Below are 144,179 nucleotides of genomic sequence, written 5' to 3'. Positions count from 1 at the left end.
CTTGCTGAAGGTGTTTATCAGCCATAGGAGTTCCTTGGTAGAGTTTTTCGGGTCACTAATTTAGACTACCATGTTGTCTGCAAATAGTGAAAGTTTTACTTCATCCTTTCCAATTTGTATCCCTTTGATCTCCTTTTCTTGTCTTATTGCTCTAGCCAGAACTTCAAGTACAATATTGAAGAGATATGGAGAAAGTGGACAGCCTTGTCTTGTTCCTGATTTTAGAGGACAAGCTTTGAGTTTCTCTCCATTTAGTTTGATGTTGGCTATTGGTTTCGTGTATATTACAGTTATAATGTTTAGATATGTTCCTGTTATTCCTGTTCTCTCCAAGATCTTTATCATGAAGGGATGTTGAATTTTGTCTAAGGCGTTTTCAGCGTCTAGTGAGATGATCATGTGGTTTTTCTTTTTCAGTTTGTTTATGTGGTGGATTACATTGATGGGTTTTTGTATGTTGAACCATCCTTGCATCCCTGGGATGAAGCCTACTTGATCATGGTGTATGATTTTTCTGATATGTTCTTGGATTCGATTTGCCAATATTTTATTGAGTGTTTTACCATAGATGTTCATGAGGGATATCGGTCTGTAGTTCCCTTTCTTAGTCATATCTTTGTGTGGCTTGGGTATCAAAGTGATTGTAGCCTCTTAGAAAGAGTTTGCCAATATCCCATCTGCTTCTATTGTGCGGGACAGTTTGAGGAGTACCGGAATTAGCTCTTGCTTGAATTTCTGGTAGAATTCTGCAGTGAAGCCATCTGGCCCTGGGCTTTTTTTGGTTGGGAGGCTTTTGATGACTGCTTCTATTTCCTTAGGGGTTATATGTCGATTTAAACTGTTTATCTGATTGTGGTTTAATTTTTTAAGTGATATTTATCCAGAAAGCTGTCCATTTCCTTTAGATTTTCCAATTTTGAGGAGTACAGGTTTTCAAAGTATGACCTGAAGATTGTTTGGATTTCCTCAGTGTCTGTTGTTATATCCCCCTTTTCATTTGTGATTTTGTTAATTAGCATGCTCTCTCTCTCTGCTTTTTCGTTAGTTTGGCTAAAGGTTTGTCTATCTTTTTGATCTTCTCAAAGAACCAACTCATTGTTTCATCGATTCTTTGTACTGTTTTTCTAGTTTCTACTTTGTTGATTTCGGCTCTCAGGTTGATTATTTCCTGGCGTCTACTCCTCCTTGGTGTGTTTGCTTTTTTTTGCTGTAAAGCTTTCAGTTCTGTCAATTCTCTAATGTGACTTTCCTCCAGTTTCTTCATGTGGGCACTTAGTGCTATGAACTTAACACATACTAGTGTCATTGGGAAGAGGGGACCATAATTGAGAAAATTCCTCCATGAGATGGGTCCATGAGCAAGTCTTTGGGGAATATTCTTGATTGATGTTTAATGTTGGAGGGCCTAGCTCACTGTGGGCAGCGCTGCCCAGAGCTCATGGCCCATGGGATTGTAAGAAAGCTGGTTAGGCAAGCTTTGAGAGCAAGCCATTAAAAAGTACTCATCTCCAACTTCTATATCAGTTCTTGCTTCCCAGTCCCTGCTCTGTTTGAGTTGCTGCCAGGACTTTCTTCAATTATAGATTGTGATGTAGTACTTGTAAGTTGAAAAAAACACTTTCTTCTCCATCTTGTTTTTAATTATAATGTCTTATCATAGATATAGAAACCCTAATTAGGAAAGAAATTAGTACAAGGGGTGGGATATTGCTATGACAGTATTTATTATGTTTTAAGGAACATTGTGGAAGGACTTTTGAGCCTTTCTAGAAAATCTATGGAGTGTTAATAGCTCAGTGGGATGTTTGGTGAGAATGTAGAAAATAATGCTGAGAGTAGTGCAGATAATGCAGACCTTGCTTATGAAGTTTCAGGTGGAAGCAAAGACACTACCAGCGCCATTTGTATGACAATATGTGTTTAGAACAGGTAATATCTGGTCCACTGAAACTAAAGAGTTGTGATTAATAAGAGACCACCAACACTGGAGTTGAATTAAACCTTTATTTATTTATTTTTTTGAAGAATGCATGTTGGTGAGTTGGAGCTGCCAAATCAGTTGTGATCAATAAAAGATCAGAAGCCAGGCAGATGGTACATGCCTTTAATCCCAGAATTGGAGAGGCAGAGCCAGGCAGATCTCTATGAGTTCAAGGCAGCCTGGTCTACAAAGCGAGTTACAGGACAGAGTCCAAAGTTACACACAGAAACATTGTCACTTGCCAAATAAAAACTATCAGAATTATTTAAAGCAAAACCTTTTGGTAAGTGACTCTTAGGAGTTAGCACAGAGAAGCTATTATACAGAAGAGCTAAGGCTGTATCTTAAGCTGATAGAGAAAGTTGGTAATGTGTTAAAGTCACAGAAGAAATGCTGAGAGATGCTATTGGTGAAGATGCAACCAAGTGAGAGACCCCAGGATTTTGGAAAGGTCAGTACAATGATATAAAAAGAAAGACAACAGCCATTGCAGGGTGTAGCTGGCCTGATCATAGGAGACAATTTGTACTTGCTGTGTAATGGTACATCTGAGAAATGGAGTCTTAGGTACCTGGAGGTGTGAGGAGGTCCCCAGGAATCAAGCAGAGAACATTTTATAATAATGAATTTTGGTTACCTATCACTTGATTGCTGCTGTATCCTGATTCTTCACTTTTGGAGTAAGAACATACTTAACTTTATTATTATTATTATTATTAATTATTATTATTATTATTATTATTATTATTATTATTATATTTAAAGTACCCCACTATTAAGAGACTTCAGAATTTTAGGGACATTTTGGTTAAAGAATTTTAAGCTCTCCAGACCCCATGAACGTGGGTGTCAGTGAGGAGACCTTGGAAATCTATGGGGCCCCTTGTAGTAGATCAGTACTTATCTCTAGCACAGAAATGGACTTTGGGAGCCCATTCCACATAGAGGGATACTCCCTGAGCCTAGACACACGGGGTGGGCCCAGGCCCTATCCCAAAGGATATGACAGACACTGAAAACCCCCAATGGAAGCACTCACTCTCCCTGGGGAGAACAAATGGTATGTGATAGGTAGGGTGTTAGTTGGGGGAGGGCAGGGGAGGAGGGGAGGAAGAGGGAACTGGGATTGACATGTAAAATAATCTTGTTTCTAATTCAAATAAAAAATTGGCAAAAAAATTACAAAGCAATTTTACCAAAAAAAGATATTTTTCTCCAGCAAACAGATTTATTGAAAACATGAGGTATCTAACTTTGTTAGATAGTGGTAGAGACATTTGAAATTTGACTATAGTTTTTTACATTAAGAAATTACAGTTATTAGTGAAAATCATGTCAATCCAAAATTAGCATAATATAAGCTTCCCTGCAATAAAGACCTTCCATTCTATTGCTACATGGCCTTATTTTTTCAAGAGATTATTTTTTATTAGTTCAAATTAGAAACAAGGGTGCTTCACATGTCAATCCCTTCTCCCTCTCCCTCCCCTCCCCCCAACATCCCACCAGCTCCCCACCTCATTCCCCCTCTGCTCCCCAGGGAGGATAAAGCCCTCAATGGGGGTTCCCCAAAGTTGGTCATATCATCCTGGGTAGGTCCTAGGCCCTCCCCTGTGTGTCCAGGCTGAGATACCATCCCTCCATGTGGAATGGTCTCTCAAAGTCCCTTCCTACACTAGGGATAAATACTGATCCACTACCAGGGGCCCCATAGAGTACCAAGGCCTCCTCCTTGACATCCACTTTCAGGTGTCTGGATCAGTCCCTCCCAGACATCAGTTTGGGGTCCATGTGCTCCCCCTAGTTCAGGTCAGCTGCTTCTGTGGGTTTCTCCAGCCTGATCTTGGCCCCTTTGCTCATCACTCCTCTCTCTCTGCAACAGAGTTCCAGAGTTCAGTTCAGTGTTTGGCTGTGGGTGTCTGCCTCTGCTTCCACCAGCCACTAGATGAGGGCTCTAGGATGACATATAAGGCAGTCATCAGTCTCATTATAGGGGAAGGGATTTAGGGTAGCCTCTGCACCATTGCCTAGATTGTCAGATGGGATGGTCCTTGTAGATCTCTTGAAATCTCCTTAATGCCGGATCTCTCTTTGAACCTATAATGGCTCCCTCTGATAGGGTATCTCTTATCATGCTTTCCTCTATTCTTCCCCCAGCTCAACATTTCTGCTCCTGCATTTCCTCTTCTCCCCTCCTCTTCTCCCCCTCTCATTCTCCCAGCTCCCTCTCACCTACCCTCATGCTCCCAATTAGCCCTGCAGATCCTGCCCCTTCCCCTTCTCCAGGGTCCATGCATTCTTGTTTCCTAGTTCCTTTGGTGAAGAGGATTGTAGGCTGGTAATCCTTTGCTCTATGTCTAAAATCCATATATGATTGAGTACATACCCTGTTTGTCTTTTTGTGACTGGGTTACCTCACTCAGGATGGTTTCTTCTAGTTCCATCCATTTGCCTGTGAATTTCAAGATTCCATTGCAAAAAAAAAGAATTTTAAGCTCTCTCTTTTTTTTCTCTTTTGTTTTTTTTTTCTTCCTTTCAGGTTTTACTGTGTATCTTGTCTGGTGTAGAGCTTGATAACATAGATCAGACTGGGATTAAAGACATGCATCACAATGTTCAGCCTCAATATTTTAGAGAGACTATGGATATTTTAGACTATTTGGGTAGTTCTGTGAGATTTGAACTTTTAATTGTATAAAGAAACTGAACTTTTAGTAAAAGGTGAAAGATTTATACGATCTGAAGAGAAACCAGAGTATAGCTGGGATCGTCATGTAATTCAATCTTGTTTGTAATTCAAATATATAAAAAATACAAAAAAAGAAACTGAACTTTTAAAGATTTTTGAATTTGTAAAGTCTGTTGGACTTTTTGTAAAGAAGATTCTAAACTTTTATTCTACTTTAAAAGTTTCTTTTACTTTTGAGATTGTAATTATATTAATTCACCTGCATTTCCTTCCTCCATACCTTCCTATGTAACCATCCATGCGCTTTTTCAAGTTTATGACCTCTTTTTCCAATAATTATTATTATTTACATATGTATGTGCATATATATTCCTAAACACATAAATATAATCTGCACAGTCTGTATAATGATACTTGCATGCTTTCAGGTCTTATCACTTGGTAATGGATAACCAATTAGTGCTCCTACTCTTCCCTGGAGAAGAATATTTCTCACACACTCGGCTTTCCTTAGATGCCTACAGTTGTTTATACAGGGTTGACGGCTTGTCGTCTTTCCCCTTTCAGTTTGGTAGTTTGGTATTTCTAGTGTTGTCCTTCTTCAGCTCATGTTTAGGCAGGAATTACAGTTATTACAGATAACCACAACCAATGAAAATTCAGATTCATGGAGTCCCATCCTAATAGATACACTTCCAGAATAATCCATGTATCTAAGACTCAGGGAATATTGTGGAGATTCAGAAGGAAAAAGTGTAAAATCCAGAAGATCAGTGAGTTTTCTGTGAGACAGTGCCAATTAAAAATGTCAGAAAACTGGGACCTTGAAAGACATTTGTTTTATATTCTGAATTTAATATTAACATGTGACCTTTGAAATAAAAATGAAAAGTTTGTAGTTGAATAATTATTTGTTTGTCTATAAAGTTGGTAGGGGATCCATTGTGTGGTCTAGTTTTATGTCAATTTGATACACACTAGCATTATCTGGGAGGAGGAAAACTCAGTTGAGTAAATGTCCGAATCAGATTGGCTTGCAGGTAAGCCTGTGAGAATATCCTTAATTGGTTATCAAAGTATTAATGCCCACATCACTGTGGGTGTGGTTGTAGGTGCTATAAAAAAGCAGGCTGAATAATCCATGCAAGAGAGCCATAAGCATTATTTCTTTTGGAGTTTTGTATCAGCTCCTATCTCTATATTTGTGCTTGATTTGAGTTCCTGTTCTGAACTCCATTAGTTACACACTGTGATGTGAAACTTTAAGTTGAAATAGACCTTTTCCTCTTCAACTATATCGTTTTGATATTTTATTACAGCAGTATAAGCCCTGATTAGAACAGTAACCAAGAAGACCTGCAAGAACTTGTGCAGTTGCCATGTTTGTAGTCTCTCACTTGTGAACAACTCCAAAAAGAAATAAAGTATTACTAGATTGGAGCTTTGTATTTGTTAATTTCACATGTCTAGTAGGGTTATTTTTGCCCTGTTACATGAAATTCAATTTGTGTGTGTGTGTGTGTGTGTGTGTGTGTGTGTGTGTGTGTGTGTGTGTGTGTTGTATAATGAAGCTTTTATAGTAGTAGATCTCCACATAACTTCTTCAAACAATATTTAGTGTTATTTATATCTCCCTAATACTCTCCTATACCCTGCCCCCCACTTCTTCACACCAGTTTTACCCTTCAGGATCCATTATTTCCTTTTAACTCTTCATACTGTTACATTATATGTCTCTCCCTTGACAATGCCTGCTCATAGTCCCTTACTAATCCCCTAATCTCTTTGGGTATTCCAAACAAAGCACACAGTTCTGAACATTCAAAGTAACATCCCCAGACAAAGGAGAACATGGGATGTTTATGTTTCTGTGTCTGCTTACTTTACCCAGAATATGTATCAAGAACTAATATACTCAGTACAAAATTATGTGCTTCTTATATTAACGTGGGAGATTCTTCTTTGATATAATATACATTTACTAAGTCCATGAAAAATTCATGGCAAGGTCAGTTTCAATTTGCTTTGCTTAAATTTGATGACATTTTAATAAATATTTTGCAATGCATAGTACTGTTCACAGAACTTACAAAGTAGATTTACATATTATGATGAATTAAAGGAAACACTAGATTAACTAAATATTATGTATGTGAGGAGAAATTTTAACTCCAGCCAAGCATCCTATTTTAAGGACTTATTACAACTAAATATTTTAAATTCCAAAGTGGCAGTTAAATGCAAATGCACTTAGCAGAAAATTTCTATTAAAGAACTCTCCTGGAAATTAACTTACTGCATAGATGATAATAAATGTTCTATGAATATGGTAGAACACAATGTACTAATTTTTGAAACTTTTGTAGCTAGATGGTCTTTATAGTACCACAGTATGTTCTCTTATCAATAATGATAAAAATGAGAATATCTGATAAAAATTTGAGATAATTGAATGATATATATATATAGTTTATTTAAACTAGAAAGTCTTATTTTACATATCAATCACAGTTCCCTCTCCCTCCCATCCTCCCCAATGATCCCCCATCCCCCATCCACTCTCCAGGGAGGGTGAATCCTCCCATGAGGGATCATTAAAATCTGTCAAGTCATTTGGGGCAGGGCCTAGGCCCTCACCTGTGTATCTAGGCTAAGAGAGTAAACCTGCATGGTGAATGGGCTCCCGAAGTCCATTCTTGCACTAGGGATACATCCTGGTTCCACTGCCAGAGGGCCATAGACTGCCCAGTGCTCCTAGCTGACATTCAGGGGGTTTGGTTTGGTCCTATGTTGGTTCTCCAGCTGTCAGACTGGGGTCTATGAGTTCCCACTTGCTCAGGTCAGGTGTTTCTGTGGGTTTTCCCAGTGTGGTCTTGACACCTTCGTTCATCACTCCTCCCTCTCTGAAAGTGGATTCCAAAAGTTTAACTCAGTGCTTAGCTGTGGGTCTCTGCTTCTGCTTCCATAAGCAACTGGATGAAGGCTCTAGGATGGCATTTAAGGTAGTCATCATTCTCATTATAGGGGATGGGCATTTAAGGTAGCTTCACCACTATTGCTTATGGTTCTAGTTGGGGTCATATTTTGGATCTCTGTATAATTGCCTAGAGCCAGATTTCTCTTTAAATCTATAGTGGCTCTTTCTATTGATGTGTCTCTTTCCTTGCTCTCCTCTATTCCTCTCCTGACTCACTCTTCCTGATCCCTCATGTTCTCCTTCCCCTCCTCTTCTCCTCTCCTCTTTCTCCTATCTCTGTCCTACTCCCCCCATATTCCCCATTTATTCAGGGGCTCTTGTCCCTTTCTGCTTCACTGGGAGACAGTGTGTCTCTCTTATGTTCCTCCTTGTTTCTTAATTTCTCTAGAATCTATACATGAGTGAGTACATACCATGTTTGTCTTTCTGTGACTCAGTTACCTCACTTAGGATGGTTTCTTCTGCTTCAGTTAATTTGCCTGCAAATTTTAAGATTCCATTGTTTTTTTTCCACAGAATAGTACTCCATTGTGTAAATGTACCACATTTTCTGTATCCATTCTTCGGTTGAGGGGCATCTAGGTTGCTTCCAGTTTCTGGCTATTACAAATAATGCTGCTCTGAACATAGCTGAATGTATGTCTTTATTGTATGAATGTGCATCCTTTGGGCATATGCCTAAGAGTGGAATTGCTGGATATTGAGGTAGACAGGTTCCCATTTTCCAGAGAAACTGCCATACTGATTTCCAAAGTGGCTGTACAAGTTTGCATTCCCACCAGCAATGGAGAAGCATTCATCTTTCTCCACATCCTCTCCAGCATAAACTGTTGTTGGTGTATTTGATTTTAGCCATTCTGTCATGTGTATGATGATATATCACAATTTTTTTTTCTTTCCACTCTAGGGTCTTTGATTGTCCCCGGCATGGATTTCTGACCAGGTAAATGGAATCCTTCCTGTGGGAGAAGTCTTATTTAGTCAGCAGTTGGTTAACCCCTAGAACTGTCATGCCACTCACTATTTTTAGCAGTGGGCACATCTTGTCAGTATGTTAGTACTGTACCATATGGGAGTTTAGCATCGGGTAAGACCATTGCTTTTGTTTTTGTGTGTGTTTGTTTGTTTGGTTTTAGGTTCTTTTTTGAGACAAAGTCTCAGAATGTTTTCATTTGCATTTCACTGATGGCTAAGGATGTTGAGCACTTTCTTAAGTGTTTGTCAGCCATTTTAGATGCCTAATTGAGAATTTTCTGTTTAGTTGTGTACCCCAATTTTAGTTGAATTATTTGGTGCTTTGGTGACTAGCTTCTTGAGTTCTTTGTATATTTTGGAAACCAACCCTCTGCCTCATGTGGGGTTGGTGAAGATCTTTTACCATTCTATGGGCTGCCGATTAGTCTTGTTGACTGTGTCTTTTGCCTTGCAGAAGCTTCTCAGTTTCAGGATGTCCCATTTATTGATTGCGGATCTCAGTGTCTGTGCTACTGGTGTTACCTTCAGGAAGAGGTTCAAGGGTACTTCCCACTTTCTCTTCTAAGAGGTTCAGTGTGGCTAGATTTATGTTGAGGTTTTTGATGCATTTGGACTTAAGTTTTGTGCATGGTGATAGACATGGCTTTATCTGTAGTCTTCTATATGACAGCATCCAGTTATTCCAGCACCATTTGTTGAAGATGCTTACTTTTTTTCCATTGTACAGTTTTAGCTTCTTTGTCAAAGATTATAGGTATATGGGTTAATATCAGGGTCTTCAATTTGAATTCTATTGGTCTACCTGTCTATTTTTGTGCCAATACCAAGCCATTTTCAGGACTATGGCTCTGTAATAGAGCTTGAAGTCAGAGATGGTGATGCCTCCAGAAATTCCTTTATTGTTCAGGGTTGTTTGGGCTATCCTAGGTTTTTGGTTTTCCATATGAAGTTGAGTACTGTTCTTTCAAGGTCTGTGAAGAATTGTGTTGAGATTTTGATAAGAATTGCATTGAATGTGTAAATTACTTTTGGTAAGAGTTCCATTTTTACTATGTTGATCCTACCTATCCAAGAGCATGGGAGGTCTTTCCATTTTCTGGTATCTTCTTTAAATTTTTTAATGACTCAAAGTTCTTGTTATACAGGTCTTTCACCTGTTTGGTTAGAGTTACCCCAAAATATTTTATGTTGTTTATGGCTATTGTAAAGGGTGATGCTTCATTGATTTCTTTCTCAGACCCTTTATTGTCTATATATAATAGGGCTACTGATTTTTTTTAAGTTAATCTTGTATCCTGCCACTTTTCTGAAAGTATTTATCAGCTGTAAGAGTTCCCTGTTAAATTCTTCAGGTCACTTATGTAGACTATCTTATCATCTGAAAACAGTGAAAGTTTTACTTTTACAATTTGTATCCCCTTGATCTCCTTTTGTTGTCTTCTTGCTCTAGCTAGAATTTCAAGGAAAATATTGAATAGATAGGGAGAGAGTGCACAACCTTGTCTTGTTCCTGATTTTAGAGGAATAGCCTTGTGTTTCTCTCCATTTAGTTTGATGTTGGCTGTCTGTTTGCTGTATATTGCCTTTATTAAGTTTAGGTATGTTCCTGTTATCACTGATCTCTCCAAGACCTTTATCATGAAGGGGTGTTGAATTTTATCACAGGGTTTTTCATCATCTAGTGAGATGATCATGTGTTTTTTTTTTCAGATTGTTTATATGGTGGATTACATTAATGGATTTTTGTATGTTGAACCATCCCTGCATCCCTGGGATGAAGCCTACTTGATCATGTTGTATGATTTTTCTGATATGTTCTTTGATTTGATTTGCCAGTATTTTATTGAGTGTTTTAGCATCGATGTTCATGAGGGATATCGGTCTGTAGTTCTCTATCTTTGTTGTGTCTTTGTGTGGTTTGGGTACCCAGGTAATTGTAGCCTTTTAAAAAGATTTTGGCGATAATCCTTCTGTTTCTATCATGTGGAACAACTTGAAGATTATTGGTATTAGCTCTTCTTTGAATTTCTGGTAGTATTCTGTGTTGAAACTATCTGGCTGTGAACTTTTTTTGGTTGGGAGACTTTTAATGACTGCTTCTATTTCATTAGGGGTTATAGGTCTATTTAAGTTGCTTATGTGTTCTTGATTTAATTTTGATAAGTGATATCTATTCAGGAAATTGTCTATTTCCTTAAATTTTACAGTTTTGTGGAGTACAAATTTTCAAAGTATGACCTGATGTTTCTCTGGATTTCCTCCAGTGTCTGTTGTTATGTCCACCTTGTGAATTCTGATTTTGTTAATTTACATGTTCTCTCTCTGTCTTTTGGTTAGGTTGGGTAAAGGTTTATCTATATTGTTGATTTTTCAAAGAACCAACTCTTTGTTTTATTGATTCTTTGCATTGATTTCTTTATTGATTTCAGCTCTCAATTAGATTATTTACTGGCATCTACTCCTCCTAGGTGAATTTGCTCCTTTTGATTTTAGAGTTTTTAGGTGTTCTGTTAATTCTCTTTTGTGGATATTATCCAGTTTCTTCATGTGAGCACTTAGTGCTATGAACTTTCCTCTTAGAACTGCTTTTAGAGTGTCCTGTAAGTTTGGGTATGTTGTATCTTTTTATTATCATTGAATTCTAGGAAGTGTTTAATTTCTTTCTTTATTTCTTCCTTTTCCCAAGGGTGATACAGTTGACCATTGTTCAGTTTCCATGAGTTTGTGTGTTTTCTGAAGTTTTTGTTGTTTTTGACTTCTAATTTTAAGCCATGGTAGTCCAATAAAATACAGGGGGATATTCCATTTTTTTGTATCTGTTGAGATTTGCTTTATTGCTGAATATGTGGTCGATTTTAGAGAAGGTTCCATGTGGCGCTGAGAAGAATGTATGTTCTTTTTTGTTTGGATGGGATGTTCTATAGATGTTTGTTAAACCCAATTGGGTCAAAAATTCTGTTAGTTCTTTTGTCTCTTTGTTATGTTTCTGTGTGGTATTTCTGTCCACCAGTGAGATTGGGTGTTAAAGTCTCCCACTATAGCTGTGTGAGGTCTTATGTGTGATTTGAGTTTTAGTAATGTTTCTTTTATGAATGTGGGTGCCTTTGTATTTGGTGCATAGATGTTAAGAATTGAGACTTCATCTTGATTGATTTTTCCTGTAATGAATATGAAATCACCTTCTTTATCCCTTTTGATTAATTTTAGTTTGAAGTCTAATTTTTTATATATTAGGATAGCTACAACTGTTTGCTTCTTAGTGCCATGATTGGAAAATCTTTTCCCAATCATTGACTCTGAGGTAACATCTGTCTTTGAAGTTGAGGTGTGCTTCTTGTATGGAGCAGAAGGATGGATTCTGTCTTCATATCCATCCTGTCAGCCTGTGTCTTTTTATAGGTGAGTTAATGTCATTGATATTGAGAAATATTAATGTTCATTGATTGTTGATTCTTGTTTGTTTTGGATTTGTTTTGGGGGTGGTATTGTCTGTGAATTTCCTCCTATTTCTGGATTTTGGTAAAGTGAGATTATCTATTGCCTATGTTTTTGTGGGTGTAGTTGACTTCCTTGAGTTGAAATTTTCCTTCCAGAAATTTCTGTTGGGCTGGATTGGTGGATATGTAATGGTAAATCTGGTTTTCATCATGGAATATCTTGTTTTCTCCATCTATAGTGATACAGAGTTTTGCTGGTTATAGTAGTCTGGGCTGGAATCTGTAGTTTGTTAGTGTTTGTAAAACATCTATTCAGGACCTTCTGGCTTTCAGAGTTTCCACGGAGTCAGATGTAATTCTGATAGCTTTGCCTTTATTGGCCTTTTTTCTTTGCTGCTCTTAATATTATTTCCTTATTCTGTATGTTTGAAGTTTTGATTATTATGTGTTGAGGGGACTTCTCTTTTTCGTCCAGCCTGTTTGGTGTTCGGTAAGTTTCTTGTATTTTCATAGGCATGTTCTTCTTCAGGTTTGGAAAGTTTTCTTCTATGATTTTGTTGAATATGTTTTCTGCACCTTTGAGCCAGGATTCTTCACCTTCTTCCATACCTATTATTCTTAGGTTTGGTCTTTTCATGGTGTCTCATATTTCCTGTATAATTTTTGTTAAGGATTTGTTGGACTTAAGATTTTCTTTGATTGATGAATCTATTTCCTCTAGTTTATCTCCAGCACCTTAGATTCTGTCTTCTATCTCTTGTATTCTTTTGGTTATACTTACATCTCTAGTTCCTGATTGTTTACCCAGCTTTTCTATTTCCAGAATTCCCTCAGCTTGTATTTTCTTTATTGTCTCTATTTCAGTTCTTGAACTTTTGAGTTGTTTCCTTCATCTGTTTGGTTTTTTTCTTGACTTTCCTTGCTTTCTTTAAGAGATTTGTTGATTTCTTGCATTTTTTTTTGGTTTGTTTATTCTTCTATTTCTTTAAGGGATTTTCTCATATCCTCTTTGAGTGCCTTTATCATTTTCATGAAATTATTTTTAAGCTCATTCTCTTCTGTTTCGTCTATGTTCAATTGTTCAGCTATGGAATCCCCAGAATCTGGTGGTGTCATATAAGTCTTTCTATTATTGGATATGTTCTTATACTGTCATCTTCCCATCTCTTCTTTTAGTGGATATAGGTGGGATCTCTCCCTCTCCTGGTGGATATGGGTTCAAGCTTCTGTCCTCTCTCTCTCTCTCTCTCTCTCTCTCTCTCTCTCTCTCTCTCTCATAGGATTGAGGGGCAAGCCCAAATTGCAGCTGATGATGCTGGCTGCTTTATACTGCCTCCAGTTCCTACTGGGGTATTTGGTGTCAGGAAGGGTCTCCTGGCCACAGGTCATGGGACTCAAAGAGGGAGAGGTGGGTTAGAGCAGACTCTGGGACTCATCTCTCTACCAGAGGGTAGAGGAGCAAGACCAAATGGTGGCCAATGATGTTGGCTGCTTTGTACTGCCTCCAGGTCCTTCTGGGGGATTGGATGGCAAGAAGGATCTCTTGAATAATGTTACTTGCAGAGACAATATGCAAACTGATTAAAATAGTCTTTACTTAGAAAGGGAAAAATTTAAATCTATACAGCAACCAATGTATTAATGTATGCACTTTCAGTTCTTAATAGAACTACAGACATATTGATAATTCTTATCCATTTCCAAATATTTATAAGCTAAAGTGCAATCATTATTTTTTAACCACTTATTATGCCAGAGTTTCAAAAATTACTTTGCAAATATTCAACAGATAGAACTTAACAGGATCTCACTGTTGTGGTACTATAATTTCTAATTGTTGAAACTGGTAATTTTCTAAGTAAGCCTCTTTTGTTGTAACAAAGTATTAAACAATCAATCACAGTGATTCCCAAATTAGTAAATCTTAAGATTATCTGTAGTTTTCATATGTTCATGTTCTATAAATATGTAAATCCTGCTAAAAGGAATTAATTATATGGTTGTCAGTATCCAATGTTCCTTTAATTTTATTTTGCTTCTTTGAGCTTAGCTACTACAGATTCACTATAGATATCTTTGGACAAGTGATATAGCCTTATAGGATTAATATTATCATAATCATAATTTTATGATTATTTTTTCTATATTTGTGGAGCTCAAATCCGAAATATATTTAATAAATTTGCTTTTAAATTTAACATGTACTGCATAATCTGTCTAACATCTTAAATACAATTTTTTTATTAATCATAATTAGTAAATCAATAGACATAATTAATCTCTTGATATGCATAAGCACTGTATGGGAGAGAAAGAGAAAGAAGAGAAATCTATGTCATTAAGCAATTATGTCAGGCTGTGCTAAGCATTTTGTGTTCTCATTCACAGTTATGGAGGATAAATTATCCTTTTTACAATTATTTTGGGTAAATTCACACAGGCATTGCAATTTATACAGCTTACTTTATCACATTTATCAAAAATTTCTTGAGTTTTAGTAGGACCTCTGCCAAATACAGGATGATAGTGTTACTTGCCTCATAACTTTTATTTTTCTTCTTAATTAAGAGTCAAGCTAATTAGATGAAAGCATAGAAGTGTAAGATGGTTAAAGAATGTAAGAGACTGAGAGAATCATTTTATGGACAGACAGTATCCTGCAGTCATCAAAATGAGAGATATAACTTTATTATGGATTATTTGGTGATTGTAAAGGGCATCAAAAATTAGAGTGTATATGGTTCTGCTCACGATGACTTAGGTAAGGTAGCAAGTTACTTCATTTTCAACTTCCTTCATGGGATTCCCTCTAGTTGCAATCATTGGCTCAGAACCAAAGACATTTCACCGACAACAAACATTACAATATTTGTTTTACAACTATACATCAGCAATGGCCAAAAACTTAAAAAAATGTATTTGAATGAATCTGTTTTTTCCTGGAACTTTCCGTTTGCTTAAAATGAGTTTTTAGATCTAGAGCAAAGGAGATCCCTAAGAAAGACATATTATTCCCAAGGAGAAGGGGAAAGGGACAAGATCTCTAAGCTAATGGGGAGCATGGTGGGAGGGGAGAGGGAGTTAGAAGAAAGAGAAGTGGAGAAGACCCTGGTAGAGGAGAACATGAGGGAACAGGAAGATCTAGTCAGGGGAGAATAGAGGAGAACAAGAAATTTAATCGCTTCATTTGCTACTTTGATGTCTAGATTTTTTAGTTCTTTATACAGTTTGGAGATCAGCCCTCTGTCAGATGTGGGGCTGATGAAGATCTTTTCCCATTCTGTAGTCTGCTATTTTGTCGTATTGACTCTTGTTTGTTTTGGATTTGTTGTTGGTAGTGTTATTATGTGTGGATTTCCCCCCTTTTATTTTGGTGTTTGGTAAAGTGGGGTTATCTGTTGCCTAAGGTTTTCTGAGCATTGTTATCTTCATTGGATTGGAGTTTTCCTTCTGGTAATTTCTGTAGGGATCGATTTGTGGATATGTATTGCTTAAATCTGGTTTGTCATGGAATATCTTGTTTTCTCCATCTATAGTGATTGAAAGTTTTGCTGGATACAGTAGTCTGGTCTGATATCCATGTTCCCTTAGCATTTGTAGAACTTTCATCCAGGATCTTCTGGGTTTCAAAATTTCCATTGAAAAGTCAGGTGTAATTCTGATAGGTCTGCCTTTATATGTTACTTGGCCTTTTTCTTTTGCTGCTCTTAATAGTTTTTCTTTATTCTGTAACTTTGGTGTTTTGATTATTATGTTGTGAGAGGACTTTGCCTTACAGAAGCTTCTCAGTTTCAGGAGGTCCCATTTGTTAATTGTTGCTCTCAGTGTCTGTGCTATTGGTGTTATATTTAGGAATGGGTCTCTTGTGACCACGAATTCAAGGCTACTTCCCACTTTCTCTTCTATCAGGTTCAGTGTCACTGTATTTATGTTGAGGTTTTTGGTCCATTTGGATTTGAGTTTTGTGCATGGGGATATATATGGATGTATAGTTTTAAGGTCTGTGAAGAATTGTATTGGGATTTTAATGGGGATTTCATTGAACTTTTAGATTGATTTTGGTAAGATTGCCATTTTTACTATGTTGATCCTACTTATCCAAGAGCATGGTTTATCTTTCCATTTTATGATGTCTTCTTCAATTTCTTTCTTTAAAGACTTAAAATTCTTTTCATACAGGTCTTTTGCCTGTTTAGTTAGTTATTCCAAGATATTTTATGTTATTTGTGGCTATTGTAAAGGGTGATATTTCCCTGATGTCTTTTTCAGCCCATTTTTCATTTATCATTTGTGTATATCAGGGATAGTAATGTTTTTGAGTTAATCTTGTATCCTGCCACATTACTGAAGGTATTTATCAGCTGTAGGAATTCCCTGGTAGATTTTTTGGGTCACTTATATATTGTATCATATCATCTGCAGATAACGAAAATTTGATTTTTTTCCTTTCCAATTTGTTTCCCTTTGCCTTCCTTTTGTTGTCTTATTGCTCTAGCTAGAACTTCCAGTACTTTCCCTGCTCCTTATTTTAGTGGTATCAGTTTGAGTTTCTCTCATTTAGTTGATGTTGGCTGTTGGCTTGTTGTATATTGCCTTTATTATGTTTAGGTATGTTCCTTGTATCCCTGATCTCTCCAAGACGGTTATCATGAATGGGTGTTGGGAAATGTTCCTTCTGTTTCTATTGTGTTGAACAATTTGAGGAATATTGATATTATATCTTCTTTCAAATTCTGGTAGACTTCTTCACTTAAACCATCTGGCCCTGGTCTTTTTTGGTTGTTGCTGTTGTTGTTGGGAGACTTTTGATGACCGCTTTTATTTCATTAGAGGTTATAGGTCTATTTAATTTGTTTATCTGGTGTTGATTTAATTTTGGTACGTGGGACTTATCCAAGGAATTGTCCATTTCTTTTATATTTTCCAATTTTTTGAAATACAGGTTTTCAAAGTGTGAATTAATTATTCTCTGTATTTCCTTTGTGTCTATTGTTATGTCCCCCTTTTCATTTCTGATTTTTTTTAATTTGGATATTATCTCCCTGCCATTTGGTTAGTTTGGATAAGGGTTTGTGTATCTTATTTATTTTTTTGAAGAACCATCTCTTTGCTTCATTTATTACTTGTGTTGTTATATTTGTTTCTATTTTATTGATTTCAGCCCTCAATTTGATTATTTCCTGACATCTACTCCTCCTAGGTGAGTTTGCTTCTTTTTGTTCTAGAGCTTTCAGGTGTGCTGTTAAGTCACTGACATAAGCATTCTCCACATTCTTTATGTAGGCATTTAGTGCCATGAAATTCTCTCTTATCACTGTTTTCATAGTTGTGTATGTTGTGCTTTCATTTTCATTGAATTCTAGGAAGTCTTTAATTTCTTTTCTTCTTCCTTGACTCAGTGATGATTCAGTTGAGCATTTGTCAAGTTCCATGAATTTGTAGGCTTTGTGTATTTAGTGTTGTTGTTTAATTCTAGTGTTAAGCCATGGTGATTCAATAAGATACAGGGGTTATTACAAATTTTGTTTCTGTTGAGGTTTGCTTTATTACTGAGTATGTGGTCAGTTTTTGAGCAGGTTCAATGAGGTACCGAGAAGAAAGTGTATTCTTTATTGTTTGGGTGGAATGTTATATAGATATCTGTTATGTGCTTTTGAATCATAACTTCTGTTATTTCCCTTACTTGTCTGTTAAGTTTCTGTCTGGATGACCTGTCCTTTGGTGAGAGTGGGGCGTTGAAGTCTCCCACTATTAGTGAATGGGGCTTGATGTGTGATTTAAGCTTTAGTAATGTTTCTTTTACAAATGTGTGTGTTCTTGTATTTGGGGCATAGTTATTCAGAACTGAGACTTCATCTTGATGGATTTTTCCTCTGATGAACATGAAATATCTTTCTCCATCTCTTTTGTGTAATTTTACTTTGAAATCCATTTTGTTAGATATTAAGATAGCTGCACAAGGTTGTTTCTTATGTGCATTTGATTGGGAAAGCTTTTCCCCAACAGGTAATATCTGTCTTTGATGTTGAGATGTGTCTCTTGTATGCAGCAGAAGGATGGTTCCTATTTTCTACATATTCTGTTAGGCTTTGCCATTTTAGAGGTGAATTGTGTCCATTGATATTAAAAGATATTAATGATCAGTGATTGTTAATTTCTATTATTTTTGGTTTTATTGGTGGTGGTGATTATTTTTGTATGCTTTCATTATTTCTGGTTTGCTGGTGTGAGTTCATATATTGCCTGAGTGATTGTGGGTGTGGCTTTCCTTCTAGCACTTTTTGTAGGTCTAGATTTGTAGATATGCATTGTTTAAATCTGGTTTTATCATGAATTATCTTGTTTTTTCCATCTATGGTGATTGAAAGCTTTGCTTGTTATAGCAGTCTGAATTGGCATCCAAGGTTTCTTAGTGTCTGTAGAACATCTGTGTAAGACCTTTTGGCTTTCAGAATTTCCATTGAAAAGTCAGTGTAATTTTGATAGGTCTGCCTTTATGTGTTACTTGACCTTTTTCTTTTTTAGCGCTTACTATTCTTTATTCTGTATGTTTATTATTTTTATTATTAAATTGCAAAGGTAATTTTTGGTCTGCTGTAGGTATATTTGATGTTCTGTAAGCTTCTTGTATCTTCATAGGCATATCCTGTTTTAGGTTGGGAAAGTTTTGTTTTATGATTTCATTGAATATATTTTCTGGGCATTGAGCTGTAATTTTTTTCTGTCTTCTATCCCTATTATTATTTGCTGTGGCCTTTTCATGGTGTCCAGATTTCCTGGAGGTTTTATGTTAATTATTTGGTGGATTTAACATTTTCTTTGACTGATAAATCTATTTCCTCTGTGATATCTTCAATGCCTGATATTCTCTCTTCCATCTCTTTCATTTTGTTGGTTATGCCTGCATCTGTAGCAACTGTTTAGTTATTCATATTTTTCATTTCCAGAATTCCCTGATTGTGTTTTCTTTTTTGCCTCTATTTCATTTTTCATGCCTTAACTGTTTCCTTCAATTTTTATTGTTTTTTTATTGGTTTTCTTTAAGGAATTTATTGATTTCTTCCAATTTTACATTTGTCTTTTTCTCTATTTCTTTAAGGGAAGTTTTCATTTCCTCTTTAAGAGCCTCTATCATATTTATAATTTTTTTCATGGAATGTTTTTATTCAACCAAACTTATCCTTGAGAAAACACAATTTTGGAGTGATCACACAATATCTTGGACAGAAAATCATCTTATGTAAAAACACTTGCTTCTGCCATATGTATTTTCATAATTTACATACACACAAATACACATAAAATGCACATATGAGACTAAAATCACATGCACAGTTTCCATTATATTTCACAAATTCTTCACTGCATCCTAAACAGAAACGCTTCCCTCTTGAGGAAAACATAAATGAAATATCATTCCTGTGGACAAAGCATTAGTTGGCTTTTCATTGTGTGTTGTGCTGTTGCCAGTCACTATAGTGAAGAGAAGATGATTAGAAGAGAAGATGATTCTTTGGATATCATAAATTTATTTTTAAGGCTATTTTCTTCTGCTTAATCTGTGTTGGGATGTTCAGATCTTGATGTAAAACCACTAGTTTCTTCTGCTGCCATATTTCTCCTATGTTATTGAATGTATCCTTACCCTGCCCTTTATCCATCATTTCCTCCAATTATGGGAAGTGGGGCCTGTGGCTCCTGTGGTCACTCTTCCTACAGATGCACATCGGGTCTCTGACTCTCATGGTCATTCTTCCTCCAGGTGTAGGTGGGGCCCTTTATAACCACTAAGTTGCCTTTTTATGCCATCTAATATATATATATATATATATATATATATATATATATATTATGGAGAGAGGGAGAGAGAGAGAGTACAGTTAATTCGGCCTTAGAAATTCAATTCTAAAGACGATGACTTATTTACTAGTTTTCCATTGAATCCACTTCAAAGATTTATATGCTTGCTATTACTAATTTGATAAATGAAGTTGTGCAGCTTTTACCTTCTAGAGATCTTTTTCTCCTCTCCAAGGCAAACTTGTGCCTCTTCTGAAGTATGATTAAAAATTTAAAGGAATATATGTAAAACCATGTTTTCAGAAAGACTTTCTACCAGGTATTAAGAAGTGTAAAAGAGATAGAATTTACGGTCTCATGCATGCTATGGTTGAACTCTACCACTGAGCTTCACCCCAGCCCCAAGAGATATGATTCTGATTTTATTCAATCATAATTACTCAATTTAATAGGAAACATGTTGAGCGTACAAAAGATCTAATAGTTTTCTGAGTTCATGTTCAGACCTCCTGCCTTTCTCAGGTTATCATGTCAAGGCCTTGAACCAATATTGCAACATCATGTTGTAAAATAAATATTAACATATGAAAAGAATGGAAATGTTTGATAAAAGAATTGTCAGAATATTTTGCTATGTTAATTAATGAATTTTGCCCACCAAAATTTATTTTTAGAGCATTTTGAATTTATTAACTTATTACTACTCATAAAATACTAACAGTTCTTCCTCATTCAGAATTCAAAGCCAAAGTAACATAGATTGTATCAATTCTTTTTTAAGATAAGCTGCAGAAGATTTTTTGACATTTTTATGTTATTGAAGAAATAAAAGTTTACTCTTCATATTTTGCATGTATTTGAATTTCAATATTATATAAATCTTGGTGATAATTACAATTCAATAAGAACCATGACCCAAATTTAAAAATTTTATTTAATGTAGTATTGACACTTCTATAAGCTATAAACCCAAATGGATTCTATGTAAGAATTGAAGGGTCACAATTGACTAATGAAACTTAGAGGATCAAATTTGTTTTAATGCACACATTGTTCAGTAAGGGCTGGAGTCCATAGTACCTGATATGTTTACACTTGAATGATAAAAGACTTAGCATATTAATTTACACCTTGTAGAAATTGAGTTATTCCTTAAAGTTATCTAAATTCTGTGCCAAGACACAGTTCTATAATCAGAACTAAACTGAATGATCATTATTTCCTTTAGGAAAAATGTCAGCTAATTGGGCAGTCAATTAAAAGAGAAAATGCAGATTTTACTAACTACGTGGAAATATTTCATTGTTTCATACAGTTTCTGCAGAAATTTACAGTTAATTTACTTTGGTCACTTGGTCCAAATGTTCTCTTATCACTTATCAAACATTTATTAAAATCTATTATTCTTTCTGCACTTCTTTTCAAATTTTCTCCTTAAAATGACAACTAAACCTTACAAAGTGATAACCTATGCTACAGTGGATGACTCCATACACATAAGAATATGGGCAATACAAATTGGATCTAGAGTGTTACTAAGAAGCCCAAAGAGGAATGGTTCAGAAATTATCGAGGTAAAGGGATAACTAGGAGAAACAGTAGTAAGTTCAAAATGCATTGTACAAAATTCTCAAATAATCAATAAAATATTATAAGATGAAAGATGGTTGTTGCTGGGAAGTTTTATAATCATTATTCTACATCCCTTTGTCACAAACATCATTTCCAATTTTGGAAATGAAGAAACATTAGCAATTGTTTATTTCACCACTGGTTTCCAACTTAACCAGGTTTTGAATTACTTCTCAAAGTCTTTAACATGGTAATATAATTTATGAGTCTCCAACATGATGATTAAAATCATTTAAATATCTCAGCACAAAGCCTATTTGTGAAAAAATGGTAATAGTTTATTAACACCTACCCTGCTTCAGTGATCCTGCATATTGTTGTTATCTCCAACTCCACATAGCTATTGATTTTACTGATAATTCATTAAATGTCAATCTTAAACATTTTCATGTACTTTGGTGAATCATTGTTATAAATTAGAAATGGTCACTTATTACCTGGGGACCAGGTTTTTCCTGTATGAATAATAAATTAACAATATATATATATATATATATATATATATATATGTATTATAAACACAATTTAAAAAATCTATTATTCTCATATATCAACCTATTCAAAAGAATGACACAAAAGAATATTTGCCTTATGAATAACAGATAAAATTCATATTTGGAAACCTAATTTATTCTCTTGAAGTCAGTAATTAGAAGAAGTAAATGAATCCTAGTTTCTCCACAAACTCCCTTATGTTCACTGCCTCTCCATTACCAAAGAGCTTTCTTTGTATGTTATTTTTGTGTTTTTGTTAATAATGCAGCATTATATAGTAAGATTTGCTTTAGTGATTATTTATAATAGAAAAACGTCCTTGAAAGGACAATACATCTAAATTCTATGAAAACAGAATGAGGGAAACTGATACAATATATATATAATTCCCTTAGTAATTTTCTCTGACTATATTGAATGTGTCTGAAAAACAAATTTAGAGCCTAGATACTAAGAAAATATTACAAAGAAGCTTATTTTGTAACCTAAACTTTGTTTCCATTTTTTTACATAAATTAAGACTTTGTCTACTTTTGATGCTTTAGATATTCACGAAACTCTAGCCCTGATATTAATCTGATCTAAGATACTGATTTTTATTCAATTAAAATATGTATTATAGACTCAAAATCATTGATTTTGAAATGTATGGATATTCTTGGATTAATTGAGGGGAACTAATGTCAGTTAAGGTAATTTCATGTGTGGGTATCTTATTTCAATTGTCCTTTCCATAATTTGTCTAGGAAACCATTAGAGAAAAATTGTTAATAGTTTAGTTTTTATCCAATACAGAAAAATATATCCAGTGGCCTGAGGACCACACACAGGGTCCTGTATAATGCCCCCAGGTAGAGATAACCACAACACCCACAACTTTCACCTTGACCCCAGAGGACTACATGTCCTGGGCCCCAGGTAGCATCATCCACCTCAGATGTGACCCCAGCAACCTGACACCTCTGTACTACCCTTTGAATATTATAAATCTTCCATAAACTTCTAAGTTTTGCAACTAGTAGCTGCTAACTCTACAGGAAGCTTAAATTTATACAAAGAAACTGCATCTAACTTTGGTTATGTTATGAAATAATTTTCATACCCTATTTGCACATCAACACCAAGTGGGACTAGGATTTAACTAAAAAAAAAACATTTAGTTGGTTCAAAAATCTGAGAAAATAGGGTAAGAACAAATAGAGATCCAAATACTTATAAAGCATGGTGATGGAGCTGGGGGATATATATATCCATAACAAAAATAACCACAAATGACTTAATTCTGAGGTCCCTAAGTTCTATCAGAAAGGTGAAAACAATATAAATAATCAAGATTAATGCAAAAATTAAATTACATACTAATGTTCCCTAAGGAAAACAGCTTAGGCGACTCACAAAGCAGTAATTTCAAAATAACAATTTTAAATACATTAAAAGAATTCAAAGAAGATATTAATTAAATGCCAAAGAAGACATTAATTAAATGCCATAATGAAGCCCATAAAAACAAAGTTGAATTAAATAAAGATTCAACTCAAGATATGAAAAGAAAATTTAATAAGCCATAATTTATTTTTGTTAATTAAATGTCTTGTTTGATATATATATATATATATATATATATATATATGAGGGAAATTTTCCTCATTTTATACATGGTAAACCTTCTCATTCATTAAAATTCTATTTTACACACTCATGTCTATAGTTTTATTTTGTGTGCAACTTCCTGCCTTGAGTTCCTGACCCACTTTCCAGTCATGGCGGACTATAATCTCTGTGGTGAAATAAGTCCTATTGTCCCTAAGGTTTTACCTTCTTTTTCTTTGTCATTGTTTTGTCACAATATGAACCTTAACTATGACAGGAATCAATCACTGGGGTGTGGTCAATTTACCAGGAACCACACACTTAAGGAAAACTGACCTTCCCTCCCCAAGTAGGATTAGTCTTCCCTACTCCTCAGTGTTGGGGGCTCACTTACCCCTTCCAATTCTGAACTAGAATATAGATTGGCTTGATATTGTACAGGTCTTGTGCAGGGCACTATTGTTGGTGCAGTAGTGCAGTAGTCATGTCATGTCCAAAAGACTCTGTTTTCTGCAATTCCCTGGATGCTAAATGTTTCTGATTTACCATGCTATGATGGTCCATGAACTTTGGGAAGGTGGTATGATATTGTTGTCCCATTTGTGGCTAAGCACTGTGCTAATACTTATTCTCCACACTGTAACAACTTGTGAGTTTCTGTATTAACCACATCCACTACACAAAGAAAATTTTCTGATGAGGTATGATTAATTGATTATGGGTATGGAAAAATAAATTTAGAAATAAGTTAAATGTCATGTCCATTTATCAAATATGAGTAGTTGGTACACCAGTGGGTTCTTGTGATATCCCATACTATGGGATTAGCACTATAGATTTGCCCTATAAAGTGTGTGTTCCTCCTGTGGAACAGGATTTAAGTTCAACCAGGAAGCAGTTTACTACCCCATTAACATTGTGTCACTATTGTAAACATGGTCCTATCTTGCCACACTCATCATTTTTATAGTTGAGAGGTTTCACAATTGGATAACACTGTTGATAACTTCCACCCAGCAGCCGGAGCAGTACCTATCAGGAGTATGAGAGCCAGCCATCAGGAAGAAAGATTTCTAATAAGTCCTGAGTTGATTTCTCTATGTGTAAATACCAATACATTATGAATTAATCAATTAAGTCTTGATATCAAGTTCTGATGGGTAACTAAGACCAATAGCAATAGATTACAATTTTTCTGGAGTTCTCTTGGACACACCTGACCAGAAACTTATAGGGAAATATCCCACACCTGGATTTGGGCTTTTTATGTGGTGATCTATGGACCCCTGGATGAGCATAATTCCCCTAGTAAAATAACTATATTTTTATAGTTACATATTATATATATATATATATATATTATATATATATATAACACATATATAGTAATATATAATATATATTATATATAATATGTGTGTGTGTGTGTGTGTGTGTGTGTGTGTTCATCTTATACACCAGTAACATTCTATATGCCTTTTCCCTCATGCAAGTTTGGTCAGAATGCAAATTGGTGGAGGTCCTTTGAAATCATTATGGTAGTTACTAAGAACACTTGAGATATATCTATTTCATTCCTGGGTATACACTCAATGAACTCTCTTTTCTCCTATGGACACATATACTCATTTATGCTCATATCTGCTCTATTTATAAAAATTAAGTCTTGGAAACAGACTAATTATCCATCAATTAATGTCATTTCATGGGTAGTGGAATTCAATATTTACACACAATATGCAGCTATAAAGATAAATTAAACTTTTAGATAAATGGATCTAGCTTGAAAATTTTATTGTGACTGATGTAACCAAGAACTAGAAAGAAATATTTCATATTTTCACTAATATATAGAACTTAAAATTGAATCTAGAGGTGTATATTTAATTCAGAGTACCCATAGAATCCAGGGAACTAATGACTGATGCTTGAGAAAAGGGGTATTGATGAGCACAGTAATATGAGGGGGAAAGCAGATTAATGGGAAGAATGGAGAGGGAGGGCAAAAGAGGGTGTTGGGGAGGGAAAACTAACACTAGCATATTTGTTTTAACGTAATACTCTTCAAATTGACCCATGTTTTCACAAATGACAAAACTCTTATATGGATAAGTAGTCTTATATGGACTACTATTCTGTCATATTTCCATATTAATTCATTATTTGATTACACTGAAACTGTTTCTGGGAATAAACTCACAGACTTTGTTGAGTTTATGAAAAAAAATATAATAGTGGAGAAAAATGGTTGACTACTCAATTTTCCAAGTCATTTTTTACTCCTTTTTTAAAACAAAATAGAAACAAGCTTCATTTATATGTTAATCCCAGTTCCCTCTCCCCCCCCCTTCACCTGCCACCCCAGCCCCCAACCCAACTCCTTTCAGCTACACATGGAGGGTGAGGCCTTCCATGGAGGATCATCAAAGTCGGTCATATCATTTAGAGCAGGGACTAGACCCTCCTGAGTGTATCTAGGCTGAGAGAGTACCCCTTTATGTGGAGAGGGCTCCCAAAGTCCATTCATATACTAGGGACAAATACTGATCCACTACCAGAGGCTTCACAGATTGTCCAGACCTCCAAATAGACATCTTCATTCAGGGTGGTCTGGAACAGTCCTATGCTGGTTTCCCAGCTATCAGTCTGGGGTCCATGAGCAACTTCTTGTTCAGGTCAGCTGCCCCTGTGGGTTTCTCCAGTCTGGTCCTGACTCCTTTGCTCATCACTCCTCCCTCTCTGAAACTGGATTCCAGAGTGCAGCTCAGTGTTTAGCTGTGGGTATCTGCCTCTGCTTCCATCAGGTACTGGATGAGGCTGTAGGATGGCATATAAGGTAGTCATCAATCTCATTATCAGAGAAGGGGCATTTAAGGTAGGCTCTCAACCACTGCTTAGATTGTTAGTTGGGGTCAACCTTGTAGATCTCAGGACATTTCCCTAGTGCCCAATTTCTTTCTTTTTTAGGTTTTCTTTTAATTTAATTTTTACAAAATTATAATTTCACGTGTCACTCCCTTCTCCCTCTCCCTCTCCCTCCTTCCCCCAACCCCTGTAGGGGCCCTCCCCCATATGTCCAGGCCGAGAGAGCACCCCTTCAGGTGGGATGGGCTCTCCAAGTCCCTTCTTATACCAGGGGAAAATACTGATCCACTACCAGAGGCCCCATAGGGTACCAAGGCCTCCTTGTTGACAACCACTTTCAGGAGGCTGTATCAGTCCAATGTTGGCCTCCCAGAAAGCAGAATGGGGTCCATATGCTCCCCCTTGTTCAGATCAGCTGTTTCTGTGGGATTCACCAGCCTGATCACAACCCCCTTGATCTTCATTTATCCCTAACTGCAACTGGATTCCAGAGTTCAGTTCAGGGTATAGCTGTGGGTGTCTGCTCTGCTTCCATCAGCCAATGGAAGAGGGCTCTAGGATAGCATATAAGGCAGTTATTAGTCTCAATATATGGGAAGGGCATTTAGGGTAGCCTCTCTACCACTGCCTAGATTGTCGGTTGGTGTCATCCTTGTAGATCTCTGGAGAACTCCCTAGTGCCAGATCTATCCTCAGGCCAATAATGGCTGCTTCTGTTATGATATCGCTCATCCTGCTCTCCACTATTCTGACCCTAACTCAACCTTTCTGCTCCTCCATTACCTACACTCCCCTCAACTTCTCCTCCTCACATTCTGCCAGCTCCCTCTCCCCTACCCTTTTGCTCCCAATTAGCTTAGGAGATCCTGGCCATTCCCATTCTCTGGGGACCATGCATTTTTCAATTAGAGTCCTTGTTTCCTAGTTCCTTTGGTGAAGAGGAACATAAGCTGGTAATACTTTGTTCTAAGTCTAAAATTCATATATGAGTGAGTCCATACCATGTTTGTCTTTTTGTAATTGGGTTACCTCACTCAGGATGGTTTCTTCTAGGTCTGTTCATTTGCCTGCAAATTTCAAGATTCCGTTGCTTTCTTCTGCTGAGTAGTATTCCATTGTGTAAATGTACTACGTTTTCTCTATCCATCCTTCATTTGAGGGGCAGCTAGGTTGCTTCCAGGGTCTGGCTATTATAAACAAGGCTGCTATGAATATGGTTGAACATATGTCCTTGATGTATGAATGTGCATTATTTGGATATATGCCCAAGAGATGAATTGCTGGATCTTGAGGTAGACTGATTCCCATTTTCCTGAGCAACCGCCATATTGATTTCCAGAGTGGTCTTACAAGTTTGCACTCCCACCAGCAATGGAGGAATTTTTCTTTTTCTCCACATCCTTCCCAGCATAGAATGTCATTGGTGTTTTTTATTTTAGCCATTCTGGCTGGTGTAAGATGATTTCTCAGAGTTGTTTTGACTTGCATTTCTCTGATGGCTAAGGATTTTCAGCACTTTCTTAAATGTCTTTCAGCCATTTTATATTCTTCTGTTGAGAATTCTCTATTTAGTTCTGCACCCCCACTTTTTAATTTCATTGTTTGGTGTTTTGGTAGCTAGCTTCTTGAGTTCATTGTATATTTTGGAGATCAGCCTTCTGTTAGGTGTGGGGTTAGTGAACATTTTTTCCCATTCTGTGGGCTGTCGTTTTGTCTTACTGACTGTGTCCTTTGCCTTACAGAAGCTTATCAGTTTCAGGAGGTCCCATTTATTAATTATAGATCTCAATGTCTGTACTACTGATGTTATGTTCAGGAAGATGTCTCCTGTACCAAAACCTTCAAGAGTATTTCCCACTTTCCCTTCTAGAAGATTCATTGTGGATGGATTTATGTTGAGATCTTTGATACATTTAGACTTAAGTTTTGTGCCTGGTGACAAATATGGATCTATCTGCAGTCTTCTGCATGTCCGAATCCAGTTGTGCCAGAACCGTTGTTGAAGATGATACCTTTTTTCTATTGTATGGATTTAGCATCTTTGTCGAAAATCAGGTGTTCATAGGTGTGTGGGTTAATATCTGGATTTTCAATTCGATGCCATTGGTCTCTCTTTCTATTTTTATGGCAATACAAAGCTATTTTCAGGACTATGGCTCTATAATAGAGCTTGAAGTCAGGAATTGTGATGCCTCCAGAGGTTCTGTATCATACAGGGTTGTTTTGGCTATGTTGGGTTTTTTGTTTTCCATTTAATTTGAGTATCGTTCTTTCAATGTCAGTGAAAAACTGTGTTGTGATTTTGATGAGGATTGCATTGAATCTATTCATTGCTTTTGGCAAGATTGCCATTTTTTACTATGTTGATTCTACCTATCTAAGAGCATGGGAGATCTTTCCATTTTCTGGTATCTTCCTTAATGTCTTTCTTTAAAGACTCAAAGTTTTTACTCTACAGGACTTTCACTTTTCTGGTTAGCGTTACCCCAAGATATTTTATTTTGTTCATGGATATTGTGAAGGGTGATGTTTCTCTGATTTCTTTCTCATTCTGTTTATCATCTGTATATAGTAGGGCTACTGATTTTTTTTGAGTTAATTTTGTATCCTGCTACTTTGCTGAAGGTGTTGATCAACTGTAAGAGTTCCCTGGTAGAGTATTTTGGGTCACTTAAGTAGACTATCATATCATATGCAAATAGTGAAAGTTTGACTACTTTCTTTTCAATTTGTATCCCTTTGATCCCTTTTTCTTGTCTTATTGCTCTAGCCAGAACTTCAAGTACAATATTGAAGAGATATGGAGAGAGTGGACAGCCTTGTCTTGTTCCTGATTTTAGAGGAAAGCTTTGAGTTTCTCTCCATTTACTTTGATGTTGGCTATTGGTTTGGTGTATATTGTGTTTATCATGTTTAGATATGTTCCTGTTATTCCTGTTCTCTCCAAGATCTTTATCATGAAGGGATGTTGGATTTTGTCTAAGGCGTTTTCAGCGTCTAGTGAGATGATCATGTGGTTTTTCTTTTTCAGTTTGTTATATGGTGGATTACATTGATGGGTTTTTGTATGTTGAACCATCCTTGCATCCCTGGGATGAAGCCTACTTACTTGATCATGATGGATGATGTTTCTGATATGTTCTTGGATTCGGTTCGCCAATATTTTATTGAGTGTTTTACCATCGATGTTCATGAGGGATATCAGTCTGTAGTTCTCTTTCTTAGTCATATTTTTGTGTGGCTTGGGTATGAATTGTAGCCTTGTAGAAAGAGTTTGGCAATATCCCACCTGCTTCTATTGTGTGGAACAGTTTGAGGAGTACCGGAATTAGCTCTTGTTTGAATTTCTGGTAGAATTCTGCAGTGAAGCCATCTGGCCCTGGGCTTTTTTTGGTTGGGAGGCTTTTGATGACTGCTTCTATTTCATTAGAGGTTATAGGTCGATTTAAACTGTTTATCTGATCTTGATTTAATTTTTTAAGTGATATTTATCCAGAAAGCTGTCCATTTCCTTTAGATTTTCCAATTTTGTGGAATATAGGTTTTCAAAGTATGACCTAAAGATGCTCTGGATATCCTCAGTGTCTGTTGTTATATCCCCCTTTTCATTTCTGATTTTGTTAATTAGCATGCTCTCTCTCTGCCTTTTGGTTAGTGTGGCTAGAGGTTTGTCTATCTTATTGATCTTCTCAAAGAACCACCTCTTTGTTTCATCGATTCTTTGTACTGTTTTCCTAGTTTCTACTTTGTTGATTTCGGCTCTCAGGTTGATTATTTCCTGGCGTCTACTCCTCCTTGGTGTGTTTGCTTCTTTTTGCTCTAAAGCTTTCAGTTGTTCTGTCAATTTTCTAATGTGACGTTCCTCCAGTTTCTTCATGTGAGCACTTAGTGCTATGAACTTTCCTCTTAGCACTGCTTTCAGGGTGTCCCCTAAGTTCGGGTATGTCGTGTCTACATTCTCATTAAATTCTAGGAAGTCTTTAATTTCTTTTTTTATTTCTTCCTCAACCCAGGAATGGTGCAATTGGGTGTTATTCATTTTCCACGTGAATGTAGGTTTTCTGCCATTCATATTGCTGTTGAATTCTAGCTTTAAAGCATGGTAGTCTGATAAGATACAGGGGGTTATTTCAATTCTTTTGTAACTGTGGAGGTTTGCTTTGCTGCCAAGTATGTGGTCAATTTTTGAGAAGGTTCCATGTGGTGCTGAGAAGAGGGTATGTTCTTTTGTGTTTGGATGGAATGTTCTATAGATATCTGTTAAACCCAGTTGTGTCATAACTTCTGTCAGATCCTTTGTTTCTTTGTTAAGTTTCTGTCTAGTGGTTCTGTCCAATGGTGTAAGGGGGTGTTGAAGTCTCCTACTCTAAGTGTGTGTGGTTTTATGTGTGGTTTGAGCTTTAGTAATGTTTCTTTTACAAATGTGGGTGCTTTCTTATTAGGGGCACAGATGTTCAGGACTGAGACTTCATCTTGATGGACTTTTCCTGTGATGAGTATGAAATGCCCTTCTTCATCTCTTTTTATTGCTTTCAGTTTAAAGTCTAATTTGTTAGATATTAGGATTGCTACCCCAGCTTGTTTCCTCAGCCCATTTGATTGGAAAATTTTTTCCCATCCTTTTACTCTGAGGTATCACCTGTCTTTGAAGTTGAGGTGTGTTTCTTGTAAACTGCAGAAGGATGGATTCTGTCTTTGTATCCATTCTGTTAGCCTATATCTTTTTATGGGTAAGTTAAGACCATTGACATTTAGGGATATTAATGTCCATTGTTCATTGGTTCTTCTTTGTTTTGGATTTATTGTTGGTGGTATCTTTGCGTGTGGATTTTGCCCTCCTGTTTCTTTTTGTGATTGGTAGAATTAGATTATCTATTGCCAGTGTTTTTGTGGGTGTAGTTATATTCGTTGGGTTGGAGTTTTCCTTCCAGAGCCTTCTGTAGTGCTGGATTTGTGGATGGATATGTATTGTTTAAATCTGTTTTTGTCGTGGAATATCTTGTTTTCTCCATCTATAGTGATTGAAAGTTTTGCTGGGTACAGTAGTCTGGGTTGACATCCATGCTCCCTTAGTGCTTGTAGGGTATCTATCCAAGACCTTCTGGCTTTCAGAGTTTCCATTGAGAAGTCGGGTGTGATTCTGATTGGTTTGCCTTTATATGTTACTTGGCCTTTTTCCTTTGCTGCTCTTAATATTTTCTCTTTATTCTGTAGATTTGGTGTTTTGATTATTATGTGTTGGGGGGATTTCTTTTTGTGGTCTAGTCTGTTTGGTGTCCTGTAAGCTTCTTGTACTTTCATAGGTATATCCTTCTGTAGGTTGGGGAAGTTTTCTTCTATGTTTTTGATGAATATGTTTTCTGTACATTTGAGCAGTGTTTCTTCACCTTCTTCTACACCTATTGTTCTTATTTTTGGTCTTTTTATGGTGTCCCATATTTCCTGGATATTTTGTGTTAGGGATTTGTTGGACTTGAGGTTTTCTTTGGTTGATGAATGTATATCCTCTAGTGGGTCTTCAGTAGCTGAGATTCTCTCTTCTGTCTCTTGAATTCTCTTGGATATACTTACATCTTTAGTTCCTGATCGTTTATCCAGCCTTTCCATTTCCAGCATGATCTCATTCTGTGTTTTCTTTATTGTGTCTATTTCAGCTTTCTTGCTTTGAACTGTTTCAAGAGCTTCCTTCACTTGTTTGGATGTTTTTTCTTGGCTTTTTTTAGATTCTTTAAGAGATTTATTTATTTCTTGAATTTTTTGGTTTGTCTTTTCCTCCAATTCGTTTAATTTTTTGTTTGCTTTTTCTTCTATTTCTTTAAGGGATTTTCTTGTTTCCTCTTTAAAGGTCTCTATCATCTTGTTGAGATAATTTTTGAGGTCCATCTCATCTTCATGCTCTGTGTTGGGCTTTTCAGATCTTGCTGGAGTAGAGTCCCTAGATTCTGGTGGTGTCATATTGGTCTTTCTGTTGTTGAGTGAGTTCTTATTCTGTCTTCTTCCCATATCTTTTTCCAGTGAGTGCAGGTAGGATCTCTCTATCTCCTCTTGTTACTCTTGTAGTGTTTGTGGGCCAGGAATTCAATGTCCGAAGCTCTGGATGGTCTTGCCTCTCCTCGTAGTCTCCTCACTCTGAAGGAGTTAGGTCTCCATAGGGATCCTCCTGGCGGATCGGTCGCCGGGAACGGAAGGAAGAGTGGCCTGTACCCAGATTCAGGGAACTCCTCCCTGCCTGGGCGTGTCTGGTCTGGTCTGGTCTGGTCTGTGATGAGTCGGAGGAAGGGGAAGGAAGAGTGTCCTGTACCCAGATTCAGGGAACTCCTCCCTGCCTGGGCGTGTCTGTTTCAAGCAGGGACAAGCCTGGAGGGATCTGGGTGAATGGCGCTTAGGACAGAAGTTGGGTAAAAGCAGGGGATCGCTCACCTGGTCTGGTCTGTGATGAGTCGGCGGAAGGGGAAGGAAGAGTCCAGGAGTCTTCATGAACCTAATACCAGTAGTACAGACACTGAGATTGACAATTAATAAATGGAACCTCCTGAAACTGAGAAGCTTCTGTAAGGCAAAGGAATGCAAGAGTCGGGTGCTAGCAGATTCAGGGCGCAGGGAGCTCCTCCCTGCCTGGGCGTGTCTGCCCCAAGCCTCCAGGTGCAGGTGGGGTGGGGTGGTAGGGGGTGGGGGGGGTGGGGGTGGTCGTGGTGGAGACTCACTCACCTAGTTCCTGGGTCGTTTGGCGGAATCCAGGTGTTATAGGTTGATTTAAACTGATTATCTGTTCTTGGTGTAATTTTGGTAAGGATATCTATCCAGAAACTTGTCCATTTCCTTTAGATTTTCGAATTTTGTGGAGTACAAGTTTTCAAAGTATGACTTGATGATTCTCTGGATTTCTTCAGTGTCTGTTGTTATACCCTCCTTTTCTTTCTGATTTTGTTAATTAGCATGCTCTCTGTCTGCCTTTTGGTTAGTTTGGATAGATTTTTTTCTATCTTGTTGATCTTCTCAAAGAACCAACTCTTTGTTTAATTGATTCTCTGTAATATTTTCCTGGTTTCTACTTTATTAATATCAGCCCTCAGTTTGATTATTTCTTGGCATCTACTCCTCCATGGTGAGTTTGCTTCTTTTTGTTCTAAAGCTTTCAGTTGTTCTGTCAATTCTCTAGTGTGACTATTCTCCAGTTTCTTCAAGTGGGCACTTAGTGCTATAAACTTTCCTCTTAGCACTTCTTTCAGAGTGTCCCATAAGTTTGGGTATATTGTTTCTACCTTCTCATTAAATTCTCTGAAAAAGCTAGTCTCCCTTGTTCAGGTCAGCTATTTCTGTAGATTTCACCAGCCTGATCTTGACCACTTTGCTCATCACTCCTCCCTCTCTGCAACTGGGGTCCAGATTCCAGAGTTCAGCTCAATGTTTAGTTGTGGGTTTCTGTTTCTGCTTCCTTCGGTTACTGGATGAAGGCACTAGGATGGCATATAAGGTACTCATCAATCTCATTATTGAAGAATGGATTTTTAAGGTAGCCTCTCCCATATTGCTTAGATTTTTTAGTTGGGGTCAAACTTATAGGTCTCTGGACATTTTCCTAGTGCCAGAATTCTCTTTAAACCTATAATTGCTCCCTCTGTGATGGTGTCTCTTTTCTTGATCTCTTCTATTCTTCTCCTAACTAGATCTTCCTGTTCCCTCATATCTTCCTCTCCCCTCCTCTTCTCCTCTCTTTCTTCTAACTCCCTCCTTTTCTCCCTGCCTCCACCCCCCCCCGGGGGATCCTCATTAGCTTAGGAGATCTTGTCCCTTTCCCCCTTCTCAGAGGGAACATGTGTGTCTCTCTTAGGGTCATCCTTTTTTTTTCCTAGCTTCTCTGAAGGTCTGGATTGTAGGCTGCTACTTTGTAGCTCTAGATCTAAAATACACATTATGAGTGAGTACGTACCATTTTTGTCTTTTTGTGACTGGGTTAGTTCACTCAGGATGGTGTCTTCTAGTTCCATCCATTTGCCTGCCCATTGTAAGATTCCATTTTTTTCCACTGAGTAGTCCTCCATTGTGTAATTGTACCACATTTTCTCCATCCATTCCTCAATTGAGGGGCATCTATGTTGCTTTCAGTTTCTGGCTATTACAAATAATGTTGCTATGAACATGGTTGAAAAGATGTCCTTGTTGTAAGAGTGTGAATCTTTGGGGTATATGCCTATGAGTGGAACTTCTGGATCTTGTAGTACATTGATTCTCATATTCCTGAGGAACCACCATACTGATTTCCAAAGTGGCTGTATGACTTGGCACTCCAACCAGCAGTGGAGTGCCACATCCTCTCCAGCATAAACTGTCCTTGGTGTTTTTTATTCTAGCTATACTGACAGGTGTAAGATAGTATCTCAGAGTTGTTTTGATTTGCATTTCCCTGATGGCTAAGGATGTTGAACACTTTCTTATGTATCTTTCAGCCATTTTAGATTCCTCTATTGAGAATTGTCTATTTAGATCTGTACCCTACTTTTCAATTGGATTAATTGGTATTTTGGAGACTAGCTTCTTTTTTCTCTCTTCATTTTTTTTAAATTAGAAACAAGATTATTTTAAATGTCAATCCCAGTTCCCTCTGCCTCCTCTCCTCCCCTGCCCCCCCAACTAGCAACCTACTTATCCTATACCTTTTCTGCTCCACAGGGAGTGTGAGGCCTTCCTTAACGGTTCTTCACATTCTGCCATCTCCTTTGGGATCGGGCCTAGGCCCATACCCTTGTGTGTAGGCTCAGGGAGTATCCCAGTATGTAGAATGGGCTCCCAAAGTCTATTCCTATGCTAAGGATAAGTACTGATCTACTAAAAGGGCCCCATAGATTTCCAAGGCCTCCTTACTGACACTCACATTCATGGGGTCTGGATTAGTCCCATGCTGGTTTCTCAGATATCAGTCTGGGAAACAAGAGGGAAGAGGATGGTAGGAGAATGAGAAGGGGAGAAAAGGCAACATGAGGAGGACATGAGGGAGCAGGTAGTTTGAGTTGGGGGAAGAATATAGGAGAGCAAGATAAGACAGTCCATAATACAGGGAGCCATTATAGGTTTAAAGAGATATCAGGTGCTAGGGAAATGTCTGTAGATCTACCACCATGGCACCATCTAACAATCTAAGCAACAGAGGAAGGCTACCTTAAATTTCCTCCCCTGATAATGAGATTGATGACTGACTTATATGCCATCCTATAGCCTTCACCCAGCAGCTGGTGAAGTGGAAGCAGACACTTACAGCTAAACACTGAACTGAACTGGAATCCAGTTGCAGAGAAAGAAGAGTGATGAGCAAAGGGGTGAAGACCAGGCTGGTGAAACCCACAGAAACAGCTGACTTGAACAAGGGAGACTAGCTTCTTTCGTTCTTTGTATATTTTGGAAATCAGCTCTCTGTCAGATCTGGGGTTGGTAAATATCTTTTCCTATTCTGTGGTCTGCCATTTTGTCTTTTTGCCTATTGCTTCTCAGTTTCAGGAGGTCCCATATACTATATGTGTATCCATTAGGAAGTCTTGGTGGTCAATGCTATTTTCAATTCTTTGATTTAAACTTTTATATTAAGGTTAAAGTTGTTTTACTACTATTACAATTTGTTTATGCATGTACATTACCAGTAATATTTGTATTCGCATGTGCTTTTGTGCTGTTGTTTGAAGTTTATTCAGCTGGACTCCAAGGTCAATCAGGCTATTGGCGAGGTTCCCTGGTAGGGTGGAGCTGTTATTTAGGCTTTTGGTTAGGCATCATTCTTGGCTAGGCTCCCTGCCTGGGTGTGGCCTCTCCCACAGTGTTCAGCATCCTTGAGGATTCTTACTTGCTTCCCCAGTCAGACAGAATTCCACATTTACATGAATTTATTTGTGGCAATCCTGGTAACAGAACTAGTGCATATGAGTCCAGAGTCACCATGAAGTTCTGTGTACTAATCAGTGTGTGATGCCCCTATTTATGTTCCTTGCTTTTGCCAGTAGTATAGCTATATGAATAACCATTCTGTCCTGTTTCCAACATGGAACATAATAAAAGTGAGTCCACAACCTTCTGTTCTAAAATGGAACATAATAAATACTGGGTGTCTTGTACAATGCCTTGAATTATTGCCATTGAACGCTCACCTTGGTCTGTCTTTCTTGCTCAAGGAGCAATTGATTTCAATGGGATCTTCTCCTACATGGTGCTTTACTGACTCACGTAAAAGTGGTGGTGCATGCCTTTAATCCAAGCACTTGGGAGGCAAAGGCAGGTGGATCTCTGTGAGTTCCATACCAGACTGGTCTACAAGAGCTAGTTCCAGGACAGCCTCCAAAGCCACAGAGAAACCCTGTCTCAAAAAAACAACAAAAAAGAGTAAATAGTAGCAAATGTCATTTCTACTCTTACAAATTATCATTCCATTTTTATGTTCTATCATGGTTCTGTGGCCTCATTCTATACTCTGAAATTCAAATAAAGGTATTCTTCTTTGTGAATAATAGTTAAATTTGTGCTTAACTCAAGAGACCACAACTGTGGTCCTCTGGTCTTTCTGAGATGGGTCCAGAGTCACCATGAAGTTCTGTGTACTAATGAGTGTAATGATTTCTTTCTTTCCCAATGTATTTCACAAACATTGTAATTTAGTGCATTTTCTCTGAACATACTTTGTTTTATTTTAAAGATTTATTTATTGTGATTATTTACTTCTTCATTTAGTACTTACAATTTAGTTCTTTCTTATGTATTTATGATTTTATTGATCTACCTATTTATTTATTATTCATAATGTTCTACCTGCATGTATGCTTGCATGAGAGAAGACAGCACCAGATCCCATTATAGACAGTTGTTAGCCATCATCATGTGCTTGCTAGGAATTGAACTCAGGCCCTCTGGAAGTACATCCAGTGCTGGTAATCTCTGAAACATCTCTGCAACCCCATAATTTGTTTCTGCATCTTTACATATGCAACAATTACTGTCTCCTGTATCTATCCTTCTGGAATTTACTTGTACAAAACTCAGTCTGACTCCTCCATGTAATTTTATTATTTTCTTAATACAATTCTCCGGAGAAACATTATTCCTTATTTCATTATTAATTCCAAATAATTCAAAACTTTGTCTCTATAGTTCCTTCGGGTTTCCAAAGTCATTTTGTGATTATGACATCTGACTTGATAACTGAAATCTTGTAATTCTATTGGGATATGTGGAATATCTGGAGAATCCCTTAAGACAATATTAAATAGAAATGTTTTGAATCATGTAGATTTCAGAAAATATTCATGAAATTAATTATCTCTTAATAATAAGGTTGAGTAATAAAAATAGAATCTCTATAGAGTTCTATTATTAGCTGGAATGATGATTGCATTATTGAAGCAATTCTAATGAGGTGACCTAGAATGATTCAAAGGCCAAACTGTGCATCATTTTTAGGTTATCTCACAACCATATAGTATAATTCAATTCTTATAAAATTTCTTTTTAGCATATATTAATTTTAAAAAATGAAATGATGGGTTTCATTATGACATTTTCATACAAGTGTGTCATGCACTTTGAAAACATACAATGTTTTTCTAACTATGATTTCCTTCATATAAAATTATCATTTGTTTTCATCCATTTTCTTGTAAAAGACATAATTTCATTGTTCCAAAGAAAATTTGGTCTCTACAAAGATTGTAGTTTTATTCATCCATAAATTGTGCTATGATCCTTATGATAATTTTTATAGTGAGATACAATGTTTATGTAAATATAGAACATGGCATAAGCATAGGGGAAGCACTTGCATTTCATACAAATTAGACCAAATATCATTTAATTCTATTGTCAGTAGCTACTATGTCAGCATATAATTTCTGCTGAGAAGGTAAAAGCCATATAGCTAAGTAACTTCTGTACTAAGTGAAATGATGATAATTGTGTATTTCAATAGGAAACCAGCAAGGAAAGACATAATGACTGTGCTAAAAAGGAATCGTTACATCGTTGGTTAATTTACATTTTATCTGAATTACATCTTTGAAAGTGTCATTTAAAAAAAACCCTGGACTTTCTCTTAATGAGAAGGAAGGCAATATGTTTTTCCACAGGATCCATGGGCATACTGAAACCCACTGATGTATCTTATATGGATAAAGAAATCCTGATTTCAGAAGATATTAGAGTTCAGCGCATATCGAGCAGACAGTTGTAAGTCCTGAAGACAAAATTTGAGTTGTTCAGAGTGGAAATGTTGATTTTGATTTTTAACATCAGAGAAACCAGTGCAGCAACAGATGAAAGTTGATAGTGAATAGTGTATTGTTCACCAAAATGGCTAGAATTGAGAATCCCACACAGAAAATTATAAGCAGTATAGGTGAATAACTATACCACACTTTAGGATCCCTAATACACCAAGAAGTGTGAGAACTAAAATAATCTTGAATGCTATCCACATAATGCTTGCTCATATACTTTATTTTTCAATTTTACTACTAGTCTTTCTTCTTGCTGATCACCATCACTTTAAAAGTTTAGCTAGTGCTATAAACTCATGGGACTAACAAAGAACAATCTCAACCCAATGTTGTTTCTAATTTCTTTTATGAAATATGTTTCTTGTTCCACATTTTCAACTTAGAGAATAGCCTTTTAAGAGGAGAAACTGAAACATTATACTTGATAACATATTGTGCTGCCATGTATGAACAGTAATAGACCCAGCTTTCACAGAAATGGCTTTTTCTGAAGTACAGCAAATTGTTCATAGCTTTTACTCACAGCAGAATTTATCTCTTAATTTACTGTTTTGAGTTGATACTCAGTAGTCACATTTTAGTGTGTGTGCAAATGGACTATTTGCTGTTTGGGAAATGACAACTTATACATATGCCAAGTCACTATAATACTTGTAAGTAAGTTATAAAATAACATCTATTACATTGCATCAAATAATAATCGTGCAGCAGAGTGGTAATTTCTGTTTTAATGGAGAGGAGAGGTAAGGGAAAATATAGAGCCTTAGTCTTTAAATGGCCTTAACATAGCATCAAAACCATGTTGCAGCACTTCTTTCTTTACTACTGACCATATAATTTTATCTGGCTACTGGATTCCAATAGTATACCATAGACATCCGAAAGCTCAACATACTTCTTAATCAAACACTCTATTCCACTAGTGGTCATAAATCACGGTTGGTGAAACACTTAATTTAAGGTAGGACAAAATTCTGTGAGTTTGGACAAGTATTCCTTATATCTTATATACACTAAAAGTCTATTGATATTACATTGGAAATGGACCACGCATTTTTTTCCTTTCTTTTGTATTAAAAAATGTCCTCAATACATGCAGGCCTATGCCAGCTCTTGCTGTCTTTCATTCTTCAATCTTCAACATTTAAACATTTTCTCATCATTCAATCTCCAATTCAAACTAATTTGTTCATTGATTTTGTATTCTTAATTTGGTAAGATATTACAAAAATTTGCATATGTTGTGTTTTGCCTTGCATTCTACTTAGTAGACACATTTGTTTGAGTTATGCTAAAGTTATACTTAATTAAATCAATGGAATTTCACTTATTACATGTGAAAGTTTAGAAATATATGGGATAGTAATTTGTATATGTTACTTGTTTTGCATTTGTGTCAATAAAGTTTTATCCCTAGGGTATGGGTGGACTTCGGGAGCACATTCCCCATGCATGTATACTCTCTTAGCCTAGATACATGGGGGAGGGCCTAGACCCTGCCCAAAGTGACTTGACAGACTTTGATGATCCCTCATGGAATGCTTCACCCTCCCTGGGGAGTAGATAGTTGATGGGATTGGGGGGGGTCTGTGGGAGCAGGAAAGGTGGGAGGGAGAGAGAACTGGGATTGATATATAAAATAAGAGTGTTTATAAAAAATAAATGATATTCCTTGCAGCATAATAAAATTTTCAGCCAACAGGCTACCCTGAATTCTAGCTGCATGACCCACAGTGAAAGGGGAGAATCAAGTTTTCAAAGTTTTCCTCTGACCTCCAAATGCAGGCTATGGTAATTTAGCTCATATACTTATGTACACATGAGTACACATGTGAATGCAGACACACACATACACGTGGACTAAATAATTTCAATTATTAAATTATTTACATCAGTGTGTGTGTGTGTGTGTGTGTGTGTGTGTGTGTGTGTGTGTGTGCAGCTACTCACAGTAGCTAGGAGAGATGTTAGATCCCTTTGAGGTGGACTTATAGGAAATTGTATACTCTGGTCTTCTTCAGGAACCATAGATGCTCTTACCTTTCTGAGCCATCTCTTTATCTTTACCTCTATAAAAATTTTAAAGAAGTTTAAAATGTACTTTCAATAGATAACACTTCTCATACTAGCAAATGGGAAATTATTTCAGGTTTTGTAGAAATACAGTGGAGTGTTTTAATCTCTTTCTTAGAGAGATAGATATGATCACAGGAGAAATTCTGTAAAGTAGCAAAGATAAAAACAACTAGGGAAATTGGAATCCCCTTATCTAGTATAGTGTTTTCATTTCAGAATGAATAAGTGACTCCATAAAAAATGCACACTACCTTCTAACAGCTATAAATTTAGTACTTAAAACCCCACGTCTGACAGAAGGCTGATTTCCAAAATATACAAAGAACTCAAGAAGCTAGTCACCAAAACAACAAATAATCCAATTAAAAAGTGGGGTACAGAGCTAAATAGAGAATTCTCAGTAGAGGAATCTAAAATGGCTGACAGACACTTAAGAAAGTGCTCAACATCCTTAGCAATCAGGAAAATGCAAATCAAAGCAACTCTGAGATACCACTTGCTCCTGACAGAATGGCTAAAATAAAAAACACCAATGACAGTTTATGCTGGAGAGGATGTGGACAAAGGGGAACATTCCTCCACCACTGATGGGAGTGCCAACTTGTACAGCCAATTTGGAAATCAGTATGGCGATTCCTCAGGAAAATGGGAATCAGTCTACCACAAGATCCAGTAATTCCACTCTTAGGCATATACCCAAAAGAAGGACATTCATACTACAAGGACATCTGCTCAATCATGTTCATAGCAGTATTATTTGTAATAGCCAGAACCTGGAGGCAACCTAGATAACCCTCAACTGAAGAATGGATAAAGAAACCACGGTACATTTACACAATGGAGTACTACTTAGCAGAAAAATACAACGGAAACTTGAAATTCTCAGAGAAATGGATGAACTAGAAGAAACCACACTGAGTGAGGTAACCCAGTCACAAAAAGACAAAGATGGTTTGTACTCACTTCTATATGGATATTAGACATAGAGCAAAGGATTACCAGCCTACAATCCACACCACCAGAGAAGCTAGGAAACAAGGAGGACCTTAAGAGAGACATACATGGTCCCCCGAAAAAGAGGAAGTGGCAAGATCTTCTGAGCTAATTGGGAACATGGGGGGAGGGGACAGGGAGTTAGGAGAAAGAGAAGGGGAGAAGAGAAGGGGAGAGGAGGACATGAGGTATCAGGAAGATTGAGTCAGGGGAAGAATAGAGGAGAGCAAGAAAAGAGATACCATAATAGAGGGAGCCATTATAGGTTTAAAGAGAAATCTGGCACTAGGGAAATGTCCAGAGATCTACAAGGATGACCCTAACTAACAATTTAAGCAGTAGTTGAGAGGCTACATTAAATGCCCCTTCCATATAATGAGATTGATAACTACCTTATATGCCATCCTAGAGCCTTCTTCCAGTAGCTGATGGAAGCAGAAATAGATCCCCACAGCTAAACACTGAGGTGAACTCCTGGAATCCAGTTGCAGAGAGGGAGGAGTGATGAGCAAAGGGGTCAAGACCAGGCTGGAGAAACCCACAGAAACAGCTGACCTGAACAAGGAGTTGCTCATGGACCCCAGACTGATATCTGGGAAACCAGCATAGGACCGATCCAGACTCCCTGAACATGATTGTCAGTTTGGAGGCCTGGGCAATCTATGAAGCCTTTGGTAGTGAATCAGTATTTGTCCCTAGTATAAGAATGGACTTTAGGAGCCCATTCCACATAGAAGGATACTCTCAGCCAAGACACAATGAGGAGGACCGAGGCACTGACCCAAATGAGGTGACAGACTTTGAAGGTCCCCCATGGAAGGCCTTACAATCCCTGGGGAACATAATGAGGATGGGATAGCATGTTGGTGGGGGTTAGGGTAGGAAAGGAGGGTGAGGGAACTGGGATTGAGATGTAAAGCAAGATTGTTTCTAATTTAAATAATATATATATATATATATGTATATATATATATATATATATATACGTGTGTGTGTGTGTGTGTGTGTGTGTGTGTGTGTGTGTGTGTGTGTTGTAAAGGCTTTTCCATACAAATGTGAGGATTTGAGTTCACTCATAATTATGTGAAAAAATAAAGGGCCAGGGGTACAGTGTGCTCCTATATCCAATACCAGATCTGTGGTGGCAGAGAAGGAGAATCCCAGGGTTTTTTGTGGTCAGACAATCTAGCTGCTTCAGTGAGCTCCATGTTTAGTGAGGGACCATCTATGATAGTAACAGTGGAGAATAATGTAAGACAATACCCAAAGTTGACTTCTTGTCTACATACCCACACTCAAACAGGCTTACACACTCCAGAAGCATGAACATATAAACAAAGACACACATACACAAAGCTATTTGAAAACATTTTAAATATATTATTTACTCTCTGATGAAAAACTGCCACCTCAGCCAATAAGTACTACTGAATGGAAAAATTACAATGTTGATACCTATATATGAGGAATAACTAATTTCCCATAAAATTGAAATTTTGAAAGTTGTCCACCATCTAATAAAACCATCGGGTAGAATTGAATTCTTTTTGTTGTTATTGTTGTTTTTTGCTTGCTTGTTTGTTTGTTTTTTCTGAGACAGGGTTTGTTTCTCTGTATTGTTTTGGAGCCTGTCCTGGAACTCACTCTGTAGACCAGGCTAGACTTGAACTCAAAGAGATCTGCCTGCCTTTGCCTCCCAAGTGCTGGGATTAAAGGCATGTGCCACCAATGCCTGGCTAGAATTGATTTCTAATAGTCCCAGGTTGCTCAAAAAAAAATTATACTTCCTATGCTTTAAGAATTATCAAAGGGTAGTATTGAAACTTTTTAGATTATCTTTAGTCAGTAAAATAGATTAAATATATAAACTAAGACATATATAGATTATTTACACATTATGAAATAAAATTTGGAATGCTTTGAAAGTTTTAATAATAGGATTTCTTCTGTGTATATGTTTAGGTACCATACACAGTTACCACAATTTTTTACTCTTAATGGTACTTTATTTAAATTCATAATTATAATAGATGTTATAATTAGTTATTTGGGGCTGACTTCCTATTGCACTAAATTAGATGATCATTGCTTTATATTAGCTATATAATGAGCAATCATGCTTGGTATTTTACTTTCATTTTATTTACAGACTTTTATACTGATGCTGTCAGTTCAATTTTCCAGTTTTGTGGTAGTTAACACAAATGCAGTAAATTTCATTTGTTTGCAGTAGCTATACACTAACAATTGTAAATTCATAAACATAATGATGCATGTTTCCTATGTAACTCTATGACTCCTTGTTCTTAACATTATTCTTAAGGGATCAGCCTATAAGGTTCTTTTAAAATTGTTGTTTTTAATTATGCATCTATGTTTGTGTCTATGTGTGGTATGCTCATGGTGCCTGCATGAATGAACATTCATCAGTTCCTCCTGGAGTTGTAGTTACAGAAAATTGTTAGCTATTGGCCACGGTTGCTAGAAATGGAATGTGGGTCCTCTGAATGAGCCATCTTCACTCTCTCAACTGCTGATCCATCTTTCTAGCCCTCATTTAAAATTTGTAAATGTATATTTCATCTTATGGGCATCTCATAATTCATCACCAATATATTTTGATAATCTTTAACAATAAACTCATAACCACCACCATTATTAGTTATGCCTGAATTAACTTGAAGACATTTTTTTTTCTACAAGGCATATTGCAACTCCCTTGTTCACAAGCCAAATTATATACCACCACGCTTTGGGGGGCATTTCAAACAATAAATTATTAATCAAAATTATGAAGTGCTATAAATTTGGCACTAAACAGACTGCAAAAACTCTTCTTTATGCAGTGAAATACAAAACAAGAAAGCAGAACAGTTTATCTGACTTTATACAGAAATACATGCTTATATAATCTTATACATTACATCAAACAAATCAAATTTTTCTACTCTTTCCATAAGGGTTGACAATGAATATGTGAAGGTATACTGTTCTGCAAGGCTATGATGTTCAGTGGTAGGTATAGTTAATGTATTTTATCTAACAATTTCTTCATACTGCTAATGGGTTTATTGGAGCCTAACCTCATTGTAGTCAAGGAACATGAATATTTTGAGTGTTTAAATATTTAATTTTGTTTATTATCTCTAAACAAACTACTATTTACTATCATATCAGCAATTTCAAGATTTGCATAGTTATTATATCTTATATTGAATTGTTTGATGCCCTCTGGCTTTTCCTAAGAAATGTTCCATAATATGCAAATTATTTTTGGAACTTCAATAGAGTCTCTGATCAAACAAGAGCATAGAATTGCTTTAAATTAAATTTTATGTGTTCAATTGGCAGAGTATGGGGTATAGGTACAAATTTAAATTGTACCTTCACAAATGATAATAATCATTAATAATTTGTAAAAATACAGTATTTGATAGATAGAATATAAATTCCCAGTGTTTTATTTAATTTCATATAAATACAAATTGGATTCTACCATTGATTTCTACAAGAGAGAGTTTTATACTTTTTTATTTATAAAAATTTCTCCTGCAATTACACATATTTCAATAATAATTCATCAGAACTTGTAATTCTTCAAAAGTAAATGCTTGCACATATGCAAGAAGCATATTTTATTTTTATGAAGTAAAGAAGATTTAAAATGATAGTGATTGTAATTTTAGGGGTGTGTAGAGAAATAGAGCTGATAGAGAGAACATAAACAGGATTTATTAGATTGGATCAGAGCTTACAGTCCAACTATTCCTACAGGGGCTGTATTTAGATGAAAAGTCCAAGAATTCAGTAGTTATTTGTTCATCCCACAAGGTTCACGGTGTCAGCTGGTATTTAGTATACACTAGAACCATGAAGAAGTTAGCCCTAATACCAGTAAAGTAGTAGATGTGGTAGCAAGGCAAGGGCAAGCTGGCAAAGAGCAAAATTTATTTCTTCTTTGTCATTACATAGGCATCCAGGAGACGGTGTGACCCAGCTTAAGGATGGTCTTCTGACCTCAAATTATATAGACGTAATGTGAATCTTCCTAGCTCAAATCATCCAATTAACTAAAAATCTCTCACATATTTGGCCAGCAGCTTTTGTATTTGGTCAATACTACATATCGTTGAGTTGACAACTAAGAATAGCCATTGGAAGTATAGCCCTTTTCAATGTGACACAAAATCTTATCTTTCTAGCATGCTTAATTTCCAAATAAAAACAAAAACCAAGTCAAAGTCACACCAAACTAGATATAACTATCCCATGCTGATATATGTCCATTGAATTTCGGCTTAGTGGTTAATAACACTGGTTCTTCTTCCAGACGACTGGGTTTTGATTCCAAGTGTAGCCATCTCCTGAAAAGCCTGTCCCAACTTCCAGACTGCTGCCATATAATTTGCGCTGTACCTTTATTTTCAAAATGACATTCCTTCCTTTCATTGGGCTCCAGGAGAGTGGGGCTGTAGTAAGACAGTGGATTCCATAATCATGGGTCCACTATAACACTTCTCTGACTGTGAAGTGAGTTCCTTGGTCAGAAACAATACTGTGTGGTATACAATGAAAGTGGATAAGGCATTCTGTGAATGCACACATGGTAGTTTTGGCAGAAGCATTATATGTACTAAAGGCAAATCCATAACCAGGATAAATATCTACTCCTTTAAGAACAAACCACTGTCACTTCTATGTAGGAAGTGGTCCACTGTAGTCAAACTGCCACCAGGTTGCTGGCTTGTCACCCTGGGGAATGGGGCCATATCTGAGGCTCACTGTTGGTCTCTGCTGTTAGCAGATCAAGCAATCTGCAGCAGCATAGCCAGGTCATTATTATGAGTAGCAGTCCACATTGTTGACCCCATGTATTAACTCCATCTCTGCCAACATGGTCACTTTGTTCATGAACCCATCCTGGGGAAAGAGGCTGACTGTCCACAGGACCAGTCATATATCTGCACTGTTACTGAAATCCTCCTCACCTTTTCAACTTTGATGAACATTTACATTACATACAATATCTTCCCATCCTTAGCCCATTGGAGAGATTTATCCACTTCTTCAGATGTCTTTCTCATCAACTTTCCAATCATGTTCTTCAACTTACCAATCATGTTCTTTCCAAATCCCTGACTACCCAACCAGTCTTTTGGCCATAGCCAATGAATCCCTGAACAATCACTCATTTAGACATCTCACCTTCCACACCAAACATATGACCATGTACTCTGCCTGAAGTTCTACACACTGTGAAGACTTTCCTTCACCAGTGTGTGTCAGGGTTGTCCCAGAAAAGGACAATTTTCTATTTTGGGGTAGTGCCTGCATAACAAGAAGAGCCATCATTAACCAGACGCTAGTCTTCTTCAATCCACCAATCATGTAAATCATCCCATGAATCTATAGGTGTATGTTGGAAATCGTCAGCATTATAATGGAAATTAAAACACCATAGGAATTTGGACAACTTCTTCAAATAACTTGCTTGTGCCTTTAGGACTGGTTCTTTTCTTTTTATAAATTGTATTTAAATTAGAAACAATCTTAATTTAAATATAAATCCCAGTTCCCTCTCCTTCCCATCCTCCTATACCCCCGCCATGGACAACCCTACCCCATCCCCCACCCACTCCCCAGGGGGTGTGGCCTTTCATGAGGGATCATCAAAATTTGTCAAGTAATTTGGGGTAGGGCCTAGGCCCTCCCCTGTGTATCTAGGCTATGGGAATGGGCTCCAGAAGTCCATTCCTGCACTAGGGATACATCTTGGTTCCACTGCCAGAGGCCCCATAGACTGCCCAGTGAACACCCACATTCAGGAGGCCTAGTTTGGTCCTATGCTGGTTCTCTACCTGTCAGACTGGGGTCCATGAGTTCCCACTTGCTCAGATCAGCTGTTTCCGTGGGTTTCCCCAGCATGGTCTTGAACCCTTTGTTCGTCACTTCTCCTTCTCTGAAACTGGATTCCAGGAGTTTGGTTCAGTGCTTAGATGTGGATCTCTGCTTCTGCTTCCAAAGGCCTGGTTCAATCACATGTGTCCCACTTCCATTTCATAATGGATTGCTCCTGTTCACAACCTATGTTATGACGTGGTGGTGTAAATAATACCTAGTGCATGATGGGAATCCCAGGTTACATGGTAACTTTGTGGCCCATTGTCAAACACTCAGTTTCCACTAAGACTCAATAGCTGGCCGAAAGCTGTCACTCAAAGGAAGAATAATCATCTACAGATGACAGTGGAGACTTGCTCCAAAATCCCAATGATCTCTTCTGTGATTCACTTATAGGGGCTTGCAAAGAACCCCAAGCAGCTTTTCTATATGCCACTGACACCTTAAGTGCTACTGGGTCTGGCCCAAATATCACAGCAAACTGCACAGCAGCCTTACTTATTGAGGAACCTTCTCCTATTCCAGGCCCTGCTTAAAGCTAGCAGTTTTCTGAGTCACTTGATAGATAGGTCAAAGTAGCACATCAACTTGAGCAAAGTGCTGTATTCAGATAGGCCCAGTAAGCACTGTGCTCCTATCTGCTTTTGGATTGTACCAGGTACCATAACTTAACCTTCATGTTAGAAGAAATGTCTCTGCAAGCCCCATACCACTGGACTCCTGAAAGTGTCACTGAGGCAGAAAGCCCTTGAATTTTGCTTGGATTTATTTCCCATCCTCTGATGTGCATATTTTTTATGAACAAGTCCAAAGTGCTTACTACCTTCTGCTTACTTGGTCCAATCAGTATAAAGTACCATGTTCATGGAGGAGACAGACAATCAAGATCGCCTCAAACTAAGTTACAATACAGGGCTGGATATTTAATATATCTATGAGGTAAAACTGCAAAGTCCTTTTGCAGAGTGACCTTGCCTTCAATGAAGGGGTTTCAGATTCTGCAAATTGGCTCAAATCTTGAAATTGGTTAGTGAGCTGTGATTCCCTCTTGCTTCAATATAATGTGGTCTTTCTTTTATTTGTGTGAGAAATTTTCCCTATTATACACATCAACAAATTCCAGTAGGCTTCTGATGTATTCCATACCTAGAATATCATGACTTATTTGCCAATACCAAGGTTCTATATGAGTCATGTACCCATAAAAATCACTTTATCTGTGCTGATCATTCTGGAACAGGCCATTATGGACATTGCTTTCCCTAAAGTACCCATTACAATAACTGTGATCACCTTGTCTTGGTGATTGAATGCTGCCACCTGGCTCCTGCTACTTCAGGGCCCATTTAAACCCATCACATTTAATTCTTCCAACGGAGCAGCATCCATCTTGATTTATAAGAGTCTTCCAGCCACATTAAATGGCTGTAGGGAACCAAACATTGGTCCTCTGCCAGAGGAGTACTTGCTCTTAACTGCTGAGTCACCTGTCTAGCCCCATCTTAGAAAAAAGTGTCTCTTTCCCTGTAGTGGTTGCAATCAAATTGGTAGCTCTGTGCATGCTAGGCAAGCATTCTGCTGGTGATTCACATCCCTGGCTCTTTCCTCTTTTCCTCATACTAAGTTTTCCCTCAGTTTCTGTCTTGAATTTTTCTCCTTCTGTTATTTCTTTCTGTTCATAAGTCCATTCGAGGGATTTTCAATTCAGATATTGTAGTTTTCTGCATTAGATTTTCTGTTTATTTCTTTTTAATGACATTTTAAATTATTTAGGTAGTTATTTTTAAATAAACTGAGTCACTTCTACTTTATTATAGATGACCCTACCAAAACAGACTTTGAACTCTACCCCACCCAAACTTTTATCATAAAGATGTTTGTATAGTATTGGTTTTACCAACTCAGGCAGGAGAAAAAACTGCAAATATTTATTTTGCTTACTGCTGGGAATGGGGCAGTTTAAGGTTTCATTTTGGTGACATAATTGACTATAAAATCTCATGAAAAATTACTCTGAAATTTTATGTTATAATCAGTGATGTTGAACCAATTAACCTTCCATTATTAGACATAGATTTCTTAACTAACTAGGTAATAAAATGCCTATTCAAAAAATATAATTCAACATGTTAAAATTCAGTAAGTGAATCTATTATTCCTGAATATGAATCATTTTAAATACAGCCTACTTCTGCTAGTGATTTTTCAATATAGTCTTTGGGTGTAAACAATATTCCAAAATGGTAAAGCTTACCTAGCAACTAAGTCATACAAGTTCTACAGTGATTCATTTTTAGAAATTTAGGGATATTTTCAGAAGATTTTCTCCCACTACATCTAAGAAAAACTACTAAATTGTTCAGCAATACATTAAAATCAGTTTAAATGTCAGAAACCTTACAAAAGAGATACATTACGAACACAATGTTTAAATTAGTTGTTTGTAGTTTGTAAGTGATTTCCCCAGGTAACAATAACATCATTGCTTCAATACCAAGGCTGTGTGCTTCCCTTTATTTTGTAGATTCACACCCAGCTACAATAAATAAAAGTGACCCTTTGCATTGTTAATTAATTCCCAAATTTTACATCTTGCAAAACTCCAGTAGGTATGGTATCCTAGGCCATATGTTGGCATGGATACAGACAGGACACAGAAAGGATTTTTTATACCACATAGAAACATTGTGATATCTTTCTATAACACAAATCATCACTCATTTTTTTGTCTGTAACTCTTGTAAATCAACAATTGTTCTCCTTTTTATACTTTTGTGCTTTCAATAGAAGTAGAATCATAATTAATGAAATCATAATACGATAGAAATAGAATGATTTTGGATATGGCCTTTTGAAACAGGCATAATTTTTTGAGATTCACACAATTTTTTCATATATAAGAAATTTATTCTGATGGTAAGTAATAGATCAATATAAAATACACCATAGACTAATTAACTATTCATTTTTTGAGATATATTTGAAAAATTTTCACCTTTGTGATATCAAAATAATAAACCTCATGAGTAACTCAAAAAAATCAGTAGCCCTACTATATACAGATGATAAATGCAATGAGAAAGAAATCAGAGAAACATCACCCTTCACAATATCCACAACAACATAAAATATTTTGGGATAACTCTAACCAAAAAAGTGAAAGACCTATACAGTAAGAACTTTGAGTCTTTAAAGAAAGAAGTTAAAGAAGATACCAGAAAATGGAAAGATCTCCCATGCTCTTAGATAAGTATAATCAACATAGTAAAAATGGCAATCTTGCCAAAAGTAATCTGCAGATTCAACGAAATCCCAACACAGTTCTTCACAGAACTTGAAAGAACAATACTCAACTTTATATGGAAAAACAAAAAGCCCAGGATAGCCAAAACAACTCTGTACAATAAAGAGTCTTCTGGAGGCATCACCATCCCTGACTTCAGGCTCTATTATAGAGCCATGGTTCTGAAAACAGCTTGGTATTGGCACAAAAATAGATAGATAGACCAATGGAATCAAATTGAAAACCCTGATATTAACCCACACATCTATGAACACCTTATTTTTGACCAAGATGCTAACTCTATACAATGGAAAAAAGATAGCATCTTCAACAAATGGTGCTGGCACAACTGGATTCAGACATGCAGAAGATTGCAGATAGATCCATATCTGTCATTATGCACAAAACTTAAGTGCAAATGGATCAAAGATTTCAACATAAATCCAGTCACACTGAATCTTCTAGAAGAGAAAGTGGGAAATTCCCTTGAACGAATTGGCACAAGAGACTGCTTTCTGAACATTACACCAGGAGCGCTGACATTGAGATCTGCAATTAATAAATGGGACCTCCTGAAACTGAGAAGCTTCTGTAAGACCAAGGACACAGTCAGTAAGACAAAACGACAGCCTAAAAAATGTGAAAAGATTCTCACCAACCCCATATCTGACAGAGGGCTGATTTCCAAAATATACAATGAACTCAAGAAGCAAGCCACTTAAACACCAATCAATGAAATTACAAAGTGGGGTGCAGAACTAAATAAAGAATTCTCAACAGAGGAATCTGAAATGTCTGAAAGACACTTAAGAATGTATGTGCTCAAAATCCTTGGCCACCAGAGAAATGCAACTCAAAACAACTCTGAGATACCACCTCACACCTTCAGAATGGCTAAAATAAAAAACACCAATGACAATCTTTGCTGGAGAGGAGAAAAAGGAACACTTCTCCATTACTGGTGGTAGTGCAAACTTATAAGACCACTTTGGAAATCAGGATTTCAGTTGTTTAGAAAAATGGGAATCAGTCTACCTCAAGATCCAGCAATTCCTCTCTTGGGCATATACCCAAATAATGCATGCCCATACAACAAGGATATATGTTCAACCATGTGGCTCTTCTTCAGGTCCCCCTAGCTGTCTTGAGTTCACCGGTTTGTCAGATACTTCATGCCCAATATTCACTGTTTCATAGCACTCATTCCCATCCTTCAGTTCTTACAATCTTTTAACCTTTTCTTTCATGATGATCCCTTAGCCTGGTTTGATGATGTCAATATTAATGCCCTGTTTATGTCCATAAACCTATTCTCTCAAGGGGAGAAGAGGAGGGGAGAGTACCTGGAAGATTGAGTTGGGAGAAGAACAGAAAAGAGCAAGAAAGGAGATACCATAATAGAGGGAGCCATTATAGGTTTAAAGAGAAATCTGGCGCTAGGGAAATGTCCAGAGATTTACAAGTTTGACCCCAACTAAGAACTAAGCAGTAGTGAAGAGGCTACCTTAAATGCCCTTCTCCAATAATGTGATTGATGACTACCCTATATGCCATCCTAGAACTTCATACAGTGGCTAATGGAAGCAGAAGCAGACACCCACAGCTAAACACTGAGCTGAACTCCTGGAATCCAGATGAAGAAAAGGAGGAGAAATGATGAACAGAGGGGTCAAGACCAGGTGGGAGAAACCCACAGAAACAGCTGACCTGAACAAGGGGGAGCTCATGGACCCCAGACTGATAGCTGGGAAACCAACTTAGAACTGATCCAGAGCCCCTGAACATGGGTGTCAGTTAGGAGGCCTGTGCAGTCTTTGGGGACTCTAGTAGTGGATCAATATTCATCCCTATTAAAAGAATGGACTTTGGGAGCCCATTCCACATAGAGGGATACTCTCTCAGCCTAGACACATGGGGAAGGGCCTAGGCCCTGCTCTAAATGATATGACAGACTTAGAAGGTCCCCCATGAAAGTCCTCAGCCTCCTTGGGGAGCAGAAAAGGAATGGGTTAGCAGGGGTCAGGAGAAGAGGGGAGGGAGAGGGAACTGGGACTGACATGTAAAACAAGCTTATATCTAATTTAAATAAAAATCAGAAAACACCTATTCTCTCATTCTCACTACATTTAGTTATACATCTCTCCTCTGACTGTTGTCCAGCCAAGACTGAGAGCAGCCTAGGTCTATAGGTTTAAGCATAAATATTTAGTGGCAATTTGAATACACAGCTATTAAATAAAATGACAATAGCAAGTACCCTATGGATTCTGACCACACTAAACATGAACTTTTATCCAGGATTGAAGTACTAGGCATGAAATCCCCTACTGTGAAACAGACCTCAATTCCAATTAGAGAGTAGCTAGTTACTCAATAACAACAGTACTACTATTTCATCACTATGCAAACTTTATCTGGTAGGTCATTATTGCGTCATGCTGAGTTCAGTGTCCTTTAAGATCATTGATGACATTTCTTCCCCAGCACTTAATGAAACACGTTCAGGTACCATGGCAGCTAGTCAGTAGGGAAGAAGTTTCCCTGTTTATTTAAGATTGATTTCCCTATGTCTTGAAACCAAAGTTTGTGGCATCTTATATAATAGGGTCTTACCATGAAGTTCTGGGAGATAACCCAGGGCAATTGCAGTAGCCCATGTTGTTTTGGAAACATTTGGGTGCTCCATCATCAATAATTCAAAGGGAGGAATCTCATGATTTGTATTGAGATTTCCATTTAATAACTAATGTATTTGGGAGGGGTATTGAACCCTAATATAGGGTGATTTCTTTTCCCATTTCTGTTTATTTTATTTTTTGATCTTGCAGAGGACCTAGTTTTAATTCTCAAGTTCCTAGTAGCATCACACAACCATATGCAACTCATGTATCAGTGGATAAAACACACTATCCTGGCTTTCATGTACACCAGGCAAAGAAGTGGTACACATTCATGAATGCAAGCAAAATGTGAACACTTATTTTTTTTTAAATTTATTTCTCTCACATACTGCAGTTTCCTCACTGCTCTTCCAAGTTCTCCCACACACACATCTCCCCTCTTCCCTAGATCCACACCTCCTCTGTTTCCCTTCAGCAAGGAACAGGATTGCCAGTGACATCAACTGAACAAGGCTTAATAAGATACAATAAGCCTAGGCACAAACCATTATATCAAGGCTGGTTTTAAATCTTTAAAAATAACACTTCCAAAATGTTTTTTGTACATGTATTTTTACTTCTCAGATATATGTGTAAATTTATCACAGTCATAAATTTTGGGTGAAACACCAACCTGGTAACTGAGTATTGTACAACTCCAATTTTCTGGAGGTATAGCAAAAGTATTTTGGTAATGTATAACTGTACTATAACTGAGAATGATTTCCCGTTGCGTTGCTTCACATTTTAGTAAGTAATTGATGTTTGATGCTATTCAATATTTAATGTTTTTTGCATGTTGTTGTTAATACTTCTGATAGTTTTTCATATTTGAGCCTTCAGTTTTTGTATATTTTAAGGATTTTGTTTTATTTACCTAGCTGCATAAATTTGGTTCTTCTCAGAGAGACCCCCTACAGAAAATCAACATGCAAAATTTTGGAGCCTATTCCCAGTGGATATATCTACACAGCAATCCCATACCTCAGGCTTAGGGAACATCATGAAAGTATCAGAGAATCAAAGACTTTGATGAAAGATTGTATATCCCAGGAATTTAAGAAGCTACATGATAAAGTCTCACCAACATGACTGCCAAAACAAGAACTGAATAAGGATAGAAAGGGACATTCCAAAATGGATGGGGGAAAGCCCTCAACCCTACACAAAGAAGTATAGGCAATTTGAGGATAGCTTGGAGCAGAGAGGCAGTCTTCCATGGAGATAAATATACCAATTGGTTGTCCAATGAAGACAGGTCAGCCCTAAAAACATATAGCACTTAATATTATATGGACAAAACAGATTATATTTAAGAATATATATGCATGTGCATATATGCATGTAGCAATGAAAACAGAGGCATGAATTGTAAAAAGCATAGGTAGGGGTATATAGGAGGATTTGGAGAGAAGAAAGGGAAATGAAACATGTTCTAATTATATTACAACCTCAAAAATTGTGCATGTAAAATTAATTATTTGCACAAATGCATATATAATTAAATTTAATTATAAATAGCATAGATTCCTAATATTTATACCATGCAAATATGACATATATAGTCAATACTATATCTATTAATACATATATTATATATATATATCCATATATAATGTATACATATATTTGAACATTCAGGCTTTCCACATACATAGAAAAAGAGAAAAACAGGCAGACTGATATAGTCCGAATTTATAGTGAGAAATCTTTGTGCAAGAATTAGAGAGAAAAACTTTTTGTTGGAATAATGTAATCACATTGAAACCAAATTTAATAAAAAGTTTTGGTGAAATATACTTTTTCTAATATAAAACCATAAATATTGGTTTCACAAACCAGGAAACTCAAGACATCTTTCTCATATTTCTGATCTCAGTTCAGTGGCATTTTTCTCTGACAACATTAATAGCAGCACACTTTTGTGTATTTCCTTGTTATATTGCTTTGATCAGGCCAAAATGGCAGCCCCACACATACACTCACAGGGGTAAATGCATTATTTAGATGGATAGTTAGCTCTTTGAAGGGTGTTTTATTGACCTTTCTCTGAAAGAACTGCAATTTCTTTTAAATATAACACAGCCTCAATTCTAATAATTCTAGTGTGTCTGTTCACTTGTGGTAATTTGAATGTAGCTGACACCCATATGCTCACCACTAGGAGGTGTGGACTTTTGAAGTAGGTGTGGCAATGTTGGAGGAAGTGTGTGTCAGTTCATTTCCTGTTGTCTGATGATCAAGATGCATTCATCTCAGTTACCTCTCCAGCACCATGTCTGCCTACATGTTTTCATGACAATAATGGACTAAAACTCTGAAACTGTAAGCCAGGACCAATTAAGTGTTTTCCTCCCCATAAGTGTAACCCCACATCTGAAAGAGGGCTGATCTCCAAAATATACAAAGAACTCAAGAAGCTAGTCACCAAAACACCAAACAATCCAATTAAAAAGTGGGGTACAGAACTAAATAGACAATTCTCAATAGAGGAATCTAAAATGGCTGAAAGACACATAAGAAAGTGTTCAACATCCTTAGCCATCAGGGAAATGCAAATCAAAACAACTCTGAGATACCATCTTACTCCTGTCAGAATGGCTAAAATCAAAAACACCAATGACAGTTTATGCTGGAGAGGATGTGGAGAAAGGGGAACACTTCTCCACTACTGGTGGGAGTGCCAACTTGTACAGCCACTTTGGAAATCATTATGGCGATTCCTCAAGAAAATGGGAATCAGTCTACTACAAGATCCAGCAATTCCACTCCTAGGCATATACCCAAAAGAAGCACATTCATACAACAAGGGCATCTGTTCAACGATGTTCATCGCAGCACTATTTGTAATAGCCAGAAACTGGAAGCAGCCTAGATGCCCCTCAACTGAAAAATTGATAGAGAAAATGTGGTGCATTTACACAATTGAGTACTACTCAGAAGAAAAAAAAAGCAATGGAATCTTGAATTTCATAGGCAAATTGATGGAACTCGAAGAAACCATTCTGAGCGAGGTAACCCAATCACAAAAGACAAACGTGCTATGTACTCACTCATATGTGGATTTTAGACATAGAGTAAAGGATTACCAGCCTACAATACACACTGCCAGAGAAACTAGTAAACAAGGTGGACCCTAAAAGAGACAAACTTTGTCACCTGGAGAAGGGGAAAGGGTCAGGATCCCCTGAGCAAATTGAGAGCATGGGAATAGGGGGAGGGAGCTACGAGAATGAGAAGGGAAGAAGAGGAAGGATGCAGAGGTCATGAGGGAGCAGAAAGGTTGAGTCAGGTGTAGATTAGAAGAAAGGACATATGATAGGTAGAGTTTTAGTTGGGGGAGCGGTAGGGGAGGAAGGTAGGGAGAAGGGAACTGTGATTGTCATGTAATTCAATCTTGTTTGTAATTCAAATAAAAAAAAGAAAAAAAGAGTTGCCACAGTCATGGTGTCTCTTCACAGCAATAGAAACCCTAACTATAACACCATCCTATTACATATTACATTTTTAGGACTGAAAATTGAGGACTATATAATGTTTTGTCATGGCAGTTGGTAGACAGAAGGATACATCCAAATACTATATAATGACATTTTTCTACTTTGCTTATTTATAGATATCTAGAAACACTTTATAGTTAAATTGCCCTTCTTCATACACTAGAAAATTGTATTGTTCTTTAGTATCTTTTTAATAGAAAACCTGAGGCACAAGGACAATATTTTCGTGATTTTTCTCATAGGTGGAGTTAGCAAGGAAGCTGAGAATACTATTACTTCAATTATTTTCTTTAAGTAACTATGATTATTTCATTATATGTCATTATTTATTTCAGAAATATTGCTATATGCAATTTTCCTCAAAAAATCTGGAAGTTTTTTAAATGTAATTTTACTCAGAATATCTCAAATAGTGTAAGTCTTCTGTAGAGCTGATCATTATTGCATGACCAAGTGAGCACTAGTCATATGTGAATGAAATAAAATTGTTAATTTAACACTTGGGTTATGACTAACAGCTATATAAATACATTCACTCAGCCTTGGTAATAATTGCGATTTCCAATTACCTGGAATGCTTAGAGTAAGAACTGACAGTTGTATGAATTTTCATATATGTTCACAATTCATATTTTTGAGACTGCTAAAATTGCTGGTTATATAATGCTCTTGTGACTTTCTTTCAATTTGATAGGTAATTAGTGTAATAATGACTCATGAACTATGCCTGCCTCTTGTTACTCTTTACACAAAACAATGTGCTATATAAGCAAATACTGAGTAGAGTTTCTGTGACTATGAGTTCTGTGTTCTCTTCTACACATCTTATACTTTTAAATAATGTTGGAATTGTAGTATATGCATTAGATCATTTAAATAAGTCAGCATTTACTTTTGTCCTACTGTGCCTAATCTATGTGGTTGGGGTAACTCAGCATGAATATGCTCTTTCCTGTATTTTCAGTTTCATTTAATACCCATGTTGAACATCACAGGTTTTCATTGATTGCATGAATTTGAGTGGTTGTATCATGACTTCAGTGCATTCATAAGGATATGGGTAGGATTTGGGAGGAGTTGATGGAGGGGAACACATAATCAAAATATATTATGTGAAAAAGAGTAATTTTTAAAAAAGCATTTCCTAACCTCTGACTCTCAGTAACGATGATTTTCTCCTTCCTCTCATTTTTGTCAGCCATCTCTTCATAAGTTGATATATAAACTTATTTTTATTTTAATTGACAAATAATTACATATATTAAGTTTTAAAATATCATATTTTGATATATGCTTTCTGTTAAAAAAACAAGTCAAGCTAATTAGCATCATTTGACTTCAAATATTTATCATTTCTTTGTGGTAAGAATATTAAAAATCATTCCTCAAATATATTGGAATATGCAATCCATAATGATTAATTCCAGCCATCATACTGTGAATGGAGCAATAGAATTCACTTCTGACATCTGACTGAAACTTTGTCCTCCTTAATTAGTTTTTCTCCCGTCTCAGTTGAAACCTTTCCTCAGCTCTGATAAACATCTTTTTATTTTCTATTTGTGTGAGTTCAATTCCCTTTTGATTTCTTATATAGATAAGCTAGTATTGTGTTTCTCTGTCCCTTACTTTTTTCCTTAAACATAATGTTCTCTAGATTCAGTATTGTTGTTGCAAGTGACAAAATTTATGTTTTCAAGGTTTAACTGTGGGTGTTTGCTTCTAATTCCACCAGCAGTTGGATGAAGGCTAGATGATGTCATATGAATTAGTCATCAATCTCATTATCAGGAGAGGGCATTTAAGGTAGCCTCTCCTCTGTTGCTTAGATTGTTAGTTGGTGTCATCTTTGTAGCTCTCCAGACATTTCCCTAGTGCCTGATTTCTCTTTAAACCTATAATGTCTCCCTCTATTATATGATCTCTTATCTTGCTCTCTTCTGTTCTTTCCTCAACTCAACCTCCCTGCTCCATCATGTCTTCCTCACCCCTCCTCTTCTCCCCTTCTCATTCTCCTAGTTCCTTCTACCCTCCCTACCACCACCCCCATGCTCCCAATTTGCTCAGGAGATCTTGTACCTTCCCACTTCTCCAGGGGACCATGTATGTCTCTCTTAGGGTCCTCCTTGTTTACTAGCTTCTCTGGCAGTGTGGATTGTAGGCTGGTAATCCTTTAACTGATGAACAAAGGGGTCCACACCAGGCTGTTGAAACCCACAGAAACAGCTGACCCGAACAAGGGAGAGCTCTTGGTCCCCAGAATGATACCTGGGAAACCAACATGGGACTGATCCAGACCCCTTGAATGTGGGTGTCAGTGAGGAGACCTTGGAAATCTATGGGTTCTCTTGTAGTGGATCAGTACTTATTGCTACCATAGGAATGGAGTTTGGGAGCCCATCCCACATGGAGGGATACTCCCTGAGCCTAGAAACAAGGGGGTTGCCCTAGGCCCTATCCTAAAGAATAAAACAGACTTTGAAGACTCCCTATGGAAGGCGCCACCCTCCCTTGGGAGCAGAAAAGGTATGGGATTGATAGGGTGTTAATTGGAGGGGGACAGAGGAGGAGGAAAGGGAAAGGGACCTTGGATTGGCATGTAAAATAATTTTCTTTCTAATTAAAATAAAAATAATTATGAACTCTTTAAAATAAAGTTAAGAAGTGACTTAAAAAAGAATTTGTGTTTTCAAAGTCCAAAGAGTATTGAATTATGTAGTCACATCAGAATTTTAATGCACCCACCCACAGATGAACACCTAAATTATTGCCATATTTTCACCGCTGTAATATTTCAGTGAACATAGTAGTATTGATGTCTGTTTATTGCACAGATATTAATACTTTTGTGTATATTCCCAATCACAAATGGTGATGTATATGACAGTTTTACTTTATTATTTCAGAAGCTTTCATAGTATTGTCTACAATGACAGTATTGTTTTGCCACCCTATCAAATGTATAGTTTCCTCTACTTGAACATTCTCTAGATTCTTGTTTTATTTATTTAATATGTTTTCATATAATTTACCCCTTCCCCTTCATCCATGAACACATCCTCTGTCTCCAATATCTCTCATGCCCTACATCTCTCTCAAACTGATAACCTTTTTTTTATTATTAACACATTGTAATGAATAACCAGCTAGAGGGCTTGTCCCTGGGAGAGACTAATTCCCAACTCTCAGCAGTCATTTGTTGCCTGTAGTTCTTTGTCTAGCGGGTGGGACTCCATCTGTATCAGTTTGTCTATTGATATTGATTAGGCAGCTATTTCTGAAACACAGTCTCACAGCCTACTTCCTGGTTCTCTGGCACTTAAAATCTTTGTGTCTCCTTTTCTGCAGTATTTCCTGAGCCTTAGGTGCAGGATCTTGTAAGCAGTAGACAACACATGCAGAGTAATATTTCATTGTATATTTAATGTAAAGTTCTTATTACTAAAGATGTTGAACATTTTTACATTAATTTGTTGGAAACTTTATATTAAAAATTCTCAAATATTACATTGGCAGAAATAAAAAAAATTCTCAGATTTTTTCCATAATTGATCAACATTGAACTCCAGGTTTAATTATGAAAAGTACAGTTGAAGTTATTATTAATGCCAATATTTTCCTTAGATATTAAAATCAGTCAATTTCAAACAATTGAAAGAATTAATCAATTCACAGCAACTATACTTTCATTCTAACCTAAGAATCATTTACTATTTTTTGTATTTTTCATTTCTTCATCAATTGCTGCTGTGGAGAGCAAAAGAATGCTTTCACATTCTTGAATAAATTGTGAATAAATGTCTTAATAAGCAGCAAAGTACACTGGTAAGTAGATAACTGTGAGAAGCTAAATTGAAGGGTTTATAAAATTGACAGAGTAGGTTCAGTACAGTTGAACTATACTTTCTTAAATTTGCATTTATTTAAAATAACTAAGAATTTATATCTATGTATGCTTATTAATATGCTACATGTCCCTGTTAGCTTTTGTGTGCTTATCAGCGTACTTTTGTAGAGTTGGAAAATGAATATTATTTTATAGAGGGTTTTCTACTTTAATCTTTTAATTTTTATATATAAGACATAATTTGTTTCATCCTATGTCAATGTATGTATAGCTTTCTGCAGTTTAACAAATGTATGTAAAGCATCAACACTGCAAGATTTGTATTTATGAAATATTATACTGAATCTGTACCAAAAAACTAGAGACTGGATTTTTCTGTTACACTGAAATTTCTAAATTCACTTCCAAGTTGCTCTTGGATTTTCTTAGTTTTCCAGAAGTGTTAGAAATTAAAATTAACTATACTCCTTTAAAAATATTTGGCATTAGGTGGCACAGGCCTTTAATCCCAACACTGGGGAGGCAGAGGCAGGCGGATCACTGTGAGTTCAAGACCAGGCTGGTCTACAGAGCAAGTGCCAGAATAGACTCCAAAGCTACACAGAGAAACCCTGACTCGAAAAAACAAAAAAAATGGCATTAATTTATATGTGACTTGTAGACATTAATCCAAATTATTGTGTAGAATTTAAACTGAAGATTTTCCTGCTTTGAAAGCAAGGTACTCAAAATGCAAAATAGTTTCAAAAGAAAAGAATTTTGTTGAAAATACTGTAAAACACACATAGGTACATACACACACACACCTAGAGATATTTATTTTAAATATTTATTTTTCATATTTTCATATAAAATAAGGAAATAGACTGCAAACTAAAAAGAAGATAGTCTACTTTTACTACTTATGGTTCAAAATAATACATTTATTTAGTTTTTAAAATTAAATGAGAATAGTAACTAATTTTGGATGATTGTATATTCTTTCTGCTGTAGAATATTTCAGAAGTCTAACACTTCTGTAATATATTCCTACATTCTATGTGATATTATCTTGTAATTGAATTTAACTAAATATGATTTTTTTATTCAGAGTAACATGGCTATAGTACCTTTGGGAACTTGCTTGTAGGAAAGAATAATCCTGTGCTTAATTTCATCATAGTTGTAAGAGCACATGTAAGTTAGGAGAAAAATCACATAATGACACATGAAGTCAGAGAATAGCTCAACAATCAATCTTGACATTTTGTGTTTTTCTGTTGGGTCTTAGGACAACTATGTTAACCCTTTCTAATTATAGGTTCTCTAATCACTTTACTCCCATAATTTCCATCAATTCAAGTTTCCACCATCTCCCCTCCTTGGCTACCTAGTAGATGAAGTTTCCAGCACATGAACTCTAGTGGGAGAACCTATATTCACATCTTAGTATTGGTTAGAGCTACACTGATTGGAATTCAGTACTTCTTATTCCCATCACACATCACAGACATGTCTATTAAAACTCTCAATCATTCTATCTGGTATAAAAAATTTACTTTCTCTCTTTGCAACATTGTATTTTATGTATAGTGGCTCTAAAACATATACCCTGAGTCCTAGGTGTTCACTTGGAGTCTTATATACTTGGCTTATAAGAAAGGTTTCCAGATTTAGTTGTCTGTGCACATTGGCCATATGATGGGCTGGAGAGATGGCTCAGAGGTTGAGAGCACTGGCTGTTCTTCCAAAGGTCCTGCGTTCATTTCCCAGCAACCACATGGTGGCTCATAACCATGTATATTCAAATCTGGTGCCCTCTTTTGGCCTTCAGGCATACCTGCAGGCAGAACACTATGCATAATTAATAAATAAATCTTAAAAAGAGAACGATTTGAGGTTTTATTCAGTTATTCAGCGTTTATATCATCAGTAATCTTCACAAAGTATCAAATACAGGTGACTATTAATAACCACAGGACGAAAGAATCTATGGGAAATAGATGAAAAATTTGGAGATGAGAATAAATTGTTCATAACTCACAAAATGAACTCTATATTAGTATGTATTTAATGACTTTTGAATGTCAGACAAACCTGAATTTATCAGGGTTCTCTAGAGAATATAGCTAATAGTGCGCATGGTGGGAGAGAAGAGGCTGGAGTTCTCAGACATGCAGCAAAGAAGACGGAGAAGCACCTGATCTGATGGTGCTCAGCTTTGAATGATTCTGGCACAAGTCCCAGGAAAAAGCAACATTAGTTCAAATCTGGGCAAAGATTCATGCATTCAACTAGTTAATAGGTATCACACTGAATTATGTCAATCAATTTTACTTACTCTGTTAATGTAAATATTAAACTTACACTGACTCCCCCTCACAAAAACAGATGAATGAATGAATATCTAAGCAAATATCTGGGCACTTTATAAACGAAACAATTTGCCATAAGGTAATAGTCATGCTTGCAAAAGCAAGATGGAAAAGAGAAAGTTGCAATTAGATTTATGTACAACTGGAGATAAACCCCAAACTTAGAAGAGTTAATTTCCTTCTCTAATTTCTTTTTAAAGCCATTTTGCACTGGTGTTGGTAGACACTTAGAAATCAATTCAGCTTCTCTATATTGTAGCTGAAGATATTAATATGCCAAGAAGTGACTTTTCCAGGGTCACACAGCTGATTAACTACAAAATTGAAACTCAAATCTTACAAATTCAAGATTGATGTGCTAAGGTAAATCCCCCTTTATTACTATGGCTATAAACCACAAGATCTGGTTATACTTTCAAAATGCATTGTAAATGTTGATATTATACTATTGATCTATGTTAGCTTGTGTTAGAAATATTTGTCTTGGCCTAAAATAGTCATTTGGAACCAGATGTCAAAGTACTTTGGATACTACTCATCACTGTGGTGAGTTTGAGTTAATTTAAAAGATGCCCTGTTGCATCGTTTTATAAAGACTTCTGAACAAAGAAAATAAGCCTTATCATTGCCTGTGAAAGTACGGGGTATGATAAAGTGGTGTTTATATAGGCAAGAGGTCAGAATGATGTGTTCACTTTCAGGCTATGGTCAAGGATAGAAACATCTTTTTTTTTTTCGAGTTAACTCAGAGAAGCACTGTTTCTCCATATGTTAGCTTAAGTTAGTTACTATTGCTACAGCCCTTAGTGGTGTGTGTGTGTGTGTGTGTGTGTGTGTGTGTGTGTGTGTGTGTGTGTGTGTGTGTGTGTGTGCTTATAGGGCTGTGGGAGTATAGTCGTGGCTAATCAACATGACCTTATGATTTTTATAGCTTCTATTTTCAAGTAGAATGTTTATCCAGAGGCATTCAGAAGAGCTTTGCATATAATAACTGCAGATCTGCATAAGGGGACTAAGGATACGACGCTTTTCCTTAATGAGCTATATTCAAATTTTACATAAGAAGAATCTCAAAATAGATCATAACGAATTCACCATGACAAATTCTCCTGGGACAAATTGGCACAATTTTGGAAGTGGGCTACTGAGGAGTGAGTGTAACAGTAGGCGAGGTCAGGAGGAATGTATAAGTGACTTTAAACAGTTTGCTTTTACTCACATGTCTGGGTTTATGTAGCGGCTATGCACTTTGGCTTGAGGGTTATGAGTTTGCAAATCTAGCAGCTGGAGTGTGTTTGTGGTAGCTGCTTTCCTGTGCTAAGCTGATTTACTTGTTTAAGGTCTGACCTCATCATCCTGTCAGTATGGGTTCCCACCTACACTGTTAGCGGCAGCTTTCTGCTTTAGCTAGGCTGGAAGTATTCACAGTGTATCACAGGCAGAGGGGGAGGGGAGAGAAAGCAAGAAAGACTGCTCTCTCTCTCTCTCAGCACTTGTGCTTTTGTTAGTTCTACACAAGAGGCAGAGAAACAAGAGATAACAAAGGCTCCATTTCCTTTCTGTTAGAGAAGGCTTTTGTCTTTCCTCCGGCAACAATGTCAGTGTCCGGCAAGAAAGAGTTTGATGTGAAACAGATCCTGAGGCTTCGCTGGAGATGGTTTAGTCATCCTTCTCAAGGATCGCCAAACACTGGAAGCTGCCTTCAGCAGGAAGGATATGAGCATAGAGGGACCCCGGTTCAGGGCAGGTTGAAGAACCACTCACGGGACAGAAACGGACTGAAGAAAGGCAATAGTCCTGTGCACCACAATATACTGACGCCGGTGCCAGGACCAGCCCCTACCCATCAAAGAGTCCTTCAGAACTGGCAACAACAGAACGTGATAGTACATCTTCAAGCAAATGAAGACACTTCTAAAGCTGTTCCAGAGGAGAATTTGCTCAAAGAAGCTCGTGAGAAGCGCTCAGGAGATTTGGAGATGATGGGAGATGACAATATAGAAGATTCTAGAGCACGGTAGGAGTTTTTGGTTATTAAGTGAATACTTTAGTCTAGATTAACTTATTCTACCTAACTCTCATTTTGTGCTAAATAAGTGTTATAGTAGCTCTGAGTTTGTGAGCAGCCAATCAGGGTCCTCAAGAAACCCTGAAAGAACACTGTAATCACACATATTGTTTTGTTAATTAATGGGGAGTTGTTTTTCCTATGGTAGGCTTACTTCCATTACATTCCCAATTCATTCAGAATTCTCTTTCGGTTTTAAGAGACATTTCTTAAATTACTAACCTTTGTAGATATCTTCAACAGCTGTTCCACCAGTGAGGATTGTTTTGATGAGAGCATTAAATCAGAACTCTTTCTGATTTTGTGAGCAAGGCTAACTTTGGCAAAGATAAATCTAAGTTTCAGCTGCTGAGTGTATCCTTGTTTACTATTTAGGAAGTAGTAATAGTTTTTAATTGTGTTTCTTTTGAAGTAAGAATCTATAAAATTCCTTGGCAATTGAGAGTCAGTCATTTCAAGTAGCATTACTTCCACAGCAATTTTGTAAACATAGAAATATTCATCAGGCAAATAATAAAAAGCAGCTCACACCAGGCGAATCTTAAAATAGGAAATTCCAAGAATTTCAAGACGTTAAAATGAGCTAAACAAAAAACAAAATGTGTGTTTTGGTGTAGAATTCTTACTACATGTGATTCTTATCCAAACTTGCTTTCATCAGTAAAGTTTGAATGGAAGAAATGTCTATTGTATCATCTAGTACTGTCAAGTATAATTAAACCTAGTGCATTGCTCAGTTTTTGTATTGCCATTACAAATTTTATAATTCTAATTTGGTTAAGTTGTAACTGATTTTGGTATTGAGAATTAAAGAACCCACTTTGATGTGTTGAAAAATCACATACTGACCTAAAATGAAACTATACTAACTTCTTTGGAAATCTAGATGCTTGACAGTGTGTTCCTGTTAAGGACTGTGATATTTTCCTCATCATGTGGGTTTGTTCACTATATTTAGAAAATGCAGTCTTATTTCCATGATTTCAAAGCAGAATATCCATGGAAAATGAATTATATCAACATTATGATAGAAAAAAATCACATGCAAAATGACAGCTTAAAAGGAACTTGGTCTTAATGAAATGTAAACTTGGAAAAAATTTGTGAAATGAATTTAGGCACAATATTTGATCACCTGGAACATAGATCTTTTAAGATATCAAGTGTTTATTTGGGAGCATATATATATTTCTTTTTCTAAAGAAAACTATCACTATTAAGATTGAAAACTGAATTTAGCATAAATAAAAGACTTTTTGAATAACATAGAATTAGTGTTTTATCAATTCAAAACACTTTGCTGGAATTACTTTCATAATTTTTAAATGAAAAATTGAAGGTTATGGGATATATTTAACTCTGCTATATATGAACTTTAAAAATCCACTGTTGTTTCTTAAGAAAATTCTTTGGGTATCTGGGAATAAAACTGAAAAGAATAGAAATGAGTCAAATAACTTAGATGCTAGAAGAAAATGACAGACAATTGCCCGGTCTAAAACATCACCAGATGATTTTGCTTATGGTTTTGACATTCCTTATGTTCCAAAGAATTTTTTCTGATAATTAAATTTTCATAGGAAAGTTAGTATTTTCTTAAAATAACACAGGAAATATTTATACGCATGCCAAAACTATAAACCAAGAAGGGGAGGACTAAATTCAGGAGCTTATTAGTTAAAATGTTATGTCTTATTATCCTCTTATCACCTATTAGAAATTTCCATGTTTTGTTTCAAGAGAGTTCAAAGAAAAGCTTTAGGATTTCTAGGTCCTTTAATTTTCTCTTCTGTAGCAAGACTGCACAACTATAGAAAAAGTCTGTGATACACTGGCCAAAGCCTCCCATATCCTTGATACAATTCCTTTGACTAAAATGAAATCTAATAAACCAAAAACAGTAATCAGTATAGACATCCCCAAACTAACATGGGTGAACTCTGATACCTCAGCAAAGAATGCTTTCTAAGACATTCTGCTTTCTGTAAATATTATAAAAAATGAATCCATAATGAGCTACTTTATAAATGTACATTATAACAAAATAAGACAAAAATAATTCCTCAAAGATATTAAGTCACTGTGTCAAAGTTTTATTAATATATTGACATAATGATTTAAAAACTCAAATGTATGCTTACAAGTTTAAATCACAAGTATACAGCATATTTAAGAATTGCTATCATATGTTTAATTACTATGAAGATGCATATATCAATATTACCATCATCAAAGTTCTAAATTCTTTTGTCATTTGATTTTTATGACAGTTAGCTGCCATCTCTGCATCTTTCCTTTTGTGTAACTGCCTAGTTCAAGAAAATGTTTTCTCTTCTTTGTTTTAACCATAAAGTTCCAATGATAAACATTTTAATACTACATTATTATCGTGTTAAGTGATATGATATTTAACTGTAACCATAGCTAATTACTCCTAAATAAATAATTGTATTAGTGTTTAGGTGGAAATCAAAGTGTTAATATTAATCCACACTGTACTAAACAGCATTTATTGAATAAAATGAATGTGACATATTTATGGTACCAACACACATGTTTATGGTACCAATATATACCATAGTAGAAAGCTTCCAGTTAAAGAGCTATTTAGTTTAAAGACACAAAATGTATGAGGATCATGCTGCTGTCCTGTTGGACTTGGAAGGCTTTGAAAAACTGACAATTGTCCAGATGTATTAATCTGTATATATTTCTAGTTTGGGAGTATGAGGTGAGACTCAAAATTCTGTCTTCAGTGAGCACTTTCTATTTTTCAAGTGAAATTTACAATGAAAAATTGTAGCTGTCATTGTAAATATCAAAATAGAATAGGAAATGGGAACTGTATTAACATAATTTTTCAATAAGTAAGTCCACAAATATTGATTATCCATCATGTCAGGAATTCTTCTAGGTGTTAGGAGTAAAATGGAATCAAAAGAAATAACCCATTTTTATAACATATACATATTATGACTTATATTCTTACACAGAGAGGAAAAGAGGGGATATATGAACCAAAACATAAATTTTAAATGGCTACAAATGGTCTTAAAGAAAACCAAAGGAGATAGAGTAGAATAGGTTTTTCGTCAGACAGTGGCAGTTTTTCTGAAGCAATGACAGTTGGGCAGAGAGATTTAAATGCAGCCAAAGAAGAAGGTAAGCTTCTCTTTAACAAATGTGAGGCAAGTGAGAGGTCACTGCCCCTGTCCCAGGGGAGAGTCCTTAACTACTATACACCACTTCTTTTCTGTGCAAATTAGTACTACATGTCCCCACACAACCTATTGGACCATGAACAAAACATCCTCAGATTAACTGGTGAACTAAAATGTTCACATTGCACTTTTTACTGTGGTGACTTTATGATCACAATCATGTCTTTTGGACACTGAGGTGACTTCTCAGCCATCCTGTAAACTTGGTGGCATTGCACACACTATGACTCATGCACAGAGGCCTATGCCCTTTGCAGGAAACATAAACATGACAGTTTTTTTGAAATATTCATATAGAGACCAATTCAGTATGGGCTTGGTCCAAGCCCATCTGTAATATGGAATCTACTTGGAAAATATTTAAGCATTAGGAAAAACCTGAACTGGTCATGATGAAACTTATTCTAATATTCTTTCAAATACAATAAAGAAGCAGCTGTATAGTATTTACAGGAAGGCGCCCAGAAAGTACAAGAGTAATTTCAATGACCCTGTGCCTGAAAAGTACTAGGTACGTTCAAATACCAGTGCATTGTAGTGTGCTCAACAGAAACAGAGATGAGAGGTTTTGGAAGGTAATACTAATAGGATAATACTAATGCAAAAATGAGAGGGATTTCAAAATGTCGTTGTTATCTTTATTTCTGGGCATGAAACATGTTTTAAGAAACCAGTTTTAGATGTGCAAGTGAGTGTTATATCAAAAAGCAAAAAATATGTCTTTTAATACCTCATTAGTATAAGATTCCTTTTAAATAAATATAAGTTGCAGGATAGCATGATGTGTGTATAAAACATCACCAGTATGGTCCACAGGAGCATGATAAGTATCTGTGAGAGAAAATAATTTACCTTTCATCTATTAAAAGTTATTTAAACTTATAAATTACACATTTTTATATGCACTAGAAACAAATTTTCATGTTAAGCAAATGGCAGTTTGAAAACTAAAGGATTATTTGGGCACAAATGAGGAAGCAAAAAGAAAAATGGTAGTTTTTTAAAAACTGATAGGTAAAAATTATTTACCATTTCTCATTTTACAATGGATATTATAACTATTTATTTTGAATGCCTAGTTCAGTGCCTAAAAATATAGTGAGATTGAATTGATCAGTCCAATTTCGCCCTGAAATAGAATATCTTCTTTCCTTAATAAGAAATTGCACTCTTGTAATTTGTTCTCATACAATCAAAATAAAATGTATTTGTTATCTGGGGTAATATGCATGGTACATGTTTTTAAAACACACAAAAATGCATGGATATTTTTATTTAAAAAAAGCAATACTAGAATATGTCCGAAGCAGCAGTAAGTGCCTCACTATTTTGTTTCCCATCCTTTATTCACATAAACTTATTCTAAGGAGTTCAAAGGATTAATAATATATAACATTTGGATACTTTAGGGTTAAAAACTTCGTTGATTTTGTCAATGGTGCTTCAGCTAGCAATTCAACTCTTAAAGTGACCATGATCCTTAAAATTCAGGTTCCTTTGCTGGTAATAAAACTTTTTGGAAAACAAAAGCATTTTTTATGTTAACAATACTTGGAAATTCTCAGCTATGAAAGTATAATTTATAGCAAAGGGACAGGCTGTCAACTGGTGCTGATGTGGCATACCTGAATGCTATATTATTTCAACATCTACTCTATTCCAGGTACAAACACACACACACACACACACACACACACACACAGAGAGAGAGAGAGAGAGAGAGAGAGAGAGAGAGAGAGAGAGAGAGATAGAGGTACAGATACACACATACACACAGATGCACAGATTCACACACAGAGAGATGCTCACACACAGAGATTCTCTCTCTCTCTCTCTCTCTCTCTCTCTCTCTCTCTCTCTCACACACACACACACACACACACACACAAACACACACACAAACCTCTTACATGATTTTTTTTCCTTCTCATGCTATCATTGTAAAGTTAGTATTCACATGGATATTTGTATTTCTCTGGGAATTATTTTTTCTGGGTATGCTTTGTTGTATATAGCTATGCAAAAATATTGTGGTTTTCTAATGAACAAGGCCTGCATTATTTAACTTTACACTGCATTATTCAATAGAAAAGGATTTCAAATGGAAGAATTAGGAATAAACTACAGCTAAGTTTTATAGACGAGTTGAGGCTACATTTTCTTAAATTTGATTTAAAACAAACTATACAGAATTATATGAGTTCCCAATTTGTTTTGCTGATAATAAACCATTTTAACACATAATTAAAATTTAATGAAGTAATTCCTGACATTTAGAAATAGAATCCTTTGTCTAGTTTTTAAACTCCTTTTATCCATAGTGTCTTTTTTATAATTAAAATACTGTGGACCTCATGTTAAATGTATTTACACTATTTTTACCTACAGCTTCTTTCTGACAATTAAATCCTGTGATCCTCATGTTAAATAGGTTTTCTACGTCAATACTAGTGGACCACAAAATTCTCAAAAGTATTTGCTGGTTCTTAATTTGGTTGTATTCTTCCACAACCATTAAAATGATACTGGTGTTGATTCATTTTTTCTAGTGAATATGTCATATTTTGAGACAAAATAATATTCTGAAGGCAATCCTAGTGGAAGTAACTGAAACTCTAATAATAACATGGAATAGTTTTATCCTGATGAAATTATTCATGGGTATCATTTAAGTTGTGCCTATTGTAGGGTATACAACTCATAGGATCACAGTTTCCCATTAAGAAAAATCACATTTTAATCAGTAAGCATACCATGGAGACTAGTGACAGTAAATATTTATTTATATTTTCAAATAAAAAACACCTCTAACTTTAAAATGCATTTTCTGCATTGCTGTCTAATATTTAATTTTGGAAGAAAGTATTGATACATGTAAAACAATAATCATTAGATAAAATCTTTAGCTTCTAATTATAAATGGATCATATAATGACTTAGTATATTTTATTTATGGTCATTCTATTAAATTCAGTTATTTTCACTAAAGGGAATGCCAAATACTTAGGCATAGTGGGAGAGAAATAATATTTTGTAAATTGTATATTAAAAAGCAACTACTTAAGGCAAGTAAATTAGAAGTAAGAAGATCTAAATCAAATTGTTTCTAGTTATCTAACAGTAAAACTGGAAAAGGAATTGTTGACATTTTAAAGAAAAATCATTATGCATGTGTGTGTTCCGGAAAGTATAAAATATGTGTTTTTCAAGTCAACAAATAGATGCAATAGTTTAGACAGCATTGTTATTTACACTGGAATAGAGAAATACCGATGATCAAGCTTATGTAACTTCCAGAAATGAATCTTAAATCGTCTAGTAATCCTCCTTTTATTACCCTATCCTGTGTTGGTCACAGTAACTCACTCTTTGTTTACTTTTAAATGTTATTGTTAGAAATGTACCTCACACCCTTTTCTCTTCCTATTCCTACTGAATCCTAAGTAGCCAAAGTTTAATAGTACTTACAAACACTGACATCCTACAGGAATATTTATTGAAAAGCAATTCAAAATGCAGGTCTCCAATAAGGTAACTGCCCATTTAGCATATTTAAAATTTCTTTATTTTTTAAGTTATATAAGACCTGGTAATAGAGATTTATTGTCCCTGAATTTCAAAGAGTAACATGCCAGGATTTGTAAACACTGGGAAAGTTGTTTTTTTTCTATTCATTGTATGTTATAATTTTAAATTATACCATTTTTAATGAATATACTTTCTTAATTTTTATTAATAAATAGTTTTAAAATATCTTATAAAATAAATAATTTTAGAGCTGATTTCGAGACAAAAAGTCATGTGATTTTAATCCCTCTTTGAATGAAGATGATGCCAATAATATGAAAACAAGATACAAAACAGGACAATAGATGGTCTATTTCCTATCATAAAATTTAACTACATTGTTTAGTTGCAAATCATTAGGTTAATAATTAGCTATCTTAAATCTCAGGCACTTCCTGTTCCAAGTTTATTAGTCCATTTGTCTATAACACACAGTTTTAACGAGAACAGACAAATAATGTTTAAAATAGCATGCCTGGTATGACAGAATTCACCTCATTGAAACTAAGATGTAACTTAGATGCTAAAACTTTGTTATCTCAAGATTTTATATTTTTACATCTAAATTGTATTAGCCAAAATAATAGTGTAGTGCAAACATATGAATAAGTAAAGGGAGTTGAATAGGAATAATATTTATTTTATTTGGTAAAAAGTCCAGTTTTTTAACCTATATATTTATTTATATAAAACTGGAAGTCTAACTCTGGAGTAAGAGTAGCATCAAAAAAACACCAATATTGTAAGGCTTACTTTAAATCTCAACAGGAATATAAAGAATAAATTACCCTCAGTAAGTCTCTATGGCTATAAAGACTATAGCAAAGTAGTCTGAGAGACAGAAGAGATACTACAATTACAGTTTTCCTGGAGAAGTTCTGGGATTTATAGTATTTCTAAAGGAAAATTATTGACAAATATTCCACAGCATTACTTAAAACTTGTGCCATTTTGATATTTAATGGGCTTTATTGAGTTCTACTATAGAATAGCAAATATTTTAAAGATCATGTTCTTAAGAAGTTTACAATACAATGAGGGGGGAATACACTTCCTCCATAAAAGCCTCAAATGCAATTACAACAGTAGCAACTTGTTTTAGGTCCCCTGGTGTTTAGTGTAGGACAGCAAAGATGGAAGGAAGTCTGATGATGAACACTAAACAGGGAAAGGCTCAATTCAAGAATAGAAACAAATTCAGCAATGTGGAAAATTTTTATTTGATTTCCATTTTCCAGCATCAAAAACAAAATAACCAATAATGTACTATTATCACTAGGATTCCACACAACTCTCTGAAGAGCAGTTTCCAAGATCTCTAATACAATCCTATATATGCTGCAAATATTTATTCTGCCAATCATATTCTGTCATATTACTCAAAGATTTTCCTCACCTTCCCCAGGTCCCTCGACAAATTTTCATAGATATTGTATATGAAAGGATAAGCAATACTGCTGCACAGAATTATGATTATTTTATTTCCACTGAGCTGTCCATGATAATCTCACTTTAAAATATCACATCATGGTGTTTCTGAGTTTGAAAAGTTTTTGAAAAACTAAATTTGTGTTCACGTACATACATATGCACAGTTATGATACAGTGCACCTAAGGTGCATATACATTCTAGGAAAATCCTTTTTGTTTATTGTGACAGTACTGGGCATTGAACTTAGGAGCTCACACACACTAGGCAAACACTCTGCCACTGAACAGGAAGGCTTTTCTGGAAAAGGCACTTTCTGTATTATAGCATTTCTAAAGGAAAATTCTTGACAAATATTCCACAGCATTACTTAAAACTTGTGCCATTTTGATATTCAATGGGCTTTATTGAGTTCTAGTGTATCTCTCAGTACCATCCAATTGCAGACCCTTAATACTCTGCAGATGGAAGAGCATCTTCTACAAAGGCTTGCTTTGGGATCTCACTAGCTGATGAACTGTGTATCTCTAACCCATGGGGAATTTGCACAGAAACCCAACTCTCCATTTTCAGAGAGAAGAGCTGAAGACAACAGGAAGGCAACATAAAACACAAGAACTTTTTCCCATTTACCAAACAGAATTCAGATGAATAGAATTCAGGCCAGGTGGGCAGATGAGGCACATGCCAGACAGGTGGATCTCAGTGAGATTGAGGCCAGGCTGGCCTATAGCCAAAGTTACACACAGAGAAACTCTGTCTCAAAAAAACAAAAAAAACAAACAAGCAAAAAAGTTTTAAGGGCTAGAGAGATGGTTCAGTGGTTAAGAGCACTGGCTGCTCTTCTAGAGGACCTGAGTTCAGTTCCTAGCATCCACATGGTGGCTCACAACTATTCTCTAGAGGGGTCTGATGCTCTCTTCTGAAATAAAAGTGTAAATGCAGATAGAGCACTCATATACATGAAATAAATAAATAAATCTTAAGATAAAAAAGGATTTTAAAGAACTATACAGATATAAAAAGTAAAACCCTGTATAAAATGACCAAAGCTAATTCGAGGGGAAAAAAACCAAATGTAAACACAATTTCCTAACTTCTGGAAGCTCACCATGCTCCTTTCTCAATTTCATGTTTGACTCCCTCATTCTGAAAGAATTATGAGCGTACACTTAGCATTATAGTTGAAATTAGAAAGTGTAAAGATTGAGTTTCACAGAGAATTTTGTGGACTTAATTAAATGTGTCATTTTAAAATGGAACACATATCAAAGTTTCACTATAGAAGAGATCTCCAGGGTAAAATTGGGTCAGGAAAAGGGGGAATTGGGTGATGGAAACTTAAGGGAGCAGGGTGGGTAGGGGGAGAGTAACAAAAGAGACATCTTGATGTGGGGGCATTTCGGGGTTAGGGAGAAACTGGTGGTAGGGAAATTCCCAGTAATCCACAAGGAAGACCCCAGCTAAGACCCTAGCAATAGTGGTAAGGGTGCTTGAAGTGACCATCCTCTGTAATCAGACTGGTGACTACCCTAATTGTCATCATAAATCCTTCATTCAGTAACTGATAGAAGCACTGGGGGACCCCCCACCCCGAGTCTTACTTAAGAAAGAGAAGAGTTATTGTATGAGCAGGGGAGGGGGTTGGATCATGATGGGGGAACCCACAAAGACAGCAGACCAGAGCTTGTGGGAGCTAATGGACTCTGTGCCAACAGTTATGGATCCTGTATTGGGATTTACCTCAGACTTCTGCATGTTTGTGACGGTTGTGTTGCTTGGTCTGTTTCTAAGGGTCCTAGAAGTGAGATCAGGACCTGTACCTGGCAATTAACTGGCTTTTGGGAACTTTTTGCCCATACTGGATTACCTCACCCAGCTTTGATACAGGAGGAAGAGCTTGGTCCTAACTCAAATTTATGTGCCATGATTTGTTCAAGCCCATGGGAATCCTGGCACTTTCTGAATTCAGACAGAGGAATGGATAGGGAGGGGGTTAGATGAGAGTTGAGAGGGAGAGGGTAGGATAGGAGGGAGGGGAAACTGGTTGGTGTGCAAAATAAATGAAAATATGTTTATTCAATAAAATTTTAAAAAGCAATCAATATTCCATAAATCTACTTAATAAAAAAGATACTTCATAAACCTTTACAGAATGGATAGAGTTAAGTCACCTTCCTTCACTGTTTTGAAAAATACATCAACAAGGTAGTCAATTTGTAAGTAGGTATTAGTCTGTATAAGTTGTATATTGCAAAAGAGGAGCTCTGCAGATTCTGTAGAATTTAAAAGGATTAAATATTTGTGTGGCTTCTGCCTGTTAGTAGTATAGATAGCAAAGAACTATATGAGTTGCTATTTGGGATGTTTTCTACTATTGTGTATGGTTTGGGTTGGTTTAATTTGAGACAAGGCTTTTTATTTCATATAACATATTCTGATTGTGGTTTCTTCTCCTCCCCTTATTCCTCCCAATTACTCACCATCTCCTCTTCCATTCTGATCCACACACTTTCTGTCCCTCATTAGAAGACAAACATGTCTAACGAATACAGATGAAATAAAATCCAATAAAATTAGATAAAAAACAAAATGAGTCAATATAGGACAAAACAGGAATAATAACCAAAGGCTTGGGGCCTGCCCTTTAAAGTGGTTTGTTTCTCCAGTGAGACTCCCTTGGAAAAAAAACTAACTTTTTATTTGCAAGTGGTTATCAATTGTACATAGCTTTGGGGTTAGGGATGGGGGCATGTGTCCACAGCTCCTCTCAGCTCTAGGACCCCATCTGAGGAAGATCTATGTAGTCCCTGTGCATGAGCCAGTCTCTGGAAATTCATATATACATCAGCTCTGTTGAGTCGAGAAGACCATGATTCCTTAGGGTCCTCTAACCCCTATAGCTCTTATACTTTTTTATTCTTTAATTGCTACTCATATTTACATATCCATCCCCCCATTCCCTTGCCCTACTATCCTCCCATGTTCCCCACCAACCTCCCAACCCACCCCCCAACTCCTCCCCAGGAATAGTGAGGCCCACCACGGGGGACCTTCAAAGTCTTTCATATCATTTGGGGGAGGGCCTAGGCGCTCCTTGCTGTATCTGGGCTGCAATAGTATCCATCCATAGGGAAGGGGCTCCCAAAGTCCATTTGTGCTGTAGGGATAAAGACTGGCTCCACTGTTAGAGGTCCCATAGACTGTATTGGCCTCCTAGCTGGCACCCACATTCAAAGGGTTTGGTTTGGTCCAATGCTGCTTCCCCAGATTTATGACTAGGGTCTCCATGCTCTCAGTAGGTCAGGTCCACTGTCTCTGTGGGTTTCTGTAGCCCCATCTTGGCTCCTCTGCTCATCCCTCCTCCCTCTCCACAACTGGATTCCAGTAGTATGATTCAGTGCTTAGCTGTGGTACCTGTTTCTGCTTGGAACAGCTACTGGATGAAGGCTCTAGGAATGGTAACCAAGGTAGGCATCAATCTTACTATAGGGGAAGGGCATCAAAGACAGCCTCTCCACCACTGCCTAAATTCTTAGTTGGGGTCATCCTGTGGATCCCCTAATATTTCCCCTGTGCCAGACCTCTCTCCATACCTGTACTATTTCCCTATATGGAGGCATCTCCTTTATTGCTCTCCTCTATTCCTCCCCTCTCTCAGTCCTCTTGTTCTCTTCCCTCCCGTTCTTCCCTTCTCACCTCCTTTCTCTTACCCTCTTCCACTTTGTTCAGTGGTTCTTTTCCCCATCCCCTTCTTCAAGGGACTATGCAATCTTCTCTTGGGGTCTTCATTGTTTCCTAGCTCCTCTGGCAGTGTGGATTGTAGACTGGTAATCCTTTGCTATATGTCTAAAAATCATATATGAGGGAGTACAACCATGTTTATCTTTTTATGTCTTCTCTTTTGCAGAATTCCTTGAGGCCTCAAGTAGGACTTGATGGAGACATCCCTTTTAGGGTTATATGTCTCAAGGTCTCCCACTCTCTGTAGATTTCCTGGCTGTGTGTATCTGTATTTGTTCTCATCTGCTGCAGGGTGAAGCTTGTTTGATGGTGGCTGAATAGTGACTAAATTTATGAGCATAGCAGAGTGTCAATCAGAGTCATTTTGTCATTTTATCAAAGCAGGAACATTTGACATTTCCTAGCTTCCTGGAATTTCTAGTCTCAGATTTATGGCTCCCCAAACAGTTTGAGGCATGGGTTCCATCTCATGGCGTGAGCCTTAATTCAAATGAGGTATTTATTAGTTGGCTATTCCCACAGTGCTTGTGCCAGTACCACACAAGTGTATATTGCAGGTGGGTTACTCTTGAAGATCAAAGTGTTTGTAGCTTAATGGAAAGATTTCTCAATCATTAAAGGCTAGGCTCACAACCCTATAAAATATAGTTTTAAAGGAAGAACTCTATTTTGTGACAGTTTACTAGAATGACCTAGTGAAGTATAAAGAAGTCCTCAATTTCACTACCAGATATTACTCATGAAGGAATGAGTTTCACTACCACCAACTGTCCATTCTGTTGTCCTCCTCCAGTTAAACGTAAAGGGTTTACTGTAAGAAAGCAAGGTAAGGAGATGCACAGACCCCATTATGTACCTCACATTGCAATCAAGTGGCTTTAGTTTCTGGCCAATTCTGCAAAACTCCTCTAATTTTTCTCATATTATAGTCAAGACTGTAGGTCTTTTGCATACTAAATATAAGAAACCACATGAGATGTTTATATTTGGTTTTCATTTTAAGGGATAGTTGTGGCTGAAATATGGATCAGCATGTTTTCATATAATATAGTTTAGCCATGTTGTATCCCTTCCCCCAACTCCCTGTTTCTCTGTGCTCCCAATTTTATGTTCTTTCTCTATTGAGCACTAAAAAAAAGTACCATATCAAAGAGCCAGTAGGACAAAAAAAAAAAAAAACCACAACAAACAAAAATTGAATCTATTTTTGTGAGGCAAACTACTCCTGCACCTAGGGCCTGTCCTGGAATGTGGTTGATATACCCAGTGACACCGGATTGTAGAAGACTTCCCTTCCCTTCCCAGCACATACCAATTGCAAATACCTTCATGGTCAGTGGTAGGAATTTGTGTCAACCACCCCTTCTTCTTTAGATAAGTTCTTATTTAAATTATAAACATTCTTATTTTATATATCAATCCCAGTTCCCTCTCCTTCCCATCCTCCCAAGTCCCTCACTGACCCCTCCCCCATCCACTCCCCAGGGAGGTTGAGGCCTTCCATGGGGGAAGCATCAAATCTGTCACATCATTTGGAGCAGGGCCTAGGCCCTCCTTCATGTATTTAGGCTGAGAGAGTATTCCTCCATGGGGAATGGGCTCCCAAAATCCATTTGTGCACTAGGAATAAATACTGGCTCCACTGCCAGAGCCCCCATAGTCTGCCCAGAGCTCCTAGCTGACACCTATGTTGAGGGTGTTTGGATTGGTCCTATGCTGGTTCCCCAGCTGTTAGACTAGGGTCTGTGTGCTCCACTTGCTCAGGTCAGCTGTTTCTATGGGTTTTTCCAGCATGGTCTTGACCCCTTTGCTCATCACTCCTCCCTCTCTACAACTGGATTCCAGGAGATCAGCATAGTGCTTAGCTGCGAATCTCTGATTCTGCTTCCATCAGCTATTGGACAAAGGCTCTAGAATTCATTATTGTGGAAGGTTATTTAAGGTAGCCTCTCCACTACTGCTTAGATTCTTAGTTGGGATCATCCTTGTGTATCCGTGGATATTTTCCTATTGCCCGATTTCTCTTTAAACCTATAATGACTCCCTCCATTAAGTTATCTCTTTTCTTGATCTCCTCTATTCTTCCCTGGACTCAATCTTCCTGATCACTTATGTACTCCCCCCTCCTCCTCTTTGTCCTCCCTCCCTCCCTCCCAACCCCTATGCTCGAAATTTGCTCAGGAGATCTTGTTCCTTTTACCTTTTCCAGGGACCATCAATCTCTCCTCCTTAGTGCTAGGATTTTGTCTGGCTTGAATCTGTGTAGGTCTTGTGCTTGCTGCCACAGACTCTTTGAGTTCATAAGTGTATCAGGCTCACTGCTTCAGGAAGACACTGTTCCTTTGTATTCATTCACCATATCAGGTTATTACAACCTTCCAACCTTCTCTACTACATAGATCCTTATTTGGTAAATCATCACATTTAATACTGTTTGCTCCAACTAACTGTTCTCTGTACAAAGCCCAGTTGTGGGTATCTCTATTAGTTACCATCCATTGCTAGAAGAAGCTTTTCTAAAGAAGTTTGAGTGACACACTGATATATGGTTACAGCAATAAGCCAAAAGAGTCATTTTATTACTAAATTCCCATAGCAGATTTCCCCTAGGACCATGGCATCATTAACAGTCTTTTATTTGGGTTCCACCTCATTGAGTGTCTGTTAAATCCAATCAAGCAGTGGCTGTTTACTACCATAACATTTGTATCATCATTGCACCAGTAAATTTTACAGGCAGATTGTTACAGGGTTAGTAACTGGGTAGTACTGACTATTATTTTTTCTCCTCTGGTAATGTAGAAAGTATCTTCCAGCACCATGAACTCTAGACAGTAGGAGTGAAGCTTCTAGTTGGGCAAAGCCAAATGTTACCATGTTGGATGACATAAGTAAGTGTTAGTCTTCAGCAACAGATAGTTATCATCAGGTTGTGGATGATAATCAATGTCCTATGATTTGGGGGGCGTGTATGGGACCCTTTTTGCCAATAGCTCAACAATATGTAACCCACTCTTGGCATGGTGAGATTTACTTGGCATCATGAGATATCTACTTAGAACATTGTATCCCTTATTGTGTGGTGAACCCATCTAAATCCCTTTCATATATATATGAATATATATGAATATATATATGAATATATATATATATAGATATAGATATGAAAACTACTTAGAAAATTTCTAGCACACACATATATATGATATATATCATATATATCACACACACACACACACACGTTTTAGGAATTTTCTGAAGAAGTTTGCTTTCATATGACTTTTCAAAAGGGCTTTATTATTGTCTTTCCCTATATTCACCCTTTTAACCTACCACCTCATCCTGTTCCCCATTTACTTACCTTATTCTACTTCCCCCTTTACCTCTTCGTAGGGATATACTCTATTTTCCTTTTTTTTGAAAGTGCTCTTCTACCCTGCTGGTCCCTTAATAGTTACATAAACTCGGAGGTTAATATGCTTGAAACATACAGGCCTAAAGGTTAAAAGCTAACATCTGCAAATAAGAGAAAAAATGACTATCTCTTGGAACTGGGCTACTTCGCTCAGGGTGGTTTCACATAGTTTCATCCATTTACCTGCAGATTTCATAATTTCATTTTTCTTAACATATGAATAATATTCCAGTATGCAAATTACTACATTTTCATTAGCTATTCATTAGTTGACAGCCATCTAGGCTGTTTCCAATTTCTAGCTATCATAAATAGAGCAGCAATGAACATGGATGACCAAATACCTCTGTAGGAAGATGAAGAGTCCTTTGACTAAATGCACAAGAGTGGACCGTCAGATCCCCAGGGAGCCTGCTCTTTCCTTTTTCTCTTTTAATTTTATTTTTCTGCTTCTTCTTTCTTTCCTTTTTCTATTTCTTTCTTTCTTTTGTTTCTTCTTTAAAAGGGGATGGAGAAGTTTTATCTGGGGGAGAAGGAAGGTTGGGAAAGGGACCAGGAGTTCTGGAAGGAGGGGAAACTGCAGTTGGGATGTGAAATATGGAAGAATAATAGTTTAAAAATAAAGTTAAAAAACAAGACAAAATGAAAAAAGAATTTGAAAGAACCTAAAATGGATGAAACTGCTTGAGTTTTCTTGAGATTAACAAATATTAAAACAATCAAGTATACAGAAATGTTATTCTGTATATTTTGTACAGACAATGATAAAAAAGAATGCTTGGTAATGGTTGGACATTTTAATCACTTTGTGTTTAGATTATTTCTATGCTATTATCTCAGTAATTTCCAAATCCTGAGCACTCAGCATTATACATCAGCTATTGCATTCTATGACAAGAAATAAAGAAGGTGTAATAATTTTTTTTCTAAAATCATTATTATTTTCCCTCTTCTTTTTCTTCCCTTTTTTTTCGGTGTTTCGAGACAGGGTTTCTCTGTGTAGCTTTGGAGCCTATCCTGGCACGCGTTCTGGAGACCAGGCTGGCTTCTAACTCACAGACATCTGCCTGCCTCTGCCTCCCGAGTGCTGGGATTAAAGGCATGTGCTACCAATGCCTGGCTTTCTTTCATTTTTTGTTTGTATGTATCTCATTATGTACTCTTGCTGTCCCTGTAGTGGAACTTACTATGTAGATCAGGCTGGCTTTGAACCCACAATGATTTGCTTGCTTCTGCCTTCTGAGTGTGATTAAAGGCATATACCATAACACTCTTCTCACTTTTTTCTAGTAATTAAAGATTATATTATATATTATATTATATTATTATGCATGTATATAATTTTTACCAAGAGAATCTTATTTTAATGTCTCTTCTGCATATAGGAAATAAATTTATCTCTTTTGTTAAACATCACAGTTTTTTAATTTATCATAATCCTATGTGTTTGATATACCTAATGTACAAATTCACATTTCATGACTTCTACAAGAACATAAAACCTGATATGTTGTTTTTGACAGCATTCTACATTACTTTATCATATACACAAAGTTTTTCACATCAAAAATTCACATGATGTCATTGTGTTAATCATATGCTGGTGGTGGCTAGAATATTCATATCTGTCATTATAGATGAAATAAAGTTTCTTACTAAGACTTTATTATTTCATCTACTCTTGGCCTATTTCCATCAATCAAGTGGCACTTCATTATCATTTACTACTTAATTTTGGTTTCCGTGCTCTAGTGCAAGGCAAAATTTGCAGACATTTGGAGAGGAAAGATTTGGTAGGTTTGTATTTGATATTCATTTCATTAATGTTGCCAGCAAAATGGAAATAATTCTTAAAATTTGACTCAGTATACTCTTAACATATTGTCTTGCAATATCTATCTGCTGCCTAACATTTAATACCTAACATTGTTAGGCATTCTTTATCAGTTCATACTGATAACATGGTCAGCTCAGAGTAGTAGAAATACTAGACTGAACCTGGTCTGATTTTCACTAAAATAAGATCATTATACCAGTTTTACATTTCTTATTATATATACCTTCACATATAGTTACATCAGCAAATGAGTATTATCTCAATTGTGAGATATTTGTATCTGTGTCTCAATTGTGAGATATCTTGGTATCTGTAGTCATTGCAGCCATGAAAAATTCTTTTGTACCAAAGTTTCCTTTGCTTGTCCTTAAATAGACTTAAATGTACACACATCCATTCCCACTCTTCCCTCTCCCTGGGCATTTGTTTTCCCAGGGCTATAAATCTTTATGTAAATTGTTACTGGACTTGTGTAAAAATAATCATTTAGTCTACAATAATAGTAAGAATATTTTAAATAACAGCTTACATCATTTAAAATTGGATATTGTAAGTACCTTGAGATCCGGAGATGGTGCTATAATTCATTTCATAGCAGAAGCTATCTCTTGCCCAAGTTGTTTTTTTGTAACTGACTTGCCTTTGATCAGGGAGGGAAATTTTGTGAACAAGAGGACTTAGAATAGAAATTATGTAACCAAGGTGATATTGACAAGATGATTATTTCTCTTAATTATAAGTGAACAACTTAGAATGTTTTTATTGAATAGAGCATGACATTTTAAAGATAGATACACTGAAATATAGCTAATGCTATCAAATTAACACACTTCTACTCTATCTGAAAATTATCTCCGGAAATTTTCTAATACATCAAAACAGTAAATTGAGATTCCACATGTGCAGCTTACCCACTAACAACAAGGAATGAACAATGGTGAAGTGATCTTGACCTAAAATAATACTAAAATTAGATACCATTGTGTCAATTCATCTTTAATTTTCATAATGATCTATCACTAAAAAAGCAGAAATGGAAATTTCTCCAGATTAGTTTCTTGATTCAATATCCTGGGAGTTCAAGACAATTTCACCATAGTTAACCTTGAACTGACTTATAAATATATTTTGTTGCTGAGCAGATTGAAGCTAGTTTTCCTCCCACCTTTTGATATTTTACTTAGCTGCTGGCTTCAAATGTAGAGATTAATGAGTAATTGTTATGAATAACAGACAAAGTGTGACATTGTAGTTGTTTTCTCTGACATCATCTTTGTTTTCCTAGTCTATGTCAGTTTGCAGTCAATTTGCTAAAATATTAGTCATCACTGCTTTTATAAAAGCTACCAGAAATGAAAAAGAAAACACTTGATCAGATTTCTAATATGTTAAATGAGTAAATAATTAGTTGACATAAGCAATGGAATTTATTTTTAAATTAAGGAGATCAACTCCCCAAAATGTTTATTATAAGTAACAAAAAAGCTGCTGCCCTTCAAATGAAATTTGTGTTTCTTGCATACTCTATATAGAAAGACATGGTTGAGTGCCTTGGAAACTTATCTAATTCCAAGTGCCAGTTCTGGTATTTAATGCTGTTATGAATACCAGTGAACTGTTTAATCGCTGTGCGCCTCAATTGCTGTCATCTGTGAAATGAATAGCTACAAATATTTCATATAGCTATGTGGAATATTTTCTGAGACAATAAATTGAGAAATTTTGGAATATTTACTTATCCACCAATGATCAGTAAATGTTAGCATTATCAATTCATATATCTGAATAACTTTAGAATGCCTCATTTATATTTGTATTTATATTATGGAAAATAAATAATTAAGGAAATTTAGCTAGCATTGATTTGTAATGAGGAAAAATGCCTCCTAGTCATTTCTGATGCTCTGAGTCGTTTTATAGTAATTATAGTTGTTTTATAAGTAATTATTATTTTTATAATTCCTTCATTTCTTGTTTTGAAGGATGTCTATAAGACATTCTGCTATGAAGATCATTTGCTAATATTAATTTATGGAATAATAATGTTTAAAAGCTAATATTTTCTAGTATTCTAATGAAATATGAGAAATTCAACCCAAATACATGGAGAGGTGCCTACTATTACAAAAATTGACATGCCATGCTTTATTGATGACCATGGGAGGCCTGCCCCTTTGTGAGCAAATATGGAGGGGTGGTGGATTGAGGGGGAGTGGAGGGGAGGTGGGGGAGGATATGGGAGGAGCGGAGGGAGGGTAGGCTGTGGTTGGGATGTAAAATGAATAAATAAATTTAATTAAAAATAATCAAATGTCGGGCTGGAGATATGGCTCAGAGGTTAAGAGCACTGACTGCTCTTCCAGAGGTTCTGAGTTCAATTCCCAGCAATCACATGGTGGCTCAAAACCATCCATTATGAGATCTGGTGCCCTCTTGTGGTGTGCAGATATACATGGAAGCAGAATGTTGTATACATAATAAATAAATAAAACCTTTAAAAAATCAAATGTGAAAACTCATGGAATTCATATAAAATAGCTTATAAAACATGTATAAATTTAAATGTTTCTAAATCAGAAGACTATAAATATATTATTTAATTGTTTATTAAATTTCTTACTCCCAAATAAAGATAATTTGAATTTCAGCTCTCAGAAAAAAAAAAAAAAAGAAATTCAACAATTGATTGTGTTGCTTAACTCTTCTCTTAGTTTGTTGGGAATGACAATTTGGACCCAGTGCCCAATTATGTCACCCTGTAGCTACCACACATTTGTGAATCTCCATACATGTTGGCCAAGCTAGTTGTCCAGATCAACAATGCCTGTTGGTAGCTCTACTACATGGAACATGGTATCCAACTGATAGCCAGATTCCAAGTGATGACACCACTGGGGAAGGAGATGACTCCTTCAACAACTTTTTAGTGAGCAAGGCACTGGCAGGCATATGGTCAGGGCAATGTTTGTAGACATGGAAACCAGTTATTGATGAAGTTCATGCTGGTACCTACCACCAGCTCTTACACACCACAGAGTTTGTCACAGGCAAAGACGATGTTGTAAATAACTATGCCAGAAGCCACTACATTGCTGGCAAAAATATCATTGACCTTGTATTGGAGCAAATTCTCAGGTTGGGAGACTAGTTCATGGGTCTTCAGGGCTTCCTGGGTTCTATAGCTTTGGTAAGGGAATTGTCTTCAGGTTCAAACTCCCTGCTAATGGGTGACTTTGTTGATTATGGAAAGAAGTTCAAGCTGGGGTTCTCCATGTACCCAGAACCTAGGTATCCACTGCTATTGTTGAGCCCTACAATTCCATGGTCATCACCCACACCACCCTGTAACACTCTGATTGTGGCTTCATAGTAGATCCTGATGCTATCTATGACATCTATCTTTGAAACCTCAATATTGAGGGCTCAAACTACACTTAACTGCCTTTTTCAGCTAGATGGTGTCTTCCTTCACTGCTTCCTTCAGATTTGATGGGGCCCTAAATGTTGATCTTACAGAATTCCAGACCAACCTGCTGTCCCACCATTGAATCCACTTCCTTCTGGCCACATATATCGCTGTCATCTAAACTGAGAAAGCCTAACAAGAGCAGCTTTCTGTAGCAGAGATCACCAAAGCCTTCTTTGAACCAGCCAAGCAGATAGTGGAATGTGACCCTCTCTATATGTTCTAGAAGCACATTCTGAAAATGAATTTAGTGAATGTTTTATAACATAGGTAAATTTATTTTTTCTCTAAAAGCGTCTTAATTTGTGCTTCATGAAAATGGCGAGTTTGTCTTATTTAGCCCATGGCTGCAATTTCTCCACATCTATCTTAGCATGCTACGAACACAAAATTAATATTGCTCAGAAGAGAAAGCCATGAAAACTGCTCTCAGTTTGGCTGACTTCTCTGTGATCTTTAAAGCTTTGACCTTTCTCAAAGTTCTTAGTAGTTCATTCTTGCTTACTGTTTTAGATGTGTTTTGATTTCACACTGCACTTAGACTCATTTTGTTATGTCAGGATGCTCTGAACACTGTTAAAGAAACTAAAATAAAGCTGACTGCAAGTTGTTTTACACTAATACAAAGCAGTAAAATAGCATGTAGAAAGCACTTCCATACATGATCCTTAAGTTCAATAGATATTTGTAGAACATATAATAAATGTATGAAAGGTCAAAATGGAAAATACATATTAAAAACTTGATTTCTATTTATTTACATTCCAGGGGAAAGCATAAAGTATGTGCACCAATAACTATAATAATACAGTAAGTTCTAGATAACACTATACCACAAAAGCCATAAATAACACATTTTTAAACTAAGTTAGGAAAACAAGCTTGCAAGAACTAAACTTTTAATCCTAGTATGTTATCTACTAGTGTGTGTGTGTGTGTGTGTGTGTGTGTGTGTGTGTGTGTGTGTGTGTGTGTCTGTGTGTGTACTTCTTTTGTTGCATATAATTTAGGTGCATACTCCTTTCATAAATGACTAGCTCTTGTATGTATACAGGGAATGAATTTGTATATAAATAAAATCACGGTAGTTAATGGGAATACTGTCAAGAACATTTGTCTTTAGATTCCTATCATAATATTATCGCATTCTTCGCTTAAGACTCCTCCTCCAAATGTTATGACAAACTTTTAAGATCCCCCATGGAAGGCCCTGGGGAGCAGAAAGGGGATGGGATAGGTGTTTGGTAAGGGACAGGGGAGTAGGGGAGGGAGAGGGAACTGGGATTGACATGTAAAACAAGCTTGTTTCTAATTTAAATTAAAAAAGAAGAAAAAAGGCTCCTCTTAACATGAATAACTTAAGGACTAGTAGAAAAGTATTTTGCAGCCCAAATATTCCACCCTCATACATCTCACTGATTTTCCACATTTATTTTTGGAGATTACTTCCTCTCTTTCAAGGATGTCATTGTCTTTTGTTTAGCTGTAAATAGCCATGGCCTTTCTGTTACTACTTTCAATAGGAACACATTCATTTGTAGACAGCAAATACACTTTTCCATATGTTATTGATTCATTGTTTTATTGTGGCAAGTATGCTTAAAGTTAGGTCTAACTGCTTCACAAATTTAAATGTACAATACTATATTAACTATGGAATGTTAACTGTAGACTATTATTGTGTAGCAAGTCTCAATAATTTTTTCTCTTGCATAACTGAAACTTTACACCCAATCTGCAGCAATTACATGTTGTCATTACCCATAACCTCCTAGAAACTACTGTTCCAGTCTACCTTTCTATGAGATTGGCTTTTGAGGATATATGGTATTAGTTGAATAATGTGGTATTTGTTGCTACATAATTCCATGTAGCACAAAATCATTCAAATTCATCCAGATTTCACATCACAGGATTCTCAATACTGAATAATATTTCCTTTTATGAACACACAATGATTTATCCAATAACCCAATTGTGTTTTTTCTTTGTTTTTGGTTTTTCGAGACAGGGTTTCTCTGTGTAGCTTTGGAGCCTATCCTGGCACTCACTCTGGAGACCAGGCTGGCCTCGAACTCCCGGAGATCCGCCTGCCTCTGCCTCCCGAGTGCTGGGATTAAGGGCATGCGCCACCAACACCCGGCCTAACCCATCTGTGTTAATAGAGGTGTTTCCCTATTTGTGAATAATGTTGCAATTAATGGGTGGTTAATATTTAGTGTCAACTTCACAGGGTCTAGAATCTTCCAGTAGACAAGCCTCTGGTCATGCCTATGTGGAGTTATCTAGATATCTAGTTATTTAGTTATCCTTCTTAGTCCAACTATTGCTGACCATATGCCAATGATTGTGGTACCAATCACCATGGCATAGGAAACCTACAAGCAGATGTAGCCTCAAAGAAAGCTGACTCTAGTTCTCTGAGCAGACATCAACTGCCAATAGTTCCTTAGCTAGGGAAGAAGACTGCTGAGGCCCTGCCCTAGATCACACTGGAATTTTGAGTGGTGTGATCTTATGTATATATTATGAAGTCAGCTACAGCTACTGTGAGTTCATGTTTGAATCAGCCATGCCATGTCCTTTTGACCAGAATAGATTCTAAAGCCATTCCTGTCCACTATAACACACAGTTGTATTGTCTATTTCTTTGTTTGCTTTAGCTAGTTGCAAAATTTAAAAACATGGTTGCCTTGCATCCCTCAGCTTTTGAAAGTTCTACTATTTGTTCATACTTCCTTTTTTCTTGGATAGTCTATTCTAGATTTATTCTGAATTTGATGCCATTCATTTAAATAATGCTTAATATATATAAAACTGAGGGTGCAAATAAACCTAACCAGTAGAGAAGAACAAGGGTTTGTTATTAGAAATACTCTACAGTCTCTACACAATATTATCATGTTAAAGTTTCTAAATATTTTAATAGTCAATTTGTCACTTGTATTCCACACTATACTGTGAAGTATTCACAGTAAGTAAATTAACCCAGTCCATATATTTCAACTTGTCATAGCTAGGACAATTATTTTACAATAATCTTTTATCATGTTAAAATAACATCACACTATAGTTTATGCTCATAATTACATACATATACACAAAGATACAGTATTCTACCTTGATTTTGTTGTTTCCACAAATTTCAATACCAATTCTGAAATGTTCTGTGAGCCTCAGATGAGGTGGTCTAAATGTCCTGTTTAGGGCTGAACACTAAACCCTCATTATTGTACTTGCTATTCTTCCTTAATAGACAATACTAAATGACCTCATCTAATTGCTCACATTGTTTGGTCTGCTATTGTTAATTTTATATGTCATGTGCAAAATATTAATGAAATATTGAGATTGTGTGATGAATTTCTTATACATTTTGGGACAAGGTTTTACTACTATGGTGATTTAGAACATTTTTTGAATTTAAATTTTGAAATTTCATCCATGTGTCTTATACTTGAGTCATTTTCACTGCACCCTTTCACCCCTCTTCATGTGTCCCTCCCACACTACCTCTTAAATTCATGGAATTTTCATATTTAAATCCAGTAATTTTTATATTTACATAATACTTGATGAGTTTATTTAATGTTGCTTATTTATATATGTAAAGGGTTTACCACTTTGGTTTGGATAACCTATTAAGTAGTCCACCTCTTAAAAACCATCTATAAGACAGGTCCATCATTAGACATACATTTTATAATAACTATATATCAGATATTTCTATACTCTGCTATTATTCAAAACTAGTATTATTCAAAATAAATTGTCTCACCCCTTCATCATGGAAATGAATCACAGGGATATAATTATTTCATCAACAACATACATTGTTAATATATCTATCATGTGCTATCTTCCCTCTTCAACTAATTCAGGACCCATTTTTGCAATTGTTCTCCATCCTATGTTACTCTAATGTATTCACCACACTGGTCACTGCTGAAATCATCTTATATATTTACTTATTTATTTGTGTCTCTGTCTCTCTTCATTCCACAGTAAAAGCACCAAAATAAGTAAAATCTTATATGTTCCATTGTTGGGTACATAGAACATGCTTATTAAATCTTATTTTGGTTTTGTTTTTAACAAAATAAAATATAATATGATAAAACAAAAAACCATCACCTTGAAGTTAGACAAGGCAAACCAACAGAAGTAAAAGATATCCAAGAGGAGATATAAGAATCGGATACTCACATGTTTACACATTCAGTAGTCTCCTAAAAAATACTAAATTGGAAGCGACAATATACATGCAGATGACATAGTGCAGACTTGTGCATTCCTATGCATGCTGCTTCAGTCCCCATGAGTTCAGATAAATTTTGTTCATGTTGACTAACAAGGACTTGTTCTCCTGGTGTCCTGTATCTCCTTTGGCTCTTACACTCTTTCTACCTACCAGCAAATAGCTTAAAGTTGTTATTTTTCAGAGAATTCAACAGTGAATCTGTTAATAATCACCAGAAGTTTAAGTTATAAATGTTTGAAACTTTAAGTAATTCATATTTGAAAAGTGCAAAGTAGTGGATGGTTTTGTGTGTCAACTTGACACAAGCTAGAGTCATCAGAAGAAGGAGACACAGCTGAGGAAATGCGTCCTTCATCCACCTGTAAGTCATTTTCTCAGTTAGTGATCAATGGGAGAGGCTTCAGCCCATGGTGAGTGGTGCCATCCCTGGGCTGGTGGTCCTGGGTTCTATAAGAAAGCAGGCTGAACAAGCCATGGAAACTGAGCTGGTAAGCATTGTCCCTCTATGGCCTCTGAATCAGCTTCTGCCTTAGGGTTATGCCCTGTTTGAGTTCCTGTCCCGACTTCCTTTAGTGATGAACAGCAATGCCAAAGTGTAAACCAAGTAAACCCTTTCCTCCCCTACTTTCTTTTAGGTCATGGTGTTTTATCACACCAGTACAAATCTTAACTAAGACAAATTTTTACTAGCATAGGGCAGTATTGCTATGACAGAGCAGACAATGTTTGGGGAGGATTGTGGAAGGATTTTGAAACTTTGAGCTAGAAACCTCATTGAGTGTTGAGACATCAGTGAGTCATTCTGTTGAAACTTGGAAGATAAGAATATTGAGAGAAGTGCAGGGATGGAGATGATCAGGGAATGTACTGTGCATGTTTATCTTATTGATTGTTAAATAAAATACTGTTTGGCCGATGAGACAGCAAGTTAGACAGGACTAGGAGTCAAAGAGGATTCTGGGAAATGTAGTAGAGAAGTGGTGATCCAGGCAGGAAATGACATAGCAGGGAGACTCATGTTTAAGTGAAGGGGAAACAGGAAGGGTCCCTTTTCCGCTCTTCCTCCAGCAGCACAATGTGATCTACCGGCAAGGAGGGACGCCTTAAAGATAAGTCTTATAAAATATATAGTTTTATGATAGTTAAGACTGAGTTAACAGATGAGAAATCCTAGTCATTGGCCAAGCAGCTTTAAACCTAATACAAGTTTCTATGTATTCATTTGGGCCTAACTCGGGCGGGCGGCTGTATAAAGCGCACATGTGGCAGTGGGACTCGGTGGTTTTTGGCAGAAAGATTTATCGTTAACATGGAGGTCTGGCTTGCAAAATTTCAAAAGGAAGGTTAAACACTACCAGGGCCATTTGTTATTTTGAATTAATACCCTGTGGTTCTGGTTAGCTGGGGCTTAAGAATAAGCTGTGATTCGAAAGATACCAGAACTACTAAAGCACTCCTTTTGTTTCAGTTAGCTGGGGCTGAGGAATCAGCTGTGATTCACAAGATACCAGAACTACGAAAGCAAAATTTTGCTTTGCTGGGACAATTGATGCTGGTAATTTGGGGCTAAAAAATTAACAGTGATTAAGAAGAGGTGAAATCTTCTGGGAAGTGTTTCATGAGAGCGTAGAGAAACTATTCCAGAAGTGGTCATGGTTGTACCTCATGCTGGTAGCCGGACATGGTAATGTCTAAGTATCATACAAGTGGTACTGGTCTTGAATGCTTGAAGGGGTCATGGAAAGAAGTTGAAGCTTCTAACTGTGAAGGGCCAGTAAAAGCCATTGGAAGAATTGCAGACTTGGTAGCAATAGAATGACCAGGACTGAAGGAAGAAGTTGAGGCTTGGTAACATGAAGAGAGCCTATGAGAGGCTATTGATGCAAGTGCAGCCCAGTTACAGCAACAGACCCCAGTGGTTTGGAGATGCCAGTACCATGTAGTGACCACCAAGAATAGTAGTAGAGATGGACTGGATCCAGCTGGAGTCTAGAAGACAAGTTGTATTTGCTACAGTGGGCAAAGCTGGAGAATTGAGTGGATCCCAGATATTGGATGGTTGAATTTTTTTTTTTTTTGCTTTCATTTGATTGTGCCCTGATTTTTTCTCTCTTAAAGTAAGAAAGAATTTTCCTGGACCCCCCAGTTGAGACACTTGAATTTTAAAACACCTTGAATTTTTAAAGAGATTAACTGTTTCAAAGAAACTGAAAATTTACTGTGTTTGAATTTGTAAAGACTGTGGGATACCTTAAGTCATTTAAGATCTTAGGGATGAATAAGAAAGGAAGAGTTGGGGCTTAGTAGTGATGTGTTTGTTTGTCAAATTGACAAAGGGTCAGTTGTACTTAGTGGTGTTGTGTGCAAACTTGACACAAGCTAGAGTCATCAGAGGAAGGAGCCTCATCTGAGGAAACACCTCCTTGAGTCCCAGCTGTAAGTTTTTTTCTCAATTAGTAATCAATGGTGGAGGGCACAGCCCATGGTGGTTGCTACCATCCCTGGGCTGGTGGTTCTTGGTTCTATAAGAAAGCAGCTAAGCAAGCCCCATGAAGCAAGCAAGTAAGCAGCTCCCCTCTATGGTCTCTGCATCAGCTCCAGCCTTAGGGAACCTACCCTGTTTGAGTTCCTGTTTTGTCTTCTTTGATGATGATATGGAAGTGTAAGCCAAATAAACACTTTCCTCCCCAACTTGCTTTCTGGCCATGTCATTTTGTTGCAACAATAGAAACCCTAACTATGACAAACAATAAAATGTATCATATCAAAATCAACCAGTTATGGCTTTATTTTTTTAAAGGATTCTAACCTGGATACTAGGCTTACTAGAAGAATTCTGGATTTTGGTTTAATGATTTGGTGTTGTTTCAATATGTTGCCAGCATTTTACTATTTGATTCAATAGATGGAGTTGGACAATGTTTGAAAGTCAATGAGCTATGGGAAATTATATTTTCTACTTAGGGGATTTGTACAATTTGTCTCTGTTATATCATCAAAATCCATTAATCATGAATTTTACAATGTGGTAATTTAAACAAATACCATTATTGAATTTATAATTTCATTTATTTCCTTCATATTTCATTGATAGCCACTGAGAAACTTTTATATGACAATGTTACTGACTTATATGAATCTAGTCAAATAAATTCTCTTTATGTAAATTAATATTTATTATTTCAATGATGCAGGTAAAAACAGTCTCCCTCACAATGAACTTGTACACTTAAGGTTTTATAAAATCTATGACAACATACTTTCCTTTTGTATTGGTTTATGCCAAGTACAGAATAAACTTTAATTTTCAATTAAAAAAATAATTTTCTGTATATACCCAGTAACTGACACTTTTATTTGAAATATTAATTTGTGTCTATAGATTTCTTTTAAAGTTTTCATTCTGATTGTTATTGTTCTTTCATATATAGTTTAACATTTTAAGATAACAGACATCCTATTTAGTAAAATGAGAGAATGTATTATGAAAATAGAATTTTTATATAAAAATCAGAACACATATATTTGGGTATACATATATACATAATTAGCCATCGAAAAGGTAGGAACTCTTTATCTTTCTCTTGCTAAATGAACTCCTAAGAGTAGACATTACAGTCCACCCTGCCTTTATAATTATTTTCTTGGAGTTTTGTTTCTGAGTTTGTTGATAGAGAGGCTGTACTTTTAGACCAGTGATCAAATTTCTGTTGATGACAGAGGAGAGAAATGATAAGTAGACAATTTGGGAATCTGTACTCTATGTGCTTTAGTTTCCAATAGCTCTTAAAGTAGTATGATTCATTGAGAGGTTTGTGCAGTAGAGAGCTTTTGAATGCCACTGTGCTGTGCTGTGAAATTGAAGTTCTTAAAGTACTCTGTGTTTACCAAGAGACAAAAATATTCACTTTAATACAGTTATTTTGAGAAATGGAAGTACAAATAAATTTTCAAGTTATTGTTTAAATGTTTTTCCTTACTGCTCATATAAATAAGTTTATTCTTTTAGCTAGTGCATCAACTTTCCTTAAAGTGAAACATTAGACATTATATTCTGTTTTTCTCAATGTTTCTTTATCTTGAATTTTAAGGATAGTGGACACGCAGTGCTCAATGGTATCATAAGAAATAACCAATTCATATCACACAGAAACAAGAAAAATAAATACAGAATTCAATCAGGCAAAAAGCTATTCTTGAGAAATATATATATAATTGTCTTACATAAGGAAAATATTTGCTTTATAAAGAATGTGTATCCCAAAGTTTAAGAGTAAATATAAGACTACTACAAATGAATAAATTTTACATGCTATATAACACTAAAATTATTTTTAAAGCATTTAAGTATGGCTAAAATTAGAGGAAACTTTGCTTTTTCTATTTTCATGATCCAATTTTGGTAGTGATATATTCTAAATCAATTGAAGGAACCACTACATTTTTTCATATTACTGAGACCATACATTTTTTATCTTGTTAAGTAATTTGGTGAGTAGCAGATTGTTAAAATATAGCTTTAATCTTTATGCTTTTTGATAAATAAATTTGAGTTTTTTTATGGTCTGGACAACCTTAGAGTTTTTATCAGTTGGGAGAAAATCATTAATTCTGATGCTTAAATTGACAGAGGGAAATTTCTGTGGATATTTCTTAATCTTGCACTTTGCTTGTTTACTCTTATTTTTACATTTATATTGAAAATAGATTTTCTCATACATTACATCCCAACCAGAATTTCCCCTCCCTCCATTTCCACCAACTGTCCCCCCATTTCCCTTCTTCCTGAGATTGCACCCTCCTCTATTTCCTCTTTATAAAAGAGTCAACCTCCAAGAGATGACAGCCAAATAGGACAAAACAAGATACAATAAGACAATACAATAGCACTTATATTGAGTCTGGGCAAGGCAACCCAATAAAGAGGAAAAGAGTCCCAAGATCAGGCAAAAGAAGTAGAGATATACCTGCTGGCTCTGTTAGGAATCCCACTGTTAGGAGTGGGATTCCACAAAATCATCAAGATACCAGCCACAGCATCTACACAGAAGACCTGGCCTGAAGAATAATAATGCAGGCTCTGTGAGGCCAAGTGAGCACTGCTTAGTTGATTCAGTGGGCCACGTGTGCCTGGTGTCCTCCATCACCCCTGACCCCTACAATCTTTTGGTCTCCTTTTCCCTGGGTTCAATGATCTCTGAGTGGAAGGACTCCTTAGATATCTCCAATTTAGACTCTCCCTCTGCATGTCTGGCTGTGGGTCTCTGCACTGGCTCCCATCTGTTGTTGGAGGAAGCCTCTTCAATGATGGACAAGAGTGTAGTAGAATATCATTAGGAATCATTTCATTAAGTTTTTTGACAGTTGTGTTTTGTTCTATCCTAGGTCTCTGGACTGTGTAATATCTGTTCCTGGGATCCAGACAGTGTAGGCTTGGGATCTCTCTCATGGCATGGGTCGAAAGTTAAACCAAACATTGATGTGGAAGAAATGGTCTTCCTGAGGGATGAGGTCCCCTAATTGGTTATCCAATAGAAAATGCTCAGTCCTGCAATCATACATGTACAACTACCAATAATGGCCTGAGTAGGTTATGTTTATATATTTAGGAATTTACATGTGTATATGACAATAACAATCAAGAGGCCATGATTTCAAGGAGGATTGTGTAGGGATTTTTTATATGAGGGATTGGAAAGAAGAAAGGAAAGGGGAGATATTTTAAATCAAAACTTTTAATAGATCTGATAACAATTTCCTTGAGTTTGAAGAAAATTTCATTTGAGAAAACATGCATACATATGGAGTAAAATTTGATATTTTAAGAAATTTACACATTATATAAGAATATATAGCTGGGTGGTGGTGGCACATGCCTTTAATCCCAGCACTTGGGAGGCCGAGGTAGGTGGATTCTGTGAGTTTGAGACCAGCCTGGTCTACAAGAGCTAGTTCCAGGACAGCCTCCAAAACCACAGAGAAATCCTGTCTCGAAAAAAAAAAAAAAACCCAAAAAGAAAAAAAGAATATATAAGAGTTGTTTAATCTAAATATATAGTACAATTGATATACAATATATTCCATATTATGAAATATAAAATGCATAAACACATAATTATAATGGTACTTTATAGTTTAACCCTTATATATCACAGATTTATAATATATAGAAAATAGCAGGATAGAACTCCAGGAGAATCAAATACTTAATTGTAAAACATATACTCTTAGGGTGCTCTCCCTAGGATGTACCATTCACTCTATCTAGAATGCTTCTCACATCATTCTCAGAGTTTGAAGAGAAGATAATAATCTATAGTTATTTCATATTGTATACTGACTTCTGAAGATTTGGAAAGATACTGCAAAGTAAAAACAATCATGCTGCATTTGTGTTTCTGAGACTGGGTTACAGCACTCAATATAGTATTTTATATGTCCATCCATTTGCCTGTAAGTTTGATGATTCCATTTTTTAACAGCTGAGTACTATTCCTAGTCCAGAATGTATATATACATGACACTTTCATTATTCCTTCCTCAGTTGAAGAATATTTAAGTTATTTATATTTTCTAGGTGTTGTGAATAGAGCAGCAATGAATATTGTTGAACAAGTTTCTGGTGGATAAGATATCCAGTTCTTTTGGGATATACAAAGGAGTTGTATAGCTGGGGTATATATTTTTTGGGGTGTGGTTGTTTGTTTCTTTGTTGATGTTGTTGTTACTTATCCATACTGATTCCCAGAGGAGCTGCAGCCATTTACCGTCCTATGAACAGTGAATGACAGCTCCACTGGCTTTCTCCACATCTTGCCAGCATTTGTTTTCAGCTGTTTGGTAACCCTTGCCATTCTGACTGGGGTGTGATGAAATCTCAAAATTGTTTTCATTTGAATTTCCTTAATAACTAAGGATGATGAACATATTTTGATGCATTGCTTAGCCCTCATGATGTCTTCTATTGAAAACTCTCTGTTTATATGAGTCATTATATTTTTGACTTATGTATGGTGAAACAACCATGCATTGCATGAATAAAGCCAACTTGACTGTATGATCCTTGATATATGCTTATATTCAGATTGCTAGTATTCTTCTGAGGATTTTTGTATCTTGTATCTATGTTCATCAGTGATACTAGTTTGTGGTGTGTGTGTGTGTGTGTGTGTGTGTGTGTGTGTGTGTGTGTGTGTATGTCTCTGTGTGTGTGATCTTTTCATGATTTTGATGTTAGAGTAACTAGTTTGATACAACAACTTTGGGAGTTACCCTTATATTTCATTTTTTTTCTTTTTAAATATTGTTTAAAAAGGATTGGTTGTAGTTCTTCTTTGAAAGTGTCATATAATTCTGCTGTGATTTCATCTGTACCTGAACGGCTTTTAGTTGGAAGACATTTTATTACTGTTTATTTCTCCTCATGTTTTACAGATCTGTTTTGGCTATTGGTCTTTTCTTTGTTCAACTATTTTTTCTCCATTTTTAAATTTAAATTATAAACAAAATTGTTTTATATGTCAATCCCAAGTCTCTCTCCCTCCCCTCCTCTCCTATCCCCCACCCACTAACACCCTACCTATCCCATACACTTTCTGCTCCCCAGGGAGGGTGAGGCCTTCCATAGGGGGTCTTCAGAATTTGTCATATCCTTTGGGATAGGGCCTAGGCCCTCCCTCATATATCTAGGCTCAGGGAGTATCCCTCTATGTGAAATGGGCTCCCAAAGTTCATTCCTATGCTAGGGATAAGTACTGATATACTACAAGAGGCCCTATAGATTTCTGAGGCCTCCTCGCTGACACCCACGTTCATGGAGTCTGGATCAGTCCCATTCTTTTTTCCAAGCTATCACTCTGGGGACCAAGATCTCCCTCTTGTTCTGGTCAGCTGTTTCTTTGGGTTTCACAAGCCTGGTCTTGACCCCTTTGCTCATCACTCCTCCCCCTCTGCAACTGGATTCTAGTTCAGTTCAGTGTTTAGCTGTGGGTGTCTGCTTCTACTTCCACCAGCTTCTGGATGAAGGCTATAGGATAGGATTTAAGTTAGTCTTCAATCTCATTATCAGGGGAGGGCATTTAAAGTAGCCTCTCCTCTGTTGCTTAGATAGTTAGTTGGTGTCATATTAGTAGATCTCTGGACATTTCCCTAGTACCTGATTGTTCATCTTTTTATTTTCTGTTCCTTTGGTATGGCTGTTATAGATATATAAGTACAACCATGCAATTATGTTCATTTTGTGTGGCCTCATTTTCTTCCAATAATATCTTCAAAATTCGTTTATGTTGTAGTGTGTATCCTTTCAAAGTGAAGAAGTGAAGAAGATTCCATCACATACATATACTACTTTGTTTAATATATATATGCATATATATATACATCATTTATGCCTTATATATTTTATACATAGTGATTCTGTGAACATTGCTCTAAATATTTACTTGAGCCTCTGTTTCAAATTATGTAAGTTAATGTCTAGATAACAGAAATGCTATTAGAAACATGTAGAAACATCTTACAATTTTAACACAGTGGCAGAATACAAAATAATCTTACAAATATTATTAGCCTTTCTACACACACACACACACACACACACAAACATACTGTGAAAGATATTATGGACATACTTCAATCTACAATAGCATGAAAGACAATAAATATCACAGAATAAACTTATCCAAGAAGATAAAAGTCATCTACAATGAAAATTTTAAATCTCTGAAGAAAGAGATTGAAAAGGTCCAGAATACAGAAATGCACTCAATGTTCTTAGATCATTGTAAATATAATTTTGGAAATATCCATTCTGCCAAAAGCAATTTATAATTTCAGTAAAATCCCAATCAAACTACCTACAACATTCTTCAAAAAATGGAAAAACATTTCTAAAATTCATATGGACCCAGAAAGGAACCAAGAAAACCAATGCAACATTGAACAAATTAATAATTAATAAAGAATATTACTACTACTATTAATTATAATTTTTGAGGGATTGCTATTCCAGACTTAAAGATATATTATATATAGAACAACAATAATAAAAACAATAAGATACTGGCACAGAAATAGAAATTTAGGCCAATGAAATACAACAGAAGACCTAAACATGTGTTACTTGTAAGCCCAGCCATTTGCTTTTTGACACAGAGGGAAAAAGCATACAATGGCGAAGAGATAACATCTTCAACAGTGGCTCTCAAAAACCTGCATGTTCACATTTAGAATAATGATATTACTGCCATGTCTATCATCCTGCACAAAAATTAGATCTAAATGGGTCAAAAATATCAATTTGAAAATCAAAATGCTAAAAACTAAAATAAAAAAGGTAAATGCTAAAAGTGCTAGGACCTGATGGAGACATTCTGTTTAAACCCTCTGTCTTTCTGCATAATGTACAGCTGTGCATCTCTACATTGGATCCCATCTGTTTCCAGAGGAACCATCTCTGATGGTGACAAGGCATTCCCTGATCGATCAATCTGTCAGTATATTAGAATATCATTAGCAATCATTTCACTGATATTTTGGGCAATTGCTTATATCATTAGGAATCATTTCTTTAAAATTTTTGACAGTGGCTTTTGGTTCTACCCTAGGTCTCTGGGTTATGCAATCTCCAGTTCCTGGTCATTTGGTCAGTAGGACATGGGGTGCACATCAAGCTAGAACAAACATTGATTGGCCACATTGCACGTTCTGCATCACCATTGCCGCCACAGTGTTCTTGAGGGCAGGACAGATTGTCAAGTGTTTTGTGGCCTGGTTTGTGTCCAGGTTTCTTTTTCTGTAGCCTGCAGACTGTCTTCTCACACAAAAGAGACTAGAATGTATGAGTTAAGTGTGACTTGAATTTATCTATGAAAAATAAAGTCACAACATTGCTAGTAAATGTGACATATGAATCCACTTTAGGAATGTCCATGTCTTTGAATGAAGATCAAACTTTTCTTTCTTTCTTTCTTTCTTTCTTTCTTTCTTTCTTTCTTTCTTTCTTTTCTTTCTTTCTTCTTTCTTTCTTTTCTTTCTTTCTATCTATCTGGATATGATTGAAAATATTACTTTGAATTGAAACTGAACACAATCATGATAGCTATAAGATTTAAAGAAATAGCACAAAAGAGGGTGATGTTTTGTTGATTATATATATACATATAAAAATACTAGTTGTAGTGTTGTTCTGAATAAAAATACTATAACTCTTCATTTGAATGGAAGTTTAGGCAGTAATAATAGTGAAACATTTATTACTCTAGAGAAAATTTTAATGTAATTTGCTCAAATATGTTGTATATAGCAGTCATGACTATATTTCATATATATATATATATATATATATATATGGAGAATATTGAAATCTGTAAATTAATTATATGATAAATCATGTTCTCATTTTTGCTTAACTTTCAGAATATATGCTGAAGAACCTGAAGAAATGAATATCACTTCTGAGGATCACTTCCATTCTCGAAACCATGCAGATTATACTCTCAGTAAAATGCAAAACTATTTGAAAGAGAAAAAATTGTGTGATGTGTTACTTATTGCTGGACATCTCAAAATTCCAGCTCACCGGTAAATACCATATGCAGACAACATCCAAATGATACAAATATGAATGAGGAGAAGTCTGTAAACTGATTATAAATTGGATGAAGGAGAAATCCTGTTTTACTATGAAATATTGATAAATTAATATTTTATTATCCAATATTTAATAGAGACACAGTTGGAAATTTTGATGATGCAAATAAAATAACAAACTATAAAAAGTTCAGTCTACTTAGTTGCCCTTTCTAACATCAGTACAGTTTAACAAAATGTGATATTTTGTATATTTTATTTTGGTTTGCTTTGTTTTTTTGGTTTTTTGAGACAGGGTTTCTCTGTGGCTTTGGAGGCTGTCCTGGAACTAGCTCTTGTAGACCAGGCTGGTCTCAAAGTCACAGAGATCCACCTGTGTCTGCCTCCCGAGTTCTGGGTTTAAAGGCATGCATCAATACCGCCAGGCTTGTCTGTTTGTTTTAAGACAGCGACTTACTATGTCTGGCCTGGAACTTGCTATGCAGACCTGGGTGACCTAGAACTCAGAGAATCTGCCCAAGATTAAAGGCATTTGCAGCCATGCCTGACAATTGTGAACTTTTTAAGGAGAAAGCATACTAACAAGTTTCTCAAATGTATTGAAAGTTTTGCATCATCATTTGTGATACTGTTGACTGATATGAGTATTAATTCAACCTTTCTATTTCTAGATTGGTTCTCAGTGCAGTATCTGACTATTTTGCTGCAATGTTTACTAATGATGTGCTTGAAGCCAGACAAGAGGAGGTCAGGATGGAAGGAGTTGATCCAAATGCACTTAATTCTTTGGTTCAGTATGCTTATACAGGTAAGCTCTCATTGTGCATTAACTAACATTAACTCTACATTGTAGTCAGGGTTATAATTATTTTTGTTGTACAAGTATGGAAATATACCATTTAGCAGTTAAATCACTTTCTGAAAATGATAAAAAAACACAAAATAGTAAACTAATCACTGTAATATAAAATACAAATAATGTACTGTTAAATATTACTATCATGAGAGAAGAGAGGTATTTTAACATAAATATACAAGAATGTGTCATGTATGGGTTAAAAGTATGAAGTAATTCATCTATATTTTAATTATGTGTACTTGGTGATGAGGATATGTGCATATGATTTTAAATGCCATCAGGTATAAACAAGATTATTGAACCCTGGAGGTGGAGTTAAAAGCAGTTATAAAATCTTGTACATGGATAATTCATCAAAAAGATAGCATAAATGCAGCATCCATATAATTACAATTGAGTATAGCTAGACATCAATAAATCAGCACAAACATCAGGAAGGAAATTAAAATGTTCTGACATTCAAAGGAAAATGGAAACACAGCATACAAGAAACAGTGGAATATGAGAGCCATTTGAAAGAGCAAAATTTATAACTACAAATATCTACGTTAAAAAGTTAGAGAGATCTCAAATAAGCAACTTAATGAACATTATTGGTATCACAACAATTTAATTTTGATATTGGTAATCAAAAAACAAAAATTAAGATTAGGACATACATTAAGTAAATAAATAAGAATAACACAGTACAAAGGATCAAAGAAACAAAGAGTTGTGTCTTTAAAAATATAAGTAAGTATAATAAAATTAGAGAGGAAAGGGGAAATCTCATAGGAGATACCCATCAAATTCAGAGAATCATTAGAGTATAATTTGACAATATATATTTCAATCAATTGGAAAATTTAAAGATAATGGATAAAGTATAAACACATATGAATTACCAAAATTAAATTAAGATAATATAAAAATACTTCAAGTACAGCTATTTATGTGGGTTTCACCAGCCTGGTCTGGATTCTTTTGCTCTTCACTTGTCCTTCTCTGCATCTGGATTTCAGTTCAGTTCAGTGATTAGTTGTTGGTGTCTGCTTCTACTTCCACCAGCTGTTGTATGAGGGCTATTGGGTGCCATATAAGCCAGTCATCAATCTCATTATCAGGGGAGGGCATTTAATGGTAGCCTCTACTCTGTTGCTTAGATTGTTATCTATTGTCATCTTTGTAGATCTCCAGACATTTCCCTAGTGCCTGATATCTCTGTAAAACTAAAATCCCCAGACTGATAGCTGGGATACCAACATGGGGCTGATCTAGACCCCAGGAACATGGGTGTCAGTGAGGAAACCTCGGAAATCTACCGGACCTCCTGTAGTTGTTCAGTACTTATCCCTAGCACAGGTGTGGACTTTGGGCGCCCATTCCACATAGAGGAATACTCCCTAAGCCAAGACACATGGGGGTGGGCCTAGGCCCTATCCCAAAGGATACAATAGATTCTGATGACACCCTATGGAAGGCCTCACCATCCAGGGGAAGCAGAAAAGATATGTGATAGGTAGGGTTTATTTGGAGGTGTGGTAGGGGAGGAAGAGAGGGACAAGGGAACTGGGATTGTCATGGAAAACAATCTTGTTTCTAATTCAAATAAAAAAATTAACAAAAATACTTCAACAAATCTAAATCATGTAAAATTGATAAAGTATTTTTTTCATTTTTATTTTTTCTCAATTTTATTTAAATTAGAAACAAGATTGTTTTACAAGTCAATCCCAGTTCCCTCTCCCTCCCCTCATCCCCTGCTTCCCCTGCTAACAGCCTCCTATCCCATACCCTTCTGCTCCCCAGGGAGGGTGGGGCCTTCAGATAGGGGATCATCAGATTCTGTCATATCCTTTGGGATAGGGCCTAGGCCCTCCCCTGTGTGTCTAGCCTCAGAGAGTATCCCTATATGTGGAATACTGTCCATTCCTATGCTAGGGATAATATTGATCTACTACAAGAGGCCACATAGATTTTTCAGGCCTCCTCACTGAGACCCACATTCATGGGGTCTGGATCAGTCCCATGCTAGTTTCCAAGCTATCAGTCTGGGGACCAAGAGCTCCCACTTGTTCAGGTCAGCTGTTTCTTTAGGTTTCACCAGCTTGGTCTTGACCCCTTTGCTCATCACTCCTCCCTCTCTGCAACTGGATTCCAGTTCAGTTCAGTGTTTAACTGTGCTTCTACTTCCATTAGCTGCTCAATAAATGCTCTAGGATGGCATATAAGTTAGTCATCAATCTCATTATCAGGGGAAGGGCATTTAAGGTAGCCTCTCCTCTGTTGTTTAGATTGTTAGTTGGTGTCATCCTTGTAGATCTCCAGACATTTCCCTAGTGCTTGATTTCTCTTTAAACCTATAATGGCTCCCTCTATTATGACATCTCTTATCTTGCTCTCTTCTGTTCTTCCCCCAACTCAATCTTTCTGCTCCTGCATGTCCTCCTCACCCCTCCTCTTCTCCCCTTCTCACTCTCCAAACTCCCTATCCCCTCCCACTATGCTCCCAACTTTCTCAGGAGATCTTGTCCCTTTCTGCTTCTCCAGTGGCCCATGCATGTCTCTCTTAGAGTCCTCCTTGTTTTCTAGCTTCCCTGGCGGTGTGGATTGTAGGATGGTAATCCTTTGCTCTATGTCTAAAATCCATATATGAGTGATTACATACCATGTTTGTCTTTTTGTGACTGAGTTACCTCCCTCTGAATGGTTTCTTCTAGTTCCATCCATTTGCCTGTGAGTTTCAAGATGCCTTTGTGTTTTCCCGCTGAGTAGTACTCTGTTGTATAAAAGTACCACATTTTCTCTATCCATTCTTCAGTTGAGGTGCATCTAGGTTGCTTCCAAATTCTGGCTATTATAAATAATGCTGCTATATACATATGATGAATGGTGTGAGAAGGAAATTTGAGAAACATAACCCTTTACAATTGCCTAAAACAACATAAAATATCTTGGGGTAACACTAACCAAACAGGTGAAAGACCTGTATATCAAGACCTTTGAGTCTTTAAAGAAAGGAATTAAAGAAGATACTAGAAAATGGAAAGATCTCTCATCCTTTTGGATAGGTAGGATCAACATAGTAAAAATGGCAATCTTGCCAAAAGCAATCTACAGGTTCAAGGCAATACCCATCAAAATACCAGCACAATTCTTCACAGACCTTGAAAGAAAAATACTCAACTTTATATGGAGAAACAAAGACCCAGGATAAGCAATACAACTCTGTAAATAAAGGAAATTGATAAAGTAATTTAAAGTCTCCAAAATACAATTTAAATATCTGATACCTAAGAGCATTTACTACTGAATTTTGCCAGACTTTTAAGGTACTAATATCAATAATCATTGTGCAATTCCACAAAATGAAAAGGAAAGGAATGCTACCAAACAAATTTTATGAAAAGAGTGTTATACAAATAAAAACCAAAAATGAAGACATAACAAAAATCCAGTTATAGGCCAAGCTACATGAGAAACATAGATGCACATAGTCTCAATAAAACTTCAAGTTCAACAACACATAAAAAGACAATTGCCATGATCAAGTTGATGCAACAGAATTAAGAATATGAACATTCAAAAATGTGTTTGCAAATAACACATTAGTGCCAGTCATAATTATAAAGAATGAAAAATCTGAATACTTGTAACCAAAGAAAAATAGGTTAGTTAGATAGATAATATGGATTGTTAATAGGCAATGAACATGAAGAAAACATTGGTTCATTTTCTAATGGGAATACATTTTTAAACACCATGCTAGTTGAAGCAAAGACCATCTATTACATGGTTCCATAGTTGCAAGGGTATAAGAGAAATTGGCGGTTTAAAAATGTAGGATGTGATTACGCTTCTTATCCTATGAGATACTAGAAGTTCTCTCCTTTTAAATTCCAGTTCAAGAAATAACACAAGAAAATTTGTAGATATACTGCATAACCAGGAATATATATTATAGTTGGAAATAGAGCAAATGACAATATATATTACCCATAACCAGGAATACATATTATAGTTGGAAATAGAGCAAATGACAATATATATTACCCCTTTAGTTTTGATTATGTAAACCATATTAGGTTTCTTTGAATGAAAAATCTTTTAAGAAAATGTTATTTATGAAAACCATTTGATGCTGGGCATGATGATACATTGCCTTTAATCCCAGTAATTTGGAAGCAGACAGGGATATTCCTGTGTGTTCAAGGCCAGTCTGGTCTACATATTGAGTTCTAGGACAGGTAGGGGTGTTATAATGAGAAATCCTGTATTGACAAACCAAATTAATAAGCAAATAAATATATATATAATATAGTTTATGTTAACCATTTGAAACAATGTTTATAAATTCTGTAAATTAGCTAAAATGATGAAATACAGGGATATATTTTATTTACAAATTTTTGTTGCAAAGCATCAATAATTCTTCTAAAACATAACAGAACACTGTAAACATTATAAACAGAAATTATAAACATTAATTTGCTTCTGATTACTTCATAGTAAAATGTTATTGCAAGTGAGCCATTTTTCATTTGTAAACTCTATTATATATATATATATATATATATATATATATTATATTATTTAATTAATTATCAGAGGGAATTGTGAGCATAGTGTTTGGACAAAGATAACTTTTCCTAATAATAAATTTACATACAAAAAGCAGATAAAAACATGTTGTCAAGCTCTATGCCCAGCCGGTTGGTAGTGGTGCATGCCTTTAATCCCAGAACTTGGGAGGGAGAGGCAGGTGGATCTCTGTGATTTGGAGACCAGCCTGGTTTCTAAGTGCTAGTTCCAGGACAGCCTCCAAAGCCACAGAGAAACCCTGTCTCAAAAAAACCAAACCAAACCAAACCAAAAAATCTATGCCCTTCAAAAATGGTCACCATACCTATGACCAATATTATCATCCTTAGAAAATATGGCATAATATCCCTTAATTAATAATGTGAAGTTTCCCAGCATCATTTATATGTGATGAACAACTTAAAATTGTATAAATTTAAGGTGGTGTTCTTATGTATGTACAAAATGGGAAATGATTAATATGAAATTGAAATGCAAGGTTTTCTTAAGTTGATAAGAAAATACTGTTACCATTCTTATAATATTCACTATTCATTTCCTATAGTCATTTTGTATAATCTTGTCTGATAGCCTTTTCCCTCATTATTTGTATGTACACAAAGACTCCTTTGCATGTCTGACTCTTAAACCACATTCCTAGAGAAGCTACTGAACATCAAAAGATATACTATGTCATATAAAGGGCAAAAATATCTGTCTTATTTTATGTGATGTATAATCATTCTTTACTAATTCAAACCATTTAGGTATGCTGCAACTGAGAGAAGACACCATTGAAAATTTGCTGGCTGCAGCATGTCTCTTACAGCTGACTCAGGTCATTGATGTCTGCTGCAATTTCCTCATAAAGCAGCTTCATCCGTCAAACTGCCTAGGGATTCTCTCATTTGGAGACGCCCAGGGCTGTGTGGAGCTCCAGAATGTGGCACATAAGTATACCATGGTAAAATCTATTGTAATAATATACATGTTCTCTGATAAATCTGAAAGCCTATATAAATGTACGTAGTTTTCAGGTAACTTGTACATAATACATAATTTTAAAACTTTTGTTCAGTTGAATAATACTCAGATTTTTCAGTTTAGGACTAAAAGTTTTACTACATCTCTAAACTCCAGAAAATTAAAATAGTGATTATTATTAAATTGAACAACTCTCTATTTCCAATTGAATCTACATAATTAAAAATATTACCTGTATGAATTTTGCATAATTAGCAGTTTATTTTCTAAAATTGTACCAATTAGGATTACTGTTAAAATTATATGTTACTCAATTTACAAAAGTGCTAGGGCTGTGGATACAGCTCAGTTTGTAGATTGTTTGCTTAGCATTCACAACATTGTGGGTGCAATTCACAGGTCTTTCATAAACTGGGCATGGTGGCTGATAACTGCTTTCTAGCCTGTATTCTAGAGGTAGGAGGATCAGGAGTTCTAGGTCATCTGCAACTCTGTAAAAAGTCTGAGGCCATCCTGGGATACATGAGCCCCTGTCTCAGGAAAGAGAGGAGAAGAAAACAAAATTGCAAATGACAACAGATCATCAAGATTAGTAACTCAAATAATTTTCTGGAATTGTTTTTATATATCAGAAAAATCTTGTATTGTTAAAAACAGTTTGTGGTTCACTCACTGAATTTTAAATATCCCTCTTAACCCTAGCAAAATATAATGAATCAAGTGAATATATCAGTAGATCCTACTAATTTAGAATTCACATGACATAAAACCATCTTTATTTAATTGGGTAACAATCAAATGAAATACAGAATATAAATGGTCAAGGAAAACTGGACAATTGATATCAAGTAAAATCTTTCCTATGGTTATTTTTTTGTTTGTTTTTTCGAGACAAGATTTCTCTGTGTAGCTTTGGAGCCTATTCTGGCACTTGCTCTGGAGACCAGGCTGGCCTCGAACTCCTATGGTTATTAGTACTTCTCAGATAAAAAGAAAATGAACCATCTAACCATTCTAAGGCAGTAGATTACAGGATAGATGGATCTCTTTGAAACTTGTCAAAAGATACATACATTGAATAAACTAAATTGCTTTTGTCATTGGAGTTCTTTAAAAAGAGGCAATTGCATACTAATGAATAATAGAGAACTAAATGTAAAAGTACTCAATAAAAGTAACATGCTGTAAGACAAATACATACATACATATGTAAATATACATAAACAATTTTCTAAAACAGCACAAAATGTGAATTGTCTAAGACTTTTTATAAACTTTCTTCTTCCTTATTTCCCCACCCCCATCAGGTCATTGCTCAGAATTAGAAGTTTCAGATATACTCTTGAAACAATACCAGTATGTGGAGAATCCCATTATCATAGATTGATGTTTTACAATGTATTATTTAGTCATGCTATTTATATTCCTGTGTCCTAAATACAGATGCTGTATAATCTAAAAGACCAGCAGTTATGTAGTTCAAAGGTTAATCTTACCATAAAAGCCAACCATGAAAACTTCCTGTTAAATTGCTTAAATTCTTGAACTAAGTATTAACAGTTTCCTGTCTGGTATCTTACTCTTGCAGACAAAATACACTCTGATAAACAACTTGAATTATTTTTGTTGCTTAAAATGAACTGCCTTCCTCTTTGCATTGTGCTATCTAAACTGAGTGTTAAAGCAGGATGTCCATAAAAATGCAATAGAGACTTGTCCCTTAACACCATTTCCAATAATATTAGTATCTTTTCTGAATACAATAAAATTGGAAAATGTACTTTTTATAATTTTTACAATTCTGTACTGATAAGATTAGAATGCAAATAATTACTTTCTAAGAATAATGTTAGACAAATTAGATATTCAGTTATTGTGTCTACATAATATTTTCAACATATCTCTTCCATTCTAAGAGACTGTAGCTTTGCTGGACCTCATAATCTGTTAGCAGTACACCTTAAAGTCCATACAGAATTGAGACTATTGCCCAATTGTGTACTCAAATTTCTTTTAAGAGAATAATGTTACAAACACCTTACTTCCTTTGGATTTCCAACATAATAAAATTTCACAGTCTAAGACAATGGATGTCTACCTACGATTTGAAATTATATACTTTTCCATGATCCTGACCTAGACTATTCATGTGTATCATTTGCTGAAAGCAGCAACCACAGAAGTGGAAAGCAACTTCCTAAAATCTAACATAAAGTTTGAAAGAAGTGGATACTTGCAGATAAACAGTGATATTTGTTGCCTGGATCAGTTGTGATCTGTTGGAGCCAGTGACTTAATATCTTATAAAACTCCACTAAAGATTTCTGTAATGTACACCATTCCTTCTCCATGTGATGTTTTCTATGATGTAAAACAAATACACAGCTAAGTTCTTTGTCAGAGACTCACACTGACAAACACAGAAGGACAAACACAGATACATATGCAGGAACAGATTCAGACTCATAAAACAGACAGAAAAGAACACAAAGGGAGCATTAAGTAGAGAATTCAAATCTGGACTCACTCTTGGTTAAAGGAGTCCAAGGGGAAGTGTTTTTGTTTCTTTCCTTAATGAGACACTAATGCACTACTGGTGTCTTTGAATTAATCACTAATGCATGCAAATTATATTTGTGTTGGTAGAATAAAGAAAGCAGTTTGCCCACCCTCATTTTCATGATTTGCATTAATAATCAGCCTCAGATACATATCACAAGCTGGCACATAAAAGACTATCTCAATCATAAATACTCAGAATATAATTGATAGTACATTATTTTATAAAAGTTATATGAAATTAAGTACAGATCATAAATGGTTAACTAAAAACATAAAAGAATTTTGGGGGCAGTTGCATAAAAATGCATTAGTTTCAAAATAATTTCAAAATAAAATAATTTATGGGAGGATGGGAAGGAGAGGGAACTGGGATTAAAATGTAAAATAAGACTGTTTCTAATTTAAATAAAAATATTACATTGGGAAGAGAAAAATAAACATAAATGAATAATAAATAAATAAAACATAAAATAAAACAATTTAAAATGATTACTTGTCTACAATACAAAGTTCCACAGTGGCATGCACAGGTATTTGAACATAATACATAAGCTTTTTCGTTTGTTTGTTTTTCAAGACATGGTTTCTCTATGTAGCTTTTGAGCCCCACCTGGAACTTGCTCTGTAGACCAGTCTGGCCTCAAACTTACAGAGATCTACATGTCTCTGCCTCCCGAATGCTGCGATTAAAGGCATGCGCCACCACAACGTGGCTAATACATACAATTTTATTTACACAAATGTATACTTGTCATTATTTTTCAATATTTTTATGAAGGAACAATTCTATAGTGATAGCAATTGGATCCCAAAGTGTAAACTATGCTTACATGTTACATGTCATGGCAACAGTTTCTTATTAAATTAACTCTTACCAGAGGCATTTTTTATTAGTTCAAATTAGGAACAAGCTTGATTCACATGTCAATCCCTTCTCCCTCTCCCTCTCCATCACCTTCCCCCCAACCCCCTACCAGCCCCCCTACTCCATCCCCCTTCCACTCCACAGGGAGGGTAAGGCCCTCCATGGGGGTTCCCCAAAGTCCACCACATCATCCTGGGCAGGGCCTAGGCTCTCCCCCATGTGTCCAGGCTGAGAAAGCATCCCTCCATGTAGGGAGGGCTCTCTTCTTACAGCAGGGATAAATACTGATCCACTACCAGGGGCCCTTATAGAGTGCTGAGGCCTCCTCATTGACATCCACTTTCAGAGGACTGGATCAGTCCCATGCTGGCCTCCCAGACATTAGTCTGGGGTCCATGTGCTCCCCCTTGTTCAGGACAGCTGTTTCTGTGGCTTTCACCAGCCTGGTCTTAACCCCTTTGATCTTCATTCCTCCCTCTCTGCAACTGTGTTCCAGAGTTCAGTTCAGTGTTTATCTGTGGGTGTCTGCCTCTGCTTCCATCAGCCACTGGATGAAGGCTCTAGAATGAAATATAAAGTAGTCATCAGTCTCATTATAGGGAAAGGGCATTTAGGGTAGCCTCTCCACCATCGCCTAGATTGTCAGTTGGTGTGATCCTTGTAGAACTCTGGAAATCTCCCTAGTGCCAGACCTCTCCTCCGACCTATAATGACTCCCTTTGTTATGGTATCTGTCATCCTGCTCTCCTCTATTCTTCCCCCAACTCAACCTTTCTGCTCCCCCATTTCCTCCTCTCCACTCCTCTTCTCCACCTCTCATTCTGGCAGCTCCCTTTCCCCTACCCTCATGCTTGCAAGTAGGTGATAAGGTCCTGCCTCTTCCCCTTCTTCATGGTCCATTCATTTTTCTTTTAGAGTCCTTCTTGTTTCCTAGTTCCTTTGGTGATATGGATTGTAGGCTGGTAATCCTTCGCTGTATGTAATAGAGGCATTTTAAATAAACTTCTTTATGATCTACGTTGGCATTTGAGTAGGTTTTACACACTGAATTCTCTGTCTCTGGCTTCCAATTTTTATTTGAGGAGTAAACACAGCTTCAGAATTAGTACCTGGTAACAGTGACAGTTAATCATATATTTAATTTTTATAGTGTTTCACTTTAACATTTATATATTTTATCACCTAGAAAAGATAGTTGTTTAATTGAGCTAAATATATTATTAAACATTATTGTAGATGTTAATGTTTGAGTTCATAATTTTTGGTTCATTATATAGGATATCCAACAATGTGTACTGCATGTTCCTCATTAGAGTAAGTCTATATCTTCATAAGATCCCATAATGATTATTTAACACTTGCATCATTATTTATTAATGTGTGAAATGACATTGCAGTGGTTTGCTATAAATGGGAGGAATGCTAGTCAGAATAGTCTGCTACAGGAAGAACAACTATTTGCTTTAATCACGAAAGGGTTCATTGTCTAAATAGGCATACCCATTTGGGAATTTGTGGCATCAGTGATTCATTATGGAATTATCTGCCTTGTATTTTACTTTATGGGAATTTTGGTACTTAGTCTCCTGTTGCTAGTGAGTAAACTAGGAGTAGAGGTGATGTAAAGATTTACTTTAGTCGAAGCACCCAAATATTTAGAAACTGTTTTAAAATTTCCCAAGAATATCTGTTTTGTATGCAACTCAAATTGCAAAGTAAATAATTCTGTTTCAAGAGTACATTAGTTTATTGTACTTAAAGCTTGAGATATTCAACCTTATAAATCGTTGAAATAACCTGTTTTAATAATATGTATTTGAGAACTAGAGATTATGGTGATGCTATGGAGAAAAATTGAAACAGCTGCTTGTACTTTGATACCAGATGAAATATATGGCAATTACCAATGGAAACTTGAAATAAGGCACATGAAAATGTGTGTTTTGATCTTTGCTGAAGTTAACAAAATGAAATTCTATGGACTTTATTTTATTAAGGAGATTATCAACAACTGTATAAGAAGATGTTTCTTTTGTAGGAACATTTCATTGAAGTAGTAAAGAACCAAGAATTCCTTCTGCTCCCAGCTAATGAAATTGCAAAGCTTCTGTGTAGTGATGACATTAATGTGCCCAATGAAGAAACAATTTTCCATGCTCTCATGCATTGGGTAGGTCATGATGCTCAGAATAGGCAACGAGATCTGGCGAAGCTGCTTTCTTATATCAGACTGCCATTACTTTCACCACAGGTATGGAACTTTATTAAGTTAATGTAAATTAACTTCTAAATTATCACTATGCAGCAGACCAGTCCTTATTCATTCAATTCTTTCAGAGAATGTATAATAATGATGTGTACAGGATTTGCTTCCTAGAATGACATACTCTTTGATTAAAGGTATTAATAATGAAGAAAAAGAAACGTAGCTTAAAAGAATAACATACAGATGATCCCGAACAACATAATATCCCTTGGTTTCAGTTTCCTTCCTTGCCAAAAAGCATTATAACAAGCAAGGAAAATGACTGTGACTCCTTTTTTGTTTCCACTCACCTTCTAAGCAAAGCAGTAATAATCAAGATAGCAGCTTCATGTAGGGGGCTTTAGGAGGAGTCAGATACAGGACAATACCTACAATTATCTCCTGGAATTGAAAGCAAGCTCCTGTCCTTTCAGATGCACTCATTATAATGGTATTCTCATTACAAATACTGATCTAAAGGATTATGGCAAAGATGATTCTAAAAATAAATGTCCTTAGTTAAGACTCAGGATTGGCTCATATGTTGTTCAATTTAACATGAAATTTCACTTAAATGCAGTGCAGCCCCACTGTGTAAATGAACCATTTGCGTTAAGAACAATGAATCTGTTGTAAACTGATCCATATTAAATATGATTTTTACTTTACAGAAAACCACATTTCTCATATGAATTTCCTATGTTTTGAATCTGACTAATGTGCTCCAAATCATTTACTTTGTAATGAAAAAAGCTATTTTAAAATTAACACATTTTATAACATACTCCCCAATTAAATGTTAATATTAAAAAAGTGCAAATATATTGGTAAATTCTCTCTTAATATTCAGCTGTTACTTACTAATATGTGTTTAAATAAAACATTATTATAAAGAAAAGGAATAGTCACAATTTGTTTTCTAATGTCGCTGTTACTCCCATTCTAAATAAAAAGAAAAAATAATTGCCTGACATTATTTTTTATTTTTTAATTTGCATATAATGAAATCAAGGCTCTCCTAATGACATTTTGTATGCATCACATCGATTATACTTTATTGATATTCATCTTACTGTTACCTCCCATGTCACACTCTGGACTTTATTTTATTCCCCAACAAATAATCATGACATGAAAGTAGAAGGGACACACCCATGAGAACACACACATATAACTGAACATAGATTTTGTATATGAGTGGAAAAAAGTGGTATTTGTCTTTCTGACCAGCTGCGAATAGTCTTCAGTTCCCTCCATTATCTTGCAAATGGTATTTTCTAGTTTTCCTTTATGGCTGAATGAAACAGTATTGTCTTTCATCCAGTCAGCTGTTGGTGGTCATCTAGGTTTATTCCGTATCTTAGATTTTTTGAATAGTGTTGCAACAATCATAGGTGAGCAGGTAACTGTCTACGTAGTATGTTGAATTAGATTGCTTTGGATATGTTACTGGGATGGTGTAGCTAAATTAATAGTAGCTCTATTCTATATTTTTGAGGAAACTTCATACTAATTTCCTTTTACTAGATTACTTTTGTGCCAGCAGTGTACAAGGGTTTCTTTTCACATCATCCAAATATGTTTATTGGAATATTTTAAATTTTGAATTTTAAATCTTTTTAAAAATTTTTCTTACAGATATATATTGATAATGCCCATTCTGAGTGCAGTGAGATGGAATGTCAGTGTGGTCTTATGTTGTATTTCCTTGGTGATTATGCATGTTGAAACTTGTATTCATATGTTGAGTAGCTATTTGTGTTTTATTAGTTTGAGAATTACCTGTTCTGTCAATTTAGTTGTCTTCTTATTGATTGGATAAATTTTGTATTTGGTATTTAAAGTTCTGAGTTTTTGTGGATTCTAGATATAAAGACTTGTTAAATACATAGTTGGCCAATAATTTTCTTGCATTCTGTATACATTTGTTACACTTGTTTTCTGTGAAGCTTTTTATTTATTTTATGTAATCTTGTTCTTCAATTCTTGCTTTTATTTGTTGAGCCTTGGGCTCCTTTTCATACTTGTCTTCCTAATGATTGTAACTTGAAGTGATTTTCTCTGTCTTCCTCTAACAGTTTCTCAGTTTCAGGTGTTCCGCTAAGGTCCTTGATCCATTTAGAATTGATTGGTGCAGGGTAAGAGGTAGAAATTAATACTCACTCTTCAGCATGTGGATGTCTCATTTTCCTCCCTCTATGTGCTAAAGAGAAAATCTTTGCTACTGATAGTTTTTATCAAAAGTTAGGCTGTAGGGATGTAGCTTCTCAGTTCTCTATGTTGTTCCATTACTCTACCACTACGTGCCCCTCTCTCCATGTCACTCTGTTTCTATCTTTGTCTCTGGATGTATGTGCATGTGTGTACACATTTTAGTGCCAGAATCATGCTTATATTGTTAAATGGTTCTTTACTGCTATTTGTTATTGAATGTTATGATGCCTTTAGCATTCTTGCTTAGCACTTCTTTGGCTATTTGTGATGTTTTGTGTTTCCATATAAGTTTTAGGATACTTCACTCTATTTCTATATATGATAAAAGCTATTGTCATTTTGTTTGGGATGGCACTGAATCTGTACATTGCTTTCATTAATGTATCCTTTCTTATACTATCAATTACCTTCTTCAGTCCTTTAGAGATTTCCTTGTAGAACACTTGTCCTCCTTGAATAGGTTTATCCCTAGGTATTTTACTTTTTGTAGCTCCTATGAATGGAATATTTTCCTCAGCACGATTGTTCTTGGTTTACAAAAATCTTTCTATATCAAATTTGTATCTTGCAACTTTTCTGAAAGTGTTCATCTCATCTAAGAATTTTTTAGTCAAGTCCGTAGAGCCTTTTAATATATAATTATAAGCATGTACAAATAATTGAAATTCTTCTTTTCCTGTTTGAATCATGATTGTATTTTTGCCTTATTGATTTACTTTATAGTTCAGTTTATTGAATGGGAATGAAAAGAGTGGCCATTCTTGTCTCCTCCCTGTTTTTAAAGTAAATGCTTTTATTCACTTACCATTTAAGAGCTGCCTAAATAATGCAGTTTCTTTCACAGTATTCTGCTTGCTTCATTGCTCTATATATGTATGTCTCTGTGTATGTGTGTGTCCACATGCACAACTTTTTGTGCCAGTATCATGCTTATTTTGTTACAATGGTTCTGTTGTACTGTATGAAATTGAACATTATGATATCTTAAGCAAGATATGGATTTTCCTTATATATTCTTCTTATGTTGAGGTGTGTTCCTTCTTATTAGAGTTTCTTCAGGGCTTTTTATCCTGAAGTAATGTTGAAGTTCGCTGAAGATTTTTGTTGTTGATTTTACATCTATTAAAATTATCCTGTGGCTTCTATACTTGAGTTTATTAATGTACTGTTTTACATTGGTTCAAATAGATTTGTTATACCTTTCTCACATACTTGAAATGAAACATTTGATTATATTGTGTGAAAGTTTTCCTATATTAATCAAGTTCATTTGCAAATATTTTATTGAGAATTTTTTGTCTAATTTCACTAGGGAAATTCATTTAAATTTTTCTATTTTTTGTGTGTTCCTCTCTGGCTTTAGGTTCAGAATAATGCTAGCTTCTTTTAGTATGCTTTTTGTAGAATTCCATCTTTTTCTGATTTATTGAATGGTCTGAGACATATTTATGGTAATTCTTCTTTAAAGATCTGAGAGAATTCATTAGTGAATCTTTCCAGTCTTGTCCTTTTCTTTGTTGGGATACTTTGATTATGATTGAATCATTTGGCTCACTATTTTTATTCTAATATTAGCTCTTCTCAATACCTCTGCATTTGATTTGAGTAATTTGTATCTGTCTAAGAATTTGTGCCTTATCATAGACTTTCCAGAAGCTTTCAAATAAATATTTTGAAAGTATTTTCTAATGATTGTCTGCATTTTATGTTTGTATTGTAGTGTTTGTTTTGTCACCTGAAATCTTGGTAAATTTGGCCCATATTTTTGTTTATTTCATTGATTCTTTTTAATGTTCTTCTAGACTCCATTCCATTATTTTCTGCAATAATTTTAGTTATTTATTTCTATCTAATAACATTGAGTTTAGTGTGTTATTAATATTTTTATGGTGTCAAAATACATTGTTAAGCTATTTGTACTTTCTGTTTTCTTAATGGAAGCATTAATATCCTTTTCGAAATTTTCTATCACATAGTTTCTAATGTGCTCTTTTGTTAATTAAACTATGAAACTATGTATGTTCTTTGAGAATATATACATATGTAATAACATAATATCAATTGACTACTTGAGTCAATACAGTAGTAATATCTAAGGATAGCTATTCAAATATATATAATATATATGCATACACACATAGATATATAATGCTGTTCTCAAGATTCTAAAGAAAGAACAGATAGCTAAAATTCAGAATTTGTAGAAAATTTATATTGTGTGAAAATGAGAATCTAGGCAACTTACTGGATTCTATAATTTAGTGATGTATATAGTGGCCTCAGAACAGCAGCAAGATATTTTCTATGAACTTTTTAGAATCTAAGTTCTTAGGCCCTACTCCAAACAGCCAAATCACTGTCTCAAATAAAGCTTAATAATATATACCTTAACCCTCGCATCAAATTAATTTAGGCATTCGAAACCCAGGAAGCACTTGTGTATCCCATGCTCTTAAATTTACAGTTCTTTATGTAGATTTTGTATTTTCAGCAAGTATTGTTTAAACTTATCTGTATTAGAATGAAGGGATGTGTCATGCCTAATTATACCACTTTGGTTTTTCAACATTAATGATGCTTTATGTCTAAGATATATTTAATTTGAAAACGTCCAGATAATGTTAATAATAGGCAATGATACGGGTGTGTAGGCATTCTAAGACAAATTTATACATTCTGAGCAAACACTGTAGAAACAAAATATATGAAGATGATAAATCTATAAAGTATTTTTAGAGCAAAGTTGTGTAGCTTAGTCTTCTAACCTATTTCAAAGACTATTTTAAAGAAATGCCTACAGTTTTATCAGGCAAATCAAAATATTGATTCACCAGAGAATTACAAGTTAAAATAAAACAAAACTAAAGTTAACCAGAAAAAGAAGGAAATCTTACAGGAATATTATGGGATGAGATTAGCAATTTTAGTTCAGCAAATGTGTTTGCTATTTCTTTTGATGTACTATGCCAGTGTTGATTCAAAAGTTCAAAGAAATGAATAGAGTAGAATGCATGTCAACATTTGGAAATATGTCCATGAGTTTTCTTCAATTCTTTATCTTGGGAGAAATAATTTACCTATATTTTATCATTGTTATTTAAGATCTACATTGCATCAGGTAATGACAGTATCCCTCAATTTTGATGGTCTTGACTAGTAATTACTCACATGTATATTGGCTCACTTTAAAAAGCATTTCCTTGCTGGGCAGTGGTGGCACAAGCCATTAATCCCAACACTCGGGAGGTAGAGGCAGGCGGATCTCTTTGAGTTCGAGCACAGCCTGGTCTACAGAGCAAGTGCCAGGATAGGCTCCAAAGCTACACAGAGAAACCCAGTCCCAAAAAACCAAAAAGAAAAAGAAAAAAGAGCATTTGCTTACAGAATAATACTGCAATATATTGATAAAGATACAGTACAAATTCAGGAGATAATATCTTAACAGAGCATGTTTTCATGACATCTCTGATAGCTCACATACAAAAAACTAAAAACTGCTTGCATTAGTCACAAGCAATAGATGAATATACTCAAATTTGTGTGGCTATTGCTAGTCTGTTTGATTACTTTGGGCAATTCATTTTACGTGTCTTTTTCCATACTTAGTCTTTCATGTTATAGATATAAACCATGCTCTTTCTGATGTTGGACTCCTGATATATGTGCCATGCATCATTACTTTCCAGTTACTTGCAGATCTGGAAAACAGTTCGATGTTTACTGATGATCTGGAGTGCCAGAAGCTATTAATGGAAGCTATGAAGTATCATCTCTTGCCTGAGAGAAGATCCATGCTGCAAAGCCCTCGTACAAAACCTAGAAAGTCAACGGTGGGGGCACTTTATGCTGTGGGAGGTATGGATGCTGCTAAAGGTAAAAGCAACACATTAATTAATTGGGGAAATATCTCCATTTGAAAAAGAAGAGATATTTCTAACAGCCTCCACGTTGTGAGGATGCTATTAAATCCTTTTATGTAAGTGTATCTGAAGCTGATTTTTGTAAAGAGAGTAGTTTGTGTGATTTGGTAACCTCATTTTCTTCTTCATCTTTTGGATCATAATGTGTTAATTACCCCTGACTTAATTCTTAATAGGGATTTTACTTTATGAACACAATTATTGGTTTGAACATTCATTTTCCCTGTCAAATATTTTAAGGAAAAATTTATCCATCTGTCTGTCCATTTGTCTGTCTGTCTGTCTGTCTGTCTGTTCTTGAAAGAGAAAAATACATACAAATGTCTTTTTGCACAAATATGATAGTGAAGTCTAGTTACTGCTCTCAACTCTGCTACATGCTTAAAGACTGATTATAAAAAACATACTGATGTTCTGACAAAAAGGTTGTCAATTCAAATTTGCAATAAAATCTTGATTTCATATAAATAATTATTCCATGAAATTAAAGAAGCAGTTTCTGAAGCCATTATCCTTCCACTTCTTGAATATATTTTTGTCTTTGCTATATGCATGAGACCTTTTATTCTTGCAATAGTTTTTGGCTAAAATAGCAAAGCAAATATTTATTCTTTATTATTTTATATTATACACAAGTGTGTTTTGTTTTCATACATGTTTGTGGATCATATGCATGTTTGGTGCCCATGTGTATAGTCAGCAAAAGACTAGAAGAGATATCAGATCCATTGGAATGGAGTTTTAGGTGGTGTTGAGCCTTTGTGTGGGTTTTGTGAATAGAACCTGGGTCCCGTGAGAGGGCAGCTGGTGCTCATTCCAGATGACTCATCTCTCCAAACTGAAGCAAGGATTTTATGACTAAGAGTTTATTGTGTTGAAAGTAAGAATACTGATAAATCATAAGCTGAAATTTTATTTGACAGATTGGCAAAAAGCCCTTTCCCTTGCAGGTTTATTTTAGTAACAACCTAATATTTCTATTAAAAATTGGAATAGAACAAAAGAAATATGCCAATTAATTACAAAGCTTTTTCATTTGATGAATTTTCTATTACTATAACAGAGTATCTGAGTCTAGGAAATATAAAATGATAAAAATCTACGAGCTGGAAGGACAAAAAGAAAAAAAATATCAAGGAATATATAGAGGGGCAACTTTGATTTTTATTAGTGTCCATTAATATTAATTGTTGAATACAATAGTTTCATTATGACACTTTCATATGTACATATAATGTAGGGTTTTTTTTATTATTCACTCCCTCTATTATCTTTTCTCATCCTCTGATTTTTGCTTGTTAAAAGCCTGCTCTCCTGACAACTAGCACAGTATTGTGAGAGCTAACTTAATCCATTGTGAGAGTAATTATTCATGATCTTATCAGTTTTCTAATGCAAACACCTTAAACATTACCATATTATAGACTAATTTTTAATATCCAAACTCTAGAAAATATATATCAAATTTAACACCCTTGAAAGTGAAATTGTTGATGGAATTATTTCTAAATTGTGGAACTACTTCATATAACTAATGTTCTTCAAAAAATAACAACTGCTATAAGATATCATAATTAATTTCAGGCTTGACAGTTTGGCATTTTATTGCTTTTATACAGTCTTGTATATTTTTTCTTTTTTCACTGTGGTTCAGCTTTTGGTGCCATAGATTAGGCTGACCTAAAAGGTAATGGAAGTCTTCCTGCATCAGCCTCCCAAGTGCTGGTATTACAGACATGAGCCACTGTACCTGACTTATTGCACCAAATAGAATAACATTAACAGTTTCTTGGTACTTAATTTAAAAGCTAAAGATACTATGTGTAAAACATAACTGCAATGATCATTCTTTGTGATTTTTTTCTTCCTGTGCTGGGAATCAGTCCAGGGCTTTTCCCAGGGTAGGCTAATGCCTTTCATTTTGAGGGTCTCTGAGTTCTTGGTATATAGTAATAAAACATAAAGCTCTATGGGAAGTTACCAACTATTAGGAAAATAATAAGAGCTAGTAGTTTTGAGTACCTTTGAAAACACTTCATTAGTCTGACAGTAATACTACAAGAGAGCTTCTATTACTTCTACTTTGGGGAATTTAAGATTAGATGATCTTGAAATGATATTAAATAAATTCTTACTAATAGTCTATGACCCTTTATATGTGTGGTCACTATTCTAGAAGGGATAGTAGCAAAACCCTCCCTTCTCTTTGTGATTTCAGGTTCTTGAAAAACCATAGTAAGAAATTATGAACAACAATAAAACAGAAAAGAATTAGGTACAAAAATCTAAGTAGTAAGCACAAAACGTAATTGCTAGCATCTGCTTAAAAAATCAGTATTGTATTGAAAAAGTGTTTATCAGTACAGTTTTTATTAACAGTTTCATGTTTGACTTTCCTTATAATATTTTATTTCAGTTACCTTAAAGATACCTTTTGAAATTTCACCTATTAATGTCTAGGAATATAGTACTCTGTTATTTAATTTTGCTTCTCTATCATGTAATGAATTAAAACTACAGTTAAATATAGATATCACACAAATGTCTGATGTTAACTTTAATGACTACAATGTATCATAAAAGGACCTATAATCTATAATCAAGATCTGAGTCAAATTTTAAAATTTGAATAGCTGAATTATCAGTGAAGGTAAGCAGGAACTGAGAAAGTCTTTAAAATTTAAAATACTTAACTACTAGTCAAAACTTTTGTGAGTGAAATAAGAAAGTTTTAAAAAAACCCTTACCTTCTGTAGCTAGCCTAATGCCCTGGAAAACTGACCCTGTACAAAGTAGGTATCTACATATTTCAAGCTCAATTCTTTTTGTGATAGCTAACAAAAGTAGCCTTGTGGAATTTCCTAACCTGATACCTTTCCATTTATCTCTACATATTTTCTTAATAATTAGCATAGCTTAATTTTGAATTTTAATCTAAATTGACTATGATAATATTCACTTATTAAAAACAAAATAAAATAAATCAGAATAAAGAAAATAAATATTTGTGAAAATTGTAATAATTAAAAAACATAAAATCATTAACAGAAAACTGGATTTGAAATCATATAGGGATTTGTAAGTATTTCAGTTTTAACTGTGTCATCTATCTATGCATAGTGCAGAAAGAAGACCTAAGGGAAAATAATTAGCTATGGATAAAATTTGTGCTCAGCCTAAGTTTTACCTTTATAGGTGGCCCTAGACCCTAGTTTTACAACTGTCAGTGGCACTGTAAACATTAAGTTCATTTTCATTGTTTCAATGAAGTATTTTTCTCACAAATCTACAAGTAAAGAACATGTGGGAAGTGTTTTGGTTGTCCCTGTGTTAAACTATAGGAGTGACTACTAATTAAACCAACTTTCATTTTTTATTAGAAGCCTAGTCATTGTGAAAACTCAGCCTTAGCTGAAAACACTAAGCAGAAATCTTGAGTGGTCGACAAATTGAATTGTTTACACAAGTGAAAAATGCATCACAATAATATTTATAATTTACTATTGCACTAGTGAGATTATACTCCTTCATTAAATTGATACCTCACGTGTTTATATTAAAACTTTCACCAATGATGTATTTCTTCAGAATTTGATAACTTTAACTGCAATTCTTCACATAAGTACCATGGAAAATTCTGAGAAACAATGCCAAAAACCTACATGAAAGAAAATTTTACTCCTGAAATTTTAGTCATCCATCTAATGTTTAACTCATTTTAAATAATTTGAAACACACACATCTATATACATACAACAAAGAAATTCTTAAATTATAGAAAAACACAAAGTTAAGTATTATAGTTACAAATTCAATTCACTGGCTCCAGTAAACTATAGGAGTGAATGCTAATTCAACAAACATTTTTCATAAATATGCAGTAATAGAATACAAAATATGGGTTTTTTATTATATATGATCTTTAAGACCAGTCTTGGTACCATCAGTAATATACTCATGATTTTATTTAATTTGATATTTAATATTAGCATCAAAATCATATTTTGATGACATAATCGACATATACTATACTGTTTTTCTGCTCAGTGTTCCAGTTTAATTCTAAAATGGTGGAGTTATGACTTCTTGCCTTATATTTCAGTTAATATTGTCATTTGAGCTAGTTAATTTTATTTGAGCTCTTTTTCTTGGTGCTATGCTGTAAAATAAAATACATATGTGAAATAACCCAACTCAGATTTTTAACATGGTTTATTATTGCTAATTACACTTTTAACAGGTACTACTACCATTGAGAAGTATGACCTCAGAACCAACAATTGGATCCATATTGGCACTATGAGTGGTCGTAGACTTCAGTTTGGAGTTGCAGTTGTTGATAACAAACTTTATGTTGTGGGAGGAAGAGATGGCTTAAAAACTTTGAATACTGTGGAATGTTTTAATCCAGTTACCAAAACCTGGCTTGTGATGCCTCCTATGTCAACACATAGGCATGGGCTTGGTAAGATATTTAATGCTATATAATTTCTCAAAAATGTAGAGGAATGATTTTCATATTAGATCTAGCAGTACTTTATGAGGGGTTATTCCAAGTTCTGGGAAGGTTAAGCAAACCTGAACAAGCCATGAAAATCTTCTATTGTAACATGTTATATTTTAATTGTATATCCCTTCTCCCAACTTTTGAAAGGGTTCCATTTCATAGACGATAATTTTCAGAAAGAATATTTTATAGAGAATGTAAAAGGCAGCAGACCACTTTCTCTAAGCTCAGCTAAGAGTATAAAACATTTTTATTTTTTATTTTTATTTATTTATTTTAGAAATAATCTTATTTTACATATCAATCCCCCCTTTCCTTTGCCCTCCCTTCCTCCCATGTCCCCCACCGAGTATAAAACTTTTGACAATGGTAGTTATTATAAGTTCTAGTTTGAAAATTATGCCTCTGCCATAAGAAGCAAATTTGTATTCATTAAAAGATTTTGGAGACGAGTTCAGGATAAGCATATTTGCGAGTAGCACATTTGCTGAACAGAGCTCTAAAGTATAATTAAGGCAGCATATTCTAAGCTAGTATAAGAATGAGTAAGGGTGTGTAGAATAATGGGGAACTATAATTCTCCTGAATATTTGTCAAGGTATATTATTTTCTTCTTACTATGTTCCATGTGCTTTAAATATTATGATTTTTAAAAATGGAGTATTAGACTTATTTGTCTTACATAATACTCTTTTTTAAAGTTTATTTTTAAATTATGTGTAAGCAAATATGTCTATGTGTGGGTATATGAATATGCAAATAGTGCCTGGGAGATCAGAAAAAGGTGTCAATGTAATTCTTATGCATAAGAATGTCCTATAGAGAAATAAAAGCAAGCTTTTAAATATATAATCTAACAAATGTTAATAATCACGTATGTAAGGTGGATGTACAAAACACAATGAGAGTCAGATTAAGACATAAAAAAGAGGGCAATTCTAAGAGTTCTGAGAGGCAGAGTGGGATCATTCATAATTTTTAACAGAAACTAAATCCAGCTAAAACTCAAAAACAAATACCTAGTGAATTATCTCAATGAACCAAATAAGAATTAAAATAGTAATTGAAAAAAAACAATATTCCACATTAAGCCTAAAAGCAGTAGTTCATCTTATGTTAAGTATCCTGTCCTGCATGTGTTTGCATTTAAAAATGCTAAAATTATGCCAGAAAAAAATGTTAGTTTCTATTTTAATTTCTTTCCTAGCATTATACACTACTATGTCTGTTGATTTTTTAGTTATAAAAGAATGATATCTTCCCATGATATATACTGATGAGTAGAAGTTTTTCTATGATAAAAAGGCCATATTTAGCTGCATATAAGAATCAATTAATTATTCACATGGGCAGAAAACTATTTCTGATCAAAATACAAAGTTTGTTTTTGATAGTTGGTTGCTTTGAAAGTGAAAATACATTTATTGCATGAAGCATACATCGGTGACCCCTCATACTATGCTATCCTTTAGGTGTAGCCACACTTGAAGGACCAATGTATGCTGTTGGAGGTCACGATGGATGGAGTTATCTAAATACTGTAGAAAGATGGGATCCTGATGGACGTCAATGGAATTACGTGGCCAGCATGTCAACTCCTAGAAGCACAGTTGGAGTTGTTGCATTAAATAACAAGTAAGCTTAAATAGACAAAGTCTTTTCTAGCAGACCATGTAATACAGAGTTTCTGTGTTATGATCATTAATCAATAAACATTCTACATTATCAGAACATTATTAACAATTTAAATGTCATTTGGTAGAAACTTCCCTTCATTATGATGGAAAATAGTTGTTGACAATAAATGCTTCCTTAAACATTTTATTGACTTTATTAAAAATTTTGGTTCAGGAAATAGAAATATGAGCATTTTTGTGAAGAATTTTGCATCTTAGCTTCATCTCAAAAGAGTCAGAATCTGCATTTTAGTGAGATCTTCAGGAAAAGTGTATACACCTGAATTTGAGAAACACTGTTGTAGATAATCGTTTCCAATTTACCCGACATAAATGGCATGTTTTCCATTGCTATTTACTCTAAATTTATAAAACAATTTGTCTACCTATATTTATGAATAACGTAAGTTTTTGTTCAGCAACCTCTCCTCTGAGAGTTTACAGTTCATTAGTTCTGGTTTTGCCCTTCCTGAAGATTTACGTTTTCCCAATCCCCTGAAAACAAGCTAATAACCTCTAATGATTCATCCAAGCATTGATTAATTACCACATATTTATAATGGTTTTCTTTATTTTTATTTTTCTTCTATCATTCAGATTTTAATGACATGATTTCACTCTTGCCTTTCCTCCCCACAAACTGTCCCATATACCTTTAATTTCTTTCTTTCAAATTTATGGCCTCTTTTTCATTAATTGTTTTCACATTAATATATATATATATATATATATATATATATATATATATATATATATATATGCTTACTCTGCATACTTATATGTTTGTTTTCAGAGACATGGAAATCCTTAAGGTAGAATATAGGATAGCTTACATGATAGGAACTTCAGACAATAGGGTAACCAGTGTCAAGAAAATCTATGTGATTCTGTACTAGTATACATAAAACAACCTGAATATATGAATGATCTCAGTAAAAAGTCAGCACAGGTATATTTTAGAACTCAACACAAAAAGGAATAGGAAATATTTAAAGCAAAAAGTAGGTCCCTATTCACTTTTTATAAATTTTTGTTTAAATTAGAAAGAATCTTATTTTACATATCAATCCCAGTTCCCTCTGCCTCCCATTCACCCACATCCCCCACTGATCCCCATATCATCCCCCATCCACTCCCCAAGGAGCCTGAGGCCTTTTATGAGAGATCATCAAAATCTGTCACATCATTTGGGGCAGAGCCTAGGCTCTCCTCTGTGTATCTAGGCTGAGAGATTATGGAGATCCCTATTCATAATATTTTGGGGGTTCACATAATCCTAAACTGTCTGATGTAAACTGATAATATGAAGGGATTCAGCTCCATAATCCCATCTATACATCACACCAGACTCAAATCATCAACTTGAATTTATTTCATTTTGTTTTACTGAGTTTCTGTTCTTTTAAATTCGGTGTGAAAGAAAGCTACAAACATATGGTTTACTAAATGCTTATCATCTTTATTATTACAGTATGAAGTTTAAAATAAGCATTATATATTAAAATAATTGGCATTTATAAGTCACCAAGGAAAGTTTAATAATAGCTACATTTTCTTCCTAAGGGAAATCCACCTTCTCAATTCTATTCTATTTCTTTAATTGGTTTATATAAATATCTTTCAAGAAAAATATTTAATACTAAACAATTCTTCATGACAGAAAGTGTGAAGTGAAGCAGTAGGACCTTCTGTAACTGCAAGTTTTTTTGAAACGGATATTGGGACCATATACAAAGATAAAATCTCTTGCTATCTTCGGGATTTCTGTATATAATTATTTTCCAGACATTTTAGTGTGAAGATAAGTTTACTTTGATAAAAAAAAATGTAAGAGGGATGTTTGGCATAGACTTAGGCTTTACCAAGTGTCACAGATTAATGCCCATTCACAAACCCAACCATTCTGCTGCAAATAGTGACAGATAAGAACATAAATTATGAAATGTGAGAAATTGCAAATACATTCATTATCATTGCTTCATTGCTGTAAATGAATTTTGTGTGAATATGTGCACACGTGTGTGTATATATATATATATATATATATATATATATATATATATATATATTGTCTGTATTTTCCTAGGCTCTATGCTATTGGTGGGCGTGATGGAAGTTCCTGCCTCAAGTCAATGGAGTACTTTGACCCACACACTAACAAGTGGAGTCTCTGTGCTCCTATGTCCAAAAGACGTGGAGGTGTGGGCGTTGCAACACACAATGGATACTTGTATGTTGTAGGGGGGCATGATGCCCCTGCTCCTAACCATTGCTCCAGGCTTTCTGACTGTGTAGAAAGGTAAGTTTTTACACATGTGCTTATTTGGACTTCTTTAATGAGAAAATTTTGAAACTGCCAGAATGTAATATGATCTATTAGGCTTTTATGTAGATTTGTTCTTTGTAACATTCTCCACTTATGCTTAAACAAAAAGTATTTTGTTAAAAGCCCTTAAAATTTACTACATAACTTTATTAAATATATTTGATTAGTTACATTATAAAGTAGTGGCACCAAAGAGAGAAAAGTGTAAGGAAATTTTATGAAAATGTATCAATCAACTCAATCAATTCAAATCAAATTAAGTTTACTGTTTCTGAACTCAACTCAGTTGGCAAAGTGATAAAAAGAAAACTACTGCCAAAATATAGGCATAATTTCAAAATAAAGTTAATTTAATTTTCTTAACAATGTCCTTACTTATTGTAATAAGATTTCTCCATTCAAAGCTAAATTTGTAGCTGGTTGACTTTACTCTTATCTCTTTGGGGGCCTGCCACTCAGCTCTCAAATACACAGGGAGATATATTCTTACTCATGAATGCCCAGCCTTAGAGTGGCTTATGTCTAGCTCACTTTTCTAACTTAAAGTGTCCTGTGTCTATTTAACTATGTTTTGCCTATGGGCATTTTTTAACTTTATTCTATATATCTTTCTTTCCTCCTTATTCTGTGGCTAGCTGTGTGGCTGGTGGGTGTCCCCTGGTATCCTGTCTCCTCCTTTTCTCAGTCTTCTCTCTTATCTCCCTTCTCTTATTTATTCTCTCTGCCTGGCAGCCCCACCTATCCCTCACCTACCTAGCTATTGGACATTTAACTCTTTATTTAAAGAATCTGGTGTTTTAGACAGGCAAAGTAACACCACTTTACAGCGTTAAACAAATGCAACACAAATAAATATAACAATTTTTGTACACTCCACAAATATTCTACAACATAAATGAATGTAGCACATCTTAAACTAGTACTCCATAACGTTTTCCCCTTTTGTCTAAATAAAAATGAAAGGTTTTAACTTCAACATAGTAAAAATATATGCAACAAAACAGTTATCAAATAAGAATTATACTTACAATTCTGTCAATTTGTATTTAGTAAATTCAGAGAAAATTCTCCATTATCTATCTTATCTTAATGATTCCAAAATTGCACACCCAATTTACTTTCTATTCTATATAAGGAAAATTATAACTCTATCTAAGACCCCAGAAAAATGTAATATTACCTAACAACAGAGACATCTGTTTGACTCAACAATTACCAAGCATTCCTTTGTAATGTTGGGGCCATCTTCAACTTATAGGTCTAGAATATCTGGGAGACATTTCAGTGAAACAGTAAATTTGAATGACTGTCCTCTCTTGTATTGGCAAATCTGTCAGTGCTTTCCTCTATATCCTGCAGAATATCTGGCAGACTCTTACGTGAAGTAGGAATCTCAAAGGACTGTCTTGCCTTGTCTTAGCAAAGTTCAACAGTCTTTTTCCCATGTGCTACCCTTGACACATTGAAAGCAAACTCCCTATGGACTTTCTTCAACGTTCATCATCCTTTTATAAAGTAAATTGTTCCTGCCAGGAACAGATACTTCTCAATGTCATGAAAAACCTTAGGTCATTAAACATCATAAATGTCATATTCTGTAGATCTATGAAGTGTTTTAAAAATCATCTGTCTAAAATAAACCTGTAAGTTTTATTATTATATATTAATTACTAACCCCATTTCTTAATTACACATTGCATTTATAAAACAAGTAGCATAAGCACAATGCACCAAATAATTGTGTATATATATATATATATATATATATATATATATATATATATATAACAAAATAACTCTATTGTTGTTGTTTTGTTTTTGAGACAGGATGTCTCTGTATTGCTTTGAAGCCTGTCCTGACACTCACTCTGTAGACCAGGCTGGCCTTGAACTCACACAGATCCACCTGCCTCTGCCTCCTGAGTTCTGGGATTAAAGGAGTGTGCCATCAATGCCTGGTTTCAAAAATAACTTTAAATTTATATCAATATGCCAAAATCCATGCCAATGCAAAATATCTGAGTTAATATCTGTCTTTTTATCCTATATTCCTATATTTTCCTGAATGATAACAAACATCTATAAGCCACCAAATAACCAATAACTACCTTTTCCATCTCTTGGGATTGTGAGCATCGTGTTCTCCAGGCTGCTTCCTGTTGACTGTGGGTAAAGGCATCCTTAGAGTTCCCTGAGAAAAAATTGAGATAATTGCCAAGTCCTGGGAACACCAGTGGTAAATTTTCTTGATATAAATCACCTGTCAATATTTAGGAGTTCTTCCCCAATCAAAAGTAATCCATATCAACCTGGAATAAATCCACAGCCTCTCAATTCCTGTGGAAATAAAAGCAAAACACTTTCTCCAAAGCAATGCATTTTTACTTCTTTTTAAATATATAATATAGCCAAAAAGTCTTTTTTTTTTGGTTCAACTTAGCAGTCCAGCTGACAATCCCATATCTGTCAGCAGCTGTCATTTGCTTGAAAAATTCAAGGTCAATATAGCCACATACAGGATCCAGACTCCCTGTGTATTTCCTATCTCTACCCTGCTTATGCCTTTTTAAAAATATTACTTCACTTTTGGCTTTAAAGACTTTATTTTTACTTTAAAACTATATATTGCCTCTGGGATTTTACCTTTTAATATTCTTTGTCCTTTATTTCCTTTTTACTCCATGGATGGCTGGGTGTCTTTCCACAACATCCTTCTCTCCTTTTCATTTTCTTGCTCTTCTTCTCTCACCTGCCTCCCATTTATTCTCTCTGCCTGACCAGCCCCACCTATCCTTTCTCCTGCATAGATATTGGTCATTCAGCTGTCTATTAGACCAATCAGTTGTTTTAGACAGTCATAGTAACACAGCTTTAGAGATAAACAAATGCAACAAAAATAATGGAAAACAGCTTTGTATCATTAAACAAATGTTCCACAGCATAAACAAATGTAACACATCATAAAATAATATTCCACAATATAAGTTCTTTGAGTGAAAAACATTGACTCAGACAAATAGCATGATTTGTTGCTTAAAATAAATGTCTGTATTGTCTTTCAAAGTAGGCAGCATGTATTGGCACAGAAATAGTTAAAGCACTGTTAGTGTATCACAAATCACAAATTTTTCCGTTGGATCTCAGAAGACACACATGTTATTTTTGGTTGTGAGCCTAGCCTTTAACGGCTGAGCTAGCCCTTCAATCCCAGAAGACACACATGTTATAGGGTATATGCCCTTAAAGAAATGCATGGAACAGGTAGAATTTGTAATTTGTAGGCATAAATTCCTGTTGGAATTTCCTTGCTCTCTCTCTCTCTCTCTCTCTCTCTCTCTCTCTCTCTCTCTCTCTCTCTCTCTCTCTCACGCACACACACACACACACACACACACACACACACACACACACACACACACACACGTACACAAATGTCACATAAAATTAAAGCCATTGCAGTAAAGAAAGAGAAGGTTTTCTAGTTTGCTGGTTTGCTTCTTTGATGACCAATCAGAGGAAGGGACTTATTTTAGTTTATAGGTTATAATCCACTATGGAGGAAGCCAGGAAGCCACAGCATGAATGTGGCCACAGAACTGAAGTAGAGTCTATGGAGGATCGCTCTTACTAGCTTGTTCCCCATGGTTTACTAAGCTTGTATTTTTATACAGCCCAGGGGCATCTGTCCTGGGATGACACTGCCAACATTGGGATGCAATGCCCCAAATTAGTCATTAATCAAGAAAATGACTTTAGGCCAATCTGATGGAGATAATTCCTTAATTGGAGTCCCCATTTTTCCAGGGATTCCAGTTCGTGTCAAATTGACAAAAACTAATCAGCACAACAGAAAACAATCTTTATTTTTCTGAAATTATTACTTCTTGAAAACAATTTTGGCTTGCCCATTATCCTGGTATTCTCTTCAACATTATTTAACACAGAAACATTTAATTTAGATGGTTCCCAAACTGTTTATTTTTAAGTAATAGTAATTTAAAAATTGCAGTTCAAGAAGTCAAAGAAATTATTTCCAATTTTATTGTTTCATGTGTGCAATGAGCCCATGATGAATCTCTTGGTTTCAATATCATTAGAAATTTCCATTTTAATTAGTATGTATTTAAGGTATATTATCTATATAAACTGAACAGATTTAAAAACAAGGAGATAAATGGTGCTATTTTAAATTAAAAATGATGGCTGGTCAGTGTATTGCTTGATAACTGCCAGTACCTGTCTTTACAAGTTGTAAAAACTATTAATAATTTTATTTTCTTCTTAAAATTGAATATTTCTTGAGCTGGTAGAGTCAGCACATTTGTCAACCATGTTAAGACCTTAGATTTAAAAAAGAAGAACTTAGATTCAATTCTCAAGAATGCCAATAATGAAGAAAAAAACAAAGACCACAGCACTTCAACATTTTCTGAACTACACAATAACCTGATAATTTTAATATTTTGAGATTTAATTATGCAGAAACATAAAAGATTTGAGATTTTACATAAATATATAAGGAACCCCTTCTATGAGTTCTCGATCACCCCATTGTACATATAAGTATTGTAATATAACTCAGTACAGCCTCAATTACAGTATTGCTTGGAAAATACAGCACACAGAGAATCAACTGTAGATTTTCTTTTCTAGGTTTCAAAATGCCATAACAATTTAAGGTGATACAGTAAGGGTACTCAAAAATATATAAGATACATAGGAGTTGTCTGGATAATTTATAGTTTTCTGATAGTATTAAAATATTGAATTGACATCAAATTCAGATACAAGTTAAAATGAGACATTTTAGATATATACCGAAATTTTTTAAGATTAAAGCATGTAACCCTAATATAATTAGTAAAGGATGATATATGAAAAAATACTTTTAATGTGCTTCTGCAAATAGGTCAGTATGATTAGAGAACATTTCATGTATATTTATATGACTTTCCTTAACTTTTCTCAGTTTTTAAATTCAATGTTATATCTTTTTAGCATACACTTTAAAGTTGTGGAAAAGTTTTCTATGGGAGGTTTTTAATACTAAATTTATATAATATAGTATAGTATTGGCTATGTATTAAAGAAATGCATTGTACTGTCGAAAAGGAAGTATTTCTTTCCATATGCTTTGCGCGCCCTCTTGTGGCTACAAAGAATTATGTGATGTACCTGTACTTTAATGAAAAATCTCTTGTCTTGTATAGAAACCTACACTTGATATTGCTATTCAAATATTTCAAATTATGAGTTACACAATAGCATATTTTATTAATGCCTATTTTTTCATTGTAACGTTACTGAATTTAACCTCTCAATTTTCTTTCTAAATCTCTTAAGATATGATCCAAAAAGTGATTCGTGGTCAACTGTGGCACCTTTGAGTGTTCCTCGGGATGCCGTTGCTGTATGCCCCCTTGGAGACAAACTCTATGTGGTTGGTGGATATGATGGTCATACTTATTTGAATACTGTTGAATCATACGATGCTCAGAAAGACGAATGGAATGAGGTATTGTTAAAAATCTTCAAATTAGTATATTTCAGAATTTTAAAAGTTTTTAAAGCTTAAATATGGAATTGATTTCACATCATTCCTCTGTACAGACATTCCAGATCTTTTTCTCAGTAGAAAAGTATCCAAGAGTCCTAGATTCTGGCTTTGGCTTTATCACTGCCTCATTGTTTGGTCACTCAAAGCATAAAAGAGTACTAACAGAGAATGACAGTATAACTATACATGCCAAAGTCTTGTGATCCATTATTTCATTCAATCCTCACAAAATCTTTGAGTAGTAGTATCATTATCTGTGCTTTTTCAGCTGAGAAAAATGTCCCAAATATAAAAAATTATCCTAAAGCAACTGATCTTTTAGTCGAGATCTATTAGCACTCTAGTCTACAGTTTTCTTATTTTAGAACAAGGCGAAAGTTAGCTCAAAATAGGTGAAGCCTTTAAAGGCCAACATTTTGGGTTATGCTAATGACAGTGTTTCGTTTCTTATTTGTGTTTTAGGAAGTCCCGGTGAACATTGGAAGAGCTGGGGCATGTGTTGTAGTTGTGAAGCTACACTGAATCTCTCATTAGCTACTGCAATGAAATGGAATTGTCTCAAGAATGAAGAAGAAATATGCTCTTTTATGAAGTTGATAAGCAAATTCAAATGCTGTTTTGTCATTTTCATATATAGTAGAAATCATTAACGTTCATAAGGCTGAAAAAAGTTAAATGTGGATTAAATGTTAGTGTTGAGTGTATGTGCTGTCTCAGATTATAATCTAATGAGAAATCCAATAGGCTATGTTTAGACTCATTACTATAAAATGTTACAATACCTAACAAAAATTTGGTAGTGGGCAGTATTTGAAGGTGATAAATACATTAATACTCTTCATGTAAGTGTCTAGGAAGTAAAAACATGTTTTTTTTATTAAAGGTACTCTACTGTTAGAAACAACTTAATATAAAAACATGACAGAAGCTTTGCAGCATAAAGTATGGTTTCAAACAATAGCTCACCCAGCTAATAATACCTCACATTTGCCAAGAAGAAAGGGATTTCTTTGTCAATGAGGCCGATCATTTATTGATGTAATTTGCTATACTAATCATACTATGTCAAACTTTTCACAGGTTATATTTTCAGTTCACTAACTGCCAAAATATATGTATTAGATTTTCTAATCTCTGATGTGGTTTGTTGGTAGATTCATTTGCAGTAAAACATCATAATGTCGCATATACAATCTATAGTCTGTAACAGTGAAAATTGTATTGATACAAACTGTGCCTGATCTTCAGAATGCGAGGGCCTCAGTTGCACAAAAATTAATTATTTCCTCAAGCATTTAATGTGTTCTTGATAAACACCTTCTCTTAAGTTAAAAAGTTGACATAAACAATTCTAAAGAAGATTACAGTTGAGAGTATGAAGCACAATGATAACATTTGGAAACACTGAAATGTTTAATATGCACAGTCAATTCTATAATTCTCTTTGCCTATCAATACCCTATTTTCTTTTAATTTCATAATCATGTTACCCAGCAGTAAATGGTAAGAACATATGTACTACAAACTACACTTTTGAAAACAAAAAACGAAAAAGACTATTTGAGTAGTATTTTAGCTTTTAACTATATTTTCATTTATCTTTTTTGTTTGTTTTTTGTTTTTATTTTTTATATATTTGAATTACAAACAAGATTGAATTACATAATGATCCCAGTTCCCTTCTCCCTCCCTTCCTCCTGTACCACCCCCCCAACTAAAATCCTACCTATCATTTATCTTACTTAATGATAAAACATGGTAAAATATTGAAAACTCATGTATATGAAGTTAACTTTTCAAGTAAATGTTCCATTTTAGAATTACTATAATATCTTGTCTTAAATGAACTTTGTATTGTAGACTATCACAGCAACCAACAAAATCCACAGAGATGGTTATAAAATGTACTACAACTACCTATTAATTTTTTAAAAATCATAGCATAAGTTGAACAAAGGTGTTTGTACTTCGAGGAATTGAATTTAAATAAAGTCTCTCCCCTCTGGCTATAAAGACTGGTGCTTTTAAAATATGCCGAATGTATGTTGAATGATCCTCCTTAGGGTGTAGCGCCTCAATAGCTAAAATATTTGAATGTTAATATACAATTCCCCTCCTTTGTTTCTCATTTTGTCTACAATTCTCAACAGAGAGCTACAGATTTTTCCACATCTCGATGGGAGATAGGTTATCATACACAAATAAGACACGCAAGACCTTGCTTGTGTTTATTTTTATCATATTTTAATTATATATAATGAGCTGCTTTGTGACATTTCCTACATATACATAATGCATATTTATCACATTTTCCTTCAGCTGCCATCTCTATTCATCCCTCATTCCTATAAATCTCCTCCATTTCCTTAGATAGCCCTTCCTTTCATGACTTTTATATTTGTCTTTTTTTAACTCATTGGGACCAATAAGTTCCATTAGTACCGTTTACAACAGCATGGGTAAGAATTTGGTTAGATGTTTTAAATTAACATTTTTTTATGAAATGAATGTGAAAGTACAAATATCTCTGCCTTGAACCCCTCACACAGTTTAAGGTGCTAGGATAAATAAGGTTGTGAACAATTTGGCAAGTACATGAAAAATGACCTATTGTTTAGCACCAATGGTCCATGTTACAGTAATGATTACATGGTGCTAAAGAAAACTTACAGTTTCCGTACTAATGCCTAATCAAATAAGCCTACATGGAATACCATGGTATTTTTTAAAACTTACCAACTTGTTTTGCTTTTGTTTAAATGTTTTTGACTTCTGGGAGAAATGCACACAACACCTAGGGCATTGAGAGTGCTGGGAGGTGCTGTGAAAGATACAGAAGAGAAAATTAGTCAGCAGTCTTACCCAGCTTTGGACCCTACAGGATCCCATAATGACTGGCCTAGCAACATATACCCATTGGTGAAATATTGGCACAGATGTTACAGAGAATAACCAAACACTTTCTGATTGGATTACCAACCACTCCACAAGATGGACCCTATACATTACACCAATATTAGGGCCAAAATCCTGTCACTAGACACATCATAGGCTCTATGAGAGACCTTACTAGTATTGTGAAATGGATTACTAATGACTTATGGCTCTAACCACAGACTAGTACATCTCCCAGTCCTCATATAGAACCTTCTTTTTGCAAGAGATATGGATACACGGTAAGACCTGTAACCTTTCTTCATGTGGAAAATAAGAAACCGTAGAATACTTAGCCATACATAGTATATTTACATCCTATTTACATTCTAGACTCAAGACTCTTGGAATAAGAGGAGATAGAAAGCTATGTGAAAGCCAGAGCTGGTGGATGACTATAATAAAATGGTATTTTCTGAACCAATATGAGAGTTACACATATGATCTCCCAGTGGTTGTGACAGCATGCTCAATAAACTCTAGTCAAAGAAAATCAGAGCATGGAGAGCAAAAGTGGGGACAAAGTCCCTAGGCAAGGAAAATTGGCCATTGATAACTCCTGAAATAATGAGTCAGTTTTCTTTAAGGGTATAATTCATAGTAACTTTACTGCACTCTAGGAGGTAGCCCCAAAGCCAATTCAGTATATTCAACTCATTAGTTTGGGAAAAACAAAAAAGAATATGAAGTTGGGTAGGTAGTGAGTTGGGAATAGATCTGGGAGGAGTTACATGCCCTATGGTTAGTCACAAAACAAAGGGAATAGTATGAATGTGTGAAGGAAATTTGTGGGAAGAAGAACTACTCACAGGAGTGATAAGGAGATAAAGGTGGGAGTCATGAATGTGCATTGCTCACATGAAAAACTGTCTAAAAGCAAGTTTAATTAATAAAAAGACTATTGAAAGACCTTCTTTAGTAAGAAAGAATTAGCTTGAAATGCAGTGAGGAGTACTGAAGCAAGATTAGTTGTACCTTAAAGTAGGTCTGAAATAAGAAAATCAGATGGAGAGCTTCTGTAAAGAAATACCTACACTAAAATTCACAATTATATTTGTCTTAGGTCTGCTGAATCTGAAGTAACAAAATGTGGTTCAGAAAGTGCATCAGAACATATATGACATTTCTGCCCATCCTAATGCATATTAATTTGCTTGACCGAGCAAATGTCTAAGTCAGTAAGAAACACACAATTTTCTTTCTATAATCACAAGGTGACTCTTGTTTTTTGTCCATTTTATTTAAATTAGAAACAAGATTGTTTTACATGTCAATCTCAGTTCCCTTTCCCTCCGATCTTCCCTGGCCCCGCACCAACCTCCTGCCATGCCCCTTCTGCACTCCAGGGAGTGTGAGGCCTTCCATGGGAGAATCTTCAGAGGCTATGATATCCTTTTGGAGAGGGCCTAGGCCCTCCCCCATGTGTCTAGGCTGAGAGAGTATCCCTCTATATGGAATAGGTTCACAAAATCCATTCCTATGCTAGGGATAAGTAGTGATCCACTACCAAAGGCCCCATAGATTTCTTAGGCCTCCTCACTGACCATTTGTGGGGTCTGGATGAGAAAAATGTTGGATTCCCAGTAATCAGTCTGGGGTCCACGAGCTCCCCCTTCTTCAGGTCAGCTATTTCTGAGGGTTTCCCCAGCCTGGTTTTGACCCCTTTGCTCATCACTCCTCCCTCTATGCAACTGTCTATCCTGGGTCTTTTGTTTTTCCATATAAAGTTGAGAATTGCTTTTTCAAGGTCTGTGAAGGATTGTATTGGGATTTTGATGGGGATTGCATTGAATCTGTAGATTGCTTTTGGCAAGATTGCCATTTTTACTATGTTGATCCTACCAATCCAAGAACATGGGAGATCCTTCCATTTTCTGGTATCTTCTTTAATTTCTTTCTTTAAAGACTCAAAATTCTTATGATACAGGTCTTTCACTTTTTTTGTTAGTGTTAACCCAAGGTATTTTATGTTGTTTGTGGCAATTATAAAGGGTGATTTTTCTTTGATTTCTTTCTCAGCACATTTATCATCTATATATAGTAGGGCTACAGATTTTTGACTTAATCTTGTATCCTGCCACTTTGCTGAAGGTGTTTATCAGCTGTAGGATTTCCCTGGTAGAGTTTTTTGGTTCACTTATGTAGACTATCATATCATCTGCAAATAGTGAAAGTTTGACTTCTTCCTTTCCAATTTGTATCACCTTGATCTACTCTTGTTGTCTAATTGCTCGAGCTAGAACAATATTTACAATATTGAAGAGATACGGAGAGAGTGGACAGCCCTGTCTTGTTCCTGATTTTAGATGGATCCCATTGTGTTTCTCTCCATTTTGTTTAATTTTTGCTATTTGTTTATTTTATATTGTTTTTATTATGTTCAGGTATGTTCTTGATACACCTGATCTCTCTAACACCTTTATCATGAAGGGGTGTTGGGTTTTGTGTTCAGCATCTAGTGAGATGATCATGTGGTTTTTCTACTTCAGTTTGTTTATATGGTAGACTACATTGATAGATTTTCTAATGTTGAACCAACCCCGCATCCCTGGGATGAAGCCTACTTGATCATGGTGCATGATTTTTCTCATGTGTTCTTGGATAGATTTGCCAGTATTTTGTGAATATTTTTGCATCAATGTTCATGAGGGATATTGGTCTGTAGTTCTCTTTCTTACTTGTGTCTTTGTGTGGCTTGGGTACCAAGGTAATTATAGCACCATAAAAAGAGTTTGGCAATGAACCTTCTGCTTCTATTTTGTGGAACAATTTGAGGAGTATTGGTATTAGCTCTTCTTTGAATTTCTTGTAGAATTCTGCACTGAAGCCATTGGGCGCTGGGATTTTTTGGCTTGGGAGACTTTAGTTGACTTCTTCTGTTTCTTTTGTGCTTATAGTTCTGTTTAAGTTGCTTATCTGTTCTTGATTCAATTTTGGTAAGTGATATCTATCCAGAAAATTGTTCATTTCCTTCAAATTTTTGAATTTTGTGGAGTACAGGTTTTTCAAGTATGACCTGAATAATCCCTGTATTTCCTCAGTGTCTGTTATTATGTCCCCTTTTCATTTCTGATTTTGTAAATTTGCATGTTCTAGCCCTGCATTTTGGTTATTTTACATAAAGGTTTGTTTATCTTGTTGATTTTCTCAAAGAACCAACTGTTTGTTAAATTGATTGATTGTATTGTTTTCTTTGTTTCTACTTTAGTGATTTCTGCCCTCAATTTGATTATTTCTTGGCATCTACTCTTCCGGGGTGAAATTTGCTTCTGTTTGTTCTTGAGCTTTCAGTTGTGCTGTCAGTACTCTGGTGTGACTATTATCTTCTTTCTTCATGTGAGCACTTAGAACTATGAACTTTCCTCTTAGTAGTGCTTTCAAAGTATCCCATAAGTTTGGGGTATGTTGTGTCTTCATTTTCATTGAATTCTAAGAAGTCTTTAATGTCTTTCTTCTTTGACCCAGGAATGGTGCATTTGTGCATTGTTCATCCATGAGTTTGTAGGTTTTCTGCAATTTGTGTTGGTGTTGAATTCCAACTTTAAAGCATGGTGGTCTGATAAGACACATTGGGTTTTTCCATTTTTTTGTACCTGTTAAGATTTGCTATGTTGCTGAGTATGTAGTCAGTTTTAGAGAAGATTCCATGTGGTGCTGAAAAGAAGGTATAATCTTTTGTGTTTGGATGGAATGTTCTATAGATGTCTGTCAATCCCAATTGTGTCATAACTTCTGTTAGTTCATTTGTCTCTGTTATGTTTCTGTCTGGTGGTCCTGTCTAGTGGTGAGAGTGTGGTGTTGAAGTTTCCCACTATAATTGTTTGAGGTCTAATTTGTGATTTGAGTTTTAATAATGTTTCTTTTATGAATGTTGATGCCTTTGTATTTGGAACATAGATGTTTAGAATTGAGACTTCTTAATGATGGATTTTTCCTGTGATGGATATGAAATGACCTCCTTCATTTCTTTTGATTGAGTTTAGTTTGAAGTCTAATTTGTTAGATACTAGGATAGCTACACCACCTTGTTTCTTGGGGCTCATTGATTGGAAAAGTTTCCCAACCCTTTACTCTGAGGTCATGTCTGTTTTTGAATTTGAGATGTGTTTCTTGTATGTAGCTGAAGGATGGATTCTGTCTTTATATCCATTCTATTAGCCTGTGTCTTTCTATAGACAAGTTAAGACCATTAATATTCATGGAAATTAAAGACCATTGAGTGTTAATGCTTTTTTTTCCATTTGTTGTTGGTGGTTGTATTGTGTGTGGGTTTACCCAGATTTTTCTTTTGGCTTTTGGTAACATGGGATTATCTATTTCCTATGTTTTTCTGAGTTCAGTTAACTTCCTTAGTTTGGTGTTTTCCTTCCGGCACTTTCTGTAGGGTTGGATTAGTAGCTATGTATTGTTTAAGTTTGGTTTTGTCTTGGATTTTCTTGTATCTTCCATCTATAGTGATTGAAAGCTTTTCTGGGTATAGTACTCTGGACTGTCATTCTTGGTCTCTTAGTGTTTGTAGAATATCCATCCAGGACATTCTGTCCTTCAGAGATTTCATGAAGAAGTTAGGTGTAATTCTGATGGGTTTATCTTTACATGTTACTTGGCATTTTTCTTTTGCTGATCTTAATATTCTTTCCTTATTTTGTATGTTTGTTGTTTTAATTATTATGTGAAATTGGCACTTTTTGTAGTCCAGTGTAGTTGATGTTCTGTAGGCTTCTTGTACTTTCACTGACATGTCTTTTTTAGGTTGGGAAAGTTTTCTTCTATGATTTTGTTGAATATGTTTTCTGCTCTTTTCAGCTGTGTTTCCTCATCTTCTTCTATACTCATTATTCTTAGGTTTGGTGTTTTTAAGGTATCCCATATTTCCTGAATATTTTGTTAGGGATTTGTTGGATTTGGGATTTTCTTAGGTTGGTAAATCCATTTTTCCTAGTGTATCTTCAAAGCTTGAGATCCACTCTTCCATCTCTTGTATTCTGTTGGTTATGTTTGCATCTGTATTTCCTGATCATTTACCCATCTTTTCTAATTCCAGCAATCCCTCAGTCTGTATTTTTCTTATTGTTTCTCCCTCAGCTTTCAAACCTTCACTGTTTGAGTTGTTTCTTGCAATTTTTGGTTTATCCTTTCTTCCATTTCTTTGAAGGATTTTCTCATTTCCTCTCTTAGGGTCTCTATCATATTCATGGAGTTGTTTTTAAGGTCTTTCTCTTCTGGTTCATCTGTGTTGGGATGTTCAGTTCTTGCAGGTGTAGGGACTCTGGTGGCATCATATTTGTTTTTCTGATGTTGAATGTGTCCTTATATTTTTGTCTTCCCATCTCTTCTTCCAGTGGGTGCAGGTGGTGTCTCTTCCTCTCCTGGTGTATATGGATCCAACTTTCTCTTCCAGTGGGTGCAAGAAGGTCCAGTATTCTGATGTGTCTCATGGTGTGTGCTGGCGTGACTGAGGCACTCCCTGTTCAGGTAGATGGGAGTTGCAGTAGCACTGTGATGTCAGTAGACTCTTGGTTGCTTGGTCCTCAGGGGCCTGAAGTCCCCAGGACAGGAGTTCCCTGTGTGGGAAGGCAGGAGTTGGGCTCAATGCCAGCCCTGAAGCTCACCTCTGTCTTGAGTGGGGGGCAATACTAGCCCAGGGATCTCAGCAGACTCGAGGTTCCTTGGTCATCCTGGGCCAAGTCAACCTGCCTACAGTCCCCAGGAAAGTTTTTCCCAGAGTGGTGACTATTGGTTTTATTTATTGTAGTGTTCCAATGTAGGTCATAGTTTCTAGTATATAAATTTTTTAAAATACAGCTATTCAACTCAATAAATAAATACCTTTTAAAATTGTATTGATGTTCTTGTATTTTTGATGAATGGATCCAAATAATATCACTGGAAACATGTAAGAACAATTAGAAAGACGTGTCACATCCTATACTATACATCCAAATAAAAAAATGAAGAAATAGATGGGAACAGTGTATGGGTATTAGAATGCAGAGGAGAGTTGTAAAAGTTTGCCTTCTGGATTTGATATGACCATTGTACTCATGACTACACGGCAGTGCTCATTTATTTCACAAGAAGAAAAAAGATAGGAAAGGTATTATTTGGGAAGTAAAATAGAATCACTGGAAGTAGGTAGAGTGTAAAAGGTGGCTTTAGTACTTTTGTGAATATGATCAAAGTATATTTGATTCATGTATAAAGTTGTGAAAATAGAAAAGGAAAAAATACTTGAGTAGACAAACTGAAATAGCATATTGGAGGACCCTAATTGAAGATTGCATAGTCCCTCGAAGAAGGGGATGGGGACAAGAACCACTGACTAAATTGGGAGCTGAGGGAGGGGGAGAGGAAGAAGGAAGGAAGGGAAGAAGGGGAGTGGAGAGGGGGGAGGAGAACAAGAGGACTGGGACAGGGAGGAATAGAGGAGGGCAAGAAAGGAGATGCCTTGATAGAGGGAGACAGTAGAGCTTTGGTGAGAGGTCTGGCACAGGGAAAATGTTAGGGGATTCACAGGGATGACCCCAACTAAGAATTTAGCCAGTGGTGGAGAGGATGCCATTGATGCCATTTCCCTTTATGAGATTGATGCCTATCTTGGTTACCATTCTTAGGGCCTTCATCCTTTAGCTGATCTAAGCAGAAACAGGCACCCACAGCTTAGCACTGGAATCCAGTTGTGGAGAGGGAGGAGGGATGAGCAAAGCAGCCAAGATGGGGCTGGAGAAACCTGCAAAAACAGTGGACCTGACCTACTGATAGCATGGAGACCCTAGTCATAAAGCTGGGGAAAAAACATTGGACCAAACCAAGCCCTCTGAATGTGGGTGCCAGCTAAGAGGCCAAGACAGTCTATGGGACCTTTAACAGTGGAGTCAGTCTTTATCCTCACATCACAAATGGACTTTGGGAGCCCATTCCCTATGGAGGGATAGTATTGCAGCTCAGATACAGCAAGAAGGGCCTAGGCCCTCCCCCAAATGATATGACAGACTTTGAAGGTCCCTGGTGGAGGGGCTCACTATCCCTGTGGAGGAGTTGGGGTGTGGGTGGGGGTGTGGTGGGCAACATGGGAGGATGGGAGGGCAAAGGAATGGGGGGATGAATATGTAAATATGAGTAGTAATTAAAGAATAATAAAAATAAATAGCATATTGGCCAGACTTGAAGAATTTAATGTTCCTTAAGTTGTTCTATCTCTTTGAAACATGAAGGTTCTAAGAAGTTTACTTAAAAACATACTATGAAGTATAAGTTTATTGTGGATAGCTAATTATAAAATGTCTGAATGAGTTAAAAATTCATCTTAGAGTTACATAAAAAGCAAATTAATTTAAAACTGGAATTTAAAGTTCTCAGTGGAGCCTGATATCAAATATGTTATTCAAAAGTTTCTCTTAGGTAATTATAGATTTTTTGATGAGATTTTAATAAAATTAAAATTTGAGATAAAAATACAGTAATGTAAGATGAAAAATAACCCAATCAGATACATAGCTAAGCTTTCTAAAAGTAAAGTAAAATCACTTGGAGCATGAGGAACACTGCATTCATATGGTATGAGAGTGTATATAGGAATTAATGGACTCAGCCACATATTCTAGCAAGTGGGTTCTTCATGCCAGTGTACAATTAGGTCATAAATTTTTGAGATAGATGCTAGATGAATAAAGTATGTTTTTCGAAATGGAAACATAAAATTCTAAAAGTGAAACTTCACTGAATGGGCTAACTAATAAATGACACAGAGCTGAAAAAGAGACCTGAGTACAATCCCCAGAGTATAGCCCCAAAGATTCAAAACTGGACATGCAAAAATGTTCAGGCAGCAAAGAAGATATCTCCATGATGAGAAGAATGTATAATCAAATGTGAAAATGTGATTTCAGTCTCTGAGACCTATATGCTATATTTAGAGAACTGACTCCTTCAATTTGTCTTCTGACGTCCACATGCATGTAAGAGCCTGCAACTCAATACAAACTAATGGAATTTTAAACTATTTTGATTCATAGAAGATCTAACTAAGCTAATTTATTACTCATGATTATCATGAATTATATTGATAT

General features: G+C 35.5%; 1 protein-coding gene and 1 pseudogene across 7 annotated transcripts; both read left to right on the top strand.

The window, feature by feature from the left end:
- The first annotated feature begins 64,667 nt into the window (after positions 1 to 64,667).
- On the top strand, positions 64,668 to 135,189 carry Klhl4 (kelch like family member 4). Of its 7 annotated transcripts, XM_027432844.2 has the most exons (12): positions 91,506 to 91,866; positions 95,697 to 95,897; positions 100,728 to 100,892; positions 101,573 to 101,709; positions 107,088 to 107,284; positions 112,770 to 112,982; positions 118,877 to 119,063; positions 123,351 to 123,575; positions 125,090 to 125,252; positions 127,380 to 127,592; positions 132,963 to 133,134; positions 133,639 to 135,189. In XM_027432844.2, the coding sequence occupies exons 3-12, from the start codon at positions 100,753 to 100,755 to the stop codon at positions 133,696 to 133,698; spliced, it is 1,707 nt and encodes a 568-aa protein (XP_027288645.1). In that variant the 5' UTR covers positions 91,506 to 91,866; positions 95,697 to 95,897; positions 100,728 to 100,752; the 3' UTR covers positions 133,699 to 135,189. The 7 variants fall into 7 exon arrangements, with proteins under 7 accessions (XP_027288642.1, XP_027288640.1, XP_027288641.1 ...); XM_027432841.2 differs by lacking the exons at positions 91,506 to 91,866; positions 95,697 to 95,897 and adding an exon at positions 64,668 to 65,320 and having other exon boundaries at positions 118,877 to 119,045; XM_027432839.2 differs by lacking the exons at positions 91,506 to 91,866; positions 95,697 to 95,897 and adding an exon at positions 64,668 to 65,320.
- LOC118239410 lies at positions 85,370 to 86,276 on the top strand (annotated as a pseudogene).
- Positions 135,190 to 144,179: the final 8,990 nt, after the last annotated feature.

Source organism: Cricetulus griseus, chromosome X, assembly GCF_003668045.3.
Source record: "Cricetulus griseus strain 17A/GY chromosome X, alternate assembly CriGri-PICRH-1.0, whole genome shotgun sequence".
In the NCBI taxonomy this organism is placed as follows: domain Eukaryota; kingdom Metazoa; phylum Chordata; class Mammalia; order Rodentia; family Cricetidae; genus Cricetulus; species Cricetulus griseus.
Note: the sequence above shows the minus strand (reverse complement) of the source record. Positions and strands in the feature narration are given on the sequence as shown.

What these genes read in the sequence shown, in the direction of transcription:
- Klhl4 (XM_027432839.2), top strand. Translation starts at nt 64,899, where the DNA reads ATGTCAGTGTCCGGCAAGAAAGAGTTTGATGTGAAACAGATCCTGAGG. An exon ending in ATAGAAGATTCTAGAGCACG is followed by an intron (nt 65,321 to 100,727) that starts GTAGGAGTTTTT and finishes CTTAACTTTCAG; the next exon opens with AATATATGCTGAAGAACCTG. An exon ending in AACACATAGGCATGGGCTTG is followed by an intron (nt 123,576 to 125,089) that starts GTAAGATATTTA and finishes GCTATCCTTTAG; the next exon opens with GTGTAGCCACACTTGAAGGA.